Raw genomic sequence first — 144,179 nt, forward strand, 5'->3', positions numbered from 1 at the left:
CTTGGCAGATTTCATCCAAGATATTAAGTTCTATACTAGGGTGTTTGCTCTTCACTTCCCTGAGGATCAGATTGTACAAGCTATTGTGGAAGGTATCTCACCATCCTATAGGTCATATTTGTGTTTCGCGGCGTGCCCGCAAACCTTTTCTGAACTTGAAGCATTGGCCGTCTCAGCGGAAGGAGTTAGATACGCCGATTCCTTGCGTGTCGCGAAAGAACCCCCTCCTTCTTTTAGTAATCCTCGGCCTCCAACTCGCCGACCAGTCACACCTCGTAAATGTTATGCTTGCGGGTCGCCTGACCATCTTCGGAACAAGTGCCCATTGATCAAATCTAGTAGGGCAAATAATGGAGCTGGCTCATCACGAGGCTGTTTTAAATGTGGGGCTTTCTCACATATCGCCAAAAATTGCCCAAATTCAAATAGCACCCCCTCCTGCTCAACTTCTGGTGCAACTTCCACCAATGTCACTAATAATAAGTGACTAGCGGCTTCGGCTGAGTCGACTAATTCTGCTTCCCAAGGGAAAATTCAGTCTTCAAATTCATCTTTTGAATGCCCCAAAGAATGTCTTAGGATTGCGGCGGATGCCCCCGCACCTGTACCTTTTTTCAAAATTGAGTTAAATAGTGAGCCTATAACAGCTCTATTAGATTCCGGCAGTGTTTGTTCTATTATTTCAGCTGAATGGTATTCAAAATTGAAATCTATCTGTAAGCTTCCTGACTATTGTTCGTCTTCGGTCCAATATGTTTCGGCTAATTCATCTCCATTAGAAATTCTAGGTTCTTTAAATGACAAAATTCGTATTTTTAAACTTACTTGGTAAATTAAATTGTTTGTGGCCGAGCACTTGTCTTGCCCCATTATATTGGGAGCTGACTTCATTTCTCACACCGGTCTAGTGCTCGACCTTCAGAGTAAGTCGTGCACATTCAAATTTGCTTCCAATTGTAAAATCCCCTTGTTAAAGTGTAATTCTGTATCATGTTCCTCTATTTCGCCTACCCAGGATGAGATGTTGTTAGACCTTAGACATCTACCTGAGGAGCAGGCTGATAGTATTCGTAAGTTGTGTCAGTCGTTTCCAGAGGTGTTCTCGGATACTCTTGGTGTTACTGACCTGATCGAATACAAAATTGAGGTCACGGATTCGATTCCTGTCCGTTTTCCACCATATAGGCTGTCTCCACCTAAAATGAAGGCTCTGAAGGAAATCATTGATCAAATGTTGAAGGATGGTATTATTCGGCCCTCTAAGTCGGCGTATTCTTCACCTATTTTTCTAGACCCGAACCCCCAAGGGGGCTTCAGGCCTGTCATTGATTATAGGGCTCTCAATCGGAAGGTGGCGTTACAATCTGTGCCCCTTCCTGACTTTAATTCTTGTTTTTCATGGTTCCGTAAAGCTAAATTCTTTACCATCTTGGACCTGAATCAGGCCTACAATCAAATTCCCCTAGCCGAAGAGTCTAAACACCTTACAGCGTTTGCCACGGATTGGAATTTGTATGAATACAACCGCGTGCCTTTCGGGCTCCCCACGGGAGCAGCTGTACTCACTAGACTGCTAGATAGGGTTTTCTCCGACATCAAATTCGAGTACTTGTATCACTATCTTGATGATGTCGTCGTATTTTCGGAGACTTTTGAAGAACATCTTGAGCATCTGCGAGAAGTTCTCAATCGCCTTCGTAAGGCTGGGTTAACTGTTAAGTTGTCCAAGGTTGCCTTCGCTAAGCCCTCCATGTCATTCCTAGGGCATATTGTGTCACCTGATGGTGTTGCAGTAGATCGTTCTAGAACACAGGCCATCCGTGATTTTAAACCTCCCAAGGACATCAAAGGTATCGCCAGGTTCATTGGTATGGTGAATTTCTTCAGGAAGTTTATTCCTAACTTCGCTAATAGAGCGGCGCCCTTAAACCTTCTTCGTAGGAAAGGCATCAAATTCGAGTGGGGACCTTCTCAACAAGCCGCTTTTGAAGATCTTAAATTAGCTCTCTGTAATGCCCCTGTCCTTGCTATGCCCGATTTCTCGAAGAAATTCATCGTCCAAACCGACGCGTCGTCGTCGGCGGTAGCTGCAGTCCTTCTTCAAGAGACTGAAGTAGGGAGGCGACCCATCGCCTATGCATCTAGGACTCTATCGGCTCAAGAAGCCAAGTATTCCATCTATGAGCTCGAAGGTTTGGCAGTCTTATTTGCCTTAGAAAAGTTCCGTCTCTATCTGGAACATGTCAAATTCGACTTGGAGACAGATAATCAAGCCTTAAGCTGGGTCTTATGTATGCCGCGTCGTACTGGTCGTATAGCCCGTTGGGCCATCCGAATTTCTGCCTTCCAATTCGATGTCAGGCATATCAGAGGTACTGAAAATATTGTCGCAGACGGACTCAGCCGTATGTTTTCCAACGACGTCGAGACCCATGAACCGGTCGATAGTTCATCTCCTCCCGAGTCCATACTATCTGATGTTAATGCCATCTTAACAGATGTTCCCATGCTCTTTAGGGATATCGAGAAATACCAACGTGAAGATCCGACGCTGGCTCCGATAATGGAAACCCTTTCTTCTGGGGAACATGTTGTCCCTTATGTACTGAGGAAGGGTGTGTTATGTTGCCCTTCGAGGCATGATAAGATGATGAGAGTTGTCGTTCCAGCTGTTCTTGTACCTATGATCTTTAAGTACTATCATGAGACCCCATTAGGGGGGCATCTAAGCATCTTTAAAACTCGTGAGAAGATTCGTGAAAGGTTCATCTGGAAAGGTATGGACGGTGAAATCCGTGAACTAGTAAAGGCTTGTAAATCCTGCTTGCTTAGTAAACCCACCATGTCCACCAAGGTAGGCCTGTTGTCTTCTCATCAAGCGTCGCGCCCTATGGAACGCCTGTATATTGATTATGTTGGACCCTTCCCCCAGTCGAAGGGAAATGCCAACAAGTTCATCTTTGTATGTGTAGATGGTTTTACAAGATTTTCCTGGTTATTTCCGACTAAGCTGGCTACCGCTCTGTCCACCATTACTTGTCTAAATTCAATCTTTGCTTCTTTTGGTCCGTGTCAATGTATTGTGTCTGACAATGCTAAGGCTTTCACATCTAATTTATTTCGTAAATTCTGCTTTGACCTGTCCATCTCTCATGTGACAACTTCTGCTTATTACCATCAACCATCTCTGGCTGAACGGGTTACTCGTCTTCTCAGGTCCGCGCTTATTGCCTATCATCATGAAGATCATTCTAGGTGGGACACGTCCCTCCATTGGTTAGCCTTTGCTTTGAACTCGGCGGTTCATGAATCTCATAAGTTTACGCCAGCTTCGCTGATGTTCAAGTTTGTTCCCAACACGCCGCTCTCTAACCTCTGGTCTCTGAGTGACATTCTACCTGAGACAATAGACCCAGATAACATTAAAGATCTTTGGAAGAAGGCTAAAGCCAATCTTAAAGTGTCTCATGAAGAGGTTAGGGAAAGATATGATCGTGGACGGAGACCCACCAATTTGAAGGTAGGTGACCAGGTGATGGTCAAGAATTTTGTTTCCGCGGGCAAGCTTGCCCCCAGATTTCATGGGCCGTGTATCATTCTCGATTTCCTTACTCCCGTTACCTTATTGTTAAGCAATCCAGCAACCGAGAGGATATTTAGGGTTCACCTGTCACAGGTGAAACCGGTGTAATTTCTGTGTTAACTTGCTTCATGGAATTTTGAAAGAAATATGAAGGTTATATTTTGTTTGAGGGGTTTCACTTTTAAAGCCTTCTGACCTTGGAATCTGTTTCCTTTGTGTGTAATTATTTTTTGTAAACCTCCCCCGATCAGTTAAACTGCCATCCTTTCCTTACCATGGCCATTACCATGCTCCCGTCTCCTGCTAACATAACACACAGTGGCTTTCAAGTTAAATAAATTTCTCCACGCCGCTGACCCCTCAACCTCGCCACAATGTATGTACCCTCAAAAAAAATTATTCTGGTCCAACAAAATTCTGCCGCCGAGCTTTAATGTTTCAGTGCCCCCGCAGCAGCGCGGCGCCGTACCGCTACTGAGGCAGGGTAAGTGCCCGCCCTGCTCCAGTGAGGCCAACCTGTGTACGGCGAGCCGGAGTCCTCCTCCCGGCCAAGGCTGATGTGCGGCGCACAACCTGTAACTGGCCCGCGACCTGCATGTTCGCCGCGGGCGCGGCGTGCTTCAACTCCACTACTCATCTCATAGTGCGGGCGAGCGGTATCTCAGGGTACTTGAGGGGTCCGAGCGGCCTCCTCTGAACTCAAGCAGCGGCGGCTGATCTGGCCGTCAAACTTATCAACGTTTAAAGTACATATACAGCTATATGGACATTCCAGTTCAACATTACTACCTTTTTTGGATTTTACTGCAATATCTGGTGGACTTAGAACATTTTTCCTCAACTTTAAAAACTAAAAGTTTCCTTCTGAATTCAACTTCTACAAACATAAAGACATTACTTCAAAAGTTACTACAAGAATTTTGAAACTGGATCCAATCATTTTAAGAAAATTTGTTGGTAAATACTTCTGCAATTAACTTCCATATCAACATCATAGCTTGGACCTTATGTTGAAATAAAAGTTTATGTTCTTCTGTGTTACCCCTTGGAGGGACCTTTTGGGGGGGGGAGGTGTGTACCGGGTGGTACACCTCCACGTCGCTAATTCAAACCTTGCGCCAGTTGAAACTCCCCTACTGGAGGAAGTCTGAACTTTATCTAATGTGTTAATTTTCAAGTTTCTAAGAAGATGTCACTACGTGGAAATTTTGAAGGTTCTGAACTGGGTCGTTTTCGATGTATTTTTGTTTTGCCTGTAGTAAGAAGTGTGAACATTCTCTTCTAGAGGACACTACTGAAGAACTACAATGGTGCACCCTAGTGCGAAGTGAAAGAACTGTTTTTTGGAGAAATTTTTATTTCAAAAGTTTGTTCCTTGTTAAATTTCTTTCTGTTATTGTTTAAGTTGGCTGTATAACCCTTTCTTTCCCCTTGTTTTGAATTTAGCCAATCCCGAATTTCTTTAATTAATTTATGACCAATCAGGTGTATCTTCCTCAACGGGGATATGTTGCTTAACCCTAGCTAATAAAATTCTTGTGGGAGGGTGTTCTCATTCCTGAAACGCCTCGAAATTTCCGCGAGAGTATATAAACTGCTGATTTTCGTGTCTCCGCGCCACTTCAGTAACATCTTTCAGCGTGTAAAGTACGTAGCAGGGGGCGGGAAGCGCCTCTTTCTTCGGGCAGCAGTTCAACCACAAGGTAATGGCCTTTTAATAACTTCTTTTCTCGCTAGCTCAGCAGTTTAACTCTCGGGGCAGGTCCGAAGTCTTTTCCATGTAACTTTCCTTTAAAAATGTAAAAACACTTGGTATCTATTCTATCTTTTTAAACTACAAATTGGGATAGAGAGTGCTTAACCCTCTCGAGCTCCCACTCATATTGCTTTGAGGTGAACTTATTTTCACAACCGTTTCTTCCCTTCTAATGTAATGTAAATCATTTTCTTATATAAGTCACCTCTTTAGTATGGGATTAGCCCTTGCATAAGCGGCCTAGTGCCAAGTAGGTTTTAGTAAAATATATTAGGAGTGCAGTTGTGCCTCCTCTCAAGTTGGTGTTGTCGAGGCCATGTAATATTTCTGTTTATTCACTTAATAGGCCTCAGTAGGGTGGGTATTTGTACCCCTGTGTCTATGTCCTTGGAGGACAGCTTGAAGGTGGAATTTGGTGTGGCCTTTGATAGGCTAGAACTTTGAGAGCGGGTTGCTCTTTCCAAAATAAAAATTTGTTGTTGCGTGCCTCGAGGAGGCTTTACTGTGTAAAGGGGAGCAAGTGCTCCTAGGCATGATTGGGGTTTTCTGCCCCTTTGCTGAACCTTGTATAGAAGGAAAGTTGGGCTCATTGCTCAAGAATTGTGTGTCTGGCTCTCGGAGCCCAAATCCTGTAACTCTGTAATTGTACATTCTCGAATAGTGGCTTTGCTACTCTGTACCTGCCATTCTTGTTATTTCTTGATGTTGCAAAGAAAATATAACCTTGTTAAATTTTAAATTAACTTTAATTTCGTATTTTGAGACCTGTTCACCCCCGCACCTTCTTTCACCTCTCCCGTTCCACAGATACCTCGGAACAATATAAATTGTAACATTGCGTGGATTTCTTTTATATTTTACACAGTGAGGTAAAGGTTGTTTTGAAAAATGAGTTTGAATAATTTAATTGATAATAAGAGGTATTTACCTAAGGGAGAAGTGACTCCGTTATCCTTGAATGTTCTGAGTATTAAAACTTATTTTACACATTGGTAAGAATAAAGATTGACTTCAGTGGCTATTATTTTTTTATTATTATTATTATGATTATTATTATTATTATTATTATTATTATTATTATTATTATTATTATTATTTTAATGAGAAATAATTGGAAATGTAACTAACACTTTGATTCGCTCTCGTATATTCCTTTCAAAACTATAGGTACATTTTTGATTTAGGAATGCCTATTCTAAAATTGTTAGATATTCATAGCGGGAAGTTGGATGCATTTTGCAGTTCATTTTCGTGAGAAAGACTTCGGTAGATGAAAGTGGTCCATTTAAGTACCTGGTAACCGTGATTGGTACACCCCTGTTCCTATTGTAAAAATTGTCAAATCACATGAACGTTTTGACAAAATGTATTATGCATATCCTTTTTCCCGTCCATGAGCTGCGTAATAATTACCTTTCTCAAAGCTGCTAAATGTGTTCTCAACATTTTCAGCTTCTATTGTGACGCATGTTATTAGTGATCCATGGCTGAAATGAAGAGTTCTGCAACGGTTTAGCCATGATCAGAAATTGTAAAGAAAAGTGAGGTGTGTATCATTTGCATAACTGAAATCTACTTCCAGAGGATGCCTGTGCTAAATAAATTGTACACATTTTTACATCCATACTGCATACTGCACACGACAGGGGCATGATCCAAGGACGTCTGGTTAAGACTGGTCATCTAAATTGCAGACACAATGCTATTCTGAGGAAAGACATCTTGAAATTAATAAATATCAACATCATTGAGACAGATGAAATACGTCTTTAAAATATATTCTATAAAATGCCATTACTTGCGATCTATTGCGCAATATCTTCCTTTGTCCATTGCTGAGCGCTCACAATAGAGAAGCCTGTGAAGTAATGGGTGGGGTTGCATCGGTGGTTCACCGTGACGCAACTTGAGAGATGTCATCCCCACCTCACGTTCAAGAAAGCGAGGAGAGGCAAACTTTACGATGCGAAATATGGTAGCCATCTTCAAAGCAGCTGGGCCATGTTGATTGTCTACGATGTGGAAATTAATAAAATCTAAATTCTGGCGTCGCTTTTCGATTTAGAAGAGATAGTTATAATTGGGGCATTTATTTAGAGTGTATAATGTACTCTTGGCTGATAACGTACGGACGGAGAAAGAATACTTCGTTTTATCAGTACCGGGACCATCTGGTTAGTGTCAAGACACCTCATTGATGAGGGGACTTACCCCAGAGTAGAGGGGAATGAGGAAAAACATTAATTAATTACAGGAGATCCTACGAAAAATAATCGCACGGATATGTCTCATTCACAACAAATGGATACTAGTCACCTAATGGTCGCACTATTTGACCTCTAGTGGGGCGAGGATAGGCCATATGCATATTTTAAGTGGGGAAACCTCATTCTTGAGAAAAGCACTGCCAAGGGTGCTTTCTCTCATTCGGAACTTTCAGCTCACGGAGGGCGAAGCTATGTTACATAACCTCTTAGTAATTCTTTGTTTAATGATTTGAAATCTAAAATTCAAAAGCAAGAGAGTAATTCGTGTGAATAATACATAGTGTTGACATACGTGACACTAATAATTAAATAATTAAACTGTGTCGAATCGCGAACACTTAGTTCTACTTGTAAAATTATTATTATTACTACTACACCAAGAACATGACGGTAGTAATAAATGAACAGTGGATGAGGTGTACAGGGTAACTCGATATTGAAACGCGGACTACAAGGTACTAATCAAACATCATTGCCGGACGCCCGCGCGGAACACAATCGAACGCATTGTGGAAATGAAGTAGTGACGTGTTCTGTGCCTAGGAAACTGCGAGTGACATCACCGATAAAACCCTGTCTACAGAGACAGAACACGACACGCGTCCGAAGAATGAAACGGATCAACAAACCGAATAAAGTTGCGCGGACTGCGAGCAGGAAGCAGCCGAAATAATGGAAACAATGAAACAAATAGCAGATGACCTAGTAAACGAAAACGGGAAATTAGAGGAAGAAATAAGACAAAAACTGAGACATCAACAAAAATATGCAGTGTAGTCAAAAAACATACATTCGCTTATGGATGCAAATAATCTGAACCATAAGTTGAATTAAGAGAAATCTTCCACTGTCGCGAAAGATTTCTATCGTTGTAAGGGGGCATTGCGCCCATAATCGAATGAGCCAAATGGAAGTGATAATTAAATTATTGAAATTCGCATATGTGAATACTGCAGAGGCAGGGAAAAGCTAGCAGTCTCACAAAGCGCCACCCAGGAGCCGCGCTGGCTGGAAGTACATCCGTCAAATATGCTTTAAGTCACGAACAGGAAATATTTAACTAAAAGCCTCCCTCAAATAAAGTTTTATGGCACCGAAAAATGCAGACTTTCGACTTGGTTTCTCACGGGAAATCGGCAATATGGAATGTGCCCATCCCTAGTGTGCAACAAGGAAAGAGAAAATACCTGTCACCCCTCGGCAGAAAGTGGTTGCACCCGAGCTACGATGCGCGGCAAGATTTTAACCAATCACAATTTACAAAATTAAATTGTCTTGTCCTAGCGCGAATCTGTATCCAGTGTTTCGTGATTTGGTGTCGAAAGTAGTAGTGAAATACTGTGTCCTGACCTGCAAATAATATTTAACGAATATTTCACGCAAATACGTGGTTAATTATTTCTCAAAATATAAGTTTTCAACATTGTGTGGAAGAGTGGTTGCGCCCAAAGAGCGGAGTGTCATGGCGGCAAGGCGCCATGCTCCGAGTGTAAATAGGCCCTATGACGCTTTTCAATTTATAAATGAAGCTACGATCATTTCTGATAACACAGTGCAACACACATATCAAACCAAATTTTGGAATATTTAGAGTGCATTTTCCGATATTTTAACCTACGGACAAGTGGAAAAACGATCCAAGGTACCGTATTACTACGCCGCATCCCCTCCTATCGGACTACTTTGAAGTGGGGGTGTGAGAAATTACAAAAGCGGTAGCCGCAGTGTGGTGATATCTCAGTCCTACTTGAAATTTCAGTGCAGACAGGCGATTCTACAGAGAGTGCAGCGCTAAGAGACGACTTAACTTTGGTATGAGTAGGGTCTTAGGCAAGCAATGAACACTTAGGGAGAACTCTAAAATAATATCAGATTATAGGAAACAGTCAGACAATTATCATAGCAAAAATGGCAATGGTAGTTATTTTACAAACTTTTCATACATGAACATTTAACGTAGTGAGACAAGCTCACACGTAATTTGCACGTTAGTATTCTAGTGGAGAAGTATTGTTTTGGAGGACTGTATTTTCATAAACATTTCTCCATGTCTTACATGGGAACGTTACAATTAAACGTGCGCAGTCTATAAAATGATCATTTCATCTTAGACATTTGGGAGCAAACATTAGGTGAGCTAATTGCAGGGAGTGACTTTGTTTACTAGTGGAGCTTAACTGTACAAGGACTGGTGTCCACTTTCATTTGTCAGAGTGAGGTCGATGGCTGCTAAATCCCTTGCGTAAACAAGCGGTAAAGGAGGGAGCTGACCAGAGGCGACCAGGAGAAGGCAGCGCCAGGTAGCTGTTTTTCCTGACATTGCACGTCAACTCATCAAGAGCTATTGCTGTGTAATTAATGTTTTTCTTCATATGATTGTTAAAAGGCGTGTGTGAAATAAACTTACGTGTGCTACGCAAGTATGAGAATGGATCCAATTCGTGTGTATAAAGTGTTGAATAGCCTCCGCAAGATGAAGAAAATGGAGTAAAATTATGTAGCGGGGACTGTGGAGCATCCAACCCGCCTTCCAGCACAAAGGTAAAATGAGCATTTTATAATCATGTAACAATATACTTGAGAGCTATGAACAATCAGTGGTCAAATTTAGGGTAGCGATTAGTGTAGGCTTATAATTAATAAAATTTCACGTACCGGATGGTGTAATTATATTTTAGATGTTATTTGCAGTTAGAGTTAGAAGTGAGACTAGGACAATCACATCTGACGATTCGGGATGTGAATGCCATGGTGTTACAATAATAATAATAAATATAATAATCGAAAATAATCGTATTTTTCTTAGAGAGCTTCTCTCACGTATTTCTGGATACACTTTTGATATGAGTTACTATTTTACCATACCTGTATCTAAATTTCTGTAGATATTTTATGTCCAGTACAAGTTCAGATTTTAACATAATAATAATGATATTAGTGTTTTGGTGATATTTGATTTTGTGGACGATGCCGAGTTGTTTTTGAATTACTTTAACTAACTGTAATTATAGCGCATCCAATTTTATTATTCATTTTGCACTATCACATTTAGATGATCGTTTTCGCTGGATATCATACCTTATGTTTTGCGGTATAGTGTTTAATACGTAAATAAATACTAATTTTTCTTTTTCTTTGTGAGTACGTGGATTCACATTTTCGATAACTGTGTATTTGACAGGCAAATCTTTTGTTACAGTCAATAAATAAGGGTAGGGAAACCATTGCAGGTCAAATCTGATAATTCATGGCATGTGAATGTGAAATAAGATGAAATAAATGAACAAATAGATAGTAGTACCCCTGATGATAACAATTGAAAAATGGAAAATATGAAGTTTGAGGACCATGTTGTATTATGGTGTGGTAATAAATTAATGCGTACGACACAGTGTATTATTAAAGATTGGCCCGTATTCGAATTGAGCGAGGCTACAGTGACAAGTATATGTTACTTTGAGAATAATGAGACGAATGTGAATTGAGAGATAAATAATTTAACTAGCATAGTTAAATCTTCGACGATATATGTTGATAATTATAAGGAGAAGGCTTACATATTTATAATTTTTCCAGGGACGAACATATCACTCGGAAATATGCAAATCAAAGGCCGAGTTGAGACATGGAACAGACTGACCGTGCAATGTGTAAAATTTTGAAAGTCAATTATAATCATGATGACGTGTAATATTCTTAGTTTGTATTCTTGAAAGTTGTGAGAGGTCATGCCCAGACATTTACGTCTGATGTCACGAGATTGCCGTCAAATTCACCCTATTGTTACTTTAAAATCTGTTTGATTACGATTTTTCTGTATCTTGATTTGTGCGTATTTTCATTTAAAATTTGATAGGCAGTGATCGCGTCCATGTGGGGATGTTTTTCTTTAACGTTTTCTTTTTTCTTTTTTGCGGATATTTTTGTCACCGTGTTTTAATTTTTTTATAGTGAATGAAGGTACGTGAAAGATTGTTCATGATTAAATGATGTAAATAAGATAGGAGTAGTTAGGTTACTTTGGATTTATTTTTTTTTCTTTTGAGCATTGTGGTTACTCCATTGTCATGTACATTTTTGTAAATAATAAATTTTATGTGTTAGGTTAGCAAGACCACAAATCGTTCATAGCCAGAATCAAAGTAAACATTTATGCTCTAGGACATCGTAAATCACAAAACCTTTGAACCCCACTACAAAAGTTTAATTAGGTGAAAAGCTGTGTCATAAGTGCCGTATAATAAGTAGACAAGATTGAATCTGCCTCCATCGATGGTGAAGCCATACAATTTTAATCATTCTCTGTGCAAATACAAACAGCGGCAAAGTAAATAAAATTAATATTGTAAAAAGGGTCGAATTCATTTAATAAGGTATAACTAAGGCATTTTGGCCTAATTTGTTCTATTTCATTTGTAAAGTGTCCAGGCTATCACAGCTAGTAATGTGTAAATTAACTAAATAAGTGACTGTTCATCCTCTATGTTTTGATTTGATAACTCTTTGGTTCAGCCAATATTTATTAAGTTTGTGACCAAGAAATAGAATGGTAATGAGAAACCGTGCTCGTGGATTTTTACTTTATTAACCAGGGTTATCGTACACAAAAATGTTTTTACAGTTGGGTAGTTTATCAATTTAATTTGATCTTGGAGTCAACAAGCTTAGGACATCCACATTTTCAAATCTGTGTAATTAATTAATTAATTAATTATTTAATGTCACTCAAGTCCAGTTAATTGAGATTTGATTTAAATGCAAGTCATTGGTGTTTTATTAAAATGCTGTATATTAGTGGACCGATCGTCCGTTGTTGTTGTGTCACGAACGTAATAGGCACCAGTTCGATGGTAATGTGTATTATTCAATTTTATCGACCTTCAGTCAAGTTCATTAAGGCAGATGTTTCATTTTTGTTGAGGAGATTTGAATTGTAATATTTTCCGGTAACCTTATTGAATTTAATTTAACTTCATTTTATTTTACACATTTTGCCGACTTTGTCAATAAACCATTTTATTATTCAAATTTAATTCAGTCTCTGGGTACCGTCATTTTAGTAGTTTAGTTGACCCCTCGTCTTTCATTTCCTCACCCCCTATCGTGTTGCCTGTCAACCCCGAGGGAAGCTGAAGGACGTAACCATCCCTGAGAAGATAAGAGTCTACCTGAGCGGTAGGTATTACGCAATGTCATGTGTTAACAGGAGCAGCCGGCGCATCAATCGAGAAAGAAGAATACCGCATCGCATGCCTTGAAAAGGGCACAGTATATACCGGTACTTCTTCACTTTATACTCACAGATAACAGAGTGCTGACATTTCACTCCCGTTACTCCTACATCCTTGCAGGAAGACACTACAGGGCTGCTGTTATTTTTTTTTTCTAGCCTATTTCAATCCACTGCTGGATATAGGCCTCTTCCATGTGCTTCCATCGTCTTCGGTCTTGAGCCACTTGGAACCAGCGTGTTCCAGCCAACAGCTTTATGTCGTCGAGCCATCTCTTCAGGGGTCTTCCAATGCCTCTCTTGTGTCCCCATGGTCTCCAGTGAACAATCCTCGAGGTCCACCTGTTGTACTCTTGTCGAGCTACGTGTCCTACCCATTGCCATTTTAGTTTTGCTACTATCTCTAGGATGTCTGTTACATTAGTTCTTCTCCTGATGTCCTCTGAACGGATCTTATCCCTAAGGCTGATCCCTAGCATCTGTCGCTCCATGGCTCGTTGTGTTCGCTGAAGCTTGCGAGCACTTTCCTTCGTCAGAGTCATCGTTTCCAGACCGTAAGTTGTAACTGGCAGCACGCACGTATTATAAACCTTGGTCTTCAGGTTAATTGGAACATCCTTGTTAGTGAGGATGAATCTTAGTTTTCGGAATGCAGTCCAACTCATACCTATTCTGCGAGGAATTTCTGCACGTTGGTTGTCTTTTCCAAGTTTTATCTTGTGTCCAAGATAGATGTACTCATCGACAGCTTCTAAATATTGGTTTCCCGTTTTAAGTGGTCGACTCTCTGGACTTAGTATTTTCGTTTTATTAATGTTCATTTCCAAACCAATCTTAGCAGAAGCAGTTTTTAATTCTTGGATCATGCTTTCTAGCTCATCTAGATTTTCACTTATGAGCACAATGTCATCGGCAAAACGCAGGTGGTTCAAATATACCCCGTTGATTTTTATTCCTTTATTATCCCAATGAAGGGTTTTGAATACATCTTCCAAGGCAAGGGTAAACAGCTTTGGAGAGATTGTGTCACCTTGTCGAACTCCTTTGCCAACTGGGATTTTATTGGTGATGAGGTCTTCGTCCACTCTGACTACCATTGTTGCTTGATCATAAATGTTTTCCAGAAGCTTTATATACCTTGAGTTTATCATGGCATTTTGAAGTGCCTTCATGATTGCCCAGATCTCCACTGAGTCAAAAGCTTTTTTATAATCAATGAAGGCCAGATGAATCTTGATGTTGTACTCAGTGGTTTTCTCCAGAAGAAGACGAATAGTCTGGATGTGTTCAACAGTTGAGAAGCCTTTACGAAATCCCGCTTGCTCGGCAGGTTGATAAAATCCAGTTCTCTTGTGAGGCGGTTGGTTACAATTTTAGTCAGGAGCTTATAAAGGTGTGATAACAAACTCACAGGACGATAGTTCTCTAAATTTTCCTTATCACCTTTCTTGAAGAGAAGTATCACTTCAGCATTTTTCCAATTTTCTGGTATTCTTCCAGAGTTAATACACTTGTTCATGAGTATTCTCACGGCTTCTAGCAGATCTCTTCCACCTAATTTCAGCATTTCATTCGTTATTTTATCCTCCCCAGGGGATTTTTTATTCCTTAGTTGTTTAAGAGCACTTTCAATCTCAGCAGTGGTTACTTCCGGTGTTACTTCATGTGTATAATTCTGGGCTAGTTGTTCATCACTGGATGGTTTATTAATGGTTGATGTATACAGCTTGTAGTAGAAATCTCTAATAACTTCAGTAATCGTTTGCCTATCTGTGACTATTTCTCCATTTTGGTTCTTAAGTTTTGTAATTTTTGGTCTTCCTGTAGACATGCTGTTCTTTAAAATCTTCATGTTTTTATTTTCTTCAATTGTCTGTATGATCATGTTATTATTAAATTTCCTTAGATCTTTTCTTATTTCCTTGCGAATGGTCTTGTTAAGATTTTTGTATTCTGCTGTATCCCTGTCCATTGTCTTCCTGTCCTTAATGAGCTGCATGGTACTGAGTGAAAGTCGGCTCTTCTTATTAGTTTTCTTCAATGGGATCTCCTTTGCTGCATTTTGAATACTGATTGTAATTTTCTCATTAAGTTCGTTCACGTCCAAGTATTTCAAATCTTCTGTTGGGTTAAGTTTTTTGGTAAGAGCTTGTTGAAATGATGATTGATGTGTTTCTAAGTCCTCTACACTTGGAAAAGTGTACCCCCTTGTCATTTTGGACCGTTCAAGTTTGAGGTCAAATGTAAAGGTTGCTCGAACTAGCCTATGGTCGCTTCCTGTATCAAATCTATTGAGAACAGTAACATCTGTACAATATTTCTTCTTGTTGGTCAGGATAAAATCTATCTCATTCTTGGTTTGTCCATCGGGGCTCTTCCATGTCCATTTTCGTTGGATGGGCTTTTTAAAGAAAGTATTCATGCAATAGAGATTTTCGGCTCTGAGATATTCTAGCAATCTTTCTCCTCTTTCGTTTCGATCGCCTAGTCCATATGTACCAATGTTCTCTGGGTCTCCGATTTCCTTTTGACCCACTTTTGCATTGAAGTCTCCAATGATGATACAGAGTTGTGTCTTTTCTGAATTTTTCGCTTTGGTGATATCTTCATACAGCTGTTCCACTGCCTCTTCGTCAGAAGTACTCGTTGGAGCATAGACATGTATGACTTGTATGGAGAATTTACTATTCAATTTGAGGACGATATATATCACTCTGAAAGAGACACAAATCATCTTGTGTATGAATTCTTTGATATTTTTATTGACAAGAATAGCAACCCCATGTGTAGAAGCATCCCCGTTATTACGTAAGATGACATGACCTGATGGAAGGGTCTCAGCTTTTTCTCCTTGAAGGCGAGTCTCACAAATACCCAGAATATCCCATTTTATGTCATGCAGTTCTTGTTCTAGCCTTTCAAGGTCTTCAGCTAGTCTCATAGTTCTTATGTTGTATGTGGCTATTCTTACTTTTTTAGTCGTTCTTTTCGAATTTGTGCCTCTCCCAGAATCCTTGAGGCAGACTGACGTATTGTCAGTGTGAGATTCTGAGTCTTTCACTCTACTCACCTGGGGTAGTTTCGTTTGAAAATTCGAAGTCATAGGAGTTTATGGAAGGTGTTCGGCAATAAAACACCACGCTTGCCAGACGTGTTGGTGAGTTGTGATTCAGCCGCCCCTAACATGGGGAACAGACGCTGTCGGGGTACCGCCACTAACATGTGGAACCGTCGTGCCCTTTGTGTGTTGTACACGTATTAATCCCCATGTACAGGGCTGCCTCTTCCAACATCTCCGCCGTACCGAAGGTCACCCTCTCCGCCGTTGATGTCGTTGAGGTCTTCACTCGTAACCCTGAGCTGGGACCCTTACCAGATACTACACACCGGGTCAGCGTAATATAGTCTTCATTTTATAGGTAGATCTCCTAAAATTAAATGCCATCTTTCAGGTGTAATGTTTCCTTTTATTGGTTGGAATCGATCACGTGATCATGGATCGGACACCACCACTCATCTTCCTAGGAAGCTATAGAACCAGTGAACGATATGTACGACCTCTGGTAATGCTTAACAATTCAAAATTTGTATTTAATAATAATAATAATAATAATAATAATAATAATAATGGTGCATGGCATCTGTATAGGTTTAGTGGTGACCTAATGCGGATGAAATGAATGGCGAAGACGTCATAAATACCTTGTCCCCAAACAAGGGGAAATAACAGTAGGTGGGTGTTGATTCTGAGAACTGAACCGGGGCCGTCGTACCAAAAGCAAGCATTCTAGCCTTTTAGCCACAAAGTCGGACTTTAATTTGCTAAACCATAGGCTACCATCACCAATGATCAGATGTTAAGTATTGACAGTAGCAGAGGGTAGGACAGTACCTTCTGAAACAGTCTTGAGAATGCAGTAGAATACTCCGTTTACTATTGGCTGCAGATCAAAACTAATAGAAGGTTTGACATTCACTAAACCAACCATCGAAAAGGGGTAACCTAAGTCTAGTGGTAGCCCACGTCTGGAACTCAGCATACGCCACTGAAAATCCGGATGCATAAAAATCACCTCCAGCACTGTAACCTCCAGGAGATAGCTGCTTTCACCTCCTCATCGTTTCGAAATCCTCGTCACCGAGATCCTTTTTCTGCTTACCTCCCACTTGAATCATTGCAGCATTTCGGATGTTCAGTGGGCCGTGTGAGTTGTTGTGTTATCATGCAACAAAGTCAGCCCGGCACTCAATTTTCACCACCGCTTTTTTTATTTGCCTTACACAACAGGTTCAACGTTTGACAATACGAAACCGAGTCGATTGCCGCGCTTTCCGGCAAAAATTCCCTGTGCATCACCGAGAAATATCGCAAAGGCAGGCCCGCAAAGAGCAGTACTGCAGGAAATGTTGCCCGTGTAGATGGGATCAATAGAGGGAATCGGCGTAAACACTGCAGGTGATAGCCAACATGCTGAGCATTTCGTATGCCAGTCTGTTCTTCAGCACCTTGGATTTCGTAAACTGTGTCAAGTATAGTTGATTTTAGTCCCGAAGGATAGAGTCTTCTCCATAAATATGCAAGTGTTTGAGATATTGGGGAGGAGAGCGGAGCTTACCTCGCAGGTTATTGTCCAGAATGCGGAGATGGTAGATGAAATGTGAATCTCCCCGAACGATTGTGTGTTAAGTGCGATGTAGTATACCGCACCAGGATAATGGTACTGAGACTAGATAAGGGCCAAAGTAATATATGGAGTCTGATAGCATCCGCAGAATTAAATAACAGAAATATTTTTCGGCGAGAATAATAATTAAACGGAAACTCCTCCACCGTGGTTGGGGGATGTAAGTGAGAGCGGCCACCAGCGGGTGCGCCTGACAGATTTATAGCCTGGTTGACGAGGGGAACTACCTGAGCGGAGATTCGATTTACCACTACTTGGGACATTCGTATGAGCTGTTCACTCTGCCTCTTTACGATGAAATAATCACATGCAAAATTCAGAGATTAGCACTATCGTGTAGACTCAAAATTTCATTAGATGACAGAATTCCTCCTATTTTCTGCTTGTATTTAATTAAACTGATATAGGGAATTCCAGGAAATGCACCCCGTATGTCAAAGGAGCGTGGGTACTATCCCATGCGACAGTGATGGCCATGCTCACTGTCAGTGATCGTAGATGGGCCATACCATCCATCAGCCTCCTTGTAAATATAATGTGTATTATTCCCTGTCTTTTCTTTCAGAGAGTGTTAATATTTATATCGTGTATTATCTTTGATGCAGTTCGCTAAATGTGTTGTCGCACAGGAAGCAATGTTCTTTGAAATAAGTCTTGTCAAATAGTGTGTATTAATATCCCGGTGAAACAAGCATTGTGTGCGATTTAATAATAACATAATCAGATAGGGCTTAATAAGGTAATGTTCTGATACGACTTTCACATGTCTAGGAAGTGTGCTTAAGAATGCTTTGCTATACGCCTCAATCACAATGATATTATGAAAACATAAATCATAACTTGTAATCTATCAAATAATGATGTACGGATAATGAACCGTTGCAAGATATGCCTTTTTTAATTGCATTGGTTTATTTGATCACAGAGTAGTATATAATGTGTGTTTACGAGTGTTAATTAGTTCGAAGGGGGGCCTTTCAACATCATTAAGTTATGAAGTGAACAATGCGAATCAGGTATAGACTGACAGACATTAACTTGCTCATCCTAAGTAAGGCATATTTTTCTATGCATGAATATCATGGCATATTTTTCGCATAGAATTTAACATGTGTTTCTCAGTTTATTAAAGTGTGTTTTGAATGTATGGAACACCATTCTTCTAAGTGAATAGTGAAGTCGTTTTCCTCATAATTATGCTCTCCCACTTTATAGTTTTACATACATACATATCTTTATTGCCCACCCTAGTGTACACCATCGGCTTACAGGCAATAAAGACAGACAGAGCGAAACAAAGGAAAACAAGCAATAATAACAACTACATATCTCTTAAAACTACTTAACTACATTTACTACCTCTACATCTACTCAGTATCATCCCACACGTACGCGGATAGCCAGCACACATGCAGGACGATACCGCACTACTAACTACCCAAAGCCCAACCCCTGACTACCACCTAAAAAAAAAAATTAGACTGGTCGCTGCAACAGCCCTGGCATGGAACACACGCCCACCAACCCGTCTACAGCAGCCACCAGCCTTGCCACGTGAGAACTGGTATCGTATCTCACCGACCCTCGCTGACAAACACTGTGTTCCTTTCCTTATCATGTGTTACAAGCCACCCTGGCTGAAACCAGACCCAACAGGTGGCCTGCAACACACTTCCGCTATGTACGTCACACATACTCTTGACCATTGTCAGCACACTACCTTCCCTATCCTTTTCATTTCCGTGCGGACATGCTCAAGTCTATCTTCTTTGGAGTGGGGTCAAGTCCCCCACCCCTCCCTCTTCCCTTGATACGTCACCCTCACCTCTCACGCACTACTCCCGCTATTTACATCTCACCTTATAAAAACTTAAGACTTAAACATCAGCTAACAATCATTTAAAATCCCTCATCAACGCACCTAAAACAATTAACACTTTTTTTTTACACAGACAAACTTTTTTCATTCGAAGTCCATTAGTTCACTCAGTCTTCTCCACCTACCGCACCACACTTCATATATCAAACCAACTCACCTTATTAAGCTTCAGACTTAAACATCAACTAACAATCATTTTATATCGCACTTAAAACAATTTGAATTTTTTTTAAAACATTTCACTTACACACAAACAAACAGTTTCCATTCCAAATCCATTAGTTCACTCCGTCTTCTCAGTCTACAACACCTCAATTACATCAAACTGTTAGATCCCATTTCTTCCATCCTATTAAACTTAATACATAAACATCAAGAATCCCTCAATTTTTACACCCCTCATCAAGGCATCTACACCATTTAAATTCTTTTTAAAAGAATTTTTTTTGGCCTACTTTCATAATTTCCATACTGCCAACATTTTCTCCTTAACTACATTCCCACTTAATCTATCACAATTCTATCACATATACCTTCTTTATACTCCCTCCTCACACAAATACACTTAAACAATCCATTTTTTTTCACTCCTCATTTACACACCAACAGACAGTACTCCATTCCAAGTCCACTAGTTCACTCAGTCAACTCGCTTTTTTTTTTTTTTTTTTTACTTCCACCTAAGCTTTACACTACCCTCAAACCTACTCAACCTCACTTTTTCTCAACGCTTACCTAATTTTCTCAGGCTTTCCCTTTGCCCCAGGCGGATCACCTTTCCACAGGGCAAGGTGTTCTCCCCCTTTCCCCTAACACTACAGCCCCCTCTTCTGATATCATGATTACCATGATACCCTTCCCGCATTTGCTCAGGGCGGATATCCATTCCTCTGAGCAGAATGCCTTCCCGCTTTCTCCCTCAGCACGAACCACACTATCTGCACAACCCCTGTTACTCCCTCAATTTCTTTATAAATATAGCTCTGGCCACATTTAAGAATTTCGCTATATTCGTTCCTTTCTCCCACTCTCTACATAACCAAGATGTTATAGCTTTCCCCTACCATATGCAGCTCCTTCTTACTTAGTAGTTTGATCTTTATCTCCGCCAAAGGTCGGCATTGATTAAAAATATGCAGGTCCTCCCACTTCTCTCCACATAACACACATCTATCCCTATTCTCACTACCAACCCACCCCCTATTCCTCGGAAGACCCAATACCCACCAATACAAACCTCTCTTATCCCTTCTACCCTCAAACTCCGTTTTCGGGTTTATTACTTCCACCAATTTATTTAATACTGATAAAGAGACTCTCTCTCTACATTCCTCTATTAAGCTCTGTCTTTCAATATCTAGTAGTCTTCCCTTTATCCTTTCCCATACCCATTTATTCCTACCATCTCCCCAGACCTCTCCATATACCCCCAATCCAATCTTTTGTAACCATTTTTTGCACTTATTCACCCAGTAACCTTCATTCGTCATACCTTTCTGAAAATTAAACGTTTCTTGTACTAACGCCCCACCCTTCCCTTCCTCCAATCTCATCCAGTACTTGAACACCCTCTTAGCAATTTTAACCTCTATCGATTCTTTACAGACTAATCTGGCCCCGGCATTGGCTGTACAATTCGGTAGGTCCATCATGATCTTGCTAAATTTCGCCACCACCTGGTTTAGTTCACTCCTGCCTTCCTCCATTCCCCATACTTCAACCCCAAATAGCATTTTGCCCATTACCAGTGATTTAAACACCGTTTTCTGAATTTTGTATTTAACGTCTGGAAATTTCTTTTCTAATACTCCTACTACAGCAAGCGCTCCTCTTCCTTTAAGTTTTGCCTTCTTACACTGATTTTTCCAAGAAGCATTCTTACTAATTATTACACCTAGGTACTCAATTTTCCCCCCTGGTTTAATTTCTTCCTGCTCAAGCCTCCAGACTTCCTTATTCTTTCTCCCACCCCTTTTCCTACACACCATTATCTGAGTCTCTCTTACATTTACTCTGAGAGACCATTTCCTAGTATATTCAACTACCTTGTCCAACCCTTTTTGCGAGCCATTTGCCGTCAAAGCCAAAATCAATAGGTCATCCGCGAATAGCAACCCCGGAACCTCCATTTTCCCTACCCAAGGGCATTGCCATGCGTCTCCACCATGACCCTCTAAAATATTATTTATAAATAATATAAATAATATCGGGGATAGCTTACATCCCTGTCTCACCCCGCTTTTTGACTCAAAACACTTACTCAACCTTCCATCCTGCAATTTAATCATCACAAACACTTCCTCATAAATAGTTTCAATTGCCACCCTCATTTTTTTCGACATTCCAACCTCCCCTAATCTCAAAAATAGCGCCTCCCTACTGACCGTATCAAAGGCTTTTTCTAAATCAATCGCTGCTATAAATAATTTACGCCCTGCTATCCTCACATACTTTGTAATCAAAGTATCCAGAATCCAAACATTATCAACTGTATTACATCCTTTCCTAAATCCATTTTGGAACTCAGATATCCTACCGTACTGTTCCGCCCAATTTGTTATCCTATTCGCCAAAACCCCTGTGTACACCTTTGATAGCGAGTCTAGGAGTGTAATTCCTCTATAGTTGTTTGGATCACTACTAGCTCCTTTATTTTTATAAATAGGGCATAATACCCCCTTCCTCCATTCTCTAGGAAATTTCCCCGTTTCCAGCAACCTATTAAAGAATTTCACAATCCCTCTCAACATCGGTTCATTTGCCCCTACCTCTTTCCATACACTATTGGAAATACCATTCACACCTCCTGCAGCCTTGGGTCTAGCATTTTTTAATACTGTAATTACCTCCTGCCTTGTTATCTCCCCATCCAATATTGTAATGCCTACTTCCAGTTCCCTTCCAATTTGTGACTTGTCTATTTCTCTACCCAATTTCCTCTCCCCTTCTAAAAGCCTTTTAAAATGCCTAACCCACTCGTTTTCTCCTATTTTATCCCCCTTCCCCTCCGGTTTCGTTCTTCTAATCTTGTTTTTTGACTCCCAAATTCTCTCAAATTTCTTCTCTCTACAATATATATTTATTTTTTCAGCTTCCGCCTCCTTCCATCCTCTTTTCTTCTCATTCAATACCTCCTTATATTCCCTTCTCAATTTACAATATTCCTTCCTTTTTTCTTGCACACCCTCCTTCCTAAACTCCGCTAGGGCTCTCATTACAACCTCACGTTTTCTCGTACAGTCTTCATCAAACCATCCATTCATTTTATTCTTTTTTCCCTCTACCCTTCTCCTCACTTTCTTCCCCACCCTCCATACAGGGAGTTCAATTAATTTTAGCACGTTATCCATATCATTCCCTTCTACCGCCCTTTCAATTCCTACCCTTAATATATCTCCCTCCTCTTTCAAATGCCGTCTTAATTTATCTTTAGTATTATCATCCCATACATACTTCCATCCTCCATTCCTATACCTCTCCTTACTTTCCTCCATCTTTCCCTTCTCATCAGCGACCAACGTTCTCAATTTTATTTTGATAGGAATATGTTCTGTCAACCCATATTCTAACACCTCAAAACTTATTATTCTCCTTAACGCTATCTCTGAGCTTATTCCTATGTCCACCACACTCCCTCCATTTGTTGTAATATACGTCAAATCTCCCACACTATCCCCCTTCATCCACCCATTTAAAATAAATAAATGTTCTAGAGCACATAACTCTAATAACCTTTCTCCATAACTATTTACAACATTATCCTTACTCTTCCTTTGCAGTACCCCGTCTACTTTTACTTCTTTCTCGTATACCGGTACTCTATTGCTCACTCTCGCATTCCAATCCCCCAATAAAATCATCCCATCTTCTACATACATTCCTTTAATTGTGTTTATTTCTTCAATCAGTTCGTCAAAAAAATGTTTATTTGCATACGCTGAATCGCTCGGATGGTTATAAAGCAGTGCCAGACAAATTGCTTCCGCTGCCCCCTTCCCCATTTTTACTCTCAACTACACTACCCCTTCTACCCTAGTCTGTAACGTCTCCACCCATTCAGCTATCTCATTTCTTATTAAAACTACTATGCCCCCTGGGTTTCGGCCCCTCTTCCCTATTTTTTTCCTTAACACGTTAACTACTCTATAACCGTCCCATGTAATTTCAACCCCCTTCCCTAACCACGTCTCTGCTAGAGCAATAATCTCAAAATCTTTCACTAAATCCACAATTTCATTATTCCCTAACTTCCCCATCAACCCCTCAATATTCAGCATCCCTATCACCATATCTAGTTATTTATTTCCTCCCCCTCCCTCCCTATACTTCTGCATTTCACCACTTCCCCCCTTACTTCTCGTAATTCTTCCTTTTGGCTCCACCCCACCCCTCTCTTTCTTCTCACCCCCATCCTTCCCCTTTTCCGTGCCAGAGCCTTTTTTCCCACCCCATAGATCTTTTAAGCTTAAGGATCTCGCCTTATTTAACGCCTGCTTTCTCTCCAGGTTTATTTCTGCATTATTCCTATTCGGGGAGGTTGAGTCACTACCCTGACTCCTTTGCCTTCCCGTCACCTCTTCACTACCTGTATCCACTTCACTTCGGTCTAGTGTCCTACTTGTTGATTCACCCCTTCCTGGGCTGTTCTGACTCACCAAGGACTCTGCTGTCTTCGCTACCTGCCCGCTGACACCGCAGTCCCCTCTTCTCTCTTCCTTCTCCGTACTGATGTCGCCCTGCTCTCGATTTCTGCAACTCATTTCCTCCTCACAATTTTCCATCCTCAGCAGTTCCTCCTGTGTCCACGATCGCGACCAATTTCTGCCTGAAGTAACCAGACACCTCCCCACTATCTTGACTCGCAATCCCTGCGCTCTAGCACGCCACATATGCCGCTTATAGACATCCGACCGCATCCTGTCTTCTTTCTCTATCTCAGCCTTCAAATAAATGTTCGATCCTTTCAAATTTCCAGCATTCCTCAGAAGTATATCGGCCATCAGGGTTGATATTAATCTTAACTTCACCGCCTATGTCCCTTGTTCCTTCCCACTCTATATATATCATCTATATCAACTTCAGAAAAGTTTATCTTCATTTTGTTCGAAACTATGTCCACCACTTTCAATACTAATTCCACTTTTGATTCTGTTCCTTCCTCAGGTACACCATACACAAACACATTTTTTCTTGCTGATTCGTTCCTCGCTAACCTCACTTCTCTCTTCATTGCTGTTAATTCCTCTTCCAGTACCACCACCTTCTTTTTCAAGCTCCCTACCTCATCTTCTATCTCCGCTAACTTGTCATTTACACCTCTAATTTCTTCTTTTATAAAACTTTTTAAGTCCTTCATCTCCTTCATTTGGGTTGCCTGGTGTTCCTGCATCATTTCCTTAATTTCTTCTCCTTTGCTTGCTTCCTTCACCACTCTCTTGATCTCTTCAAGCTCCTCCCAGCCGAACGGTCCCTGGTTTGGACCCGGATTTTTTTCTATACCTCCTGCCACCAGCAGCGTCGCAATAACCGTCGCACACAACATAATCTCCAACAGTCCTTTATAACCACTATTTTCTCTTCCTCTCTCAACTCCACCTTCCTTCCAACACTGCCTTGCACCATGCCATCTTCCAATTCTTAGCCTGTATTGCTGTATCGTTATTCCCAAATTGCGCACCTCAGCTCATTCACACGTCCGCACTTCCCGATGTCTCGCTCGTGACTGGTCTCCCACTTTATAGTTAGTTTAGTGTCCATTTATACTGACAGACCCTTGACCCGTATGCTCCCGAGTTTAGCCATGCATGCTACTCAAGTGGGGGTGATGGGACTTCAATGCCGGATATTTCCGAAGGTCTCATTTGAAATAATCCATTCAGCCATCGCGTTTGTAAATTATAATAAATCATTATGCACTTGAGCCCTGGACAGGTGCACATCACGAAACTTCTCGTATTAGCTTATTTAGATAATCGTACTGCCTGTAAATAAGCAAATCTCTCCCTATCAGGAAGTATAAAATGAAGTATTACTCCTTGTATAGGCGAGTATTGGAAAAGGGCCGAAATTGCTATCTGCAAATAAAAATGTCTGAACACTAGGGTTATTAGACTAGTTTAAAAACAGATATATTCTATTCGGACATAACGAATAGAGTAAAGCTCTTGTGGTCAGCAGCAATATCAGGTCTCCTGTTTTCAAGCAGCCATTTACCCAAATATGTAAATAACTGAAATGGCAATAATTATTGTTGTAAAGGAAAACCTTAACAGATACTACCAACAGATTCAAAACAAGACTTGAAACCCTCGGACAGAAGGAAAACCTCATGTTTGGAATTGCCTTCTGGACAGCACATAGTAACATACAGTACTTATTTGTCTACGTAAGAACTGGTTACACTGTAACTGCAAAGTGACCGTATGAATCATGCAGTGACAGCTCTGTATTCTAACAACCAGGAGGAAACAAGCGAGGGTTCACTTTACTCAGTCCCACGAAACCTGTAAAGTTCATTCCTTCAACATCAGACTACACTTCCAGTAGCTGTCAGCTTGCTTGTTAAACATGGCAGTGAAGCTAACACCAACTCCTATATCAGAAACATTATGAAGCCTACGTTCTGCTGTATAATCAAACCCCGTCACACAAGTTTACAGGAATAAACTCTATATTTCTGATTAGAGTCGCCAGCTGGGAGGATTTGACCCCGAGTTTGTAGGTTTGGTTTTCAACTCCAGGGTCAATTACAAATTATCCAGTTAAAATATTTAATAATAATGTTATTGACTTTACGTAGCACGCCTATTCACCATGATCGTTAAGGCATTCAAGTCGAAATGGTCTGACACCGTGGCAAGCCGATTCTAGTTCTGTTGGCAGAAAAAAATCACCATCAGGATGTTGAAACACAGTTTGGGGGCGGTTGAGGTGCAGAACTTCTAATCACTAGATTGTGTGCCATAAGCCTGGATTAAATTCTAAAACTCTCTGCAGAGCTCATAAGGAGTGAGGGCATATGGCGCTGTTGATGGCAATTCATCCATTGGATAAAGATGTTAAGCCATAAGGAGACCCCTTGGTGATATTTGACGGTAGGGTACGTGCCGGCACTGGACTTCAACCCTTATTTCCTACTAATACACATATCACAACATTCATTTCAATTCATTAACTCCTCTGATAAATTTGACGCCAGGAAGGGCATCCAAATAAAAATATGACACGACATATTCATGTTAGCTATACCCAACCCCAGACAGAAATGGGACAAGGGTTGGACAAACAAGGATGTTGACTTTACATCCCAATAACTACTTTTATGGTTTCCGGAGACGCCGATGTGCCAGAGTTTAGTCCTACAGAAGTTCATTTTCGTGCCAGTTCCTACCAACACGAGACTGATGTGTATAAATGATAGAGTTCTAAGCAACAATCTAATGCTTCGCCATAATAAGTAGTAAAGCATAATACATACAAGGTAGATATCATGTCTCTTACGCAAACAAATCAAGTAAAATTCCTATTTAAATAAACAACAGCCTATTATATATATATATATATTTCGTATGGCATGAGGATACATTGTTACAATTTGGTTATTTACAAATATCTGCATTGCTGCAAAGCCTGAATGTCCAGTTTTGTTATCCAACTCACAGCTTCATCTCTGGCCTCGTGGATGTCCTTTATTGTCCCACTGAATCTTCGGAGTGGGCACTCTGTGACGATATGTTGAACGGCCTGTGGCACATCAGAGCAGTCGCAATAAGGCTCGCTGATAATCTTCCACTTGTGTTTCCAGAAGTTGCATCTGCCATGTTGAGTTCTGATCCAATTAAGTGATGACCAGATTTTTCTGGATAAGTTGAAACCAGGTTGCATAACTGGATCCGAAATTAGATCTAATCTGACAGGGTTTGAAGCTGCCCACCCATCGCGCCAGGCAGTGTTGGTATGAAATTCATCTTGGGCTAGCCTCTTTCCTAGTAACCAAGAAGGGTACCTGGATTTCAGCCTGAGATCTTCATGTAAGCAGTCTTGATGCATTGGTAGGAGAGGATTGTCACAGCATTTAAGCCATTCTCTCTTCAGTGCCATTTGTCTTCGGAGATGAGGAGGTGGAATACACTGACTGACAGAGCAAATGCAACACCAAGAAGGAGTGGTCAGAACTTTATGCCAATTGCAGGGTAGACTGACGTCACTGAGGTATGCTCATGATGTGAAATGCGCCGCTGTGCTGCGCACGTGGCGAACGATAAATGGGACACGGCGTTGGCGAATGGCCCAATTCGTACCGTGATTTCTCAGCCGACAGTCATTGTAGAACGTGTTGTCTTGTGCCACAGGACACGTGTATAGCTAAGAATGCCAGACCGCCGTCAACGGCGGCATTTCCAGCAGACAGACGACTTTACGAGGGGTATGGTGATCGGGCTGAGAAGGGCAGGTTGGTCGCTTCGTCAAATCGCAGCCGATACCCATAGGGATGTGTCCACGGTGCAGCGCCTGTGGCGAAGATGGTTGGCGCAGGGACATGTGGCACGTGCGAGGGGTCCAGGCGCAGCCCGAGTGACGTCAGCACGCGAGGATAGGTGCATCCGCCGCCAAGCGGTGGCAGCCCCGCACGCCACGTCAACCGCCATTCTTCAGCATGTGCAAGACAGCCTGGCTGTTCCAATATCGACCAGAACAATTTCTCGTCGATTGGTTGAAGGAGGTCTGCACTCCCGGCGTCCGCTCAGAAGACTACCATTGACTCCACAGCATAGACGTGCACGCCTGGCATGGTGCCGGGCTAGAGCGACTTGGATGAGGGAATGGCGGAACGTCGTGTTCTCCGATGAGTCACGCTTCTGTTCTGTCAGTGATAGTCACCGCAGACGAGTGTGGCGTCGGCGTGGAGAAAGGTCAAATACGGCAGTAACTGTGGAGGGCCCTACCGCTAGACAACGCGGCATCATGGTTTGGGGCGCTATTGCGTATGATTCCACGTCACCTCTAGTGCGTATTCAAGGCACGTTAAATGCCCACCGCTACGTGCAGCATGTGCTGCGGCCGGTGGCACTCCCGTACTTTCAGGGGCTGCCCAAAGCTCTGTTTCAGCAGGATAATGCCCGCCCACACACTGCTCGCATCTCCCAACAGGCTCTACGAGGTGTACAGATGCTTCCGTGGCCAGCGTACTCTCCGGATCTCTCACCAATCGAACACGTGTGGGATCTCATTGGACGCCGTTTGCAAACTCTGCCCCAGCCTCGTACGGACGACCAACTGTGGCAAATGGTTGACAGAGAATGTAGAACCATCCCTCAGGACACCATCCGCACTCTTATTGACTCTGTACCTCGACGTGTTTCTGCGTGCATCGCCGCTCGCGGTGGTCCTACATCCTACTGAGTCGATGCCGTGCGCATTGTGTAACCTGCATATCGGTTTGAAATAAACATCAATTATTCTTCCGTGCCGTCTCAGTTTTTTCCCCAACTTTCATCCCTTTCGAACCACTCCTTCTTGGTGTTGCATTTGCTCTGTCAGTCAGTGTATTTGAAAGAACTGGTAACCAATCCAAAGGTGTGGATTGGATGGTTCCTGATATACTCCCCGTTGTATCGTTTAACTGAGTGTCTATCTTCTGTGTATGGGCACTGTTAAGCCATACTGGGCAGCAGTATTCGGCTTGGAGGGTGGATGCAGATGGGCCCCAGCTTGTTCCTGTGAGTTTGTGGAGGATGTTATTGCGGGTTTTGATCTTGGCAGACGTTTTGCGTACATGTTCGCTGTAAGTCAAGGATCGATCCAAGGTAACGCCCAGATATATTGGATGAGGATTGAACTTCAGTATATGACCTCTGAATTGAACCTGAGGGATATAATTGGCTTGTCTGTTGCTCAAATGAAAGCAGCTGACCTCTGTTCTTGCTTTGTTTGGTTTCAGTCGCCAGGTTTTAAAATAATTATCAATTCTGCAGAGATCTTTAGTAAGTGTGGTTTCTGCTCCAGCAAAATCACCAGACTGGGCTGTCAAACAGATGTCGTCAGTGTATATAAACTTTCTAGCATGAGTTGAAGGTAGATCTGCTGTATATACGTTGAAGAACGATGGGGCCAGTACCGATCCCTGTGGTAATCCGTCACTCAGTTTGTAAGTTTTACTTATTTTGCCGTGTAGGTATACTTCAATCACTCTATTAGCCAACATATTATTCAGCAGGGTGGCAAGTGTCTTACAAGGGATTAACTTCAGGAATTTGAGGATCATTCCTTTTCGCCAGACTGTGTTTCCGTTGCTACACGTCCGTAGGTTTAACCTCATATTACCCTACATGTGACCCCTGGGTGTGCTGAGAGAGCAACAACATTCGCTGCTGGACCCAAAGCTCTGCTTTGTGGATATCGCAGCAATTCACAGGATTCCTCAACTCAATATGATAAAAGAAGATTAAACAGCCTATTGATTATATCACATCCAATGTTCAACCGCAGATTAAGTGCACCGGAATGAACCATGCAGCCTCTTCAACATTGGTGAGGAACGAGCCAAAACATTACGTTCAATAATTTGAATATTACTCCGGTGGTGATACATAAGTTTGTACAGATTGGGAAGTGAAAAGAAATATCTCCTGTGCATAATATCGAAGGTGCAACAACGACTCCTCTGTTAATCATCACTTGATTGCATGCCTTAATATTTCAGGTTATCTGTGACTTGGTTATTCCGTGCCAGGTGTAGTGAACTCCAGACCGCCCTACAGAAGAATGGCTCAATAAATTACACCTACATTTCATTCTTACAGATCTTGTTCGTACAATCCTCAAATTCATATCGGTGTCACTGCAATCTTCTCCAACATAGTGTGGAAATACGATCTTTAACTATGTACATAGGTACATTATCGGACATGAACTCCTGTGATATCTGCAAGACTAGATTCATACCACTATTAACTTTAGGACCGGGCGAGTTGGCCGTGCGGTTCGGAGCGCACAGCTGTGAGCTCGCATCCAGGAGATAGTGAGCTCGAACCCCACCCCACCGTCAGCAAACCTGAAGATGGTTTTCTGTGGTTTCCCATTTTCACACCAGGCATATGCAGGGGCTGAAAATTAATTAAGGCCATTGCCGCTTCCTTCACATTCCTAGACCTTTCCCGTCCCATCGTCTCCATAAGACCTATATGTGTTGGTGCGACGTAAAGCAAGTAGCAAAAAAAATTAATTTCAGGTACGAGATAGGTCCAATACTGTTACATGGTTGTTATAATCTGGAAAGGAGTTACAACTCATAATGCAAGTCTTTCAAATTATAAAAGCAACGAATGTCAGAACAATGAAAACTGTTTCTCTTCCTTGACCACATTGCACAACACTTCAAAACTTAGTCACCTACAGTGTCAGGATATATTTTCACTACTTCCCCAATTATGTTAATGTGAATATAAGAAATTTCTCTAGTCCATCTTCGTCAAAAATTTCCTGCACTCAGTAATTGTACCATTGGAAACGCAGCCAAATCTTCAGAAATTAATGAACAAATGCCTTGCATGATTTCACTGTAATGTTCTGCATAATTCAAGTCAGCGTTAACTCAGGTGCCTCATCTAGAATGTGCAAGCTGAGCTGTGTGAAGAATATGCTGTACAATTTTCTTACTAATAAATTCTTTTGTTTGACTTTACATGCCATCTCTAATTTTGGCCATCATATTTCCCCAAAAAACAAGTATTACTGATATGACTGGAATTTAACTCAGGGATTACAGAATTGCAATGGCAGCTGTATATTGAGCATTTAATCAATAAATAACTTGAGAGAGTCCACTGTAATGTTCTGTGTATTACAAGTCAGCTTTAAGCCAAGTGCCTCATCTTATAACTCTGAGGTGTTAACTTGCATCATTGTACCAGCGACCAATGCCACGTAGACAATTCAAAGCGGATGTCCTTAGTATAGTAATAAAATGGTACATAAAAATTGTACAGAAGGATAAGATGCAACTTTCGTCATTCACCAGAGGAAAATAACGTCAGATCTATATAAGTTCAAAATAAGCAGTGATCAAAATGCTTCCATTTGACGGCCGTACAGTCCTGAATTGTAATGCCAATCAGTCAAAATTGCCGTGTGCTTTGAGGCACTCATCCCTCCAACACACCACTCTCAAGATCTCTGGGTGGTAAAACACCATGTCCTGCTGCGTAAAGAAGACAGTAACCACCACACGCAAAACCACTTCCGACGGGTAGTGTTCAACTTTTAAGGTATTTTTGAGGGGACCTAAGGCGCGATGATCGTTTGGTTAATAATAATACTGACAATGTGAATGGCTTTATGTCCCACAAATTACTTTAAGTTTTCTGAGATGCCAAGGTGCCGGAATTTAATCCCGCAGGACTTCCTTGAGCCAGGAATCGAACCTGACAGGCTGCGATCAGGAATCCTGCACATTAACCGTTTTGAGTCACTCAGCTTGGCTGTTGTTTGACATAGGACCTGTTAGGAAAACATGGCACTGCATACATGAGGAAAGTGCAGTCTTTCACGTAACTTACGATTACTGGTAACACCAACGACTGTACTACCAAGAAAATGTACTTTTGTATACATCGCTATTAATTGGTCTTAGTGCAGAAAGAGTGAACAGTCGTGAATCAAGCAGAGACTTCGGACGTATATAATATTTGCACGTTGAATACAAGGGGGTAGCCTTTCTAATATAATCCTTTTTAAGATTAAGAATTCCTGAAAATAACGTTGAAACATACCACGGGCGTCATCGGTAAGGTATAAATCTGTGTCCCTCGGGAGCGTGGTCCAAAAAGAGGAAGCAACGAATTATACATTACATTCATGTACCTATTCACTAAAGTGAGCTACCAGGCGTGTTTGAACACGAGACTTGCGGGAAAATGATTTAACTCATGTAATAAAATGGTGTGTCGTTTCTGCAATGTTAGCAACTTTGGTCTTCCTAAGATTTCTAAGAAAATGTACTACCCCACTTCTTACACAAAAGTAGTTATACATGAAATTGAGAGAGCAGATATTAAATAAAATTATCCTTTACAATAAATATACTACCATATTCGTTACAACAGTGTGAGAGGGGAGGTGTTTGAATTTTTTTAACATTTTGTTTACAACAGTGTGTGGGAGCCTATTACCAAATTTGGACTGTTAGTGTGAGAAAGGTTTACCAAATCCATTAGGAGAATGCCTCAGTAGTACAGTATGAGTCAGAATTTTAATACATGCTGAACCATGCTTGTCGCATGTTTCATTATTTGGCATTTCATTATGCAAATAGCTTCCTTCAGCTTTGTCTTTCAATGTTTACATATGTCAGTCTAATGACGTCCAGTAGGGAGCAGCACACGCTACGTTTTTATCTGTGAGGTCGTTCGTTATGCTAGAGCGATAAGTTCTACTCTGTGAAGTCCTTCTGTTCTATGTGTGGCGGTTACCAACAATGGCTGCCGGTATGTTTGGTGTGACATTTTTATGCTTTAAGTATTCATTTAATGTGTTCAAGCCTGGACTTTTCCCGCTAATTGCTATTCAATTTTACCATTGATAATCACAGGTATGTGGTAGCTTTGTTTATATTTAAATGTGATGTCGAGTCATTCCCGAATGTTACAGTCGATGGCATACATCTTTCCGCTCCGTCGTACGATGTGCTTTGAATGAATGTGTTTGTGGACTTAAGGTGGTAATTGAAAAATGGTCTCTGTGGTTATGATTTGGCGCACTGCGTGCTTAAATACTGCGTGATCCTCATGATGTGCCCCTTGTCTCAACCACGGGAGGTACAATCCAGGTTGTATGAGGCGCAACATGCCATTCATGTGAATAAAGTAATGTTCAATTCTGACCGTATGTGTAATTGCACGCCGCACACAGACATGTGAGACCCGCTGGTAATGACCGTAGAGTCGTAATTTATGGTTTGTATTTGACTACGAAATCAGAACGGCCTTTCTTAATTCCCGATACCCTCACTGTGTGCGCGTGAATGTGGTATGCATGTGAGTTGGGATGTGTGGAGGAGAAAAGGATGGTATGTCGATCGACCTGTTGTATTTGACTTTCTAATTCTGCACCTTGTTTGTTTTGTTCTCAGCGCAGAGCTATATATTTTATTCTTATCCGTGGCTGATGCTCAGTTTGAGTAACCACCATGTTGGTTTCTTATTTACGCATGGACGTACCTATTGTATTCTTTGGATCTGTCTTGACTATGATTGGTCCATGGGGGCTGTGCTCAGTCTCATCTGTTGTTATTCTAATCTGCCTTTTGTTCTCCGGCACGGCTTATTGTTGTGCTGAGGCTTCTCATTGTTAGTTGCCCTTGTAATATGTAGTGCAGTGCCATGGATATGTGAATCCTGGTAAAACGGGCGACCTGGTTGAATTGTTAATTATGGAAATGAAGCTGCTGATAATGTAATAGTGATGTATTGAGGGGCAGTGAGCATTTTAAATTATGTATCTATACATTTGATGAGAATTAGCCTTGAGCTCACGCCATGTTACAACTATGTGAACATGAATAAGGTATGTCCATGTTTAATACGATTAATTTCCCTGTTTATTTTGTGTGATTTTTCTTCCCTTGATTTAAATGTTTTTTTCATATTTATTTAATAAATCCCCAGGATTAAAACATTTCTTCTTTTATTGCTAATAGATGTAGTCTTGCCCTTGTTACCTAATTACAAGGGGGTTTTCAGCTCGGGGTTATGTATGTGCCCTGTCCAGTCGACACGATCCGGGCCTCAAATTTTGTTCCCCATGAATATATCACAACGGTGTTCCTTGGATCACTGATTTATGTGGTGATAGATGGGGTAGGTGTGGTTCAATGCTTGAACAAATTGATCTTCACACTGATATCAACAGTTTGGCCACAGCACGGAATGACAAAAAAGATGTATTTAAGACCTGCATTTTCACTGAAGGTCGTATCTCATACGTACCAACAGTAAGCGTTTTCCGGTATACGTGAACAGGTGTGTTCAGAAATTACATTTCTGATTAAAATTACTTACTTTATTATTTATCAGGTGATGAATCAATGTACACGCGTGTATATAGCTTCAGGATAAATGTGCATTGTCACAAGTCCGTACAATACTACAACTCTAGGTCTAGCATTTTGACCCAATCAACAGCTTCATGCGATGTGCGGTGAATGTCCATTAGCGTTCCTTTGAAAGCTCGAATTGGGCAGTCAGCAACAATGTGGCGGATTGACTGAGAAGACACCACAATCATAATCTGCAGAGCTAGTCCAACCCCATTTGCACAACAGATAACCACATCTGCTGTGTCCAGTTCTTATACGATTGATGATTCTACAATGTCGTCTACGTTGCTTCACGTCCGTAGGATTAACCACTACACTGCCCTACACGTGTCCCACGGGTGGTGCAAGAAAGTAACAGTAATAAGATGAGACCAAACTGTCAGAAACGGCCTCTCGGTTAAAGAGTGAACAAGATGTGTGGTTCTTTTCAGAACCTGGACCATCGCTGAGCATTTATCAATTGAATATCGATGGGATTAGTCAAGCAAATGTGAGTATCCTTCCAGAATTGCACTGAAATTTGCAGTCGATGTCATCGTGCTTGAAATAAAAGTTACTACCTCATTCTTTTACGATTGTCGGCGCTTTCAAATATTGTTGAACATATGTTTTTGAATATTATACTTAAGGAATGGTGGACCTCAGCATTCATGATAGAAGAGTGAATGCCTTAATTATGTGTATACAGTTGTTTAACCATGATCTAATATCGAATCATTTTACCACAATCAGTACATTAATATCAGCACACTCCAAGTATGAGTGATTAGTTGTATTTCAAGATTACAGTACATATTCATAATATCAATTCGGACGAAATCCGTTATCTCTACCCAGGCGTGCCCTTCACTCTGCACTGAACTGAGTGATCAGGTGTCTATTTAGTGTGCACATATAACGAAATCTCCGACAGCATTCCTTGCTATGAGTTAGCACGTTTGATTTAAGGGTGAACTTTTGACAAACGTCTTACCACAATCCTCTCAACTATAGGGACGTTTGTCTACTATGAGTAAGCGCGTGGCTAGTAAGGTTGCCGCTACGACGGAAAAGTCTACCACAATCCTCACATTGGTACGGACGCTCTCCACTATGTATTACAATGTGATTTTTAAGCGTAGCCTTGTGATTAAACTTCCTACCACATTCGCTACAAACATGTGGACCATCCCGAGTACGAAGGTGTCTAGTTAGCGCGACCCCTGTTCGAAACCTCCTATTACATTGGTCACAGCAAAATGGCAGCTCTGCACTATGCGCGAGCACGTGTCTGCGCAGTGTACTCCTGTGACGAAAGCTTCTGCTGCACTCCTCACATGAGAATGGCCGCTCGCCATTGTGGACGAGGAGGTGAGCTCTTAAATTGCACTTTACACGAAATTTTTTACCACACATCCCACAGGTATATGGAAAAATACCAGCATGGATCAGGAGATGGTCCTTGAGTCTAGCTTTTTCGCTAAAGCTTTTACCGCATTCCCCACATAAGTGCGGACGTACTACACAATGCGAACGATTTGCGGTATGCGTTATCATGTGCGTATTTAAATTACCCTTTTGTCGAAAAAACTTACGACACACTTTGCAACAATACGGGCGTTCATCAGTATGGATCAACAGGTGCTTATTTAAATTACCCTTCTGTCGAAAACCCTTACAACAGACGTTACAACAAAATGGACGCTCTTCAGTATGAACGAGCACGTGTCTTTCCAACAAGGATTTCCGCGAAAACTTCTTACCACACTCGTTACAACTGTGTATGCCTTCTTCAGGTGGATTCATTGGCTGTTCCCGAGAAATCAACAGCATGTCACGTACATTATGAGCTGGCAAATCGCACATCAGATCGTTTCCTTTTTCCAATATATTGCAGCTACAATCGCCTACATCCAATGGAAGGCTAGAATAAAGGACACATTTATGAGTAAGACAGCAAGCTCAAATACAGAATCCAAAAGCAAACTCAGTGTAGATTCCAAAATTATTCCCTTAAAATTACAAGGAAACTCAGTCACAAAAATCTGAACAGCCTAACATCACCATGGGCAGAAAAATTCACAAAAAATGAGGTTGTCTTGAAAGCATACTTTCGGATATTTTACAATGTTATGATATTTACCCACAGTAAGAACTGGTACTAAAGGCACTAAGATTTATTATCTACTTGCGTATTCCACACAACAACACAGGCTTACTGAGGACACATACCCATAGAACAGGACGCACGGCTCTCTTCTTCTCTCTGTTCACTCTACAATGTTTTCAAATAGTGGCCACACACTTTACACATATTACACATCGAAACATAGATTTACATGCTGATGAAAGGTGATCCAAATTAGGTCAAATTAAAATTACTTCATTCACAAACAAACAAGGCATCCATGTCAGTGGCAAATGATAACCAAAAGTACATTATTATTATCAACCATTAATTTTTGAATTAAAAAAGAAGAAAATATCCTAAAATATAGCAGTATACAATTTACATTAATAATTTTTCTATTAAACACATCTCCGCCAGTGCTGGCAGGACCTAGTGTTTACAGAGCATTATGTCTTCTGGTATTGGCTAGAGCAATTTTGTTACTTTCATAGATCTGTCTCTGTCTTATCCTTGGCTTTGACTATATGAAAGTGACTGAGATATGAGTGATGCTAGTAATGCCAGTCCTTATGCAGCCAGTCCCTGCTACGAATGGTGTGAAAATGTTGCTCATAGTCGGTTGGTGTTCAGTGGGCTTGGCAGACTGACTGACGGACTGAACATACATATATTAAACACACAGCTCATTCTTAATAAATTCATCTTATTTACAAAATTCTACTCATAATAAATACTGCACTTAGACATAATGATATCGTACTGTACCCGGAACGCTGGTCCAGCACTAGAGTTAAGTATTTCAAACTTAAAACATGCGCTGCGAACCAACGTAGCATCTGGCAACAGAGGGAGCATGCTACGAGTGACATAGGGCAAGTGACGTAGGAGCCAGCCCTAGCTCGCTAAGACTATGTTCCATCAAACAGCAAACATTCCAAACCTTCTATCATAAATAACTCGATTAGGAATTGTACCACGAATATAATAATAACACCACAGTATACACCATTTTAGTATCTCTAATACCAACCAAGTCTCGTTCAAACCCACAACAGATTAAGGAAGATAATGAATGAAATGAAATTGCTGCAATCTCCACTACTTTGCTATAAAAGGGGAGCAAAAATTCTATACGACTAAAAACTGACTGTTGCAATTGGGTAACTTAAATTTCCTTCCTCTCCTGGTTTATTTCCTGAATTTCCTGGGTCTGTTCTTTTGTACTCCTTTCAGTGCCTTCAATTAGTTTTTAAGAGTATGAAAGTGCAATTATATTGAACCATATCGTTCATGAAAAGAGAAATTGATATTTGTGACTGTGACATAGCGTCAGAGCATCAAAGTCACAATTGGCAGGAAGCCAAGCTGAGCATTTTTGGGTGGATGAAGCCTGCAGCGATAAGGTGTGGCCCAGAGTGTGAGCGAGACGGTACAGTGGTGAAACGATGGAGATACTCAGGTTCTGTCTGGGGAATTACATTTACGAAATTACTAAAAATTAAAGCTGCAAGATTCAGGCTTGACATTTTTGGAAATCAGGCCACATCTATTCTCCTGGAAAGATGTTAGAGAAATGATAACCACAGTTACATTCCTCATAATTTACTGAATGACATGAAGTGTCTTGAGATGTTAATAAGCCATGTTTTTCATAATACAACATTTGATGATGATGCTTGTTGTTTTAAGGGGCCTAACATCGAAGGTCATCGGCCCCTAATGGAATGTGATAGACGACATGATACATGATATTCAAAATTTTTTAAATGTATCCACTGACAAGAGTTAAAAAATATGGTGATGAAAAAATGAGTATGAGATTAAAACAGCAGTGGATCTAATTCGCAATGCTTTATTTCTAATAAAATAAGAGAAAATACAGGGAGAAAAGGAATAAGGCATTGCCTGGTGGTGCATATATATATACTTCATTTACATTAGACGTTAAAATAACACATTAAAATACGCAACACAAACTAAAATGAAGTCAATAGGTTAAAAGCGCAATTGAAACAAATACACGAAGACAAAGGACATCGCTAGACACGGTAAAACAGACCACTATCCCTCATAAAGCGGATTACGAGGTCTGCTGACTGCTCATCATCTTGCAAGATAAGGGAGATGGTACCCGGAAGGTTAAGACTACGGCGAAGATCGACCAGGTCCATACACTCCGTAAGGATGTGTACCACGGTAAGATGGTCGCCGCAGGTACACACCGGAGCGGGTTCTCCTTTCAAAAGATGCGAGTGAGTTATGATACCGCGGCCGATCCGAAGATGACATAATACCACGGCTTCCCTTCGCGAAGCCCAAAGTGAAGTCCTCCATACCTTCGTTGTTCCTTTTATCGCTCTCAGCTTATTGGGAAGTGGAATGGCCTGCCACTCCATCTCCCAATGAGACATGACCAGATGTCTCAGCTGAGAGTGAATATCACTTGCTGGAACCTTGAAAGGCAACAGGGGCAGTGTAACTGCCTCCTTGGCAGCCCGATCTGCTAACTCATTTCCCTCGATGCCCATGTGGCTTGGGAGCCACAGAAACGTAATTCTGGTGCCGGCATCCGTACACCCGGCCAGCAGGTCCTGGATCCGCTGCACCAGAGGGTGCTGAGGGAAACAGGTATCAATAGACTGGAGTGAACTCAAGTAGTCAGTACACACAAGAAAGTGACGGCGTTCATTGTACAGTGCGTACTGCAAAGCTCTACAGATAGCATAGAGCTCTGCTGTGTACACACTACAGGTTTCCGGGAGAGCGAAAAGAAACCTATCATTGTCGACAACGAACGCACAGCCCACCTTCGTGTCCGTCCTTGAACCATCCGTGTAGACGACGACTGAGCCTGGATAGCGGCCAACGACTGACAGGAAGAGCCTCCGATAAATCGAAGGGTCCGTGTTCTCCTTCGGGCCAGTGTGTAGGTTCAGGATTATTTCAGGTCGCCGTACTACCCACGGAGGTACCCCACTTGGTTGTCTGACAAGGCAAGGAACCGAAGGTACGTCAAACAATCTGTAACTGCTATCTAAACGTATTCCAAACGGCTGCGTTGCTCGGGGACGAGCGGCGTACAGCAAACGCTTGCCACTGTTGAAAACGCTAGAATAGCTTGGATGAAGTGGCATCTGTCGCAAATTAGCAGCATAGGTAAGAAGCAGTTGCTGGCGCCTCAGGTGTAAAGGCGGCACACCAGACTCAGCGAGCAGGCTAGCTATGGGGCTTGTACGAAAAGCTCCCGTCGCCAACCAAACCCCGCTGTGGTGAATGCTGTTTAGCTTCGCAAGAACGCTTGGTCTTGCTGAGTAATATGATGCACTGCCGTAGTCTAGGCGAGATAAAATATGTGCCCTATAGAATCGTAGGAGCACCGCGCGGTCAGCCCCCAAGAAGTGCTGCTAAGAAACTTCATGATATTAAGCTTCTTAGCACATTGCACTTTCAACTGCCGCACATGTGGCTCCCACGATAATTTATTATCGAAAAGGATCCCAAGAAATCGGTAAGTGTCAGCTACAGGGATAGCTACATTTCCTAAATAAAGTTCAGGAGGAGGGTGAAGAAAACGTTGGCGACAAAAGTGGACAACACAGGTCTTTGTGGTGGAAAAACGAAAGCCATGTTCTAAGGTCCACTGCTCTACCCTCCTAATAGCTTGCTGTAACTGTCGCTCTGCGACTGCCATACTGCACGAGCTATAGTGCAGAGCAAAATCGTCCACATATAGGGACGGTATTACGGCTGGACCAGCAGCAGCGACAATACCGTTTATGGCAATCACGAACAAAGTGACACTAAGAACCGATCCCTGTGCGACTCCATTTTCTTGAACGTGGTATTGCGAATATGTCCTCCCTACTCGGACACAGAATAGACGGAGGGACAAAAAATTCGCAATAAATACCGGTAAGTTACCTCGGAATCTCCATTGATGCAGGACTGAAAGGATGCCATATCGCCAGGTGGTGTCGTAGGCCTTCTCCAAGTCAAAGAAGACAGCTACCAAGTGCTGTTTGCAGAGAAACGCATCCTGGATAGAGCTCTACAGGCGTACCAAGTGGATTTAGCGCTCGAAAACCACATTGGTACTCGGACAAGAGTCCTTGTTCCTCCAGACACCACACGAGTCTGCGATTTACCATCCTCTCAAATAGCTTACACAGGCAGTTTGTAAGACAAATTGGTCTGTAACTTCCTGCATACTTAGGACCTTTGTCAGGCTTGAGGACAGGAATGAATATGCCCTCTCGCCACTCAGACGGAAAATCACCCTCTATCCAGATTCGGTTGAACACACGAAGGAGATATAGTAAACTATCATCACTAAGGTGTTTCAACATCTGGTTATTGATGTTGTCCGGACCAGGAGACGTGACCTTGCAAAGCGCTAAGGAGTTCCCACTCCGTAAAGGGCACGTTGTAGTCCTCTGAAGCTTGGGTGGCAAAACATTTTTCCTGCTAGTTGCTTTACGTCGCACCGACACAGATAGGTCTTATGGCAACGATGGGATAGGAAAGGCCTAGGAGTTCGAAGGAAACGGCTGTGACCTTAATTAAGGTACAGCCCCAGCATTTGCCTGGTGTGAAAATGGGAAACCACGGAAAACCATCTTCAGGGCTGCCGATAGTGGGGCTTGAACCCACGATCTCCCGGATGCAAGCTCACAGCCGCGCGCCTCTAGGTGGCAAAACTAAGGTGCCGACGTTCTGCCTCCCGCTTCAGAGGGAGGAAATCAGGATAGTAATTCCCGGAGCCAGAGACATCCGCGAAATGACTCCCGAGATGGTTAGCAATCGCGAGGGGATCAGTGGCGACACTGCCTGCAATGGAAATTCCCGGTACAGCAGAAGATCCTTGAATACCCGAAATTCGTCGCGAAGTTTCGTCCACACTTGAGATGATGGAGTATGTGACGTCATGGACGACACATATCTCTCCCATGAAGCCTTCTTACATTGTCGAATAAGAACTCGCGCCTTAACGCGGAGTTTCTTAAATGTTACCAAGTTGGCCACAGTAGGCTGTCGACGGTAACGTTTATGAGCACGGCGGCGTTCTTTGATGGCTGCTGCTACTTCATCGTTCCACCAAGGAACGAGTTTTCGATGAGGAGTCCCCGGAAACAATGGAATGGACTCCTCAGCAGCAGCAAGAATAACTTGGGTGACGTAAGTTATTTCCTCGCCGACGCTCCGCCTGATATCGTCATTAAAGACAGCTAGTGATGTGTACTTTGGCCAATCAGCATGTTTAAGTATCCATCGAGGGGGAGCCTCGATGGATTTATGTTTCAACAAAGTAAGGATGATGGGAAAATGGTCACTGTCAGAGATCATCGTGTGTATGCCACCGAAACAGTGGAACCAACGTTCGGCTGCATAGATTTATGTCTATGCGAGAATATGTGCCGTAACGCACACTAAAGTGAGTTGGTTCCCCCGTGTTCAAAATACATAAATCCAGCTCTGTTACTAATGTTTCCAGCTCTCTCCCCCTGGGGCAAGGCGTCTCAGAGCCCCATATGGGATGATGGGCGTTAAAATCGCCCAATAAGAGGAAGGGAGGTGGAAACTGATCTATAAGATCAGTGACATCAGTTATGTAAAGAGCTTGACCTGGTGGAAAATAAACATTACACACTGTTGTTATGACAGGCAGCGGAACGCGAACAGCTACAGCCTCGAGGGGAGTTCTTAATGGAACCTATTCGCTGTAGGTATCAGAACGTACAAAACTGCCAACACCACCGGAAGCCCGGTGTGCATAGTACCGTTCTGTCGAGTATAGTCTGAAATTTCTCAAGACAGTATGATGATCAGGTCTGAAGTTGGTCCCCTGAATACAGACTATACTCTCTGCGTGCTCACTAATGAGCTGACGTAACTCAGCAAGATGCCTGTCATAACCGTTACAATTCCGCTGTAACAGTGCCATAGTGTGGACTATAAAAGGAGTGTTAGGTTATGAGCGACAAAATGCTCGTAAGCCTAAACACTATCTACTTCTACATCCGTACATGTAGAGGACAATCAAAAGATGGCAGGGGTGCCGCCCAGAACTTCGACGCTTGTCGGGGGCGAGTAGTTCCCCTACGAGGAGAGCGAGCAGGTTTGAGAGCAGGAGTGCCTCCTGGCGCAGATTCATACCCCCCAGATGGGGGGCATGACTTCTCCTTCACAGGGGAAGGCCGAGAGCGCTCAGCACAGGCGCTCTTCTTCCCCTTCTTTTTTTTCGAGTTTAGACGGGCTGGGAAATGATTTCCCAGCCCTGGTCGACGATGCCACCTCCGCCGGCTGGGGCACGACTTTCGTTGACCTCCTAGGGGGGGACAGCAACAGTCGCCTTGGGCGCAGCGGTCTGGACAGGTGTTGCGGTTGTAAATGACGAACCTGGAAGACTCTGAGCTATCAAGCTATAGTCAAATGTACGGGCAGGTGTATTCGTAGAATTAAACTTACGGTGCCCTTCCTGGTAGTAGGAAAGACCAGCCAGGGTCTTGATCTCCTGGATCATCTTCTCACTCAGGTATGTCGGACAATTCCGATCCCGAGGAGAATGAAAACCGGAGCAGTTAGTGCACTTGTATGGATTTGTGCACTCCTCCGCGCCGTGAGCTACTCGTCCACATGTACCACATACAGCCTGATTCGAACAGCGAGATACCATATGTCCGAATCGCTGGCATTGATAGCATCGCATAGGAGACGGGATATACGGCCTCACATCGCAACGATAAGTTGTTACCTTGACTTCCTCTGGTAACACTGACAACTTGAAAGAGACAATGAAGGTACCAGTGGCAACGTCTTCACCGTTGACCATGCGCGTAATGCGCCGGACGTGTGTCACGCCACGGTTCTTCATGTCTTCCATCAACTCGTCGTCAGTGTTCAAAATAAGGTCGCGGTGAAAGATGACTCCGCGAACCAGGTTCAAGGACTTATGCTCCTCCACTTTGACGGGGATTTCGCCAAAGTGCTCGCACTTAAGCAACTGATCAGCTTGCAGTGCTGTACGAGTCTTTAGAAGCAAACTACCGTTGCGCATTTTTTTAAGCTCCTCCAGTTCGCCGTAAACGCCTTCGATGTGCCTACTAAAAAGGATCGACTTCACCAGCTTAAAATCGTGCGCATCGGTTCTGGTAGCGACCAGAAATCTAGGGAAGCTGGATCCCATTCCTTCACGCTGCGCATGTTCCTAGGGAGTTGAACCTCTCAGGGAAGCAAAAGTTAAAGACTTAGGTGCGGGACCACCTTGAGAGAGCCGACTTCGTTTGGAAGGCATGCCCGATAGCTTCCTCCCCGAATGCCACCCACTCCGAACCAAGCAGCCAAGGCAATACCCACCTGGTCGTAGCAGGTACTGCCCGGAGTCCGATGTTGGACGATGCCTAATACGGGATGACCGAGGCAATGAGCACTAGGACTCCCTTCCTCCAGTCACCCGCAATAGCATGTACCCCATAGCGTGTACAGAGCACTAAATATAGAGAAAAACTAAAAAATAATTAATAATAATATGTCCTTCTGGCATTCGGCTATACGGGGACCTGTGTTGTCAGGCGGATACTACTGCCAAGGTACATGGCGCTCCCACCACACAATGGTCCTGGGTGGACAGTTGCGGGCTTTTGGGCGTAATCGCACACGTAAGAGGCCCATCTCCGGGCAGCACGCACATCAAAATTTTGAAATGGTCTACATCTGACCCTCGGAAAAATAATAAAAAATAAAGAGGGGGCCATGGCCACAAGACCCTTCAAGTCGCCTTCTACGATAGGCAGGGATTACCTGTGAATGTACTCAACCCCTCCCATCCACAGGAGGTCCAACACATTATACCAAACCGCAATCCATCTCCGCGCCTAGGTCACCCCTTTTAGTCGACTCATACGACAGGCAGGGGGTACCGCGTGTGTATTCTACATGTGCGTCCCCCACCCGCAGGGGGTAGTGTGTTTGGTCCGCGAGAGGTATTTTATTTCCCTCAAGTCCGCCGGCAAGCCGGTTAGGACTCCCCTATCCGCCACCTGGGACGCGCCACGTGGTAGTATCACCTCTCCGCCTGCTACGCCTTCGTAGCAGGTTCGTTAAATACAACATTTGGGCGGAAACGATGGGAACATAGCTACTCACTTCACTTTGATCTGAAGTGTGTAACTTTGTAAAGCTCAGGGCTTGGTGTCACCTACTGTTTCTTATAAACAGTGAGAGACGTGAAGAGACACAGCATTCCATTCTAACATTTTCTCCAGCGCGGTAGTGAGTATGTCGGTCCGGCTGATGACTGCGCTGTGAACTTGCCACTGAACGAATACTTCATCATAGAAGCTGTATAGGCAAAAGTGTGCAATTCAAGATAGGATTATAGCTAGAACCTGAACTAGAACGTGAAGATTTACAGACTTCTAACTATGTATTATGTGTGGTTGAGTACAGGTCGTTAACCATGTACATTTCAGCTAGCTAGGCCATAACCTTTGCCTAAACGTAAAGTCAAACTTCTAGCAAGCATTCGTGTACAATTGAGCACGAGGCATTGACCAAGTACATTTTGGCTAGCTAGGCGATAATCACTGAATAAACACAAAGTTAAATTTATAACACGAGAGAGACCGGGCGAGTTGGTCGTGCGCGTAGAGGCGCGCGGCTGTGAAATTGCATCCGGGAGATAGTAGGTTCGATCCCACTATCGGCAGCCCTGAAAATGGTTTTCCGTGGTTTCCCATTTTCACACCAGGCAAATGCTGGGGCTGTACCTTAATTAAGGCCACGGCCGCTTCCTTCCAACTCCTAGGCCTTTCCTATCCCATCGTCGCCATAAGACCTATCTGTGTCGGTGCGACGTAAAGCAAATAGCAAAAAAAAAATAATAATAATAATAATAACACGAGTTCACATAGGATTAGCTTTAGGAATTCAATAAGTACATTTGGCTTCATAAGAACGCAGATTTATGCCCTAATGTAAATATGAGAGTAGGAGAATTTGGAGTGCATCGCAGACAACTGAATACATGTTTGATTGCAGTTAGTACCGTGGAAAATACAACAGATGTCAATAGCACAAGACCTTCCAACATTTAATCCCAAGAAGACAGCATCACGATGAAGCCATTCCAGGAGCTGAGTCCAGAACTGTCAACCCAGGATGACGACAGCCTGATGATGGGCTAAATACAACTACAGAGTCTGCGGTGGATGGATCATGAGGTCTACTATAATAATATAAGCTGAATAGGTTTATTTTGGCATGAGTTAGGGACACGGATTTTTGCAGATATTTTATTTTCAATTTCATTTTAATCTTTATTTAAGCCCTTTTGGCAATCAAATGTAAATACCAGGACTAATGCATGTGTAGCCAGTATTTTAGCTTTCTTTATTATGGGTAACAAGGGAGATAGGTAAAATCTGTCATGTAAATGTTTTATTTTATTCCTTTGTGTGTGATAACGTAGTTAGTTGTAAAACCAGAGTCTTTGAAACATAAGGATCCACTGCCTTATAGTGTTGAGAGGGAACTCATTTTGATTTACTAACCTAGTTAAAGTCAGGATTTGCATGTTTATCTGTGTGCATGAATTTCACAGGAAGGGGCAAAGCAGTGGAGTACATCAACGTTGAAACAATCAGGGTTAATGAATTTTGCAGGCGGGGTATTTTTACAATTGTGCACTCGATTTGAATCAGGGACAATGAGATACAATGGACAGATGATACTCCATAGATTTTGATTGAGAGATGATATATGGAAGAGTTTGCAGAGGATGAAATTGACCTGATATGAGGTCAGACACGCATGCCTTCAAGTAAATCAGAATACAATGATCTCCGTATGTATTATGAACAGGCCCAGGGAGCTGAAGGAATGCCCACCGTGAGAGAAGCGGAATGTTAGGGTTCTCGTCCACTGGAAGTGAAAACCTGCGAAAAGCTGCGATGACGAACTCGCACGAACATGCACAAAAACGGCCGAACGATCCAAACTGCTGAATTCAAGTGAGACTGCCTCCATTGGAGCCAGCATTGTTCGTCAGTGAATGTACGAATACCTGCGAACTGCAAACCATCCAGATTGATTTGGATTCTTTGGTCGATGAAGTGCGTTTTATCGTCAATGCTGCTGCTGCTGATGATGAAGATGATGCTTGTTGTTTAAAGGGGCCTCTCATCTAGGTCATCGGCTCCTAATGGTATGAAATGTAATTACAATTTAAAAGTTAAAAACCACCCACTCACCAGAATTTACAATGTGATGAAGAATGAATGGATGGATATGAATTTAAGACAATCAGTGGATCCGACCCAGAAACTATCATAAATAATAGTATTACTGACCAAGGGACTGCTTCTAAAGAACAATCCTGAATTGAGGACGCTTGCTGTCAGAAGGGGACCAAAATCTAGGTCAACGGAACCTCTTAATGGTACTTATCGCTAGTAAAGTAGAACCATGGTATTTGTCATGTTGCGTAGCATAGACTCATGGTATTCCACACATTGAGGTATGAATCACAAGTATTGTACGTCGTACAGGTAATGCAGGCCTATGGCGTTTCTCACATAATGGTGCCACACAAAGGCAACCAAACCCATGGTGTTCCTCAGCTAGGTGTACTAATCAGAAGCACCGGTATTCCTGTGGAGTTCCTCATTTAGTGCAGACCCACAGTGTCACACATACAGTGGTACTAATCACTGGCAATGCCCAGACCCATGGTGTTTCTTGCAACAGTATTAATCACAGGTACTGGAAAACCCACAGTGAACCAATCTTTGCTGCTACTAATCACAAACCTATTGCGTACCTAACATAGTGGTATACTACTCACAAGTAAAGGTGACCCATGGTGTTCCCGGCGTGATGGTACTAATCACAAGTAGTTCCATGATTCTAATATAATAACCCCTTGGTCGCCCCTTTTAGTCACCTCTTACAACAGGCAGGGAATACAGTGAGTGTATTATTTGTCTGCGTCCCCCACCACAGGGTGCAGACAGAAAGAAAAAGAAGAAGAAAAAGAAGGGATCCATCACTTCAAAAAATGAAGTAACAGATGAAGAAAGGCAAAGACCATGAAGGGTGTGAAAAGGAAAGACTCGAATGCTCTAATACCAAGGGAGGTTGGACAGCATAGATGAAAGTGAGAAGCCTGGTACATGTAAGTGGAAGCATTGTCAGGACTCAACTAAGGGCCCCGCGGTCACCAAACTACGCTCTGAAGGTGAGATCCCCTGGGGCCCCTTTTAGTTGCCTCTAATGACAAGCAGGGGTACCGTGTGTGTACTCTTCGTCCCTCACCCACAGGGGGTCATCAATGCTGAAAAGCTGATACTTTTGGTACAAGAAGGGAAGTATTTGTGGGACCAGCGAGAGAATAATTACCACACACGCAATGTGTAGAAGTTGTTATGGAGTGAGGTGGCAAGAGAAATGGGTGCTCCAGGTAAATTTAATTTTTGTAGGTTACTGTAGTCACGACCTAGTTCGTGAACCATGAGCAATGGCTGAGTGGCCTAGTAAGTAGTCCCGAGAGTCAGGATACCAGTTGCTATGGAATGGGAGTGGGCATCTCGGACATATTCTGAGTCATAGCTCTCGTTGTGCTCAGGCGGCTAAGACTATACAATCCACCGGTGGTCCATAACCCGTTAGAGGAAAGATCCTCACTTAGACTATGTGCAAGTAGGGTAGCATCCTGCTTCATGAATTTACCGAGCTCAGAACATTTTAAGCAAGCCTCGGACCTATGGGAGTAACGGAGTCCCACTCTCATATGACAGGCGAGGGACTCCTTGGAAACAACTTGGCGAACAAAATGGAATTCAATGGGGAGCTATCAACATTAATGGGACTTATGGAAGAAAGAAAGTAGAACTGGTGGAGTCAGCAAAGAGGATGCATCTGGATGTGCTAGGAGTAAGTGATATTCGGGTAAGGGGATATAACGAGGAAGAGATAGGAGATTATAAAGTGTACTTGACGGGTGTTAGAAAGGGAAGGGCAGAGTCTGGGATAGGGCTCTTCATCAGGAACACCATTGCACGCAACATAGTTTCTGTTAGGCACATAAATGAGCAAATGATGTGGGTAGATTTGTCAGTTGGAGGAATTACGACTAGAATTGTCTCCGTGTATTCACCATGTGAGGGTGCAGGTGAGGATGAAGTTCACAAGTTTTATGAAACATTGAGTGGCGTCGTGGTCAGGGTCAATAGCAAGGATAGAAAAGTGCTAATGGGCAATATCAATGCAAGTGTTGGGAATAGAACTGAAGGTTACTAAAGGGTGATTGGTAAACGTGGGGAAGATGTGAAAGCTAATGGGAATGGGAAGCGTTTGCTGGACTGCTGTGCTAGTATCGGTTTAGCAGTTACGAATACATTCTTCAAGCGTATTCACCACTACAGCTAGCAGGCTAGGGGTACCATATCCATAATAGACTATATCTTAACTGACTTCGAATTCAGGAAATCTGTTAGGAATGTATGAGTTTTCCAGGGATTTTTTGATGACACAGACCACTATCTGATCTGTAGTGAACTAAGTATCTCTAGGCCTAGGGTAGAGAAAGTGAAATCTGTCTGCAAACAAATAACGGTAGAAAATCTCCAGGACGAGGAAATTAGACAGAAGTACATGGATATGATTAGTGAGAAGTTCCAAATAGTAGACAGTAAGCAGGTTCAGGATATAGAAAGTGAATGGTTGGCAGACAGGGATTTGTACGTAGATGAAAGAAACAGAGCGAAACAAGTAGTTGTTGAATCCAAAAAGAAGTCGTGGGAAGATTTTAGTAATAACCTGGAAAGGCTACATCAGGCAGCAGGGAAACCTTTCTGGACAGTAATCAAGAATCTTAGGAAGGGAGGGAAAAAGGAAATACACAGTGTTTTGAGTAATTCAGGTGAACTCATAATAGATCCCAGGGAATCACTGGGGAGGTGGAGGGAATATTTTGAACATCTTCTCAATGTAAAAGGAAATCATCCTGGTGGTGTTGCGAACAGCCAAGCTCATGGGGAGGAAGAAAATGATGTTGGTGAAATTATGCTTGAGGAAGTGGAAAGGATGGTAAGTAAACTTCACTGTTATAAAGCAGCAGGAATAGATGAAATTCGACCTGAAATGGTGAAGTATAGTGGGAAGGCAGGGATGAAATGGCTTCATTGAGTAGTGAGATTAGCATGGAGTGTTGGTAAGGTACCTTCAGATTGGACAGAGGCAGCAATTGCACCTATCTTCAAGCAAGGGAACGGGAAGGATTGCAACAACTATCGAGGTATCTCATTGATTAGTATACCTGGCAAAGTATTCACTGGCATCTTGGAAGGGAGGGTGCAATCAGTCGTTGAGAGGAAGTTGGATGAAAACCAGTGTGGATTGAGACCAGAGAGGCTGTCAGGATCAGATTTTCAGTATGCGCCAGGTAATTGAAAAATGCTACGAGAGGAATAGGCAGTTGTTTATGTTTCGTAGATCTAGAGAAAGCATATGACAGGGTACTGAGGGAAAAGATGTTCGCCATACTGGGGGACTATGGAATTAAAGGTAGATTATTAAAATCAAAGGCATTTATGTTGACAATTGGGCTTCAGTGAGAATTGATGGTAGAATGAGTTCTTGGTTCAGGGTACTTACAGGGGTTAGACAAGGCTGTAATCTTTCACCTTTGCTGTTCGTAGTATACATGGATCATCTGCTGAAAGGTATAAAATGGCAGGGAGGGATTCAGTTAGGTGGAAATGTTAAGCGGTCTGGCCTATGCTGACGATTTGGTATTAATGGCAGATTGTGCTGAAAGCCTGCAGTCTAATATCTTGGAACTTGAAAATAGGAGCAATGAGTATGGTATGAAAATTAGCCTCTCAAAGACCAAATTGATGTCAGTAGGCAAGAAATTCAACAGAATTGAATGTCAGCTTGGTGATACAAAGCTAGAACAGGTAGATAACTTCAAGTATTTAGGCTGTGTGTTCTCCCAGGATGGTAATATAGTAAGTGAGATTGAATCAACGTGACGTAAAGCTAATACAGTGAGCTCGCAGTTGCGATCAACAGTATTCTGTAAGAAGGAAGTCAGCTCCCAGATGAAACTATCTTTACATCGGTCTGTTTTGAGACCAACCTTGCTTTACGGGAGCAAAAGCTGGGTAGACTCAGGATATCTTATTCATAAGTTAGAAGTAACAGACATGAAAGTAGCGAGAATGATTGCTGGTACAAACAGGTGGAAAAAATGGCAGGAGGGTACTCGGAATGAGGAGATAAAGGCTAATTTAGGAATGAACTTGATGGATGAAGCTGTACGCATAAACCGGCTTCGGTGGTAGGGTCATGTGAGGTGAATGGGGGAGAATATGTTACCTAGGAGAATAATGGACTCTGGTTTTTTTTTTGCTAGTTGATTTACATCGCACCAACACAGATAGGTCTTATGGCGATGATGGGACTGGGAAGGAAGCGGCCGTGGCCTTAATGAAGATACAGCCCCAGCATTTGCCTGGTGTGAATATGGGAAACCAAGGAAAACCATTTTCAGGGCTGCCGAGAGTGGGGTTCAAACCTACTATCTCCCGAATACTGGACGCACTTAAGCGACTGCAACTATTGAGCCCGATAATGGACTCTGTTATGGAGGGTAAGAGACGTAGAGGTAGACCAAGACGACGATGGTTAGACTCAGTTTCTAATGATTTAAAGATAAGAGGTATAGAACCAAATGAGGCCACAACACTAGTCGCAAATAGAGCATTGTGGTAATGGTTAGTACACTGACTGACAGTGACAATGCAACACCAAGGAGGAGTGGTTCGAAAGGGATGAAAGTTGGGGAAAAAACAGAGACGGCACGGATGAATAATTGATGTTTATTTCAAACCGATATGCAGGTTACACAATGCGCACGGCATCGACTCAGTAGGATGTAGGACCACCGCGAGCGGCGATGCACGCAGAAACACGTCGAGGTACAGAGTCAATAAGAGTGCGGATGGTGTCCTGAGGGATGGTTCTCTATTCTCTGTCAACCATTTGCCACAGTTGGTCGACCGTACGAGGCTGGGGCAGAGTTTGCAAACGGCGTCCAATGAGATCCCACACGTGTTTGATTGGTGAGAGATCCGGAGAGTACGCTGGCCATGGAAGCATCTGTACACCTCGTAGAGCCTGTTGGGAGATGCTAGCAGTGTGTGGGCGGGCATTATCCTGCTGAAACAGAGCATTGGGCAGCCCCTGAAGGTACGGGAGTGCCACCGGCCGCAACACATGCTGCACGTAGCGGTGGGCATTTAACGTGCCTTGAATACGCACTAGAGGTGACGTGGAATCATACGCGATAGCGCCCCAAACCATCATGCCACGTTGTCTAGCGGTAGGGCGCTCCACAGTTACTGCCGGATTTGACCTTTCTCCACGTCGACGCCACACTCGTCTGCGGTGACTATCACTGACAGAACAGAAGCGTGACTCATCGGAGAACACAACATTCCGCCATTCCCTCATCCAAGTCGCTCTAGCCCGGCACCATGCCAGGCGTGCATGTCTATGCTATGGAGTCAATGGTAGTCTTCTGAGCAGACGCCGGGAGTGCAGGCCTCCTTCAACCAATCGACGGGAAATTGTTCTGGTCGATATTGGAACAGCCAGGGTGTCTTGTACATGCTGAAGAATGGCGGTTGATGTGGCGTGTGGGGCAACCACCGCTTGGCGGCGGATGCGCCGATCCTCGCGTGCTGACGTCACTCGGGCTGCGCCTGGACCCCTCGCACGTGCCACATGTCCCTGCGCCAACCATCTTCGCCACAGGCGCTGCACCGTGGACACATCCCTATGGGTATCGGCTGCGATTTGACGAAGCGACCAACCTGCCCTTCTCAGCCCGATCACCATATCCCTCGTAAAGTCGTCTGTCTGCTGGAAATGCCCCCGTTGACGGCGGCCTGGCATTCTTAGCTATACACGTGTCCTGTGGCACACGACAACACATTCTACAATGACTGTCAGCTGAGAAATCACAGTACGAAGTGGGCCATTCGCCAACGCCGTGTCCCATTTATTGTTCGCTACGTGCGCAGCACAGCAGCGCATTTCACATCATGAGCAGACCTCAGTGACGTCAGTCTACCCTTCAATTGGCATAAAGTTCTGACCACTCCTTCTTGGTGTTGCATTTGCTCTGTCAGTCAGTGTAAATTCACAGAGGCTTGCAGACTGAATGCTGAAAGGCATAACAGTCTATAATAAAAATGTATGTATGTAGGTATGTTCATTTTATACCACTTTACTTGATTCTTATATCTTTATTTATTTCGTATGGCATGAGGATACATTGTTACAATTTGGTTATTAACTATATTTATACATTTGAGCTCATCAATATCTGCATTGCTGCTAAAGCTGAATGTCCAGTTTTGTTAGCCAACTCACAGCTTCATCACTGGCCTTGTGGATATCCTTTATTGTCCCACTGAATCTTCGGAGTGGGCACTCTGTGATGATATGTGAACGGGCTGAGGCACATCAGAGCAGTCGCAATAAGGATCACTGGTAATCTTCCACTTGTGTTTCCAGAAGTTGCATCTGCCATGTTGAGTTCTGATCCGATTAAGTGATGACCAGATTTTTCTGTGTAAGTTGAAACCAGGAGGTTGCATAACTGGATCGGAAATTAGACCTAATCTGTCAGGGTTTGAAGCTGCCCACCCATAGCGCCAGGCAGTGTTAGTATGAAATTCATCTTGGACTAGCCTCTTTCCTAGTAACCAAGAAGGTTTCCTAGATTTCAGCCTGAGATCTTCACGTAGGCAGTCTTGATGTATTGGTAGAAGAGGATTGTCACAGCATTTAACCCATTCTTTCTTCAGTGCCATTTGTCTTTGGAGATGAGGAGGTGGAATATTTGAAAGAACTGGTAACCACTCCAAAGGTGTGGATTGGATGGTTCCTGATATAGCCCTCATTGTATCGTTTAACTAAGTGTCTATCATCTTTGTATGGGCACTGTTGAGCCATACTGGGCAGCAGTATTCGGCTACTGGGTATACTAACGCAAGTGCTGTAGTTCGGAGGGTGGATGCAGATGGGCCCCAGCTTGTTCCTGTGAGTTTGTGCAGGATGTTATTGCGGGTTTTGATCTTGGCAGATGTTTTGCGTACATGTTCGCTGTAAGTCAAAGATCAATCCAAGGTAACGCCTAGATATTTTGGATGAGGATTGAACTTCAGTATATGACCTCTGAATTGAACCTGAGGGGCATAATTAGCTTGTCTGTTGCTCAAATGAAAGCAGCTGACCTCTGTTTTTGTTATGTTTGGTTTCAGTCGCCAGGTTTTAAAATAATTATCAATTCTGCAGAGATCTTTAGTGAGTGTGGTTTCTGCTCCAGCAAAATCACTAGACTGGGCTGCCAAACAGATGTCGTCAGCGTATATAAACTTCCTAGCATTAGTTGAAGGTAGATCTGCTGTATATACGTTGAAGAGTAATGGGGCCAATACCGATCCCTGTGGTAATCCGTCACTCAGTTTGTAAGTTTTACTTATGTTGCCATGTAGGTGTACTTCAATCATTCTATTAGCCAACATATTATTCAGCAGGGTGGCAAGCGTCTTACAAGGGATTAACTTCAGGAATTTGAGGATCATTCCTTTTCGCCAGACTGTGTCATATGCTGATGACAGATCTACGAACACTGCTACGGTCTTCTTTCGATCTTGAAATCCCCTCTCAATATGGGTGGTTAGGGCTAACACCTGGTCGGTACAGCTGCGGCTTGGTCTGAAGCCAGCTTGTTCAAGTGGTATGTGCTCTAGGATTTTGGCTGAGATTCTATTGTATATTACTCTCTCCAGTAGTTTGTAGCAGACACTTAAAAGGGCTATGGGTCTGTAATCTTCTGCATTGTCTCCACTTTTCCCTGGTTTAAGGATTGCTACTATTTTTGTTCTTTTGAGTATTGATGGTAGTTGTCCAACATGTAAGATATTGCTGTAAAATTTGGCAAGCCATTCAGTTGTTCAGGGGCCACAATGTATAAGGAATTCTGGGTATATTCCATCCAATCTGGCTGCTTTTCCTGACTTTATTTCTTTTAGCGCAGTTGAGATCTCAGCAGCTGTGAAATCAGAGGAAAACTGAGAGACTGCTTTGGCCTGGGTTATCCTCGATTTTAGCTCTTGTTGAATTCTTTTTGACTCTTTCTTATTTGTGCCGACTGGTTTTCTTGTCAGGTTAACTAATCTGTTCGCCACCTCGTTTGGTTTTATCTTAGAGCTCTTGGGACCGAATTTGTGAGTGCTGTTGCCAATTTTCCTTAGAAGTGACCATGCTTTTCGACTGGAATGTTGAAAACTCATATTTTCCATGAGATTGAACTATTTTTCTTTTCTAGATGAATCTAGAGACTGGATCAGTTCATCTGCAATTTCAGGGTCACTGCTGAGCATATATTCCTCGTATAGCTCTTTGCATTTTGGGTTCCATCCAGGAATATAATCCTTCCTGTATCCTCTTGGGATATGCTTTTTCGCGATGGCGGATGTTAGTTTGACAAAGCGCTCGTAATTTCCTGTTGTAGGAGGAATCCACTGTACATTATGTTCCAGTTCGCTGGTGAATTTAGACCAGTTGGCTTTGGAAAAATTCCAGCGGGGAAGTGGGACTGATCTGATGGCAGGTATTTCCAGGCCGACTTTGACAAGCACTGGTCTGTGTTGGCTTCGGGGAAAGTTGTTCAGAATTTTCCTAGTACAGTGTAGAGGTCTTCCAAGAGAGTCTTTTGATACAAAACACAGATCAGGGTTATAGTCCTTATTCCATCTGGTAGAGTGGAAGGAGCCCTTTTCTTTGGCATCAAACAATAGAAAAAGATCTTCGGCATCAGCCCATTCAGACACATCTTGTCCCTCTTTGTTGGTATAGTTATAACCCCATTTAGTGTTCTGACTGTTAAAATCTCCAAGGATTACAGCTGGGTGCTGTATATTCAGGATGGTCTCGTTTAGGCTCCAAGGTTGACAAGGTGGTTTGTAGATGTTTACAATTTCTGTATTTGCAATCTTTGTTTTAGAGCAAAACATGTTGTTATCAGTATTTGTGCTTATTATTTCAGCTTCCTCTATATCATTTTTTACATATGTTGCTGTTCCGTACTGTTTATGAAACGTTGCATTGAGCAGATTGTATCCGGGAATCCTACATCTGGCATAAAGCTGGTCCTGGTTTTCACAATGGGTCTCCTGCAATAGAACAATATCCACCTTGTGATCAGTCAGTATTTTTGTTAGATAGTCACTTTTTGGTCGACTTGCTCCTTCGATATTGAGCTGCAGAATGTTTAAAGTAGAATCATGATTTTCAGTGGGGCTCTGAAAAGGGCCATTTACGATTTTAATCATTTTTCTCATATTGAGTTAATGAATCCTCTGAATTGCTGGGATATCCACAAAGAAGAGTTTAGGGTCCAGCAGCCAAAGTTGTTGCTCTCTTAACACCACCCAGGGGTCACGTGTAGGGTAATATGAGGTTAAACCTACGGACGTGTAGCAACGAAAAACCCCGCTCTAAAGATGGCTGACTAAGATACTTCACAACACATGTTCAATGTGTAAGTTTCATTAAAGAACTCTATCAATAATTATATTTTCCCGTCCGATCAATTCATACCTATGTCGTATACAAAATAAATCATTGCCTTCACTATACAAATTATAGTAAATAAAGATGAAGTTTCTCATATCAGATAAATGTTATCTTTTTGAGACTTGACAATGAAACTCCACTCATATTCCCAAGTGCTGTGGCCAATCGAACTAACCTCTCGCTGTTACAAAACATACTCTGGAATAAGATATTGCCTTTGCCTGGCTGGGAATTAGGAAATGAATGATAAAATTGGAGAAAATAAGCAGAAGGCAAGAAATTCTCCAGCCTCCTGTTTCTTTCACAACGAACATTCCTTACCTCAAAGTTACAGCTAGAAGTTTTTCAGGTGAAAAAGTTTCTCAAAAGTTACTATACATCTTTAACTAGTATTTTATTTTTTGTAAAATGTGTCAAAATGTTTCACATGTCATGCAAACATAACCGCAGTACTGTCCTTCGTCCTTTTCCAGATCAGCCCATATATGTGAATATTCACCAAACATTTGTCTTTTCGATAACATTCACCCGCTCCCGTCTCCTTTTCCGAGATCTTCTTGCTAGCAGAGGTATATCTAATACATACAGAGCACATATCTTCAGGAGAAGCCATCATCTCACACATACAAGTGCTAAATAAGTTGGCCCAATATGCAGCCAAAGGACGATAGCGTACACACGATTTCGGACGAACAGACTTTGCACAGATTCGTCTAAATTCGCAGTTCGCAGGTTTCCACTTCAAGTGGACGAGAAGCCTTAAAGTCCCACTACCCTGAGACAGTCGCCCATTGTGTGTTAGTCAGGCCAAGCTAGAAGGGTCTGTTGACGTTAACTTGTATATGGCTGGAAATGAAACGACCTTGCCTCAACGCCCTTGGCACAAATAGGTCGCTGGCATAGCACAGCAATAGCAAATGGGAGAATTCCATCCCTTATGAAGGCCACAACAAGAGTGAAGTGTTTTTATTTACCCTCACTTGTAATTATTTGCAGATGCTACTGAGTTTGTTGTCTTACTGTATGATAGTGTTGTTCTTATTTGTTGAATTGTCATGTGTCTTGTTAGAATGTGCAGTAGTACATACGCTGTTTAGGAGTTGCAGGTTTAAGTCTCATCCTTGTCTGTGATTCCGGGATCACACAAACTCTGTGAATTTTGAAGGCACCCAATAGTTCTGCAGTTATATATATATATATATATATATATATGTATTTAATTGTATCCCATATGTGAGGGAATTGATGTTAGATTTCATTTACAAAGCTGCAAAGTAATTCCGTTCCTAACATCCTAAGAAAAATGTTGTACGTAGGGGTTTCGTAAATAACCTGTTCAAACCTATCGCTAAACCTACTATGAGCTAAAGCAATGGCAACACAGAATCTGTAAAGTTATTGCTTTGTTGCCACTTCATGCCTAACAACATAAATGTTTTAATTGTGTAATGTACATCTTTGTGTTACCCGTGACTTATTTTTTTATATTTTTTGTTTATGCTTTCCATTCATTAAATCTGTTTATTTAATCTCGTTCCTCATTTACTCACACAACGATGTTTCCTATCCTGTTAGATCTTTAATATCCTCTTTAATTTTGAGCCAGGTGAAGCAAGGACAGGAACAATAGGTATGCTGCCCATCTCTGTACCCACCATTTTGATTTATTTTCCCATGTGTCTATCGGCTACAATATTCTGTGGTACTGTAAACTCTTTAACACTTGCACATAGTTCCGTCACAAAGAAATTTCTACCCGTTACAGATATGCATACCCAGCCTTATTATTATTAACCCCTCAGCACCGACCTCTATACGTTGTATAGACCCTCTTTTCTTCCGTAGCCGCCGACCTCCATACGTGGTATAGACCCATGCATGGTTTCGCATTTACGGCTATAGCGCGAAGAGTTTTGGAGTTATGGATTTGCAAATTGTTTTGTTTCCAAGAAGAAATGTTGGGGTTTATCAGTGTTGTAAAATAAGAATGAAGATTGTTAAAATGTAGTTGTTTTTGTAAGAGTAAATATTTGTCAAGTAAGTCTGAGCACTAGTAATCTCTGCTTTTTTAAAGCCTGTTTGCTTCATTTTTTCCCACGTAATAAAATAAGGAAATTATGATATGAGAAGTTTGTCTTTTCGCGTGATGTTCTTTGCTCTATTTGTACATTGAGAGTGCAAAATATTTATCATATTGTCTTTATTTCTCGGCTTGTAATATTTTCGTAACTCTCCACTAGCGCTCTGTGTAGGCATCAGTTAGTGCTGCTTTCTGCCATACGATACGAGAACGAGTTGTTCATGGTATATATCTCTCTTGAAAGACGATGACTCGACCTTTTACCTGATATATGTATTATCGAGTTGGTTTGTTTCGTCATGAATGTTATTCCCCTCATTCAGTTTCGTCCTGCTGCAGCTTCATTGGTCGTGTGACGCGCCGCGCTCAGCCGTGGTTTGACTGACAGTAATGTGCTTGAAATATTGTATAATTTAGATTAAAGTTTAGTCGGAAGTAGTAGTGACAGTATTATCAGCAGTGATAATTAAATAAATGATGCGGCTGTGGCGGATGCAGTAGTAAATGGTGAGAGTGTCAATCAGGAGGAACCAGTACTTGGAAATTTCGTGTAGGAGACTATAGATAGTTATACAGGTCAAAGGGAAGTTTTCAACAGTGAATTCGGATTCCTAAATTCTCTAATAATATCCAGACAAGTCACAGGGACAAACACTGAGCAGTTAGGCCTATCTTATTGGGTTCAGCTGGAGGAAGGTTTGTTTACATAATAAGCTCGCTCGGCCGGGAAACAAAATATTCAAGGCCGGCGCGCATCAGATAATACAGTTCCAAGGTTGCAAGAATGACATTTTATCATGAAATTATCACACAAGGGTGAGAAATACAAACATCTGAGACGTTGTATCGTGTGTTCAAAACACGGAGAAAAGACGACGTTGATGTACTGCTGCCAGGAGTGTGACATGGGTCTCTGTCTCGAAGAGTGCTTCGAACTCTATCACACAAAACTAAATTACTAAGGTAATGTGAAATAATTATATCATTATCTGCATGTACATAGTTCTGTCATAAGGAATTCAAAATTTCGTGAATATCGGGCTACTCTTATACTTGTAGTAACGCTTTAAGTGAATCACTGTACTTAAGTCGCGCGTAGTTGAAATCTCTTCCGGCCGCGAGGTGGGAAGTTCCTAAAATGGTTGCGACGCTGAGGGGTTAAAATGCTTACAGATATTATTAAAAATTTTGTACATTTCACTAATTTCCACATTAACACAAGACTCTTCTGGAAGATCATGCCTATGACAAAATTTCACAACTAAGAAATTTGCTGAATTTAAGAGGGACAGAGTTGATTTCAGATGTTTAATACTTTTCATAAGGACTCGCCATTATCACAGGATTAGTACCTCCAGGATATACACTACCTTCAATTGCCCTGACACTACATTCCCACTCAATTTTCACAGCAAGTCCTCTGCATGACTACTAGCTTCCTTTCTAGTAAATTATTTTTGCTAGGTCTATTGGGAACTACATTACTATGACTAAAAAGAATCATCTTTGCTATCCAACATGCTTCACATTTCTCCTGAAGCCGATCTCCTCGCTTACGTGGAACACTCAATAGTATACTGCTTCAAGATACAAGGTGCCCCGAGACTCCCGACTCATATATCAATCATTCCAAACAATGAATGAATGAATGAATGAATCAATCAATCAATCAATCAATCAATCAATCTGATATGCATTTAGGGCAGTCACTCATATGGCAAATTTCTTATCTGTTGCTTTCTTAGTCTTTTCTTACATGATTGCAAAAGTGGGCAGTATACAACAAAGTAATGTGAACAATAATTTGAACTTAAACTTGGTAGGTTGATAAAGTTTTGATATCAAACTATATCATTGGTGGATCAATTTAATCACAGTGTTGAAAACTCCAGAATTATCAATAAACAACTGAATGTTGATTGTGTAACCCAACTTCAAAACACAATCACTCTTGATTATAGTGTTTCCAAACACCAGGAATCACTACAAACTTGATGCTAGGAACATCTCGCACCAAAAGATAAAACATTAAGGAAAACACATAGTTCGATGATTTTAATTAGATGACAGCATAGTAAAAAAAACAGCAGTTTGAATTAATGGATAGTCCGTACGCCAAGTATAATTATAAGGTTATTTGCTTTACATTCCTCTAACTACTTAAACAGTTTTCAGAGATGCAGGGGTACCAGAATTTGGTCCTGCAGGACTTCTATTATATGCCAGTAAAATTACCAATATGAAGCTGATGTATTTGAGCATGTTCATATATCACCGAACTCAGCCAGAATCGAGCCTGCGAAGTTGGGGTTAAAAGGCTAGCAACTCAACTGCCTGAGCCACTCAGCATATGCCAAAAAATCAAAATCAAAGGGATTTACTTCAAGGCGTCGTGCCACCCACTGTAATAGGCGATATCAACCAAATGAATCCACAAAAAAAGTTGTTTCGAAGTAGTACTGTGCAACAGAGAAATACGTGGGTCACACAACCATGACGGAACAAGATACCTCTCTGTAAGAGCAGAGGAATATCATTGAGAACCTCTGGCATTGTTTCAATTACAAACTGCAAGTAATGCTGGCCAGTCAAATGCAGTGGGAGTATGAATGGCCAATCATTCTGTTCCTGCTTTCTACCTATACCTTCAATGAGAATCTATGCTGAACATGACTGGACAACATGATGAGGATTTTCATCACTCCAGTTAGAAAATTACGAATTCCATAATGTTTGAAACATGATTCATCACAGGAATAATTCTTGGGAGAAAGTCCAGTTGTCTTTTCAAGAACCACTGAAAAACCCAATCGATATCACTGAAAGAAGACATCGGTGAAGTGCCCCTAATAAATGAACTGATTTGATACAAGAATGCAGAGATGTACAGAGATATGAAAGGAGACAGTATCACGTGTCTAAATCATGGCAGGTTGATTCACTGCACTGGCCATATTGCATGAATGGCTGAAAGCTGTGTCGTGGTCAACCAGATATCCCACCGCACACTTATGACAATATGGAGAACAGAACTCCGATGGTAATATTAATAACCTTTTTACCAACTCAGCTAACAAGTGGTGACATCTAGGGGGCCTGCTAATCACTTTTCTATTTTCTATCATGCCACGATCGAACCAACAAGTTAGGACCGTGAGTGAAGTACACGTGATGGAATTCAAGAGTGATGTGGATAGACCTGTGCTAGCTTTGAACCCTCGATATTGGGTTCTCGAGGTCTTCACTCGCCCGCTTATCCGAAGATGGGGCTAATGAACACGTAAATAGCAAATTCCAATTTGCAAGTAATCAGCTTCATTTTCCGTATCAAAATCTATTCACTAAATTTTACACTATTGAGATTCTTCCACGGTGAAAGAATCTCAATAGTGTAAAATTTAGTGAAATTCCAATTTGTCGAGGGTTAGGGGTGTAACGTGGAATTAAACTAAACTGTACTTACCTATCTTCTTCTTCTTTGAGACAGGCAACTGTGGGTTCATCTATTCTAATTTCACCCTTAATATCAGTAGAAGGCTGTAAGGAACAAATATATACAGGAAAGTAAGAAACGTAGAGGTAAAAACATAACTAGAATAAAAGGTCATAAAAGCATCACCCAGCTGAAATATATATATTTCACAGCTGCACAATAAAAACATCAATACATTCTCCCAATGTAAAAATGAAATGAACAACATGTGTCATGTCATAATTATATCAAGAACAGGAGGAAGAAAGGGAACTCAGAATAGGATAAAGAGGACAGCTCTGGAAGAGTGAGTAATAGAAGACAAAGTAGAAGGATAAGTATAATCCCTGTATCACAATTCCTCTCCTCCCGGAACATCATGTCATCATGTTCATCCTATTTAGTCTTCTTAAATGACTTGTCCTTTGTATGTGCCTTGTGCTACCACAGATTGTCAAACAGACATACCTTGGCTATCAACCTCTTGCCTACCATGTCCAAGTTCGATTAACAAATTGTCAGTTGTTGCACTAAATACTGTAGAGCCCTATATATTTCAGAGAAAAGATTATCTAAACTTTCAACAAGTGAATACAACAGTACATGTTATGAATCTTGTGTTTTCTTATAAGTTTCATTGCATTGCACCAACAGAGATAGGCCTTGGGGAGACGATACGATAGGAAAGGACTAGGAGTGGAATGAAACAGGAAAGGCCTTAATTAAGGACTGATATTGTGGTTGCAGCATAATAAAAAGAGAAAATTACTCCACACAAAGAACAGCCGACCGGAGCTCATTAAGACAAATAAAATGAGGCTGGAATACATGGGTCACATTATGAGGACTCCTAAAATTAACAGTCTGCTACAAGTAATATTTTGAGAAAAATGTTTAGGCAAAAGAGGACCTGGCAGATGATGAACATCTTGGATCGGCATTTTTAAGAAATGGGATGGAGATCTTCGACACATGACAAAAGGAACACAGCCATACTTGTGGCCTAAATCCAGTTAGGATAAGGAGGCAATAGCAGTGATTAAACCAGCTACCAGATGCCATGCAGTGGAGGGGCTTTGAACAATAATATCTGCTACACATTTCCTGGCATTAAGTTTTGAAGTACATGAAGAAAATTGAAGGAGGTCATCAAAATATTAGATTACTTAAAATTTGTTCACCTGTGTTTGTCCTGGCTCAGCTAACTCTGATTTGGTTTCTCCTTTCAAAAATATCTCATCTGAGGTAAGTTCATAATTGTCCTGTGGAAAAGTTAATATATTAGGCAAATTCTTCAGACACTCCTGGCAATTTCTTATCACATGAGAGGGCATAACAATTCATTATTTCCTAGTAAATGAGTCAGCTTCAAATGATCATTGTTGTTTTTCAAAAAATTTCTGTGTTGAGGATCATTAAATTCATAACAACAAAGAGACCTTCAGGAGTGGAAAGTGTCCCGTTTGAATGCTCAGGGATATTTTTGATGTAAGGAGCAATTATAACACATATCATCATCTAAAATCACTGACCAATCGGGAAAATTTAGACAATATTGCAAAATATTCTGCTCATCATAAACAATCCAATTCTTAAATATTCAGGACTTAAAATTTACCACTGTTCTCTTTCACATCCTGTAGTGGAAAATACAGCTCAGCACAAAATACGTATCCTCCATATCCTCAACAGCTCTACCATCAGCTGTCATAGAGAGCTAGGTGTCTCTTAGGAGGCAAACTAAGGAAATTGAAGAGTGAGGTAGTTTTCCATTGCTTTCCCCTCCTAGCCAGGTAGTGCTGTTACATACCAGTCTTTTAAGTTCAATGAAATGTACATACAGACCAACCATATGAATGGCAATTCCACACCCTTTCTTACTGGATCTGGCTGGCTTTATTAGGAATGGTGATAGTAGCACTGCTCATATCTCAGTCACTTTCATAACGTCAGAGTCAAGGATGGGACTGAGACACAAAATACAAACTTGTTCTGGGCCAATCCAGAAGATATCATACATTAAGCACGCAGATTCTCACCAGAGATATCACTAAACTTCATGGACCATAAAAATAATTATTCCTATACGTTATCTGAACAACACTGAGCTGCATAACATCAGAGCTCCTTATGTAGGCACGAAACTATAATTATGATAAGCTGACAGGGAGATTGCGCATGGTGACTGGACTTATTATGTTTTAGGAAGTGAAAAGATATATTGTAGCCTTGAAGAATGCCAGTGCCATGTTCAGCATAAAATTGCACATATCAGTTTATCTAAATCAAGGATTTATTTTTAATGTAAGTCTTACTGAATTATAAAGGACGTTTGATTTTGTTATTTCTATTTGTAATTAAATCCACTTAATGTTTTTACAAATAAAGTACTGGGAGTCATGATAATTAGTTATTTCATTATGCTTCTGATTTCCTTTAGAAAACAAAGAATTATCTCAACAATGGGTTGTGAGGATGAAAAGAGACAAATGGAATCCCAAACACTCTCTCCCTTCTAAAAACATGCACATGTGAACTGGTAAAAGAACACAGCCTCGTGTTCCTTCACGATCTAAGTTCGTGTTGTAACAATGATTTTGAAAAAGGAACAATGGAGTTGGATACAGATCAAATGTTCCCGAGGTCGTACAGCAAGACAGTGTCATCAAGGTGTTTAAGAGGCTTGCTGGGAATCTGCATTGCCTTACATGCCATTAGCTTGGTAGTAAAAGCCTCCAACGTGTAATGTCAAAATATGGCAGACATGCATCAGCCAGGTCGTATTAGTGCCAGTGAAGAAGAAACTGTACGATTTGTGAGCTAGCCTTATTATGTGAGCTGGACTTACTATGTTTTAAGAAGTGAAAAGATAGATTGTAGCCTTAAAGAATGCTCAGTTTAACTAAATCAAGGAAATATTTTTAATGTAAGTCTTACTGAATTATAAAGGTGGTTTGATTTTGTAATTTCTATTTGTAATTAAATCTTTGCATATGAAGGAACACCTGGGCATGTGAAGTATTGCATCAGGATGGGTTCAGCATGATTTGACAGATATGCAGAAATGGTTACACTAAAACACTGTCCATAACTACTTGGAGAGCTGTAAGTGAGAAGGAGAGGCTTCCTTATATCATATCATTATGCTGGATGAGACATGGGGTAAATTGTATGACCCACAACTGACACAACAATCAAATGAATGGCATCAGTATGGGTATCCACAAAGGTTGAAATTTTTTCAGAACACCAGCCACCTGAAAGTTTTGGTTATTCTCGGGTACAACTGTGGTAGTGTTATCCAAACGCATTATCTTCCTCCACAGCAGATCATCAATATCAATATTACTGTTCATTTTAGGAACACAACCTGCAGCCTCATTTGAAAAAGAAAGGGTGATACTTTCCGCAGGATCCTTGCATCATTCTGCATGAAAAGGCTCACAGTAAGAACAGTATGAACTGTGGCTGATTTCTTTGGAGAATGAAACTGGGAATAGCTGTACCATCCTCCTTAATCCAAGGACTTAAGCCCTTTTGACACTCACATGATTCCTAAAATGAAGAACCACTTCAGAGCCTTCGCTACAGGACTGTTCCGGAGATTCTTCAGCAGTAGACCACTATGAACACAAAAGGTGCTGCTACAGGTACCCTATGACCCCGATATAATTGGCAATGTGTAGTACACAATGCTGGTGATTGGCTGAAGGACACTAAATGTTGGTATAACGTGTGTATCTTTTTATGAGTTGTAATTAAATAGTTGCATTCATAAAGTTCCAAACCCGGTATGCATCCAAGAACTGTCCTTTTGCGAGTTGCTTTACAGCGCTCAAAGACAGATAGGTCTTATTGCGATGAAGGGATAGGAAAGGGCTAGGAGTGGGAAGGAAGCAGCCTTGGGCATATTTAAAGTACAGTTCCAGCATTTGCCAGGTGTAAAATGCAAGATCATGAAAACCTTCCTCAGGGCAGTTGACAGTGGAGTAAAATCCCATTTATTTATTGGACAGAAGTAGAAAAGTACTAGACACAAAGAACTGTCAACCTGACCACATCAAGACAATTAAAATGAGGTGGCTGGTATATGTGCGTCATATTATGAGGAATAACGAATAGAACAGTCTGCTACAGGTAATATTTTAAGGAAAAAACGTTTAGCCAAAAGAATATCTAGCAGAAAATGAACATCAAGGTTTGATATTTTCAACAAATAGGTTGGAGCTCTTCAACACACGACAACAGGAAGACAGCTATGCACATAGCCTAAATTTGGTTAGGATAAAGTAGCAGTAGCAGTGATGTAACTAGTTGCCATGCAGTGGAGGAGCTTTGAACAATAATAGCTGCTATATATTACCTAGCATTAAATTGCAAGATGTCTGCTGTTTAATGGGACCTAACAGCTAGGTCATCAGCCCCTAATGATAAGAGGTGAACGGAATGAAAATTGTAATTTCAAAGTGTATCCACTGACTAGAATCTTAAACACACAATCGTGAAAAAATGATAGTGAAACAAAAACTATCAGTGGATTCAATTCACAATGCCTTAATTACTGGGATGATACTTATTTAAAGTGGTCCAAATACATATCACTGGCCCCTCATAATGGTACTAATCACTGGTAAAGCAAAACCATGGTGATCCTCCCATACTAGTGCTAATCATACTTTGTGTATCACCCATTATGGTAATACCCCCATGCAAAACAAATTCAAGGTGTTCCTCACATAATGGTATTACTCTCAGGTTATGCAGGCCCATGGTTTTTCTCACATAGTGATACTAATCACAGACAATGCAGACCCATGGTGTTTGTCACAAAATGGTACTACTCATGGGTAACACCGTGGAACCAACTGGTTAAATGTACATGATTACACTTGTCACAAACAACGCCCAGGATCATAGTGCTCCTCACATAAATTCACTGTTCCTATGTAATGCAGAGCCATGGTTTTCCTATTGAAGCGGTACTAGTCACAAGCATCGCTGACCCATGGTGTTCCGCAGGTAATGGAACTAACCACAAGTAGTCTCATGGTTCTAATTTCATCATCCCTTCGTCGCCAATTTGAATCACCTCTTATGACAGGCAGGTCATATGGGTGTAGTCATCGCCTGTGTCGCCCAATCACAGAGGATAGAAGGGAGCAAAGAAAGAGGAAAGAAGAGATCCGATGCTAGCAAAATGAAGTACCAGACAAAGGGCAAAGGTCAAAGTACAAAAGGCTGCCAAGATGGCGGCTAGAGTAGACACGCGCAAGCATAGTGCTGCTGCAGTTTGTGTTGTTTGTGTGGTAATAATCAGCATTCTTGTGCTTTACAGTTCTCTGCACGGTTCTATTCGAGTTAAGGAATCAGTGTGCGTAACTGAAAAAATGAGTTCTCCTTTTGAATTGCTACTAGCAGAGAGAAACTACTACATTCCGGCATTCTCTCTGACTGGATGCGCCTTTTTCCACACTTATAGACGCCTCCCTACTAGCTCTAAGCCGAACGGGGCTAGGCCTGGTCGCTCAGCGATTAGGAGCTTGGTTTGCCTCCTACTACTGGCTGGATATGTCCACTTACACCGCGGCCCCACCACTTGTGAAATGAAAACAGACATAAACATCTATTGTCAGAATGTGCAAAGCCTAAACAATAAGCTGTCTGATTGTGAACTATCCCTGCCAGACTTGGAAGAAGTTGACGTGATCGGACTTACTGAAACATGGTTCTCGTGGGCTAATGACAGTGAACTACCACTCAGTGCTAATAACAGCATATCTCATCATGATCACGCTACTCTAGGTGGTGGAGTGATGCTAGCAGTGAACAGTGCGTTACTGTGTAAAGGAAAGACAGATCTCGAAAGGAACTGTGAGTAAGTGTGAGTGGAGCTACTCATTCCTCAACGCCCTGTACTTGTGGGATGTTACTATAGACCACCAAACAGCCCATTCCGTGACCTTGAAGAGTGCCTGGACTCAGTCATTGCAGCTCTCCCTCATGGTGACGTAATTTTAATGGGCGACTTTAACTTGTCTAAAAAGTGGTCTTCTCCAACTACCAGACTGTCAGCTAACAACTGTGATACATACTTTATAGACAGTTTTATTAATTGACTCAGAATGAAACAGTTTAATTTGTACCCAACCCGTGGACCGAACACCCTGGACCTCATACTCTCCTCATTAGAACTTAAAACAATAACCCCAGGCAGAAACATTTTCCTGTGCGACCACCAGTCTCTCGATGCTACATTTCTCCTTCCCCACCCCTCCTCAAAGCCTCACAACAGGACATCCTACCACCCTATCTACTTCTGGAGCCGTGCTGACTGGCCTGCAATGTGTCGTGCCCTGAAATGCCTTCCCTGGAGTCTGCTTGAAATAGCTGATATCGAATCAGCTCTTGACCTGCTGTACAACTGGCTGCAAGCTGCAATTAAAGACTTCATACCAGCACAATGGGCTACTACCAGCAAATATCAACACTGGATATCACTACAGACCTGAGGAAAGACTTCCCTAACGCACACATTCACAATACCTTCATTAAAATCCGACACCACGTGAGATTTATGGTCAGAAAAGACTACAAAACACACGTAGACACTGTTACTGAAAACGTTCGCCGCAATCCCAAGCACTACTGGAGTCTCATCAACACACGGAGATGGACGGAGCAGATTCCTGTCAGCGTGAACCACAACGATGCGACAGCAGATGGTGCCGACCGCAATGAACTGTTCAACAGGTATTTCTCTGCCAACTTCTCCCTTCCCTTACAAAACCAACCACTCCCTCCTGTAGGTACAGATTCAAACAGAACCCTATTAAGCATAACTACCACACTAATGCCCGAGTGCACCAACCTCGGTAAAGAGAATACCACGGTATTAGCAGGGTAAAGTCGTATTTCTGTTGCACCAAGCTCAGGTTCGAGTTTACCGACATTTTAGCGCGGTATAATGTTTACCGCCCGTGAGCGAGCGGTTAACAAAGAAAACCGTGGTAAAGTTGTATTCGTGCTCTGTGGTTAAAGATTCCAAGATGGAGCTTAACAACTATAGGTTATACCTCCAGTAACTTAATCAGTTTGAAAGAAATGAAGGGAGAATTATAGAAGAGAGACGTGATTTCTTTGAAGAATTAAGCATGTTTCGTTCCAGAGAAGATTTAGATTGCGTAAGGAAACAGCGAATTACATTTTAGATTTAAATGGTGAACAATTGGAATGCCCAACTGGGAGAAACTGTCTATATCACCTAGAAATCATCTTTTAATAGTGCTGCATTTCTATGCAACTGGAACATTTCAAGGAGTGATCGGTGATGTCTGTGATGTTGACAGAACAACTGTATGCCGCATAATACACAAGGTTTCTGATCTACTTGCGTCGTTATCGCCACAGTTCATTCAACTTCCACTTACGCAGCGGGAACAAAGAGAGGTTATGGAAGGGTTTCATACAATAGCTGGGTTCCTTGGTGTATTGGGTGCACTGGACTGCACTCATGTGTGAATACAGTCTCCCGGAGGTGAAAATGGGGAGGTATTTAGAAATAGGAAAGGTTATTTCTTGCTAAACGTGCAAACTGTGAGCGATTCGAACCTCACGATATGAGATATTGTAGCAAGATGGCCAGGGTCGACTCATGATAGCACATTATTTCATAATTCTCGACTGAGAGCACGTCTCGAGACGAGAGAAATAGCTAATGGCTATCTTTTGGGTGATGGAGGTTACCCATGTAAATCCTTCCTCCTTACACCTGTTCAGAATCCCACCTCCCAAGCAGAACAACGATATAACAGAGCCCATATTGCCACAAGGAATGTTGTCGAGAGACAATATTGTGTGTGGAAAAAGGAGGTTCCCTTCCATGTCTTTAGGACTTCGATGTAACATTCAAAAGATGTTGAGCATTATTTTCCATTTTAAGGAGTCGATAACTTGCTTGCGCTGTCACAAAATGTAAACACAAGGGACAAGTGACTGTCGAAACGATCACTGCCGGCTGGATAAACTAAAGACAAGTGACTATCGAAATGATCACTCCTTCCTGAATACTACTTCAAATTTCTTCTGAGGGGAATAATAGTGAGAAAATCAAGCGTCAAGAAACAGCAGTAACAAAACCAGGCGATAGTAATGGTGCACTGCTTTTACGACAATACCACGGTAAAAGTTTTACCACGGTTTCGTAAAGGCTGATAATTACCGAGCTTGGTGCACTCGGGCATAAGTGAAGTTCATAACCTTCTTCAAACTCTTCGTACCAGCAAAATCACCAGTGCCGACACTTTAGGTCCTCTTTTTCTAAAAAATACTGCCGGCATTCTTTGCGTCCCTCTCGCTAAATTATTTTACAGATGTTTTGCTGCGGGCTATTTTCCAATTACCTGGAAAGAGGCAAATATTGTTCCACTTCTCAAATCAGGCAACAAATTTAATGTTACATCTTACCAACCAATTTCTATTCTCCCCACACTATCCTTTATCTTTGAAAACATTATACATCAGCATCTCCTCACATTCACTTTGCCATATATCTCAACCAAGCAGCATGGTTTTCTACCAGGTGGCTCTCGTCTAACAAACATGGCCACCCTGCATAGTTTTGCATCACATGCCATTGCAGCTAAATCACAGCTGGATCTGCTACGTAGACATTTCAAAAGCTTTTGATTCTGTTGACCATACTCTGTTGCTCCATAAACTCTCAGAACGATTTAATATACATGGCAGTCTTCTGACCCTTCGTGCTGGCTTCCTACATAACCGTTGGCATAGAGTGGGAATATCAGGCACTTCATCCTCATGGTTACCAGTCATCTCCGGTGTCCCACAAGGCAGTACTCTTGGCCCCTTGCTGTTTTCTTTCTTTATGGACGATCTGCCATCCGAAATCAAGGAAACTGTGAATACCCTACTCTTTGCTGATGACTGTAAGATATTTAGGGAGATCAGGAATCCAGCAGATGCAGCTCTGTTACAGTCCTCACTTCATGCCCTCTCGAACTGGTGCCGTACTTGCAAACTTATCCCCAATCCACAAAAATGCAGCCACATGACTGTAACACTACGTAAATCTCAGCTACCTACATCATATTATCTAATCGTCAAGCCCATCACCGTAGCTACGCAACAGCATGACCTAGTTGTAATATTCGATACAAAATTACAATTTAAGACCCACATAGAAACATATACAACCAAGGCTATGAAATTACTAGGCATTCTCTATTGCTTCACAGAAATTTCTGACCCCATTGCTCTTTGTCACTTCTTCCTCACGATCATTCAACCTCTCTTAAACTACTGCCCTCCAATTTGGACAACAGCCTCCCCCTCCAATACTAAGCAGTTAGACAGAGCAGTGTCCTTCTTTGCTGCAATTGTAAGGAACAGAAACCCCAAGCTCAGAAATCTGTCTACGCAGCAGGTAATAACGGCAATTAATATTTCACCGCTGCACATCAGGCGACAGATCGCTGACCTGAGTTTCCTCCACGGGATCTTAAATGGTAATTACAGCTCAGAACTTCCTGTCTCACTCTTCTCTCTCTGTGTTCCTTCCCGCTCCACCATAACCAAAGACCTTCTCCACATTCTGCACACTCAGCACTCAATACTTCAACGATCTTTCCTAATCCGCCTCCCAACACTCTTTAACAATATTAACAGGAGGCAAGAGCTTGATATAACATCAAATAAAAGCATATTCGAGAGGGGTGTAAATAGTCTCTTAAAGATAAGTTGATGTGAAGGGATTATACCGTCATCTTGACCCACAATAACTTGGCTATGAACATGGACATTCTCATGGTTTCCAATTTGGACAGTAGTTATTAGTAGGCTGTGTACCTGATTTTGTTATGTTTGTTATATTTTATAATGAAAGTTTACGTTTGTTAAATAGTCTGTTGACAGTGCAAGTGAAATTAGCTCAGTGTAGCTGTATCTTGTGCTTCGTGAATAAATAAATAAATGGTCATAAAGAGTGTGAACATGAAAGACATTGAATCCTCTAATAGCGTTGCGCTGGCAGACAACAAGTGTTGACCAAGGGAGTTGGGAGAGGATAGGTGAAAATGAGAGGCTGACACATGCAAGTGGAAGCAACGCAAGGACTAAGCTAAGGGCCCCATTGTCACCAACACACGCTTTCAAAATGAGAGCCTGGGACCACTTTTAGTCACCTCTTACCTCAGTCACGGGACACCATGGGTGAAGTCTTCATCAGCGTTCCATACCCTCAGGGTGTAGCATAAAATTTTGAATACATGAAGGTATATAAATATTATTTCAAAAAATTGATGATGTCACTATAAATACCATATTTCAACTTTGAAATGAGGAGTTGTTTATTGAAATCTATTCAGCAGATTACTCATAATTCACATAATCAGAAAAAAGTCATCATAGTACACTTGAAACTGGTTAAAACATCCCTCTCCAGCATGTTTCCCTGGTTATTACATAATTATTTCAAAGTCCCAGGACATGTCGCATTAAATACACGCTAAAGAAACCTGGATAGCACATTTATGTCACCCTTTAGTACATTACTAAATCCCACCGTAAGCAATTTAACCCTCAATCGGGCATGCTCTTCCGACAAACACACTCGGATGCGCACGGTCTTTTAGACCGCAGCGATTATTTTCATAATTTATTGTACGGCCTTGGAATCTAATTAAAACGTTGAAGTTTAATACTGTTACAAGTACGTTTACTTTTATTTAGATAATATTTAAAACATTTTTACGTACTCAATGACCGCATTAGAAAAATAAAAACTAGTTGAAAATTAAGTTGATTTACAAATAAATGTTGAAAGCTTTGAAAAATAACTCTCCGTTCTATTTATTTTTTCTGGTTTGTAAAATGGAAGCTGTTTGAACTAGATATATATTTATCCTCCCCTTCATCCATTGTCACTGTAATATTTCTAGCATAAGTAATCATATATTAAAACACCATTTTTTCAGAAATGTTTGTATTTCAAATGATAAAAACGTATTTTACAGCATAACAACCACCTTTGTGAAAAACATGTATGTGAGAGAATTATAGAATATTTTACGTATATTTGGGTTCATATTCAACTTCAATTTTGCAATATTTTCTTTATGTGAACACACTGAAGAATTATTGTCATTGTTTTAACCAAATATTGGTATAGTCGACAATCTTTTGTACAATATCGTCTGGAAAAAATAGCTCCCAGGTTTGAATTGGAGTTTTGACATTCCTGGCTAAACCTTTAGGCCAATTAAGGTGTTTTACAATATATTATGACCTGGTTCACGACCAGTCTTTGCGAATATTGGGTGTGCATGCCATTCTGTCTTACAGTCCTTGCCTGTCAAATTCACTTCAGAAACACCAGCACCAAATCCATCATCACCAGATAGCTCACTATTTGTATCATGGTCAGTAACCTGAAGATTGTCAGTATCACCTTCATCATGACTTTGTGGCTGCTGTCTGGAAATATCTTCTGCTGCCTCATCCCTTTCTTCCAATAGGCATCCTACTGCTTTGTCTCTGTCTTTCACAAATGCAGTTATTCTTTTGCTTTCTTCCTTTTCAACACTCTCTATCAATAATCGGATCCATTCCACTTCAGCAGGATCCATATTGAGATGTATATGCACACGAAACTAAACAAATCTAGTAAAACACACCCGGGTGTGTACTGGTCACAATGACTGAGACACAAGTTACACTAGTGGGCTCATCTGTGTAAAAGACTGCAGACTGACTCGAACATCTACCTTTCTGTCTACAGGGTGTCTGAGGAGGGGCCACCCTATCAGGTGGCTAGACGATCCCTTGGGGGAGATAGTCTGGAGGAAGGGGGTCATAGCTGACCTTCAGACGTATTCCCTGACCAAAACTTTTAGAGGTCAGTCGTTTAGACCGCTATGCGCCCGATTAAGGGTTAAATTAGCATTCCTGGCCAGCAACAACTGGCCTGGGTAAGGATTTGGTAGGGAACTTCTTTTTACGGCCGCGGAGCATGGTTCTGTGTCGGCATACAACTGCAGGGGGTGTCAGTCCCAAGCCAGTCTTATTCTCTTTGCGTCCGACATATTGGTGCTTAATTTTACGTTCAAGAGGCCTCTTTCAAATGGCGCAGGTTTGAGCTGCTTCCGTGCTTACCTACTGGCCCACATAGGCCTAAACTAAGAATTGATTTTTCAAATAGAATCTTTCAGATGATGTGGAGGTAGAGAGTAACAGCGCATGGGAGAAATGTTTGAAAGGGCAGTCCACTGCGTGTCATGGTCCCAAGCCCACAGTTCCTTGTTAATGGACATAAGTTTTTATGAATGTTGTCATACACAACGGATCGACCGTGCTCACGATATCAGTACAGAACCTGATAGTGTACCTATAGGAAAGTAAAAATGGATTTAGATGACCCATTAGACATACAGTATTTATTTCTCATTTTCAATTTAAAAGTTTTTCATGAGCCTTTTTATTTTCTTGTGTGTTGTACAGCAGTTGTTATAGAACCTGATATGGACATCCAGAACTTAGTAACATTAAATGTCGGAAATACAAATGGTCTCGTGTTTGGGAAAGCATGATATCATTCTTTCATTCAAGCACTGAGCGAGCATCCTTCTTCTCTAACGAAATGTGAAGGACGCAGCATGTATGAAATGTTTTTGTATTTTCATAAGTGTAAATGAAGGCTATGATGGTCCACATTCATTACCACATTGAAAACAGTGTTGAAAATGATCCGCTGGAAAGAGTGGGGAGTTTTGCACCACTTGACCCATTGTGTATGTAAAAGTCAGCGGAAGTGGGTGCACCCATTCATACATACGGGCGTGTTTTACTCCCGCACTGTCTGAAAGAGGCCTCGGTGACTTATGTATGTAAATTACGTCTACTGTATTTACGTGTGTAACAATTTACGTAAATTGGGACTACTGCACTTACATATACAGCTGACACGTTGGTGCTTTAGTTTATGCTCGTAAATGAATTGTGCAACAACGTTCATAAATTAGGCCTACTGTACTTACGCATAGTGGTTTGCAGGACATTAAGTTACGGAGAAGAAGGAAGCTAGACAGTTTACAGATGATGAAAAATTAAAGTTTATTGAGAAAGTGGATGTTAAACCACACAAGAGACGTGTGCAAATCACCCAGATGATGGACTTTCCAGTGAATCTTGAACATAGTTAATTGTAAGCGACATGGACAGTTTGCGTTTCTAACAACATTTTTCCTTGAAGTTTTACTATGTTTCTGATTTAAAATGTACTACTTCCTTATATATTTTGTTAATTATCACTGTTTCATGTTTTTATCATAATTACTTTTATGTTCAAACCTAACCTTAAATTTAACAGTGAAACTGCTTTTCATATTTTTAAGCATGTTCCTTCTTTATGAAGTTCTTTTTCTTTCTGTCCTTACAAAAACATCCTAACCAGTTTTGGCTCTATTAGATTACTTCAAATGTGTTCACCTGTTTTTGTCCTGGCTCGGGCAACTCTGGTTTAGTTTCTTCTTTCATGTGCATCTCGTCTGATGTAAGTAGATAGTTGTTCTGTGGAAGAGTTAATATATTAGGCATATTCTTCATACACATCACGAAACTTAGCTACATATGAGTGGACTTAACAATTCATAATTTCCTGGTAAATGAGTCAGTTTCAGGTTCAATTCATTATTTTCAGAAAATCTCCATGTTGATCCTTAAAAAACATGACAACTAAAATACCTCTAGGAACGGAAAAGACCTGTTTGAATGCTCAGGGATATTTTTAAAGTGTGGAGCAATTATATAATATAAAACTAAAATAATACTAAAAAATCTGGATAATGTACATACAATATTCTGCTTATCTTAAAGAAATCAATCCTGAATTATTCACAACTTCAAAATTGAAATGGTGTATGGCTTTTAGTGCCAGGAGTGTCCGAGGACATGTTCGGCTCGTCAGGTGCAGGTCTTTTGATTTGAGACCCATAGGTGACCTGCATGTCATGATGAAGGTGAAATGATGATGCAGACAACACATACACCCAGCCCTCATGCCAGTGAAATTAACTAATGATGGTTAAAAATCCCGACCCTACCGGGAATCGAACCCGGGACCCCAGTGGCCAAAGGCCAGCATGCTAACCATTTAGCCATGGAGCCGGACAGAACTTCAAAATTTATCACTATCATCTTTCACTTCTTGTACCAGCAAGTACAGCACAGCATGAAATATGTATCATCCATATCTCCTGTTGTCTGTGCAGAGCTCAGCCTGAAGGCAGCAAGGATTCTCAACAGCAATACCATCAGTTGTGATAGAGAGCTAGGTGCCACTGAGGAGCCAAACTAAGGAAATGAAGTATGTGGTAGTTTTCCATTGCTTTCCTCTCCTACCCAAACAGGGCTATTACATACCAGACTCTCATGTTCACTGAAATGCACACCATATGAACGTCAACTTCACACCCTTTCCTACAGGATGTGGCTGTATTAGGAATGGTGTTACTAGCACTGTTTGTATCTCAGTCACTTTTACAGTCAGAGCCAAGGATAAGAATGAGACACAAACTACAAGTGACAAACTTGTTTCGGGCCAATCCAGAAGACGTCAGGCATTAAGCATGCAGTATCTGACCAGAGATGGATTAGGGCAGGCTGCCTCATATGAAATTTAGAAAGGAAGTCATCAAGGACATAAACCCTAAACAAAATGAACCATAGAAACAATTATTCCTATAGGTTATTTGAACCACACCGAGCTACAACATAGAGGGTTTGTATGCCTGACATTAGCATTCTTTATGGTGGCGTGAGAACATAATTACTAGCAGCTGACAGGGAGATTGTGCATGGTAACTAAAATTCATATGTTTTAAAAAGTGAAAAGTTTGATTGTTGCCTTCAAGAATGCCAGCCCTATGTTCAGATAAGACTGCACTAATCAGTGCAACTAGACCAAGGATACATTGGTTTTTGTAAATGTAACAAAGGCTTTTCAGTCTATCAAACACACAGCAAATACAATGTAAATTATAACATACCTGTAAAATACACACTAACATACAAAGAATGACATGTTTCATTCTACATAAACATCCTCAGATTCTATCAAATCACTTGAAAACATGCTTATATATGTACAGTATTGTTTACGTTGTGTAAACTTGTCAATGATAGAGAGTTTAGTGATAACATGAAACAGTAATGACAAAAATAAAATAAATATACAAGTATTTATATAATGAAAAACTTTCATACTTATCTAGACTGCCGATGCTACGTCCGTTGTCACCAAACACTATTTCAGGACTGTGGTCATGTAAAGTTTTTGGTGAGGCACGCTGCGCACGGAGAGGGGAGAGCAAGAATGGGAGGGGCCTTGTGGAGCGAAGTGGATCTCTCCTTTCGGATGATTAAATCGAGTATACTGTACAGTGGGGAGGGGAGGGGAGGGGGAAGTAGGGCAGAGCGACTGGAGCGCTGTGGAACCTTCCATCAACATTGGAGAGGGGAAAGAGGTTATTGACCTACTCCATATTAAATGTACTTTTTATGTAATATGGATGAATGCAAATTAATTACTTAGGTGAATAAAGCAAGGAGCGGTATTATTATTATTATTAAGATAAAAGCAATTTAATGAGTAGGTGTTGTCAGATATTATGTGAGTAGAGCGAATAGGGGGGAATTATTTAAATGTGTATGCTCATTCAAAGTCAGGAGTATATGAACTCAAGTGCCAAGAACCTAACTGCAACGCCACATATATAGGTCAAACGAAACGTAATTTCCATACAAGATGCAAAGAACACAAAAACGTGATCAGATATAATCGGCATTCAGCCTTCGGGGAGCACATATACGACTGTTCACACCATTTCACAGACATTGACACTGATCTTAAAATTTTACACTTTGAAAATAAAAGTAAATTTTGAATATAAAAGAGGCAATAGAAATTTACATCGCAAAAAATGCGAATGCAAATAACCTGAATGAGCATACACATTTAAATAATTTCTCCCCTATTCGCTCTACTCACATAATATCTGACAACACCTAGTCATTAAATTGCTTTTATAATAATAATAATAATAATAATAATAATAATAATAATAATAATAATAATAATAATAATAATAATACCGTTCCTTACTTTATTCACCTAAGTTATTAATTTGCATTCATCCATATTACATAAAAAGTACATTTGACATGAAGTAGGTCAATAACCTCTCTCCCCTCTCCACGTTCATGGAAGGTTCCACAGCGCTCCAGTCTCTCCACCCTACTTCCCCCTCCCCTCTCCACTGTACAGTATACTCGATTTAATCATCCAACAGGAGAGATCCACATCGCTCCACAAGGCCCCTCCCATTCTTGCCCTCCCTTCTCCGGGCACAGCGTGCCTCACCAAAAACTTTCCATGACCACAGTCCTGAAAGAGTGTTTGGTGACAACGGACTTAGCATCGGCAGTCTAGATAAGTACGTACGTTTTTCATTATATAATTAACTTACTTGTATATTCATTTTATTTTTGCCATTGCTGTTTCATGTTATCACTAAACTCTCTATCATTGACAAGTTTACGCTACGTAAACAATACTGTACATATATAAGCATGTTTTCAAGTGATTTGATAGAATCTGAGGATGTTCTTGTAGAATGAAACATGTCATTCTTTGTATGCATACATACATACATACATACATTCATTATCATTATAGACTGTTATGCCTTTCAGTGTTCAGTCTGCAAGCCTCTGTGAATTTACTGAACGTCGCCACAATCCTCGATTTGCAACTAGTGTTGTGGCCTCATTTAGTTCTATAGCTCTTATCCTTAAATCGTTAGAAACTGAGTCTAACCATCATCGTCTTGGTCTACCTCTACTTCTCTTACCTCCATAACAGAGTCCATTATACTCCTAGGTAACCTATCCTTCTTTGTATGTTAGTGCGTATTTTAGAGGTATGTTATAATTTACATTGTATTTGCTGTGTATTTGACATACTGAAAAGCCTTAGTTAAATGTAACGAAGTCAACACTGGAAAACATGGCTTCATTCTTAACAAAACATTGGTTTTTAGCAAATGTTACTGAATTATAACTGAGATTGCTCTTGTAATTCCTGTTTCTAATTAAACCCATTTTTAAGGTTTCTTTAATGTCAGGTCAGGTACATCCTGCTACCGCATGCAAAAGTAGACAGTACTACCAGCAGTTGTCTGGCCGAGGGTTGTGTAGCTGCTACCAAAACTGAAAAACTAAGGGAGAACCAATGATTATGGGCAAAGGAGTTCAACCTGAAGGGGAAGCCACTGTGTTGGAAATGACACATGAATCAACTGGAAGCTGCTGCCTTGCAGATGTGGCAGGGTACTGCTGAAGGCTAACGGAGATAACCCTGACAGAAAATCTTCTTTAATGTTAGGGCTAGCAAGTCAATTGGAGAGTAACTGCAATTGCTTTCCACACTTACACGAGCCTTGGATGGAAACCAAGAACTCAGAGTATACAACAGTACTCACAGAACCACACCAGGTATGACAGCTTACAGCCAGATGATAGGCCAGGTCTTGCAATTTTGCAACAACCCCAGAAGGCAACACACTCTAAAAGAAACAATCAACATATTTGCAACTAGTGTTGTGGCCCCATTTAGTAGTGAAGAAGTAGTAGACATCGTGGAGAGAAGGAAATCATGAACCCTAGGACTGAGTGAAACTAAATGGAAAGGTAAAGGCAAGAAAGAGTTGAGTAAAAGCTATACCCTCCACTGGAATGGTAACAACAGATGAGAAATGGAGTTGGATTGATATTGTCAAAAGAGTTAGATAGTATTAAAGAGATCCAGTATATCAATGAGAGGATTATAAAGTCAACAGTTCACCTTGTGAAAGAGAAGATGATACTGGTGCAAATGTCTGTCCTTCAGACGGATTGCAGTCAGGATGAAAAGACCAAATTTCTCGAAGACCTGAAAGATAACATCAGTGAAGGGAGGGCAATCATCATCGGGATACCAATGCACAGCTTGGGAGAGACAGGAATGGCTATTAGAAGATGATGAGACCACATGGCTATGGGAAAAGTGATTCAAAAGGGTAACATCACCTAGACTTCTGCATAAGAAACTGTTTGGTAGTAAAAAAAAAAAAAAAATTGGTTCAACAAAAGTGTCAGTCACAAGATTACCCATTACAGATGGGATGGAAAGAGCAAGACGGTCATTGACTATCTCATTACAGATAAAGAAAGAGGTAGACGTGTGACTGATGTCAAAATGATTTGCAATTGACCACCGGTTATTTGTAGCAGTTCTGAAAGACATTAATGTACAAAAAGTAACATACAGGAAATTACCAAAAATTAAGGTGTGGAAATTACAACAGATTGGAATGAGGACCGTATAAGAGGATAACTGCCTACAGAAGAAGTGGAGAGTGTTGAGGTACAGTGCACAAGATTTAAAAACACCTTGATAACACAAGCAATAGTGGTTTGTGGGAAGAGAAGTGCAAGAATAAGGGAAAAAGAGACACCCTGGTGGAATTAAAGATAAGATCCTCAATAAAGGAAGGAACATAGCACAAAAAGAACAAGATAGAAAGAAATCCAAGCCAGGACAGGTAAGGGAAAAGGGGAAGGCCGGAGAGCTTGAGTAAGTTTACCGGGACAAGAAATTGAGAGTTAAAAGAGTAATAGAAAAAGTATAAATTGCTGGGAGAAATCTACTCAAAAAATGAAGGAAGACAGCAGAGGCAATATGAAATTACTGTTCAGAGTGATCAAAAACAAAAGAAATTCAGCTGAAACCATCCCAACAATTGAGGATCCTAATGGAAACCTGGCCAGGAAAGTAGAGGAAATCACAGAGGTTCTGATGAATCATTTTGCTCACCTATTGAATAGGACAGAAGCATATCAGAGAACAAAAGAACGAGCTGTTGAAAAGTGCACAGAGGAACCTCCCATTACATGGGCAGAAACTGAAGGAGACCTTAAGAAGATGCCACAAGGGAAATCCCCAGGAATCGATGAAGTCAGCACGGACATGATTAAAGCAGCAGGAGTCCAGGGTTTACAGTGGCTACACAGAGTCCTCAATGCAGTTTAAAAGATTACAAGATACAAGATAAACACTCAAGGGTGGCATTATATCCCTGTTTAAGAAAGGAAATCACCTCAAATACTCCAACTACTGGGAAATAACACTCTTTTCTCATGGGCTGAAGATTCTTGAGGAAATCTTACAGAGCAGATGGCAGGTCAGCTTAGAGCCACAGTTTGAAGAACAGTACGGCTTCAGGCCTAACAGCTGCACAGCAGACCTAATCATCAGTGTCCATAAGTTAATGGACAAATATTAGGAAAAAGGCAAAGATCTGTGTATGGATATCCTTGATATTCAGATGGCATATGACAGCTTTGCGAGAGAGAAGATATAGGAATGCCTGAGTAAAAAGGAATGTGCCAGAGTTACTGGTTAAAAAAAAATTCCACATGCTGTATCAGAACTGTACCAGCTGTGTGTGACTGAGCAACAGACATTTATCCTGGTTCTAGATCAAAACTGGAGTCCAGCAAGGCAGTGCACTATCCCATTATTGTTTATCACCACCACTTTACAAAGCAAAAAATTTAAATGTATCCTCCTAATTCAATACAAAACATAATTCCATCATTAGATGGAGCAATAAAATGCAAACATGTTTTGACTCGTTTGAGCCATCTTCAGTGAAATAAGTGGAGATTAAAGTAATCTACATAACATAAGCTAAAAATGTGCTAAAAACATAATGAATGAACAAATGAATAACAAAAGAGACAGATGGAAATAAAAAATTACAATATACAATATTTACATCACTAGATGGAGCAATAAACAACTCGCTGAAACAAATTACGTGAAAAAAAGGGTTAATATAAAAAAAATGTGCTAAACCTAAGAAAATAAAATAAATAGGTACAGTTATCTTGAGACATCCATAGGATATGACCAGTTTGTACCCAGAAAGTGCTTTGAGAGTTTCATGGTGGTTTAATAATTTACTGTGAACCAGCATTTTTACGAACTGCTTTTATTCAAAGTAGTTTTAATAATTTATTTGTGAACAAAAATGTCCCTTTCCAAATGTAGAAAGGTAGATAGTAAGTGCCGTGCTTTGTGTGGGTTTGCATATTGGTGAACATGTTTTTTTTTTGCTATTCGCTTTACATCAAACCGACACAGATAGGTCTTATGGCGACGATGGGATTGGGAAGGCCTAGGAGTGGGACGGAAGCAGCCATGGCCTTAATTAAGGTAAGTTCCAGCATTTGCCAGGTGTAAAAATGGTTAACCACGGAAAACCATCTTCACGGCTACCAACAGTAGCATTCGAACCTACAGTCTCTTGGAAGCAAGCTCACAGCTGCGCGACCCTAACCGCAACTCGCTGGTCGCGAACTTGAGAGGACCATACTGAATACAGCATCTTAGTACAAAAGTCCGGATTTCATAGCATTAACTGTTTTAGTACTGTTTTATTACTAATTTATCAGTATGCCATGATAGCAGGGTGGATACCATCCTGGAATCCAGATATGAAGGTCCCAGGTTTGATTCCAGGTTCGGTCAGGAATTTTTATTTTTTATTATAGCTTCTCTCATGTTGGAGACTCTGTGATTGTGTGTGTTTCATTGTTCAATTCCATTTCATCAGCTCTTCTGTAGAGATTAGGATAGGAAGGGCATCCGGATATAAAACAACTACCTAATCCAGAATTCACTTCCAATCCCCTAAAAATATGGAAACTGGGCCAGTAATAAACATTGCTGTTTTTTATTAGCAAAACTGGTACCAATTGATGTGGTATTGCTGATTTTTGTTTATTAACAGAATCATAACAAAAAGGAGTCTGAATGCCCCAGAGATTGAGATGCTGGTTGACATTGGATCAGATTCTGAATATGCAAGTGATTCAGATGCTGAGGAAGTTCTTTCAGGGCCCCAACCCAGGGAAAAATTTGATCAGCAATCAGGAGTATTGACCAACAACCTAGTGGCAGTTTCACACAGGACTTGATTATGGACTTTGGAGATCCATACTATGAAAATCATACATTTTCAGATACGTATAATGAAGGCTTACATAACAGCACTGCTAGCAGTTAATCAGAGACAGTAACTTTATCTGATAACTCAACAATATGTATTTTCAAAACAAGGGGAAAAGCCAACTAAATTCAACAGCTCCATATATTCTGAGCCATACGGTGCCAATGTTCCCGTCAATTTGCTTTCTCAATGACGTGGCTGGATGAAACTCTTTTATTTCTTCCTTGATGATGCTATTGTAAATGCTTATATACTGTACAAGGAAACAAAGAAAGAACTAACCATGGGAAAGAAGCCATTTCAGTAGCATTAATGACATTTTGTAAGTGAAAAAAGTGTATTTTTCACAGTAAAAGACAATTTATGTAATGTGATAAAAATATCAACCACAAACGACATATGTGTTTTCAGTTAGCCTAAATGAACTATGGTCAATTTCTTGCCAGAGCAAATTGTAATAATTTTTATAATAAAATAATTATCATGGAACCATACACTTATTTCTGTATAAACACATTACATGGACACTAATAAAAAGGGTTTCATTAAATTTCAATGAAAAAATAATTAAGCCCTATTGAACCGTATCCCCTTTCATAAAAGTGGGCTAGCATCAGCGAAAGAACACGTGGAGTGGTTCGATGTGATTGGGCGAAAATAAATCAAGCTAAAAGATGAAGCATACTAAATTAGTACCTGGACAGGATCTATGGTCATTATTCTAGTGAATAAGAACCCAAAAAAAAAAAAGGCAAAGATGAATTTATTCAATAAAACATAGATATCATTCATACTAAATGTCACAAATAAAGAAAAATTAAATGAACCGACGACCTCTCTGGGCCAAAGAGAACCTATACCGAGCACATTATTTGAAAAATACAACAAGTGAATCAAATTTACATAAATCGAGTTACGACCCGAGGAACAAATATTTATGATCACAGCAGAAATGTACTTGGATACGCGTTACATTCGAGTGGTTTGTCGCCGCCGCTAAACTTTCTAATTTCATGTCTAACGTTCGCAATACTAAAATTGTCCAAGAAAATGTGATGTTATCAGACAATACACTATTAGGCAAATACACATTAACTTGATATAAATACAGTCTGATGCAAATATATTTGGACAATGGGATAAATAAACCTCTTGTTCAAGCCATCCTACTCTCCCTTCCAAAAGAAAAACACAGACTCTAAATATGGCCCGAGCCATATGCAAATGAGAATGGTTAAGAAACCTTACAACCCAGCTATTAGCTTACAAACTAAAATAAACGCACATTTAAACAACGTTGGTTAAGCAAAATAAACAATAAAACACAGGTCACAACACCATCAGAAAAACAAGTGTACACACACACACACCTGTAAACAAAGGACACATGGGAAAATGCATATCATCGGATATCAATCTGAGTTCAGCTCCGATATGTGGGCATAGACCAATTGCGCCTGGCTCGGCACAATACTTCCGACTTGCACCCTCACTGAAAGGAATGCATACAGCTGTGACACACAAACCAAACGCGACAGGCTAGCAAGGGGCTGCAGGTTTCTTAGAATTGTTCTAACAGGCTGGACTCAGTGGACGCTGTCAGCTAAGGCCTTCATTCACTCACGGCTGGCGGATTCCAGCCAGCTTGGCTTGCCTGGCTTAGGTCTCCCTACCCGAGACATGGATCCATTCTCACAATAACAAGCTCGGCTCTTAATTAGCCCACATTACCAGCTGGTGAATTCACATACGATAATGCCTCAATCCCAGCAAATACATAGGGCTACTGCCTATCACTTACACATATCTGGCCTCAATAGCCATTTCGGGCTACACGCGCTCTTTACGCAACGTAACATGGGTTCGACCCCCCACTTAATTCAACACAGATGGGCGCTCGGGCCTCTGGTTTCAATCCCTAGGTAAACTTTCCTAGTTTTGTGCCTTCGTTATGCATATATCAGCATCCTCTAGCCTCACAACTCGCGTCACGTAAGTCCGACCCATATAAATTCTAAATCTGCTTTCCCTGCATATCTAAAGATCTTAATTGATTCGACGGTGTCCACAGTTCTGTCGCACGTCTTAATGGTACCTGAAATGCATGCTACGTGCAGAGATGACAGTAAATAAAGGATAAAGAAAAATCCTACTCTAATCCTGATAACATAACCCTCGTCCCCATGCGACATTTAAGGCTTAAGGCCTAAAAATTCTGTGAGGACGCTATCCAATAAATCTCAAATAACATAGTGGAACACACAGACAGAAACACGTAACCAGAAAATCAAATCATACAACACTAACTGTAACCTAATTATTTCCTTTAATTCCCAACTATCTATATAACACACTCACGTCCCAAGCTAATACATGCAATAGCTTATGAACACATTTACTTTACTGAAGTTAAATCAAGACATACGCCTCTCTGGATGACTTTAAATATGCACCAATATTTACATAGAAATCTAATTTGCCTATAGTATATCTATCTGATAACTACAACATGCTAATAGACATTAGAAAGCTTAGCTGTAACGACAGGAACCAGCAACGGTGATCACATGACCGCTGGTGTCATTCAGGCCTTAGCCTGACATCTCAGCGATCTCCTGGAGTCATAGCCTCGTCCTCTCGAGTCCAAAGACGGCCATGATTCTCCAGTAAGCCTTGGTATCCTCCAATGTAGTTGTTGTGGAAGTCTTCTTCGCCGTTTCTTTATGCAACGAGCACATGGGATCCACCCCTAATGATTAGGTTGCAATTAGGCAACAACCTGTGCAACAGAGTTACAGTTAAATAAATGCACCATTAGATTGCAGGCAGTTTCCTGTCCTTCACAACGGCAACATATAAGACGGTACGCACACGACATATGCGCATTCCGCGCCCGCGTCCCGAACACTTGTTGCTACCGTGAACAAAATACATTTGTGAGACGCCTCAAATATAACGAGCACTCACAGTCTGAAATTAGCAACGTATACAGTCATTCACCAGCCCGCACCCTGGCGACTACTCAAATACGAATATTTTAGACAGAGGTAACTGTCCAGATCACTGTTTATTACATGAATTAAAACACCATAATTAAAACAAACAGAGCTTCTAACATGGCGTGGCTTCCCCTTTCCAAGTTCTTTTTCAACAACCTTCCTACCTCCGTCCTGCCAAAGAACTTTGCCCCATAAATACTGGCCTTCCGGTCCCACAACCAAAACAGGTTCAAACCAGGCTATAGGTTTGAATGTAATACACATGAAACAGGCATAATTATACAATGTTATTATTCACAGACATAGGACAATTCAAGTCTCGTTTTCCCATACGAACAGACTGTGGAATATGGCTCCGTGACGGATATCTTCTGACAGATTCCAATGAAATTTTATACCAGGTTGGGTCAAGTTGTCTACATTTCGCTTGCAGTTTGCCAGCTCCGGAAGCTCGGTTATCCCCACTCCAGCACGTGGTTGGTTGACAATGTTAACCAGCGGACAGAATCTCCGCGCCTACACGTCCTACAGCTTAGTTCAGACTCGAAAAATGTCCGTCTATCCATGGCTTGGTGTCGACTTCACTCTAACAGGGTGCAGTATAGCTTCCTAACAGCCATTGTCGTCCTACATGCAATAATCTGTTTTCTTAAATGAACCCTGTGTGTTACTCATGATAATATGTGGCATATGGCGATATGTTATATAATAAAGGGTTAATTTACACTTGTACCACCTGCATAAGCTGAAACTTATCAGGAAGGAGAAGAAGAATCCACTAGTGTCCCAGTATGGGGAATGTCTTTTCCCTTGGTAGTGTCATATGACTTCTCTAGGTCCACGAAGCATAAGCATAACTGTCTATTCTTCCCACAGCTTTATTTAATTACCTGCAGCATACTGATAATCAGATCCGGACAGCCCCTTTGTGGGCTGAAACCACACTAAGTTTCATCCAACTTCCTCTCAACCACTGATATCACCCTCCTTTCCAAGATGACAGGGAACACCTTGCCTGGTATACTGATCAATGAGATGCCATGATATTTGTTGCAATTCTTCCCATCCCTTGCTTATAGATATGTGCAATTACAGGTTTTGTCCAATCTGAAGATACCTTACTACCGCTCCATGATGACCTTATTACAATCTGAAGCCATTTCATGCATACCATCTCACTTAACTTCACCATTTCAGATCAAATTTCATCTATTCCTATTGTTTTATGACAATGGACTTTGTTTACCATCCTTTCCGCTTCCTTAAGTGTAATTACATCAACACCGGGCGAGTTGGCCTTGCGCGTAGAGGCGCGCGGCTGTGAGCTTGCATCCAGAAGATAGTAGGTTCGAATCCCATTATCGGCAGCCCTGAAGATGGTTTTCCGTGGTTTCCCATTTTCACACCAGGCAAATGCTGGGGCTGTACCTTAATTAAGGCCAAGGCCACTTCCTTCCAACTCCTGCGAATTTCCTATCCCATCGTCGCCATAACACCTATCTGTGTCGGTGCGACATAAAGCCCCTACCAAAAAATTTCATGGATGTCTGACAAAAATACATACCCTGGAGATTTTCTAGCCTTATTTGTCAGCAGCTTCACTTTCTTTATTCCAAGTGTAGAGATACTTAGTTCACTAAAAGTCAGACAGTGGTCCCTATCATCAAAAACTCCCTGGAATACCCACAAACTCCTAACAGATATTATGAATTCAAGGTTATGCTCAACGTATAACCGGACTTGGCCCGCGAAGGCATCTTATGTGGCCCTGGCCGAGTTTTTTGTTTTTCAAAGGTACCGGAAAAAATACATAATAAAAACTTTATTGTAATTTACGGTCATAAGGGATAAAATGATAAGAAATATCTCTGAATTATTCAGTTTTGTTTTGACATGATTTTTTTTTACTGGGTTGTAAAATAATTCTAAGATGCATAATTATTCCCAGCTTAAACAGAGGTAAGAGTTAAACTTCATCTGTTCATTTTTCGGAATTACAGCTGCAGACTTGCCTGGAGAGTGAAAGGCCTCCTGCATTCCACGGGGGATTCAATAGGTACAGTTATCTTGAGACATCCACAGGAAATGGCCAGTTTGTACCCGGAAAGTGCTTTGAGAGGTTCATTGTGGTTTACTAATTTACTGTCAACTAGCATTTTGACAAACTGCTGTTATTCAAAGTAGTTTTAATAATTTATTTGTGAAAAAGACTGTCCCCTTCCAAACGTTAAAAAGTGGATTGCGAGTGCTGTGCTTTTAAAGAAAAATGGACTGACGACTATTTTTGTATTCAGAATAGTGAGAAAGTAATGTGTCTGATATGCAAGGAAAATACATCAGTTTGTACAGAATACAAAGTCAGACAGCATTCTGATTTGAAGCACAAATCTAAATACGATTGGGTATTATGGAAAGAACAGATATCAAATTTAATTAAAAGTCTCACTGCTCAAAAACAGATCAAGGAAAATATAGCTGCAGTCTTCGCGAACTATAAAGATGCACATTCATTGGCCGCAAAAGAGAAACCATTTTCTGATGGGGAGTTTGTGATGAACTGTATACTTTCTGTAATAGAAGAAATGTGTCCTGAAGAGAAACAACTGATAAATTCGGGCAGCTTACAGTGGAATACAATGACGAGAAGAGCAGAAGAACTTGGGGCTAACTTGCGCTCACAACTACACGAAATATCTAAATCATTCGAGTGCTTTTTGTTGTCTTTGGATGGAAGTAATGATGTCCATGACACAGCACAACTTTTAATTTTTATTTGTGGGATTGACAAAGCAAGTGAAATAACTGAGGAGCTGGCATCTTTAAGAAGCATCCACGGAACTGTAACAGGCAAGGATTTGTTTCTCCAACTAAGTGAAACATTGAAGGATCTCAATTTAGGATGGGATGGACTGGCAGCTATACCAACAAATGGAGCAAGGATTATTAGTGGTACAAAAACTGGATAGATTGGAAAAATAAAAAACAAATTCACTAACAGAAATGCTGATATGCCTCTTGAATTACACTGCATTATTCATCAAGTGCTATGCGAAAAAGCATTAAATTTACAACATGTGATGAACACAGTGGCATCTACAATTAATTATATTCGATCACGTGGACTCAATCATCTGCAGTTCCAGTCATTTCTGGCTGAAATTGATTGTGAATATGGTGATGTAATTTATCATAACGAGGTACGCTGGCTTAGTCTTGGTAATATATTTGAATGTTTCTTTTATCTTTGTGGAGAAATAAACACATTTATGAATATCAAACAGAAAAAAGTGACCGAATCTGCAGTTAAAATCTGAATGTGGGATTTAGCAATACTCACAGATTTTTGCATGCTTTTAAATGAAGTGTATAGTTATGGGTTAGTGTTCCAAACTAAACTGAAATTGTTTTCTCAGCAATTAGAGTAAGGCACATTCCCATACTTTTCATGCTGTACTGTGCTTCAAGAAGTGAACTCAAACAGTTCAGTGCCATATGATCAGTTTATTATGTTGATTGACCTACTGAATACTGAGTTTGAAACCAGATTTAAGGACCTTTCTGTGAATGCGGAAAAAATTGATTTGTTCAAAAATCCATTTGCAATTGATGTCGGTAATGCACTTGTGCAACTACAGATCTAATTACTGTAATTGAGCTTAAGTGTTGGTCCCAATTATGGGACAAGTTCATGGAAGGACATCTTATTAACTGTTACAGAGCACTTAGTAATAAAACATTTCCAGCTTTCTTAAAATTTGTGAGAAAATTCTTGTGCGCGTTTGCAAATACTTGTATCTGTGAACAAACATTTCCAAAAATGAAGTTATGTTCCCAGATCAGTGTTGAATATCAACATTCCATTCTGAGGGTGGCTGTATCAAATCTATCTCCAGACATGTCAACACTGTCACTTCAAGCGAAGGCCCAGGCCTCTTATTAATTGAATTAGTGAGTGCAAAAACAAATATATTTCAAAAAAATAAAAAATTTAACTGAGATAGCTGTTTTGTTCCTGATGGCAAGCCCTATCTATTGCAGTGAAAAGGATACATATTCCAATGCAGTGGGCAGTGTTTAGAGTGAGCAAGAATTTTCAATGAGTGGATTGTTGACAATAATGTTAATAAACTGTTAAGCGCATTATGAGCCGCACACATAATTTTGTATTTTCACACTTAATCTGTTATAGTGAGTGCCTGATGATGTCCGAGTCAGATAGTGAATATGCACAACCACCGTGAAAGAACGTTTAAGTAAATAAAGACCAACATGCTATGGAAATGGAAAAAAAAAAACCATATGTAGGGGTGAGGAATTTGTAACCTTGAAAGGATTATGGGCAGAAGCCAACAAAACTGGCCCTGATTGTAATTGCAGAAAAGTATGTATGGCGCAGTTTTCAGAGGATGAGAGAAAGAGCATTATAAGATGGTAAACAAAAGAATGAACAGGACACCTTTGAGTTCAACCTTCAAACTCAAAAAGACCAGCAAAATAATGCTTCCTTCAAGCAAAGCTTACGATGGAAACATATGTATGTAACACCTTTTCTTTTTGGCTTTTTTGTCTTTTATAGTAATACAGTATCATTATTATTATTATTATTATTATTATTATTATTATTATTATTATTATTATTATTATTATTATTATTATTATTATTCTAATTATTATTATTATTATTATTATTATTTCTTTCAGGTGCCTATTAAGGCCAGCTAGATAAGTGAGCTTTCAAAGCTTGTCAATTATATCCAGACCAGTATATACATTTCTATGAGGAGCGCCACACTTGGCCAATGGCAGAAGCTGTAGGAACAGGACAACGAATAACCACAAAAGAAATGGTGATTGGACAAATTCTTTAGTTATAATGTGTTGCTGCTTAACAGACTTTCAAAATTGCGATTTTGTTATACATTAACTGCCTCTACAAAGATCTTTCTCAAATTTGAGTGTAAAAAAAAGGACATATTATTTGACATAAGAGATGGTATAACGACTGGGTCTGGAGAAAAGGAATTGCCTAGGACAAATGTATGTCAAAACTGTCCAGAATGAAAGGACACAACCCTCCATACAGATATCTCCCCATCAAATTCCATTTCATTTGCCAAGTTTTATCAAAGGAGCATACTCATAATTTCAATGTTCCAACAAGGTGGCTTTCCATCATACCAATGAATAGAAGTTGTACTTCAACATGGATGAGTAACTCTCAGGACGCTGGATTAGACTGAGTACGACCTGGTGGTGTTTGTATATCCTTCAAGGTTTCATAACTTTTTATATTGCGAGGACATATTTAAGGCATTCTTTAAAGAACACTACTGGGTACTTACTATTGTAAGGACACTACTTTCAAAAATTGCTCCAACTCCTCCATCCAGGAGTGCCATCAGCATTGCTAACTAGCTATGATCTTCCTGAGCAAGCTTTAGGTTGAACAACTATAAGAGTACAAATAATCATCATCCTCCTCCCATAAATCTCTCTAGACTTTGATTTCCAGTGGCTTCAACAGCTGCCCAAAGTTTTTATTGTTTTTCATTACAATAAATCACAGAAATTCAACAGAATTGTTCAGAGTTAGCTTAATGTAGCTCTGACCTTGGAGATGGCTGTAGATCTTCCAGCTGCCAGTGTAAACTTTCAAATCATGAAGTAAACCAATTTATAAATAATTTATTGATATCAAAAAACAGGAGAAAATAGAGTGGAAGCAGATGGAGTACAACATGAGAAATTGTACAAAAACAACTAAAAACTTGAAAAAATCACAACAAAAATTTCTCTCCATGACAACACAGGCCCATAATATAACTAATTGGGAAAACTAATAATACAAATTTACCATCAACATCATAAAATTTATTAAATCAAGAGTTAAAGGTGAGCAAATATCAATAATTAGACAACTCCCCATATAAACACCAATATAACCCGCAGCCAGTGAGAAAACTAGCAGTACATCAGTTGGTTCCAAAAAAGATAATACAGAATGATCAATAATGCAATGGGGGATTCATTCCTCCTGTCTCATGACTTTAGGCGAAAAGAGCATGACCAGTTACTATCAAAAATTTGTAATGTCACTGTCAGTAATTTTACCAAATGAAGAACAAGATGTCCATGGCATTGGATGGATCCTGAATCAGCTCTTAGTTTCAGATAATGATATCTCAAAGTCAGAGGGAATCTTACCGGGGCCCTGTAGGTAAGATGAGGGCACTCATTCTCTAAAGCATAGGGTCTGCTCAGTTAATCTACACTGAAAATAATTAGTGTCAAGTAATCAATCTTTATACTAACTATGCATGGAGAAAAACCATAAATCCAAGTTCCTAATGTCAAACACTACCCACCATTTCCAATAATAATGAATGACATCCAGCATGCCACCATCACACATCTTATGACCATTTACATTTACAATGTACAGCATACCTACCAGACTAACACCTAGATCAGATAAGAAATTAGATGTATGGCTTTTCCAGGCGTTTGCGTCAGAGTGGGATGTGCCAGCCCCTACCCACTGACGCTGGGGTGTATGCAGGTGAATTTTTTTTTTTTTTTTTTTTTACGGGGGGCCCCCGTAGCCCGCTCCCCCGCCGTGACCATCGACTCAATCTACATGGCCTCCGACATGCTATTAATTTCTAAGAAGAAAAGAGATAGCTGGGTGGAGTGGGAAGTGATACAAGGAGTATCTGCCGGTTTCCGAGACAGACTCGCTACCACAGCAAGAGTTTTGATTTTTGATATGCTCTATTGGTGGAAAAATATCTAATTCCCTCCATGGGAACTTAGTATTTCCATACCACCTAGATGTCGTGCAATGAAACATCTGACAAAGTAGCTTTCAAAATTTGGAGTGCTTATGCCCCTTGTTATGCAACAAACATTAATCCATATTATATATTTCATAAGTTATAGATCTGAAAATCTTTCGGAATATCATAATTTTGATCACTATAAAGTAATCAGGAATGATACTTACGAACGATCTACTTACTGTGCCATCATGCCAGACAGGTTCCTCCTTGATCTCAATTTTCTGGTCCATTTCACACAGCAACAGATGTATTTATATGAAAATGAGCCCAAAATTACTTCCACTAACTTTTACTGAAACAAAAATAGGTACAGGAAATATATTATTATCAGGGTCATCATATATATACCAACCAAGTAAAAAAAAAGCAGGTGTGCAGTTCTCCATTAATGTCAACAGTTTTATCACAGCCACACAGCTCAGACTTCCACAGAAATCAAATCACAGAGACAACTATTACATTCTCCATCTATTTATATCAGTACCATTTTCTGACTAATACCAAATTCCTACCATATACGCGTACCTACGAAATTAGCCGAACGATTCCTGGGTTTCTGAACATGCATCCCACGAACATAAACCTATGGTCAACTTCTCAATCTTATTCGCAATCTACTTATTTGTTATCTGAACTACCTATCTGAATTTTAACATATTTAGGTAACATCACAATCCAGAGGTTTCTAATTTTCCCTTTGTGACAGGTATTATCCATTTTTTACTTTGATAGCATGAATGCTTGTATGTTAAAGAAGGTCTTCATAATATGAGTATAAGAGTTGAGCTCTGGTTTTCTACTATTATTATAGCAAAACTATTCAATGTGGGGAAGATATTGAAGCTAATAGGAATGGGAAGCATCTGCTAGACATCTGTGCTAGTTGGTGCACATAGGAGGGTAGAGGCACCAGATCCATAACAGAATATACCATAACAAACTTAGAATTCAGAATGTGTGGGATTACCGGGGAATATTTGATGATATGGACCACTATCTGATTCCCAGTGAACTAAGTATCTCTAGGCTTAGGATGCTGAAAGTGAAATCTGTCTGCAGCTGAATAAGTGTAGAAAAACTCCATGATGAGGAAATTAGACAGAAGAACATGGATATGATTAGCAAAAATAGATAGTAAGCAGGTTAAGGATATAGAAAGTATACAGGTGGCATATAGGGATGCTGTAGTAGAAATAGGAAGAGAGTGCCTAGGAACAAGTGAATGTAAAAATAGGAAAAAAGTGAACATGGTGGTGGAGTGATGAAGTGAGAGCAGCTTGTAAACTTTAAAAGAAGGCATATCAGAAATGGTTCCAAACAAGGACTGATGAAGACAAGGATTTGTGCACAGATGAATGAAACTAAGTGACACAAATACTTGCTGGTTCCAGGAAGAAATTGTAGGAAGATTTTGGTAATAACTTGGAAAGTCTAGGTCAAACAACAGGAGAACCTATCTGGACAGTAATAAAGAACCTTGAAACTGAGGAGATAAAGGAAATGAATGGTATTTTGAATAAATCAGGTGAACTAATAATAGATCCCAGGGAATCACAGGAGGTAGAGGAATATTTTTAAAAGCTTTTCAACATAAAAGGAAATCATCCTGGTGACTTCACAAGCAACCAAGTTTCTGGGGAGAGGACAATTGTGTTTGAGGATGTAGAAAGGATGGTAAATAAACTCCACTGTCATAAAGCTGCAGGAATAGAAGAAATTAAACTTGAAATGGTGAAATATGGTAGGAAGCCAGAGATTAAATAACATAGAGTAATAAGATAAGCATGGAGTGTTAATAATTTAACTTCTGATTGGAAAAAAACAGTAACTGTGCCTATCTATAAGTAAGGGAACAGGAAGCCTTATTAAAACTACCAAGGTATCGAACTAATCATTACACCAGCATATGTTGTACCAGCATTTTGAAATGTAGGGTGCAATCAGTAGTTGACAGTATGTTGGATGAAAACCAGTGAGGTTACAGAGCACAGAGGGGCTACCAGGATCAGATTTTAAGTGTGTGTCAGTATGAAAAATGCTACAAGAAGAACAGACAGTAATATTTATGTTCTTTGAGAAGGCAAGTAACAGAAACCTTTGGAAAAATATTCAGCATACTGGCAGACAATGTGATTAAGGGTAGATTATTAAAAGCAATCATAGCTATTTACTGTATGTTGACAGTTGTGCTGCAGTGAGAATTGATGGTCAAACGAATTCCCAGTTAATGTACTTACAGGAGTAAGACAAATCTGTTACCATAAGCTATAAACTTAATGTTGTTCTGTATTGTTCTGTGTTGAATTGCAATTGGTAGCAACCCCTCCTTCAAAGCCCCAGGATTCCCCTTTAAATACATCATACGTCATGCAGAAGATATTTAATGATGATAATATTTTAGCTACCGTTTCAAGATATTTAAATTGACACCATATAGGCAGCCTGCACATCAAATTCAAAAAATTGTTTTACTCCACCAGTTTCCTGCTTACAAAATGCAACTAAGCTTTTTCATGGTTTCTCATCATGGCAGTGCTGCGGTGCTGCAGTCTAGCGGTAGCGAGTCTGCCACTTAACTGGAGACTCAGGTTTGATTACTGGTCAGGTCAAAGATTTTTATCTGAATATAAGAGCTGGTTCAAAGTCCACTCAGCCTACATGAGAACAACTGAAGAGCTATCTAAAGGCAACATAACGCCACAGTCTAAAGAATAATGTCTGAGGAATTTCTCGTGCTGAACACATAACATGAAGGTTTAGGGCTGGGCAGCAGTCACTTGATAGGCCATGACCTAACAGTTCTAAAGCACCATAGTTATTGTTTCAATAGCCACACTTTTTTATTGGATGCAAGGATATTTTTCAAAGCACAAAATTAGGGCTCTATTCACAATTTTCATATTTATTACCATTCCTTTTTCTTTAACCCCTGCCAACTCAGCATTTAAAAGTTCACAATGTTTGTAGCATGTATGACTCAGTGTGGAATTCTCTCTGAAGTACATATTTAGAAGTTCAGACCATACATTTGTATTATCACAATCAAACGAAACAGAACCTCGGCAATTTCTGCTTCATTGCCGCTTAAGTGGAATAGAAAAGTTACAAAAGATCGAGCAGGATCAGAAGATGTTCACACAACTGTGGTGTCAGTTGAGAGTGTGAGAGATACATATGAGGCAGAAGGAGACACATCTTGTTAGCGGACAACAAACTTTATTCATCTACATAGAAAGATCTATCTCACCAGTGACTTCAGTCTTAATCCTCCTTTGAGATATGTCTCGCAAGATGCACCTCAGTTTTACTCATATAACACAATAGATCGATCTGGAACTGTGGTGGCGAGTTATCTAGTGGATTACTGTTTCAGTTATTGTGCATTTCCTGAGCAAATAGAGGGAAAGACTTCCTTTATTCTGGCAAAATTGAGCAGAGTACTTAGTTAATCTACCACATACAGTACGTGACTAAAGGAAAAAAACCATGCAAATTTGATATGTGTATCACACATCATTAAAAACTGGACAATTCACATAATGGATATTAACTACCTAAGTTATATAACCACATGATGAGGTGTTACAGCAGAATGAAGGAGAGAAGCCTGGATATTATCACAAATGGTGAGATAATGAATCAAATTGGTAAGAGGCAAACAATGTGGTGAAATTTGATAAGAAGGTGGTATAGAATTTTATGACATATCTTAGAGTAAATTTAGAATGTAGTAGTTCAGTAGTGGCCCTTGCTGAATTATGCTGGTGGTTCTACTCTATGATCCTTAATTTACTAGATCTCTTTGTATTGAATAGGTGGATATTAAAAATAACACCTGTAAGATACTTTGTAATTAAGTGTTAGGTTCCGATCTCTCAGCGCAGAGATGGTGTGGAATGACATTTGTAGACGAGTAAGTTTGAGTTGCATCTTTAAAAGTAGATAAGATCATAATATGAAGACAAAGTTGGAATTCAAGAGGAGAAATTGGGGCAAATATTCATTTATAGGAAGGGGAGTTAGGGATTGGAATAACTTACCAAGGGAGATGTTCAATAAATTTCCAGTTTGTTTGAAATCATTTAAGAAAAGGCTAAGAAAACAACCGATAGGGAATCGGCCACCTGTTCGACTGCCGTAAATGCAGATCAGTATTGATTGATTGATGGAAGGCTGCATCAAATCAGTCCATGGACTGATGACACAAACAACGACAATTACAACCTTCAAGAAAATCTTTGAGCATGATAATTGTTATATTCCCACAAGTTTTTCTAAATAATATTTAATATATCTGAAAGAGACATTTTGGTTATTAGATTACGTCGAGAACATCTAGTTTAGCACGTTCAATGCTGAGGGACTGGATCCGGCTTCCCGCCAGTGCGCGTGACCCAGATCCTGACTGCATTGCCATGCCATTTCTAACAGTCAGTGTGAGCTCAGCTCTTGACGAAAACACATTGTATGTCATACGCACCTCGAGTAGTAGTGCCGTGATATATTTTCGTTCGTCGTTCACATCTTTTGGTGCTTTTTTGCAATTGTGGCAGCAGTAGGCCAATATGTTATAATTTTGAATTATATTTAAATTGTTTTTATTGTGAGTGTGTGATGGCTCATTGTTGTGTCGATTTGTCTGGCAGTGATGATGAGTTTACAAGTGAAGGAAGTGCTGATTCTGAAACAGAAAGTTCGGAAAATGAGGACGAACCGGAACTCAACCCAACCTGGTTAAATCGAACATTCGGCTTGGAGAATATACAATTTAGCAAAGAAAACGAACTGCTAGTACTGATACCGGGAGAAAACAAACCTATTGACCAGATTCTATTGTTGTTCGATAATAATTTTTTTGGAATTTGTTTGTCATGAGACAAACAATTATGAGTTAGAGTTGTTTTGTGGGCCAAGCACAAAGGAGAAATTACGCATTGCAAGATGGAATGATGTCGATGTCAATGAACTAAAGACATTTTTTGGTTTGCTGATTCATACAGGAACATTGTGAATGAGCAGGCTCAAAGATTATTGGAAAACTCACAGGCTTTTCTATGTTCCTGCGTTTTGACAGTATATGAGCCGAGATTGTTTTCTACTTATATTATGATGCCTACACTTTTCCTCGGCTAGACTTATCAATGATCCCAAACCCCAGTCATTAGACAGGCTGGAATGGTGAGAAAAATTATTGATTTTTTCAACAATAAAATGTCTAGCATTTACATCCTTCACGGGAACTCTTCATTGATGAAGCTATGGTACTTTGGCAGGGTCATTTGATCTTCTAGCAGTATATAAATGCAACAGGGCATAAGTATGGCATAAAACTTATGCTCTAAATGAACCTGAGGGCCTCACTTTCAAATTTATTGTGTATGCCAGAGCCGACGACCAGTTGTCTGGGAAAGGACACTCTACAAATGTGGTTATGCATCCTTTAGAGCAACATCTGAATAATGGCCATGCCGTGTTCATGGACAATTATTATAATAGATTTTCCCTAGCATCTAAGCTGCTGTCAGAAAACACATACAGTACAGGAACACTCCGAGCTGACCGGCAGCACAACCCTCCAACTGTGAAGACGGCAATACTGCCTGAAGGTGGAACTATCGCTCAGTATGCTGAGGGAATTATGGTGGGCAAATGGAGGGACAAGCGAGTGGTACAATACTTTTCCTCACAATTTGAGAATACAATGGTCACTGTCACAAATAAAGAGGCAAAGAAAAAGAAAAAACTTTGCCAATAGTGCAATATAATGCACACGTGAAAGGGACGGATCGATGTGACCAACTCAAGGCATAATATCCTTTTCAAAGGAAAACCCTTCGCAAAACAATTTTCTCCACATCATTCAACCTATGATCACCAATGATTTTCACTTATACAATATGCATAATACCAGGCTTGGAAAACCGAAAATGGTTTTATATGACTTTCGCCTACGAACAGTGGAATAACTGCTGCCACGCCATCAAGCAGAGCTAGTGCGCACTCCTCTGAGAAAGAACAACTTACATCGGTTGGTGAAAAATGTCATTCTCTATTTGCGATTTTTTAAATTTACGAAATTAAAATATCACACGAGAACACGTTTATGTATTTCTAAACAACTTTATTGTCACTACGAAACTTATCCCAGTCTCGTCAATCTCGCTTCTTTTCTAAACACCACCGGCTTAACATTTTTATTCCTCACAATCAAAACAATCGCTCTCCTAAACAATCTACAAAGAAAATATACGTTTCACACCAGAGACCTAATGGTGCTGTTTCTTGACGCCATATTCGAAATCTGTGTGTCCGTACGTCCGTTGCTATGTTAAGGAGGATAAACATATGTACGTTATACGTCCAGGGACACGAAACATAAATATAATAACATAATACTTTCGACTCATCGTAAAACTTCAAAATACAATTATTGAATGTTTCATCATAATTAGGATATCTGTCCTACGACAAAAATGATGAGCGAGACTCCAAAGGAGGAACCAAATGCAAAAAGTGTGGGGTCTGCTATAAAGCAGGAAGTAAAAAAACAATCAACATTTGTCTGTTCTGGCTGTCCAGATTTGCCAGGGTTTTGCCTGGTTAGTGCTTTGACAAATACCACAAATACATTTAAGTGGACCAAACAGTGGATGGTGGGTGGAGCTGTAAATTATTGTACATAGTTAAAAACAACATTAATAAAGTTAAATGTGGTTTTTTCAATCTTTCAATTTAAAACATGTCATAAACAGTAATTATTGTCATATATTTCATTATAACATAAGATTTTCAACAGAATAGTGAAAAGTGGTGTAGCGCACGGTGCTGAGGGGCTGAATCCCACCGTTGCCTACGAGATACACAAGGCTGGGAAATACGGCACACTAGACTCATCCTTGAGATACTTCCGATAAGTGCCGATAGAGTTCTCTTTATTGTTCTGTCTCGCTCGATCATTGCAACATGTTCGAATATGAAAAACTATAAAAATTCATTAAAACTAGTAATTTCAGAAAGGCACCAAACAGATAAGAGATCAAAGATAGACCACGAGCAATTGTTTGACTTATCTTCTACAACGTATATTTTACAACATGCTTAAACGAAATAGGTAATTCACGAAAGAAGCAGAGAAATCTGATAGTGAGTTTGTCACTTCTTACCGATTCCTTTAACTGTGCCTCAGAGTATCCGATAAGCGGTCATAAATAACTTTGAGTTTAATCACCCATTCACCAATTATCAGCGATCCAATTTTTTCCTCTGCACATCTGATGTTTTGACATTCGCATTGAAGCCGCTGTTTAGTGAGCAATGTTATGCCCGTTTCGCCATTAGAAAATCCTATGTAATTTTTTAGCGTCTTCTGATACCGTAGAGTTAGGCAGGGCAAGGATCACAGAAATCTGTAACTGGTAAGTGCTTTCCTATGACAGAGGACGCAAAAATTATGCGTCGTTTCACCGTACTTTTTATCTTCCCGTAAAACTAAATTTGTGTTCGCCTCTGTGGTGTTGTGGTTAGTTTGATTAGCTGTCACCCCCGGAGGTCCCCGGGTTCGATTCCCAGCCCTGCCACGAAACTTGAAAAGTGGTATGAGGGCTGGAATGGGGTCCACTCAGCCTCGGAGGGTCAACTGAGTAGAGGTGGGTTCGATTCCCACCTCAGCCATCCTCAAAGTGGTTTTCCGTGGTTCCCACTTCTCCTCCAGGCAAGTGCCAAAATAGTACCTAACTTAAGGCCACGGCCGGTTCCTTCCCTCTTTCCTGCCTGTCCAATCTTCCCATCCCTCCACAAGGCTCCTGTTCAGCATAGCAGGTGAGGCTGAATGGGCGAGGTACTGGTTATCCTTGCCAGCTGTACCCTAGACCCAAAGTCTGGCGCTCCAGGACACTAGGTACATTTAAGGCGGTAGAGGTGGGATCCCTCACTGAGTCCGAGGGAAAAACCGACCCTAGAGGGTAAACGGACGAAGAAAGAAGAAGAAAATTAAATTCGTTCTAACAGGAATAAAGCTCCTAAATGACCAATTTTAGCATGCTTTTCAATTTGGTTTGCTTTTTGGTCAATTTCAAATAGCGCAAAACTTTTTTCCTGATTTCACTCTCCCGTATCCTACTGCTCAATTTACAGATTGTTTTCTGTAATCTGGTATTTAATTTTCTCATCCATATATTTTTTAGATTTAACAGAGATACTCGTAGACTTTCCTTGATATAGAAACGAGACTTGTACTCCTTTTTCATTTGTGGCTGACGTATGAAGATATGGTATGTTCATTGTTACCTGAATCAGAACTTTTACTAAATTTTGAGGAACAAGGCCAGAATTCGCCGGCACAGCTATGACGACATACTTACGGGACCTCCTGGTTAGGAGGGGTTTCGGGTGGGGAGAATTTAAAAGATACTGAAGAACTTTCACCTTGTATTTCCTATCCCTTCACTTTCTTTCAGCTCCCGACTGTACTTCACTGGCATCCATTTAACCTATTTTATACTTATTTACTCCACTTATATATTCGCACACAAATTTAAGTTTACTTACCTGTTATAAATTCCTGGCGGCAGGCCGTCTTGAACCAGCGATCTTCAACCCCGTAGTCCATCAGCTTATCCACTCAGCTAACACGTTACTTGATAATTTGAGGTGCAAACGATGTATATATAGATATATATAGTACATTACCAATAATAGAGATGGCATTGCAAATGCAAAGTAATTTATATTTACCCCAAAAGATGACTCAGTCGTCTCTCTCTCTTAACTGTTGCCAACTTAACTTTTACGAGGAACAAAAATACGTCAAACTCAAATCACGAGTGTCATTACCAGCAGTGTGATTATTGTTTGAAGAGGGAGTACAACTAGACGTAAACAAACCAGTCGTGTGTCCAGCTCTGTGATAGTCGCGATTATTGTTTTAAGAGGAAGTATAACTAGACGAAAACAATCGAGTCGTGTGTCCAGCTATGTTATAGTCGTGATTATTGTTTTAAGAGGAAGTATAACTAGAGAGAAACAGTCGAGTCGTGTGTCAAGCTCTGTGATAGTCGTGATGATTGCTTTAAGACGAAGTACAACTAGCCAAAACAATTAAAACTCCTGTTCAGTGCTGCATCCGTACTTGTAATTATTATTTTCAGAGGGAGTACAGCCACACAAACACAAGAAGTCCATTTTATGTCCACTCCTGTGCCAACTTATGGTGAGTACCCATTATCCTGTCTCAGTGATTGCAATATACTCGTATGCATAGTGTTGCTTTCCCATTCGTGATGTCATTACCAAAAGTGTACTTCCAACAACAGTAGCTCAATTAGCAATGCTGTCGCACCTAACCGAACCTAACCTAACGTGTCACTACCAGTGGTTTTCGGTGGACCACAACATAACCTGTCACTATCAGTGGTTTTCGGTGGATCATCTCGCTAAATTAGTAATGCTGTCGCACCTAACCGAACCTAACCTAACATGTCACCACCAGTGGTTTACGGTGGATCACAACCTAACCTGTCACTATCAGTGGTTTTCGGTGGATCACAACCTAACCTGTCACTATCAGTGCTTTTCGGTGGATCACAACCTAACCTGTCACTATCAGTGGTTTTCGGTGGATCACAACCTAACCTGTCACTATCAGTGGTTTTCGGTGGATCACAACCTAACCTGTCACTACCAGTGGTTTTCGGTGGATCACAACCTAACCTGATACTATCAGTGGTTTTCGGTGGATCACAACCTAACCTGTCACTATCAGTGGTTTTTGGTGGATCACCCCGCTCAATTAGCAATGCTGTCGCACCTAACCGAACCTAACCTAACGTGTCAATACCAGTGGTTTTCGGTGGATCACAACCAAACCTGTCACTGTCAGTGATTTTCGGTGGATCACAACCTAACCTGTCACTATCAGTGGTTTTCGGTGGATCACCCCGCTAAATTAGTAATGCTGTCGCACCTAACCAAACCTAACCTAACATGTCACCACCAGTGGTTTTCGGTGGCTCACAACCTAACCTGTCACTATCAGTGCTTTTCGGTGGATCACAACCTAATCTGTCACTATCAGTGGTTTTTGGTGGATCACAATCTAACCTGTCACTATCAGTGGTTTTCGGTGGATTACAACCTAACCTGTCACTATCAGTGGTTTTCGGTGGATCACCCCGCTAAATTAGTAATGCTGTCGCACCTAACCAAACCTAACCTAACGTGTCACTACCAGTGGTTTTCAGTGGATCAAACCTAACCTGTCACTATCAGTGGTTTTCGGTGGATCACAACCTAACCTGTCACTATCAGTGGTTTTTGGTGGATCACCCGGCTAAATTAGTAATGCTGTCGCACCTAACCAAACCTAACCTAACGTGTCACTACCAGTGGTTTTCGGTGGATCACAACCTAACCTGTCACTATCAGTGGTTTTCGAACCGGGTAAGTTGGCCGTGCGGTTAGGAGCGCGCAGCTGTGAGCTCGCATCCGGGAGATAGTGGGTTCGAACCCCACTGTCGGCAGTCCTGAAGATGGTTTTCCGTGGTTTCCCATTTTCACACCAGGCGAATACTGGGGCTGTACCTTCATTAAGGCCACGGCCACTTCCTTCCCATTCCTAGGCCTTTCTTGTCCCACCTGTCTGTGTCGATGCGACGTAAAGCAACTAGCAAAAAAAGTTGTTTTCGGTGAATCACAATTGCTTTCGTAAGGGATGCTAGAGGCTGTTGGCCGCTTCGCGGCCATAACCTGGGGGCTTACGCCCCCAGACCCAGTTTTGCTTGTCTCCAGACCAATGTTTTTGCCACTAGCTGGACCTAACCAAACCAGACCAATGCTTTTCCTACTTGCCGGACGTACTTAATTTTCGTAAAGTTTTCGCGAAATCAAGTGAGCCCCATCATATTGCGCTGTTAATATCTATTTTGCGAACCAACTAGTCAAGTTGTAACCCAATCTAGTGCCTGTGAATTGTGTTACGCAGTCTCAAACAGCTAAATATACCAGACCATTAATTCATACATTTAGCGGCTGCTACACGTTCCTTCGAATTATCCGCCATGTTTGTAAACATCAACTCGCTAAACACGTCATACATGACGTCATATAGAGGCACCAACAGCAGCCGCGGAGCGCGTGCTCGCCCGTGCCGGCGGATCCTGGACTTATACCAATTTTGATGGCAATACAACATTTTTGGGAGTTGGACGCTTCCTGTGTTTGACATTTTCCTGTTTGTAAACAAGATACAAAATGAGAACAGAAGGAAGTTTAATTGATATCCTTACACAAAAATTTGTTTTATGACAATGAGAATTATGAGAATATTTGCTAGGTACCTAAAGAGATATCACCTTGCCTAGAAATAGTTTGCTTCCATTTCTCCCTTAAACCGCACTCGGAAGGTAAACTATGGAACGTCAATTTTCATGCTTTTTTAGTGTCATCTGAAATACAGAGAGGTACACAACAGTGCACCTTCTTCTCAACCTCACAGACACTCACATACAGAAATCATATTCAAAATAAATTGCACAAAGTCAGCACAGCATCACAATTACTCCACATATCGCAATGTTAAAGTCCGCCAAGAACAGAATGGAAACCTGACATCTAACGGCCAAACCGTGAACAGCGACAAATTAGTAGCTATGTCCCGGCCTTGTATATCTCGTAGGCAACGATCCGACCCACAGACTTAGACATCTTCAGAAGTTTTAATTTAGGCATGTATCATCCTTATAGGCATATGTTTGGATTTTTTAGAACATATGGTAAGTTTTATATAATTTTTCATTTTCAGCTCTTGGGGGTGGGAATATGTAATCTGCATAGCAGCTAACGTGTTAGGCTATATATTGTACGCGCACTTTTTAGTGATAGATTTTTGTACTGGATTGTGGAGTAAGGAGGGAGCACTGACGGTTCCGGTAGTACTGCCAACTGAATGGAAATGAAATCTGAATTGTATCGATAATATGATCGATCGATATGAATTTTCTAAACCTGTATTATCATACGCCGATAACTGTGTCACACACACAATATATAATACTATATAAAACTTCTCGATGCGAAACTTGTTCCTAGCATGAATTCTATAGTTTGGCTTTGCTGTGTAAACAACAACAGTACGAGTACGTAAGGTGTACGCCAGATGTCGCACAGCGAAGCGATTCTTAGTTTGTGTTTCAAAGGTTGCCAATACGAATCTCGAAGAACCGAAGTCGACCGATTCAGCAGTAACGTGTAAATCTATCGCTAAAAAGTGCGCAGGTACAAAGACAACTACACAATCGTGGAAATGTAACGCACTACATCATGTAATACGTCGACATTTTGAGTTAAATCAAAATTCCTCCAAATGGTAGCGGAGGTTAGGGGTTTACAGTGAACGATTGCAGAAAAAGTAAAAAAAAAATCACCACAATTCCGTAATGAAACGAACCATAGATAATAAACAGAATGGTGAGAGTAAAACTGCTTGAAGTATGGCGATACGTACAAAAAACTGAATATTAAACAACAAACCTACCACTTCGAAACCGAACCGGACATTGGTAATTATCTTACTTGGAAATTTAAAACTATTACGGTACGCTTGGGCCATACAAAACACCCTCGGTACTAATCGCTTAAAGCAGTAATAAGACTCAGTATGAAACTGGGCAATAATAAAGAAAACAGATATTTGAGTGCCAAAGTAAAGCATCACAGGAGTATAAATCACAGCATAAACAATGTGTAACGACAAGTTAACCGACGGAAATAAATATTCTACACAAGGAGAAACTGACTTATGGTAATGCATGCAACATTTCGCTTGAGATAAAAGATCTGTACTGTTAGTTTTGGGGGAAAAGCGTTGAATTATTTACACAAATTTAGCCTACAAACATCGCACTGCTAACAGTGTTCGAACATTTATTGCACTATACTTACCGAACGTGTATTTATTTTCTGCTTACCGATCGACAAGTGTGAAGAAATTCTTCCAATGGATTCTAGGTTACCAGAAGTTCTAATAAACAACTGTTTAAATTCACGGTCACGGTGTATGGCAGACACATTCGCCAAGACCTAGTTTCAGGGAGGAAGTACGTCATAACGTACTACATTATACAAAAACTTTACAGGAGCAAGATAAAACCAAGGCAACTCTTGTCGCTGAAATCGCAGTCGTGTTCTGTCATTAACGCCGTTTCACTGCAGCTGTATTGAATCATTTCGCACTTGGTCGAAAAATTACGGACATATAATAATAATAATAATAATAATAATAATAATAATAATAATAATAATAATAATAATAAAAATAACAGCTCTCTGACCTCATTAAACATGCGTCATCACACCTCAATCAATCACTACTGATCTGCATTTAGTGTAGTCGCCCTGGGGGCAGATTCGATATCTGTTGTTTTCCTAGCTTTCCTTAAATGATTGCAAAGATATTGGAAATTTTTTGAACATCTCTGTTGGTGAGTTGGTAAGTTATTCCAATTTTTAACTATTGAAAACTCACACATGCCGTGCAAAACAAAAACAATCTTTACATGTATAAACGAATATTTGGCCTAATTTGTCCTCATGAATTCCAGCTTTATCTTCATATTTTGATCTTTCCTACTTTTAAAGACACCCATCAAACTTATTTGTCGACTGATGTCATTCGACGCCATCTATACCCTTTGATCGGAAATCGCCCAGAACATATCACGCTGCTTTCCTTAGGGTTTTTTTCCAGTTCTTGAAGCAAGTAATCCTGGTGAGGGTCCCATACACTGGAACCATACTCTATTTGGTGTCTTACCAGACACTTATTTGCTCTCTCCTTTACATCCTTACTACAACCCCTAAATGCCCTCTTAATCATGTCCTGTTATATTTATGTGATTACGGTACCCAAATGGTGATCATTCCTTACATTAACACCTAGGTACTTACAATGAACCCCATAAGGAACGTTCACCCCGTCAAACCAATAATTAAAATTGAGAGGACATTTCCTGTTTGTGAAACTCACAACCTGACTTTTAACCCCGTTTATCGTCATATTGCCCTTCTCACAACATTATCAAGGTCATCTTACAGTTGCTCACAAACTTGTACCGGTAACTTATTGTTTTATCATAGAGAATAACATCATCCTCAAAAAGCCTTCTCTCTAATTCAAGTTCTTTACTCATATCACTTATATATACGGTATAAGAAAACATAAAGGTCCAATAATACTGCCTTGAGAAATTCCCCTCTTAATTTTTACAGGGTCAGGTAAAGCTTCACCTACCTTCATTCTCTGAGATCTGTTTTCTAGAAGTATGGCTACCCATTCAGTCACTATTTTGTCTAATCTAATTGCACTCATTTTTGTTAGTAGTCTCCCATGATCCACCCTATAAATTGACTTAGATAGGTAAAACTTAATACAGTCCATTTGAACTGAGTCCAGGATATTTTCTATACCTTGCTGGAATTGTACAATTTGAGCTTCAGTGGAACAACCTTTCCTAAACCCAAACTGCCTTCTATAACCAGTTATTATTTTTGCAAACATGTCTGATATTATCAGAACCAAAGCTTACATGCAATGAGTGTCAAACTGACTGGCCTGTAATGTCTATCACCTTTTCCTTTATACTCAGGTGCTACTATAGCAACTCTCCGTTCATTTGGTACAGCTCCTTCATGCAAATAATAATCAAGTAAGTACTGGTACAGTACTTCAGATATGGTACTATATCCCAATCCATTGTTTTTAGTATATCCCTCAAAACTTTATCAATTCCAGCTGCTTTTCTAGTCTCGAACGTTTTGCTTACTGTAAATGTCATTGTTATCATGGGTAAATTTTAATACTACTTTAGCCCTTTATAGGGCAGTACTCTGGGGAACAAAACTAAAATTTGAAAAATGGAAAAATCTTCTCTTAAGGGAAGTAAAATAATGATTTTAAAGATATTTTGCCTAATTTTGTTATTACGTGACTGATAAGGCATGGTAAGTATACTTACCAGAGACCGCTTATAGCACTGCATTACAGCCAGTGGTCTCTGGTAAGAATACTTACCACTTCTTCGAAACAATGAAATGGTAAGAAATCTAGTGTTCTAAATATTTATTTTACTATCATAACTGAAAATTAACGTAAGTGGGGATATCTGAACAATTCGTGAGTAGAATATAAATTACAAAAGCACAAAAAACAAAAAAATGTATAAGATGACACAGTGGATAGCAAAACTTTGCCTTACAAAGTATCGGACACTGAACACAGAATGAACTTCACACTTTATATGCTAGGTTTGTGGAATGGCATAAAACATTCCAAACAAAGAGCTACATCACACTGAACACACACTGTTGTCGAACGTTTTTGTTTCTTTGAAGTGCTACAGTGAGCACATCTTCGAAAAGTGGGACCCTTTCTTGGAAGATGATTTCCTACATTTGTAAGTCTTGTAGCATTTGGGATTGTTTGTCGCCCGTCTGGATGGTTTCTTTTCTTCCCTCTGCCGACCGTTGCCACTGGACCTTTCTTCACACGTCCGCAGTATGACCCAATGAGTTCCGTTGCCAGCAATGATCTGTATTTTAGGTGTGTGAGTGGTTTTGTGTTCGGACTGCATTCCTTCAAGGTGATTTTATACAATATAAAACTGTTGACAATGCACGCTTCAATGCAATAATAGAAGATTTTCATCCACCATCTGCGAGATTTCCAGGATATGTTGTAAGTGGAATGTAGTTGATCAAAATGATCAACTCCACCCATGTAAGCATTATAATCCTTCACAGATTCCGGACAAGAAACAAGATCTCTTTTTCCTTCTTTGTTAGTCCTCAGTACCTGTCCTTTGGATTGAGCATTATGCATTGTACTGATAACAGTTACACACTTCTTACCTCTGTCCTTCCATTTCGAAATACCAACATCACCAGCCATAACTGCATCACTTTCGCCCATTTTCAACATTCTGTCAGGAAGAAGGTTGTCTTTGGGGAAAAATTTCCTTGTTTGTCTGATTGTCGCACAAGCGAAGAAACATTTGGTTAGGAGTCTCTTCATCATAACGATGTTGGAAAATAAATTATCAAAGAACAAGCAGTACCCTAATCCCTCAAATGCATGGCAAAGTTTGCTTATTACACGTTCACCTAATGACAATTCAGTGCTTTCCCCTTCATGCTTGCCTTCGTATACTGATATACCTAAACAATAGCCTGTCACTGCACAAGCTATTACCCATATCTTGAATCCCCTCTTTATAGGTTTCATTGGCATAAACTGCTTGAGAGAACTTCTCCCTTTGAAGCCAACCATAGATTCGTCTATCGAAAGGAAACGTGAGGGATGGAATACGTCCTTGAAAACAACATTCAAATGGTTCAACAATGGTCGCAGTTTGTACATTCTGTCATAATTTTGTTCTCCTTTCTTTGGCATTTTTGAGTTATCATTCAGGTGCAGGAATCTCAAAATCTTGAGGAACCGCTTCACTGACATTACTGCTGAAATTCGATTATTGTGGAAGTTGCTGTCATTGCTCCAATAAAGTCTGAAACTAGGTAAGGTATTGAACCCCATTATAATTAGTAGCCCAAGAAAAGCCTTTAGTTCATCAACCGATAAGCCTAGCTCATAATGATGTTGTGAAGCATACAAGTTAGATTGAAGAACAATGAGCTGCAGGAATGTTGTAGGTAGGAGCAACATGAAAATTTTCAACGGACTGTTTATATCTACTTGAGCTTTATGCGATAAACCAAATGGCTGAGAAAAGGCTGTAGAATAAAATTGCTGCGGTACTTTACAATGCTTTGACCACGGTAATTCATCAGGCCTACCACCTGAAGGATCACTTTCACCCCCCTTATCTTCTGCTTCTTCTTGAACTTCCTCATCTTCTGCATCAACAGTTGGCACGTTATTAGTATCAAATGGGACTGCCTCTGCACTCTGGGAACCGAAGGAATTGCTCAAATTTACAGGTAGACAGTCTTCTGCATCTTCATCGCCGCCTACATCTGAATCTACAGCCATTTCATCCGTAACCCTGTTGAGTTCCGCCTCTAACTCATCTTCTGCCAACCATCTTCTAGAGTGTGCCATGCCTGTAAAAAAGACAAGAAGGGATAAAATCATACTCAGAACTATCAAATTAAGTTATAAATACACACTGGAATGCTTTCCGAGTGTTTTTGAAGTTATACGCGAAACATTACTAGGGTTCATTTCAGAAGTTATCGTACATAACCTCAGTTTTCCGGAACACCTTATTCATTACATCAATATAACATCTTAGCAGGACTGTTGTGAATAAATTCGCAATGCTAACAAGGAACTAGAACCTTCATAAAATACAAATCAGACCATGCATTACCAAAAATACACTGGTAGGAAATATAAATAAAGTAAGAAAAACGGCAGAAAACTTCATGATTTTTTCGATATCCATGGATACTGCGCTTTTTTCAAATATATTGTTGTCTGTATGTTCAATAATGTGTACATTACTTCACTAAATATGCTACAATATATATTGAATGATATTCTTACCTTTATAAGAAAAAGTTGTCGCAGATATCTTCATACAAGCACGTTTTTACACAACATGCGCCAATACACAGCCGGTAGAGCACGCTGGTATACATAATTACCACTTTTAGTTATTGTGTGATCAATGTGGCAGTGGAGCGCGAATTTCAAAATATGGTGCGTATTTATATCAGAGACCGTTTGGAGCTGTAGTGATCAGCTACAATGTTTAATGCACGTAGGTTCTTGTGTATAATATTTACGTAGAGAGCAAGTGGTAAGTATACTTACCAGTAACCTATAAAGGGTTAGTGTTAGTCACCTCCTCCATCCGAACATTATTCTTGTAACCAATAATCTTTACATACTGCTGACTGAATACTTCAGCCTTTTGAAGATCCTTGCCAATAAACTCCCCTTGTTCATTAATGATTCCCGGAATGTCCATCTTGGAATCTGTTTCTGCCTTGGAGTACCTATTTAAACCCTTCCATTTTTGACTAAAATTTGTCTGACTGCCAATTGTGCTTGCCATCATGTTTCCCTTCTGGCTTCATTGCTAGATTCAATTTCCTATTATGTCCCTTCAAGTTATCCTTCCACAGCCGTTTCTAACTCTATTTCTTTCCAACCTGAATCTCCTTCTTAATCTCTTTATTTCTTTCTTATAATATAGTGGGTCCTTACCATTCCTTAGCACCTCTAAAGGTACAAACCTCCTTTAACATTCTTTAACAGTTGCTTTAAACCCATCCCAGAGTCTGTTTACATTTTTATTTACCATTTTCCACCAATTGGGTTACTTTTTTATATCTTCCTCATGCCTCTTGTATCTGCCATATTGTACTGCCTAATAGTCCTAATTTTAATACCTTCCTTTCTATCATATTTATTTTTAACTACAACAAAAACAGCTTCATGACCACAAATACCATATCTTACTTAGGTTCCACTATAGATCTCATCAGGTTATACCAGCACCACATTCAGATTATTCTTCCAATGAATCAATAAATCAATCAATCAATCACTACTGATCTGCATTTAGTTCTATTGCCCAGGTGGCAGATTCTCTATCTGTTGTTTTCCTAGCCTTTTCTTAAATGATTGCAAAGAAATTGGAATTAATTGAACATCTCAATTGGTAATTTATTCCAATCCCTAACTCCCCTTCCTATAAACGAATATCTGCCCTAATTTGTCCTCTTGAATTCCAACTTTATCTTCATTTTGTGATCCTTCCTACTTTAAAGACACCAACTTATTCATCTACCGATGTCCTCCCATGCCATCTCTCCACTGACAGCTCGGAGCATACCACTTATTTTGCAGGTTATAAATTTCATTTTTTGTCCGTATTGAAGATCTACTTATGATAAAAATTCTTATAATTTTGTTAATTACCACCTATTCAATACAATAAAAACGTAGTTAAAACTTACGTATTTATTAAGTTGTTGATATGGTACATGTTCCGCACCTTTTTGTGAGCATCATCAGCCAATTATTATTTAAGGTTATATAAGATCATGAATCTATTATATTGGAAATAATATTATGCTTGTAAATCTGATTGACAAATCTTATAATATTTTACAGGTCCTATAACAATAAAATTATGTCTTCAAGTTAAAACATATTTGTCTAAAATCTATGTAAGTCTAACATTTTATTGACAAAACTCATCAGGTGAACATCCTTTAAATATATTTTTATAAACCTTTTGAGATCTGGCTAATTGTATTGATTCAATGTTGCTTGACTTGTATGATTGTTGTTGAAACTTCGTTAACTATATTAACACTTTTCTACAGTTGATAATTGCTTATGTTATGAACATTTAACTTGTTCTCGATGTTGCTGGAGTAACGTTTGTACAAAATGTATTGGCATTAATTTTATGTTATCAATACGAGAATAATGTTCATGAACAAACTTGTTGGTGAATAAACACTTTCTAATGTGATGTAGAATTTGAATTTTCTCGTATGTTCCAAATTGGGCTTGTTGGTATATCTGTAATGAAAGATAAAAAATATATGTTTATGGTTTTGATTATAATTCTGTATAAACTTCTTATCGAAAGAATTGTCACTTACTTTTCTTTCTGCTGCATAATTGTCTAGTGTTACTCCTAACCACTTGAGAACTACTTGTTCTGTTTGCACTCCTTGTATTATATGAGTGAGATTGGATGAGTTTACGTTTTGGCGGGGAGTGGAAAGGGGAAGTGAAGGTAGGCGGTGCATTGACAGCTGCAATAGATTGTGGAGGGAACTGCCTAGGAGAAGTAGGGGAGGAGTTGAGTTTGTATGCGTCAATAAGCCATTAACTTTTGTCGGATTAAAATGTTTATAGATTTTATTTATGTCAGATTTAAGCACTTTTATTAGTTCCGGTAATTGTACTAAGAATGGGTTCTTTATTTCAATTTCGTCATTTAGGTTTTTATTTTTGTTGTATTGCTGATCTAAATGAATGTATATGTTTTCTAATTCCGTCATTTCTTTTCCTTTTTCTACTCTTCTTAAAATTCTTAAATCCCTTTAAATAGTTGTAAAACTGTGTCCAGTTTCTAGCATGTGTGCTCCCATTGCAGAATATTTCTTGTGTTTGGCTGCATTTACATGTTCGGGATATCTTATCATAAAGCTTCGGCCAGTTTGGCCAACATATGAAAAATTGCATTCTGCACATACAAGCCTATATATATCAGATCCTTGATATTGATTACTATTTATATTAACTTAATTGTGGTTGAAGAAAATATTTCGGTTCGTGTTTTGGATTTTGATGGCAATGTTAATATCATGTTTATGATGGTATTAGTTACTTCGTATATAGCTGGGTTAGTAAATGTAAAAGTTACAAATTTGGATTTCTTATTTTTATCTGTTATGAGCCTTGTGGCCAATTTTATTTTCACCTTATTAATGATTTTGTTAACCATCTCTGTTTTATAGCTGTTATTTTTATGTTACTGTCTAATTTATTTTAAAAATCCAAAATATTATCACTATTATTCATTTTACTGTCTATTATAACAAACGTGTCATCCACGTATCTCTGCCAAAGGTTTAGTCCTTCTATGTTATTCAAAATTTTAACATGTTCTAAATGATCCATATAAATGTTAGCTAGTATACCAGATACAGGGTCACCCATTCCCAAGCACATTTGATTATATATCTTTTCATTAAATGTGAAGTAATTATTATTTAAAACAAATCTCAATAAATTTATGAATTCTTCTATTTCACACCTACTTAATTTGTTGTGACTGAAAAAATTAAGTTTGATTATATTAATGGTTTCATTAATCGGTATGCAAGCGTACATGTTAGTTATATCATATGAACACATTTTATGATGCGGTTGCAGTTCGAATTTATTAAGCTTATCACAGAATTCTATTGAGTTATTGATTGTAGAATTACTGTAAAATTGATAGTGCTTTTTAAAAAATTGTGTATACATTTAGAAGTCTTATACGTTGGGCTATTCATGCAGTTGTTTATAGGTCGCATGGGTATATTAGCTTTATGGACTTTGGGCATGGCTCTGGCTGTTGGTATCTTGGGATTCATATTTATCAGCTTCTGACACTCTAGTTCATTAAAGAGGAAAGACGAATTTTTAAGCAATTTCTTTAAATTCCGTTGAATTTTGACTGTAGGATCTTTCTGTATTATCGAATAGGCTCCATTGGAAAAAAATTCTTCTGTTTTCTCAATGTAATAATGCTTATTTAAAATGACTGTTGTTTCCCCTTTATCAGCTTTGGTTACTATTATATCACTTTCGTTGATTTTAGTCTTTAATTCTTTGATTTGTTTATTGAGGTCGGGATTTAAGTTATTATTTATTTCTTTTACCAAAGTTGGAAGTTTCTTTTTAACCTCGAATCTTGTATCATTTTGTGATTCTAAAGGCAATTTCCCTATATTCGATTCTACTTCAGCTATAGTGGTTAATATGTCTTCTATTTGATGATGGTTGATGATCTTCCATTACTGATATACCAACAAGCCCAATTTGGAACATACGAGACAATTCAAATTCTACATCACATTAGAAAGTGTTTATTCATGAACATTATTCTCGTATTGATAATATAAAATTAATGTCAATACATTTTGTACAAATGTTACTCCAGTAACATCGAGAATAAGTTAAATGTTCATAACATAGGCAATTATCAACTGTAGAAAAGTGTTAATATAGTTAACAAAGTTTCAACGACAATCATACAAGTCAAGCAACATTGAATCAATACAATTAGCCAGATCTCAAAAGGTTTTTAAAAATATTTTTAAAGGATGTTCACCTGATGAGTTTCGCCAATAAAATGTTAGACTTAGATAGATTTTGGACAAATATGTATTAACTTGAAGACATAATTTTATTGTTATAGGACCTGTAAAATATTATAAGATTTGTCAATCAGGTTTACAAGCATAATCTTAATCCAATATAATAGATTCATTATCTTATATAACCTTAAGTAAATAATAATTGTCTGATGATGCTCACGAAAAAGGAGCGAAACATGTACCATATCAACAACTTAATAAATATGTAAGTTTTTATTACGATTTTGTGTATTGAATAGGTGGTAATTAACACAATTATAAGAATTTGTATCACAAGCATACCACTTAGTCGAGCAGCTCGTCTCCTTTCTCCCAAGTCTTCACAGCCCAAACTTTGCAAAATTTTTGTAACGCTACTCTTTTGTTGGAAATCGCCCAAAACAAATTGAGCTGCTTTTCTTCGGATTTTTTTTTCCAGTTCTTGAATCAAGTAATCCTGGTGAGGGTCCCATACACTGGAACCATACTGTAGTTTGGATCTTACCAGATACTTATATGCCCTCCCCTCTACATCCTTACTACAACCCGTAAAAACCCTCATAACAATGTGCAGAGATTGGAACCCTTTATTTACAATCATATTTATATGATTATCCCAATGAAGATCTTTCTGTATATTGATACCTAGGTATTTACAATGATCCCCAGAGGGATCTTTCACCCCATCAACACAGTAATTAAAACTGAGAGGATTTTTCGTATTTGTGAAACTCACAACCTGACTTTTAACCACGTTTATCATCATACCATTGCCTACTATCCATCTCACAACATTATCAAGGTCATTTTGCAGTTACCGGGCAAGTTGGCCCTGCGGTTAGGGGCGCAATCGCAGGGCTTCTAATGTGTTTTATTCAGTGTAAAGTTCATGGTAGTTTTATTCAGTATATCATGCCGAAAACTGTGTAAGCCCTGCAGATCACGGGTTTCTGACCCAACGTCTAGATTAAAGGAAATTGGATGAAGCTTACCAAATGGCCAAGCAAACCTGTATTAAGAAGAGTGTCTCCATTAAGACTAAAATCAGGCGTTACAAGACCATAATTTAAGCAGATTATCTGTTCTCCATGAAAATAGCAGAAATAGAAGAGCTGGAGAAAGGGTAAAAAAGATTCTTTAAAAAAATGAGGCACATTAAAGACTGAAAATGGGGACTTCAGACACAGGAAGAATGAATTCGTCAATAAAACAGGCTAAACCAAACAGAATCTGAAAAAGCTGTCATGTTTCCATCATTCTATTACCCTGACAAAATAATACCTGCCAAGTTTTCAGATATCAGTAGCATATTCCCAATGAATGTGCTTGTTTGTTGAGAATAGCTCCCAAACTAATCTCTGGAACAGTCTTTCCACACAGGTACTCTTGAGCAACAACTCTTGTAAAACTAATGTGTTCTATGAAAATATATTAGTTACATTAGTGATAAAACAATAGCCTAATGTAGTAGGCCTACTGTGTCAAGAACTGCACAATTGCTGCATATACAAGCTCATTGCACTAGTTTGCTGCACCTATATTCAATGTTGCTTACTATAGTACCATCCAGGGAGAATGCACATCCTAAATACATACTTAAAATTATCTACTTGTTCCAGTCTTATTCTCAATCTGAAATTAAGTTCTCTTCTAGGTGTCTTCCCTACTGCCATCACTTTAGTCTTGAAAAGGCTAATTTTCATAACATACTCATTGCATATTTTTTCATGTTGCAAGATATTATATTGCACAGTTTCAGTACACCAAGTCATCCACATAGGACAAACTGCTCACTTACAGATCTACCTAACTGAATCCCTCCCTGCCACCTTATACCTTTGTAACTTAGCCTTAATCTTCTCATTCCAAGTACTCTACTGCCACTGATCATACCTGTTTGTTCCAGCAACCATCCTCACTACTTTCATGTCTGTTACTTATAACATATTAATAACATATAGGCCGACTGAGGGCATCAAGATAGGCCCATTCTTTTATTTCTTGTATTGTAGATACATGTGAACAATGAAAAACAAAGGTAAAAAGTTAATATGTAACTATTTTGACAGGTGTTTCTACCAAAGTTTTTTAGATTTTATACTACAAATTAAAAAACTATATTTCATGTGATGTGATATTAAGGGGATATGATGGGAGAAAAAGTATTTATTAAAAACACTCATATGACAGTTACATGCTTGTAATAATTGCAGCCAATATATATGTATTAGGCCTATATTAATTTTAGATGCTAAACAAATTGTATTGTACAATTCCTGGATATGAGCCTTTGACTATTTGAAATTAATTAATAAAGAAAAAATAATTTAATTTAATTACCCTATGAGTTAATCAGAGATCATACAAGAGCCTGCACCCTACTCTGCCAAATGTAACTTTATATAATCAGTATATACAAACAGTTTTGACAGGCAATATAAGACATAGCAAAATGAAATCATTTACCACCTGAGCAACAGCCCTAAATAACATTCTACTGTAGACGGCCATAGTATTTCGTTGTTAGAATGGCATACTCTTCACTTCAAAAAATAGAATGCAAAGTGCTTGTTAGTAGTATCTATTATTGTTTTGTAGTGTTTGGTACACATTTTGGTGGAATTCAAGGCAAAATTTCCATTTTACTTCAACTGATTCATATTGAAAGGATGGACAGATATGCTTGGAAGTGTTCATGTGAGTAAAGAAGATGCATATGGACAACACACACAAAGTCAAAAATCAACATTGGGGTAAAAAGGAGAGTCCTATCAGCGCATTGTGAAAATCTTTGTCACTCCTTAATGGCGGATAGTGTATAGTCACAAAATACGGGGCTCGTGGTTTGTGCGGCAATAGGAAGTGAATTTTAGCAGTCGTAAGTGTGATACATTATTGTAACTTGCACAGTTATTTACGTCAGAGCATTCAGTGAAACCTGAAGAAATATATCTACAAAACAACAATGCCCCCCAAAGTTAAAGAGGTGCCAATGGGAGCCATTGTGAAGTAAGCAGTGCAGGAAGCGCTGAGCAGCAAGGAAACTCTCAGCACGCTTGCTAACCTCATCCAAGATCAGGTGACGAAGGCAGTTGCAGAGCAACTGAAGGAAACCATCAATTTCAATACGAGTGTGATCGAGGAAATAAAGCGTACGCTGGAAGAGACACGACCATAAGGGAACTAAAAAGGGAGCTGCAAATTAAACTAGACAGTTTAGAGCAGTACCAAAGAAGACCGTGCTTGCGTGTGTTTGGTGTGGAAGAAACTGCAGCAGAAAACAGGGACAATATTGTCATTGATATTGCTCGTGAAATTGGGGTGGAAGTATCAGTGAACGAAATAGACAGGTCGCATAGGGTTGGGAAAAGTCAAAATGGCCGCCCAAGACCCATAATTCTGAAGTTTGTTTCGTACCGGGAAAGAAATGCAATGTTGGTAAACAAAAAGGAACTCACGGGTACAAACAAACCAATTACCAAGGACATTACCACAGAGAGACTGCGGCTTCTGCAGGACGCTATGAGTAAGTTCATTGTGCAGAACGTGTGCTCCAAGGATGGCATAATTTATGTAAAGGAGGGAACACGTAAAATACCTGTGTCAAACCGCGAAGATCTCGATCGTATTCGCTAACCATGAGCCGACATTCTGTGAACTAAATACCGCTGTATAGAACTTAAATCAGAATGTCAACTGTAGCTATAGCCTATATTTTTTCATTAATTTCAATTTTTAGTTTCTTAATTTTATCTAGTGAAGTTTTTCCTTTTATAACTACAGTTAAATTTCAAGTTGGCAGCAACAAGCAACCAGGAAAGAAATGCCTCTAGTTTCAGCCTCGCCAGCCCACAGTCCCAAGCAGGTCACTACCTGCATCTCTCAGCCCCCACCCTAAGTAGGCTACGGCTAATCACCTTCAAGACATTATTTTGCCTTACCCTACCTCCTTACAAATAGCTCATGTAAACACTCAGAGCATTCTCCTACATTTCCCGGAATTATCTGAAATATTCTCAACCTGCAACCTGCATGCCATACTATTCTCCGAGTCGTGGTTGCGTCAGTCTATACCTTCATCTCTTGTTAGTATGAATGTTTATTTATTAGTTAGGAATGGCAGGAGCGGTAAGCCCGGTGGAGGAGTTGGTATGTATATACGGGATGATGTGAAGTATAAGGTGATATTAAAATCCCCCAGTGAGTTCTCCAATAGCCCTGAATTCTCGTTCGTTGAGCTCATAGTTCGCGGTACGAAGTGCTTGCTTGGTATGGTGTATCGTCCACCGAAGACTGGTAACATCACAAATCTGGAGGGAGCCCTACATGACCTAACACCCAGGTATGAGCATCTGATTTTAATGGAAGACTTCAATACAGACTTGACAAACAAATCTACCGAAACAAAACGATTGACAGATGTTTTCATCCATTAATTTGACAATACTACCCCTAAACTCTACACATCATGTTGCCAACACACGTACGCTCCTCTATCTAATAATTACTAATAACACCAACCGAATACTAACTCATGGACAAAAGTCCGTTCCCGGTCTCTCCCGACATGACATGGTTTACGCTGCGTATGCCTTGAAGTGCCCTAAATTCAAGCCGAAATTAATTACATATAGAGATTTTAAACACTTTATTGAAGACGCATTTTGTAAAGATGCTCTTAACATATCAGGGCACAGCATTCACTTCATAAATGATATTGACGGAAAAGTAAATCGTTTTAACGAACTACTTCTGCCTTTGTATGACATACATGCACCACTACGCATTGTTAGGGTAAAGAGACCTTCAAACCCATGGCATTCCCAAGAAATACGCGACCAGATGAAAATAAGAGACGCAGCCTATAATTATTACGTGAAATATCCTACAGCCAGCCCCGTGGTGTAGCGGTAGCGTGCCTGCCTCTCACCCGGAGACCCCGGGTTCGATTCCCGGCCAGGCCAGGGACTTTTACCTGGACCAGAGGGCTGGTACGAGGTCCACTCAGCCTACGTGATTAGAATTGAGGAGCTATCTGACGGTGAGATAGCGGCCCCGGTCTAGAAAGCCAAGAGTAACGGCTGAGGGGATTCGTCGTGCTGACCACACGACACCTCGTAATCTGTAGGCCTTCGGGCTGAGCAGCGGTCGCTTGGTAGGCCAAGGCCCTTCATGGGCTGTAGTGCCATGGGGTTTGGTTTGGTTTTGAAATATCCTACATCTGACAATTTCGGAAAATATAAAAAACTCTGCAGATATCAACACAGTTGATTAGAATTAATTAGAAATGATAAAATACGTCACTCTTATGATATTTTGAACACTCAAAATTCTAGTCAGATTCGGAAATCTCCCCGCGAAATGGAATTATGCAAAAACAAGACAAATGACAACAACTTTAATGTACCACTAGCTGACCTAAACTCATATTTTAGCTCACGATCCTCTCAGATTGACGAACAGACCAAAGCAGCAGTAATTAACAGAATATCCTCAAAAGCAAGACATAATGGCGAGCAGTTCTACTTTTGTCATGTGACTCCCAGTGATGTTAGGAGCGCCTTCAGTGAAATAAAGTCAGGGTCCACTGGCCGTGATGGAATCAACCTGTCTCTTTTAAAAAGAATCATGGATTTCATACTTCCAACTGTCACGCATATCATTAATAACTCACTCATGACTGGAGTCTTTCCTTCGAATTGGAAACATGCAATAATCCGACCTTCCCCTAGAAACAACAATCCCAACAGTTCCGAAGATTATCGTCCTGTTAGTATCCTTCCTATATTAGGAAAAATATTGGAGAAAATACTGTAGTACATAAGCAAATGACTGAATATCTTATACAACTTACAAATAACAATCGGGATTCAGACAAAACCACAGTACTACAACGGCATTAGTTAAAGTGATAAATGACATGCAAATAGCGATAGATAAAGAACCAATGTCTATACTTGTTCTCTTGGGCTTAAGCAAAGCCTTCGACTGTGCAGATAGAGACGTATTACTCGCTAAACTTCAGGCGCTGAAATTTGCTTACAGCCAATGGCGTATGCTGGTATCAAGACGTCGGCTACCACTAGATTTAGGTTACCCCTTTTCGATAGTGAATTAGGGAACGTCAGGCCTTAAGCGTTTTTGAGCTGCAGCCAATAGCCAACGGAGAAGCCTGCTGTTTTGTCAAGGCTGCTTCACAAGCTACTGTCCTGTCTTCTGCCACCGTCAATACTCAACACCTGATCGATCGAGTTGGTAGCCTAAGGTTTAGCAAATTGAAGTCCAGCTTTGAGGCTAAATGGATAGAATGCTTGCCTTTGGCCCGACGGCCCCGGTTCGAGTTTCAGAATCAACCCCCTCATACTGTTAATTCCCCTGGTGCCGGGCTGTGTGGCTCAGACGGTTAAGGCGCTGGCCTTCTAACCCCAACTTGGCAGGTTCGATCCTGGCTCAGTCCGGTGGTATTTGAAGGTGCTCAAATACGACAGCCCCGTGTCGATAGATTTACTGGCACGTAAAAGAACTCCTGCGGGAATAAATTCCGGCACCTCGGCGTCTCCGAAGACCTTAGAAAGTAGTTAGTGGGACGTAAAACAAATTCCCCTGGTTTGGGGAACTGGGTGTTTGACGTCTTCGCCATTCATTTTATCCTTATTAGGTCACCACCAAGCCTATACAGATGCCATGTAATCGGGAGATAGTGGGTTCGAGCCCCACTGTCGGCAGCCCTGAATATGGTTTTCAGTGGTTTCACCTTTTCACACCAGGCAAATGCTGGGGCTGTACATTAATTAAGGCCACAGCCGCTTCCTTCCAATTCCTAGACCTTTCCTATCCCATCGTCGCCATAAGACATATCTGTGTCGGTGCGACGTTAAGCAAAATAGCACACAATAGCACACAGATGCCATGCACCATTATTATTATTATTATTATTATTATTATTATTATTATTATTATTATTATTATTATTATTAACGTCATCGTCATAATCGTTAAATAACTGTGTTGAATTTTACAGCGGTCGTACTCATCGTTCACTGGTTAACTATCTTCCTCGGAAGATCAGTGGTGGTGCGCGACCCCTGATCACGGGTTCGATTCCAACCAACAAAAGAGAAGACTAAACCTGAAAGATTTCATTTCATTTTAGCAGATCTACCTATAAAAATAAAACTATATTACTCCTATAACAGCAGGCCTGCAGTGTCTTCCTACAAGGATGTAGAAGTAAGCGGATGTGAAATACCAGCACTCCGTTATCTATATAATTAAGTCAGAAGGATGAGGTGAGGAAGTATATACGATGATGAACGCATGGTTGATAGTTAGCAGAGGCGATCTGACGGACCGAAGCGTAGCACACCTATGCTCCGCCGGTCCCCGCGCCTGTAGGCATACAGCAGCAAGCCGCGGGAGGCGAGTCGAGGGGAGCGGGACCAGAGTCTGGGCTGCAATATCAGTCTCCGAAGCCTTGTTCTCAGAAATACGCGCGACGTCTTTTCTCATTGCTTTCAAGGTTTGCAAATGGAACTATGTGTCAGATGCTTACAATATAATGTGCTTTAGCTTTCCATCCCTCGCATTTGGTTTTGGCTTCACTGATAGCCTTGGTAGCCCTCAGTATACGCCACTGCTTACAGCTCTTTAACCTGGGTACAGTCCTATCTTGGTGATCGTCAGCAGCGTGTATCAGTGGAAAACAATACATCTTCGTGGCAAACCACTAAGGCTGGCGTGGCTCAGGGTGGAGTATTGTCGCCACTTCTCTTCGCATTGCACATGAACGACTTATCTGAGATGCTGACCAATTGTAAATATCACCTGTATGCAGATGATATTCAGTTATATATTCACACAAAGCCTAATGACTTTGTTTCTTCTTGCTAGTTAATTTACGTAGCACAGACACAGATAGGTCTTATGGCGACGATGGGACAGGAAAGGGCTAGGAGTGGGAAGGAAGCGGCCGTGGCCTTAATTAAGGTACAGCCCCAGCATTTGCCTGGTGTGAAAATGGGAAACCACGGAAAACCATCTTCAGGGCTGCCGACAGTGGGGTTCGAACCTACTGTCTCCCGAATACTGGATACTGACTTTGTTTAATTCAATCACTAAGTTAAACGAAGATCTAGCAAATACTTCTAAATCGGAGCTAAATTTTAGCCTGTACACAAGCCTTCTGTTTAAGAAATTATTAGTTTCCATAATTATTTTAGTAACATGATTGTTAGGTTAGATTATATTAATTTCAGTTATATCTGATACATTAGTGAGCAGGTGGATAGAACTTATGGCCTACACACTGCATATTCCCCCTCACAATTTTACAACTAGAACACTGGTCTGTAGTGTAGGCCTACTATTAAAAAATATTACAGAATTGTACCTTATTCCAGCAATGAAGGGTTTCATAAAGTTGAGGGCACTGAAGTAGACCCATTTTTAATTTTCTGTACAACAGAACCTTGTGGGGGGGTGTATGTTATCTCTCCAAGATCGATACCCTGCCCTCATAATTTGCCATTTTTTAGCACAAATTTTCCCTGATACATGGAATTACAACATTGTGACAAAGAAAATATAGATGTAGTAGGCCTACATGTAGTACTAATGGCATACATTTATTTGTCATTAAAGCGAACAATGGTGTTCATTTCATTAGGGGTACGAGATGGAGGTCAGGTTCTGGTAAGCAATGCTTATGTTTTCCTAACATTTCTTCAATTAAGTCATAAGAATTATAATTACTACTTCTCTTGATGTAACTTTCTTTACCAATCTATTCCGTAAAATATATTTTATCAATAATTAATCTAAGATAACACTAGTCATAACGAAAATCATAATAAAGGCAATACTTACTTACCAGTATTCGTCCCAATTCTCTACGCTATAGAAAGCCATACGAAATTCACGGTCTCTCTATTACTCTATCCACAGATTCTAGGATTATACAACACTTTGCTTCATACACTAGGCAAATTAATGTTTCGATTTCATCAACAGAGCACAATGTTACGTTCGCCATTATCGAGCGATTGCCACTGAAAACGGACGCGCTTGTTTCCACAAACCAGTCGATCTTCATCGCCCGTAGTCCGTCTTCTTCTTCTAAAGGGGTTGGATTCTTGATTATCGCCCAGTCAGTATAACCTTGTTAATAAATACACTCCTGCATATATCATAAGCTGCATTATTATTGATTAATATGCACTCGGAGATCGTGAACGATAATCCAATAATGACATAATATAGTATATATATGACACGAAATTGGCTATTTACGTGGGCATTATAATACGCATACGAAAAATGAAATGAGAGACACGTTTCGCGGTGGAACTGAGTTGCAGAAGTTAGGCTAGTAGAACTATTACAACACTATTTTAGCGTCATCAAGAAACTTTTTTAAACTATCAATGAGATTAGGAGAAAGTGTTGATAACAAGCAAGATATACTGATAGGAAGGGGTATAGCCACCTTCTCTAAACAAGACAAGAAAGTTCTTCGAGATAAATCGTTAATTGGACATTGAAAGAAGATGTGATTGCTATCACCACTAAACTAACTAAACACACAGGAAGCTTGTTGAGCAAGATGAAAACGTGCTTTACATTGAGGAGGTCGTGATATGCCAACGTGTATAAGATCCATATAAATACCACGGCTTAAGTGGGATTATAGGTTGTAGTTGATAAAAATATACATTTTGTACTGGAAGAAATTTGCCACTCTTCTTGCCATGACTGACAGGCGACAGTATGAGTTACCGATAGGTAATCTAAAGGGGGAATCGCGATTGAAATAGGTGCAGTAGATTGATTGCTTGCGAGTTTAGCAGCACAATCAGCTTTCTCGTTACCAGGAATTCCTGCATGGCCAGGAATCCATGAAAAGGCTATGCACGAACCAGCCTGGTTATGATAATATAATAAATAATTGACATGTGAAGGCGAATGAGAGAATAAGGCTCCTACGACATTTTTAGCATCCGAATATATAGTAACGTTTTAATAGGATATTTTCTGAATGTGAAGGAGAGCTTGACGGATTGCGAATAATTCGGCGGTAAATATAGAACAATGGTAGGGAAGGTGGAACTCTGTAAGTGTATTTGGATTGGAAATAAAAAAGGCTGCGACGGTTCCATTTTCTGATTTATCAACATCGGTTGAAGTGCTAACTTCAACATCAGATAAGGAGATTTGAACTCTTTTGAACTTAAATAAGAGATGGTAAAATTTCGTTTTTTACTCGGAAAAGCCTCAATCGAAGAAAATATAATAGTAGGTATAAAACACCAACTCTCAAAAGGTGTGGAATACATGGGAAGTTTGGGCATACGTAGGAAGTCAATTCGTTGCGTACAGATGAACGTATATGCATTACATAGGGCAGGGGTTCGTTCAACTCTTGACGATTGTTATGAATAATTCATGCAATAGTTTCAACTTGGGGATGAGTGGGGACTGTACCAGTGCTAAATACTTGAGTAGATAATTATAAGCGAGAGTTTGTCTAGGTAGCCTGTTTCAATCGGTAAAGCGTTGGTAGGGGTGGTTTTGAGTGCGACTATACATACTCGTAATGCTTGGAATTGGATAGTATTTAAGTGTGCGAGCGGTGAAGAGGGTGCCATATCGATGAAGAACGCACAATAATCCATTAGAGAGCGGACGGTAGCACGATAAAGGGTACTAGCATTTATGGGATCAGCACCCCAGTTTCGACGTGTAACCCTGCGTAATATTTTAATAAAGCTATCCGTTTTCTTGTCGAATCATATATACATGGTGTTTCCACGTCAATTTGTGATCCAATATAATACCAAGATAGAAATGTTGTAAAACGAAAGGTACTAAAAATCCTTCGAAAGATACGGGAGAACGATTGTAGGCACGTTTAGGAGTAAAATGCATAATCACGCATTTACTGTCATAAAGTGTAAAACCATGCCCGTGTAACAAGTCTATGACGTCACTCATTACCTGGACAATGATCCTCCTACATTCATCTATATTTTTATGCGAGACATATAGGACGAAATCATCTGCATATGCTAATACTCTTGCTCTACATGTAATTATTCGCTCTAATTCACCCATAAAAAGCACAAAAAGGATGCCGGCTGAGTATATCCCCTGCGACAAACCCTGTGAACATTGGCGACCCTGAATACTTGTGAGTGTTGTTTTAATAAGAAGATTACGATACGTATATAACTATTCCAAAAGTGTTATAAAAGTGTTCGGGAATCCTTTCGAAGCCAGGTGTGGCCATAACAGGCTCAAGGGTACTGATCCATATGCGTCTTTAATATCATGAAAGAACGTAATTTTACTGTGATTTCTGTGTCGTGATAATAGAGGATCAATTATCAACATACTTCCAGGATCTTGCGTGCTTCTACCCTTAATGAAAGCATATTGGGTTTTCGGAAGTAGGTTATAATGTTCCAGTATCCACACTAATCGCTTTAAGATTATTTCCAGGAAGATTTTTCTGGTGCATGAACTTAATACAATGCCTCGATGAATCCTTCGGTCGGTCGGGGATTTTCCTGGCTTGAGGATCGGTACTAAATGGAAAATATTCCATTATGCCGTTATATGTGAAGTGGTTAAAATGTCATTAAAAGGAAAGCAGGACCTGATGTGCTGACGAAGGTAACAATAAATTGAAGCATAATGTATCTAAATAAATTTACAGCTTACCGCTTTTTATCTCAGCCACCCTCCCGCAACAATGACCTTTTCAATTCATCATAAGTATATTGGAACACTATTCATCATTTCTGCTGCTTGAGCAAGAATAGTTTGTACTGTACCGGTAACGGCGGTACAGACTAAGTCCCCGTCATAAAAATCTTAAACTTACGTGTTATGCTCCGGACCGCTTACGAAGAACTGACTAGGCAGCGGGCAACAGCTGCGCGCGTGTGACGTAGTGAGCGGGTGACGTCACAGCATGCCTCGCTGCACTACAAAGCCTGGATTGATGTAGAATGTTCTACGAATTTTGGATCAAATATAAATACGTGCTGCTTCGCTCAGCAGATCAGTGTGTGTTGCAGCATGTCATAGTGAGCAGCAGTGCGCTGCAGAATGTGATACCAGTTTGTGGCCGGGATTTCTATAAGCACACTAGACTGTAGTATTCGCACCGTCAGTTCGCGGGTGCGATAATCGAGCGTGAAGCCGCTGCTAAGTTTCAAGTTCGTGGACTTTAATATAGTCACGTTGAATGTGGACTTATTCAGATTTCCTTATATTGTGACAACCTTTTACTCCGATAGGACGTGAGGTGAATTGTGTATCGTCCGGACATTATTTATTGACTGTTACTCTGTACGAGTGTCCAAGACCCGCAAACATTTTCGAGTGTTCGAAATTGAAATTTTATGGACTTAAAACTGATTACTCCTTGCCTAGGACTCGATACTTTAAATTATAAACTGTGTTTGAATCCAAATTTAATCTACCAATCCGTAAACTGTGTCGACATTTTAGGTCATGAACTGTGAACTGTGCAGGTGTGAACAGCGCATTTCTATTTTAATGAACAGCGCATTTCTATTTTAATGAACAGTGCATTTCTATTCTAATGAACAGTGTATTTCAATTCTGCGCACATTTAGTTTATGGACAGTCAAACCAAGGACTGTCAGTACTCAGTTAATTTCGTCTTTTGGTTTCAACACGTGAACGAGTTTGATTCACGAGCGGAACATCTTTATTTCATTTAAATTGAACAGTGCTTCAATGAACTAAGTAATGTGACATTACTTCACGTTGTAATAGGTGCAACAAACTTTCAGTAACTTTAAACTTGACAATCAGTTCCGAGTGGACTTTATTTTGTGAATGTTTCTTTCACTTGACACGTGATAAAGTTAAGTGACATTTCACCGAGACATTTGTGTTTGGACTTTGTTGGAAGCATTTATAAACACTCTATCATCTGTGCAGAAGCAGCCTTTGCACTAACTCGCCCCAGAGCTGAACGATGTTCATTCATGTTCACCATTTACAAGGACTACCTCGACGCCATGGATCTTCAAAGCACCGAATAGATCTTCTAGAACTTCCATCGGGGGACGAATGGTGGTTCGCTGCTATGGAAAATGGAGCTGCCGGAATCCAAGGACATCGCCAGCCATAGGACGAGGAACCTTTTCGACTGTATACGCTGTACAGAGGTGATATTAATCTCAATTTTTTAATAAACTGTGAAACAAAAGTTTTTAAAGTTTTTCTTTTAAACAAACCCTCTCCCTCTGTATGCACTTCAGCGACTGGTACACGCCCTGCGTCTCATCTCTACCGAAGTACCAAATTTACTGTTACAGAGGAGAGGGGTAGAAATTGGCGCCCCAGTGGTGTCGGGTCGATTTGGAGTGCAGTAAAGTTAGAAATTAGCTCTTCAGCAATATCAGAACTTAATTATGAGTGCAGTAGACATTAAATTGACACTTAACCATTCTAGACTCAATGTTGAAGTACTAGTAATAATTAAGAAGTGCAGTGATAGACAAAATCGCACTAAATCGTGTGACTTAGTAATTTAATTCAGATACATTTCCAGTGCTTTATGTGGAATAACTATTAATATTACAGTGAACTTTCTAACAAGATTTAACTTCTCTATAATAAGAATTGTTATCAATGATATGGGATAACTTTTGTGTGTTAAATGTCTTGGAGATTTTTCTTTTTGGGAATGTTTGAATGACTTTGAACATGAACTTTTAACCATTGGACAATAATGGTGATATCTGAATTTTTTTCAAGTGATTTATGATTTTCTTGTTGCTTGGTTTAAATGCATTACCATCAAAATGGAAAATATTTTAGCTGCTATTGAAGCTCTTAAGATTAGCTTAAATGAACGTATCGCCAAATCGCATGCTCAAGTAGGTGCTGATTTACAAGCTCGTATTACCGAGGCTAATGCCGCAACTGCTCAAGTAGGTGCTGATTTACAAGCTCGTATTACCGAGGCTAATGCCGCAACTGCTCAAGTAGGTGCTGATTTACAAGCTCGTATTAAAGAGGCTAATGCCGTAACTGCTCAATTAGGTACTACCTTAGAATCTCGTATTACTGAGATTAACACTCGTATTAATGAGATTAACACTCGTATCAATGAGACCAGTACCGCAACTACAGCCAACTTAGAAAGTCGTATCACACAAGTAACTAAAGTAATTAATACCAAGTTTACCGAAGTTAATGCTAATTTGGAAAATAGGCTTACTAAAGCTGGTTCTGAGATTGAAAAAAGATTCTCAGAAACTAATGCGAAGATTAATTCTAAGTTTACGGAAATAAACGAACGCCTCACCCGTGACATAGAAACAGTAAAACAGGACCTTAAACTACAAATAGTTGAAGACTTAAAAGCTTCATTTCCCACCTCACATCAATTGATTAAGGAAGTTGAAAGCTTAAAGGCAGAATTTAAAGAATCTCATGGTCAGTTATCACAGGCACAAGCAAAAATAGCCTCTATTCAGAATAACATCCATGAATCTTTTAAGACTAACTTTCAGAAAATAAGTAATGAGGTCAATTTACTTAAAACAAGGCAGGAGGAAACAGATAAACATGTCAAAAACCAATTAGATAGCGCACATACTCAGATCATTCGCATAGGCCGCGATGTAAATGAAGTGAAGCAGGACCTCGATAAGGAAGTCCAGAGTGTGGAAAACTCCATCCGTGGGCAAGTTAAGACTATCAAGGTCGAATTACAAGGAAAAATAGAGACGATTGATAATAGAATCTCTCAGGTGGAGAAGGAGGTGTCTACACACCAGTGTCAAGGGTCTAGTGGAGATATTTCTAGCATTTCCACTGTCTTAAAATTATCAGACGATAAACCTGCAAAATTTTCCGGAAAGGAAGAGTACACTGCGAAAGAATTTCTTCTTAATATTGAAGAGTACTTTCAAGAGAATAAAGTACGATGCGATCATCAATTGAGGATAGCTTCTAGATTATTGGAAGGGAAAGCACTAAATTGGTACACAGCATTTAAATTTAACATTAAAACCTATGATGAGTTCAAGGAAGCCTTGTTGAAGAGGTTTTGGAATTCGGAAATTCAACATTTGATTAAGTTACAATTATACTCCAGGAGATACAACACAGCTATTAATTCTTCACGATATTCTGATTTTCTCATTTCCCAATTAAAGAAGATGCAATTCTTTGATCCTCCTTTGCCAGAACAGGAGTTAATACAGGTAATAACTTTACAATTTCCGGCGCATGTACAAGAAATTCTTGTGGCAGCCAATGTTCAAGACCTAGAACAACTTGATGATTTATTAAGGAAACTTGACACTGCACATACACAAAATCTACCTAGGGTTACTAAGACGAAAGAGGTTGCAACTAACCATGTCGAAGTTAATAACCCGCCGAGATCGAATCCCGAACCCCGTGAGGAAGTAGAACCACGGAGAGATCCGTTATCTCATTTCCGACGATTCAGGAGACGTCCATACAGGCAAAGTGCGCCTTATAGACGTAATCAAACATGGAAGAAACCTACCGAATCACTTACTCGAGATGGAGATTCGCCGAGAGCCGAGATCGAAAGAAGATGGAGAGAAACTCGCGAATATATCCAGAATCGAAATCGGGATGAAGGATTACCTGGCGCTACCTCTTTAGAATATCAAGAGCATGCCAGAAGACAGAACACGACGCCTGCGACCAACCTTGAATCGACAGGCGCAATTAAAAAAAAACTTCGACAACACAACAATAAGATTGCCTGAAAACCGTAGTAGAGGGGAAATAATTTGTGTCACTAATATTAATTACTGGTACTTGGATGACTCAGATCTCTTGTATGAAGATCCCACTCCTACAACACCGAAGGTCCAGCGAAGTCTTCCAGTTATTAACATCACTTTGGATACCCTTTACGTAACTGCCTTAATCGATTCTGGAGCTCAGGATTCATTAATGTCTGAGAGGTTAATTGAAATGTTGAAGGGGGGAGAAGACATGTTATTGATACCAGTCGCACAGATTAAAATTAAAGGGATAGTACCGAACAAGCATATCAAATGTAAATTTCAAGCTTTTGTTACATTTGACATTGAAGGTGTCCAGTTCGAGCATATATTCCTAGTCATTTCGCCGATGAAATTCAATGTCATCCTAGGGTCAGATTTCCTAGCCAAGTATGGGGGAATCAATGATTATCCTGCCAACGTCATACGATTTTTTAATATCGACTCTGTAGAGTTGCAGCTGGTAGACTGTAATAATTTGAAGTGCCAAGGTCTGGGTACCCCATTCATAGAAGCCGGAGGCAAGATGAGCAATGCTCTGCCTGCCGATGAAATTGATTGCGAAGAGGGTAGACCCGGTCAAGAGGGACCCGTCGAGGGCCAGGAAGTGTCCATTGTTGAGGATGTGTTCGACGAAGGTCGTGATCACTTCATATTTCTCACCAGTGCGGCTGAAAGCCCAGAGTTCGATTCCCGCGTGGCAGAAGCAACTCGACAAATATTTGAGAAATTCCCTGAAGTTTTTGATAACAAACCCGGCGTTATTAGAGATTTTGAATACCAATTGAATGTTAAGGACACCTCGCCTTATAAAAAACGGCCCTATCCAGTTCCTGAGAAGTACCGAGAGGAAGCCAGGACTGTGATAAAGGAAATGGAAAATAATGGTATCATTTCTAAATGTGTCACTCCGTATCTAAACCCCCTGGCCAATGTAAAAAAAACCGAATGGCAGTCTGCGTTTGTGCCTAGACGCGCGCATGCTCAATGACAGACTTGTATTGGAACATGACCACCCACCTTCACTCAGGGATGTCATCCGGAAATTTAGAGGTATGAAGCTCTTCTCTACTATGGACATGACGTCATCTTACTTTCACATCTTATTGGCAGAGGATAGCAGGAAATTTACAGGCTTTATTTTCGAAAACATTACATATGCATTCAATCGTCTCCCTTTCGGGATCAAGAATTCAGGGGCAGTTCTCATCAGGGCTCTTGAGAATCAATTATCCGATGAGATTAAAAAAATCGCAACGATTTATGTTGATGATATCCTGATAGCTTCGGAGTCCTTAGAGCAACACATTGAAGACGTTAATAAGGTACTCGATGAACTCAAAACCAAAAATTTTAAGATAAATGCCTGTAAAAGTCAGTTTTTTAAGACAGAGGTACTGTTTTTGGGTCACCTCATTAGTGGAGACGGGATCAGGCCTAATCCGGCCAAGATTCAGAGTATTTTGGATTTCCCGAAACCCACAAAAATCAAACATGTGAGACAATTTCTAGGACTGTGTCAGTTCTTTGCACAGCATTGCCCAGATTACACCAAGACAGTGGCACCCTTGCAGCTGCTGCTCAAGAAAAATAACAGGTGGAAATGGTCAAAGGAATGCGAGGAGGCTTTTTCCGAAACAAAGAAGATGCTTCAGGGAAGCGTACAGTGAGCATATCCTAACTTTGAATGGCCCTTTTGCCTTGAGTGCGACGCCAGCTCGGTAGGCATCGGTGCAGCGCTGTACCAAATCGATCCTGAGAAGCCTGATGTCCGCATCTTTATTTCATTCATGAGCAGGAAGTTGAGACCACATGAGAGGTCCTATACTATTACGGAACTTGAGGCTCTTGCTATTGTATATTCCTTGTTGTACTGGAGGAAGATTATATATGGGTATCCCGTGACCATCTACACGGATCACAAAGCCCTCACATTTATCATGTCTTCTGATCTAACTAGCGAGAGAGTAACCCGGTGGGCAATTTTTATTCAGCAGTTCAACATAACTGTTATCCACAGACCAGGAAGAAAGAACATCCTAGCTGACGCTTTAAGCCGCAATCCGGTCGATGTCGTCACTAGTCATCACATAGAAGTCATGAGCAACGAAGATGAGGAATTTCTTAGGAAATTACAGTACTTACCTCAAGCACAAGGGAGAGATAGGAAGTCCCGAGAATTGATTAGATTTTTTAAGGGTTTGATTCCTGCAAATGACGATGACTATTTTCGCATCTCAAAGTTGGCTCAATCGTTTTGCTTTCATGATGGATTACTGTATAAGTATCTTGATCATGCCAAAACCAAACGCCGAATTTATGCTCCTCCGCGCTTAAGGTCCAACATTATCTGGCACTGTCATTCAATATCTGGACATGCCGGCACGGATAAAGTAATGATGATCATAAAGGAAAAGTTCACGTGGGAGTACATGAGACGTGATATTAGAAACGTTCTCCGAACTTGTGATGTCTGCCAACGAACTAAGCCTAATAATAGATTATTAAGGGAGTTTCCAAAGCCACTTCTTCCCGAGAAACCTGGTGAAATATTGGCTTTAGACCTATATGGGCCACTCCCCAAGGCGAACCGCGGCAACAGGCACATTGTGGTGGCAGTAGATGTCTTCTCTAAGTATACGATGCTACTGCCCATACAAAAGGCTAATGCTGGAAACATCCTCCGAAGGATCAAGAAAAACATTATTCCAGCGATGGGAAAACCGGAGTTCCTACTCACCGATCATGGACCCCAATTTACATCTATGGAGTTCCAAACAGTACTTGAAGAACTCGGTATAAGACACATTATGAATTCTATTCGACACCCAGAGGCTAATCCCGCTGAGAGAATCATGCGCGAGATTGCAAGGTTTTGCCGTTTGTATTGCAGAACTCAACACTGGAAATGGATCGAAGTCTTACCCGTGATGCAGCAATGTGTAAATTCAACTGTTCATGAGTCTACGCAGGACATTCCCATGACTGTACATAGAGATGTCATGCCTGACAGGCCATGGGACCAAGTACTACCATCACCTCCAGATCCAGCAATTACTCATGAGACTCGCGTAGACGCAACAAGGGAGAAGCTCAGACACGCTGCTAGAATCAGAGAGAACCGATACCGAAACCGCGCGTTTCGACAACCACTTAGGGTCAATGATTATGTTCTGATAAGAAAACCAGCTGTTTCACATCCCGAACTTCGCATTTATGCAAAGTTTTGCCCACTTTATGTAGGACCATATAGGATTGCAGAGGTTCTCGAGAACGGGGCATACAAAATTAATAAACTGGATGGAAGCATCGAGGGCATTTACAATGCAGCCAACCTAAAGAAATATTTCAGGAGAGAATATCATTAAAAGAAAATCCTATCGAATTTTCTTTTCCCCAGGAGGAGGGGGAGATGTACCGGTAACGGCGGTACAGACTAAGTCCCCGTCATAAAAATCTTAAACTTACGTGTTATGCTCCGGACCGCTTACGAAGAACTGACTAGGCAGCGGGCAACAGCTGCGCGCGTGTGACGTAGTGAGCGGGTGACGTCACAGCATGCCTCGCTGCACTACAAAGCCTGGATTGATGTAGAATGTTCTACGAGTTTCGGATCAAATATAAATACGTGCTGCTTCGCTCAGCAGATCAGTGTGTGTTGCAGCATGTTATAGTGAGCAGCAGTGCGCTGCAGAATGTGATACCAGTTTGTGGCCGGGATTTCTATAAGCACACTAGACTGTAGTATTCGCACCGTCAGTTCGCGGGTGCGATAATCGAGCGTGAAGCCGCTGCTAAGTTTCAAGTTCGTGGACTTTAATATAGTCACGTTGAATGTGGACTTATTCAGATTTCCTTATATTGTGACAACCTTTTACTCCGATAGGACGTGAGGTGAATTGTGTATCGTCCGGATATTATTTATTGACTGTTACTCTGTACGAGTGTCCAAGACCCGCAAACATTTTCGAGTGTTCGAAATTGAAATTTTATGGACTTAAAACTGATTACTCCTTGCCTAGGACTCGATTCTTTAAGTTATAAACTGTGTTTGAATCCAAATTTAATCTACCAATCCGTAAACTGTGTCGACATTTTAGGTCATGAACTGTGAACTGTGCAGGTGTGAACAGCGCATTTCTATTTTAATGAACAGCGCATTTCTATTTTAATGAACAGTGCATTTCTATTCTAATGAACAGTGTATTTCAATTCTGCGCACATTTAGTTTATGGACAGTCAAACCAAGGACTGTCAGTACTCAGTTAATTTCGTCTTTTGGTTTCAACACGTGAACGAGTTTGATTCACGAGCGGAACATCTTTATTTCATTTAAATTGAACAGTGCTTCAATGAACTAAGTAATGTGACATTACTTCACGTTGTAATAGGTGCAACAAACTTTCAGTAACTTTAAACTTGACAATCAGTTCCGAGTGGACTTTATTTTGTGAATGTTTCTTTCACTTGACACGTGATAAAGTTAAGTGACATTTCACCGAGACATTTGTGTTTGGACTTTGTTGGAAGCATTTATAAACACTCTATCATCTGTGCAGAAGCAGCCTTTGCACTAACTCGCCCCAGAGCTGAACGATGTTCATTCATGTTCACCATTTACAAGGACTACCTCGACGCCATGGATCTTCAAAGCACCGAATAGATCTTCTAGAACTTCCATCGGGGGATGAATGGTGGTTCGCTGCTATGGAAAATGGAACTGCCGGAATCCAAGGACATCGCCAGCCATAGGACGAGGAACCTTTTCGACTGTATACGCTGTACAGAGGTGATATTAATCTCAATTTTTTAATAAACTCTGAAACAAAACTTTTTAAGATTTCTTTTAAACAAACCCTCTCCCTCTGTATGCACTTCAGCGACTGGTACACGCCCTGCGTCTCATCTCTACCGAAGTACCAAATTTACTGTTACAGTACATCCCTCAGGGCCGGGGGAGGTACCATTAGCGGAGGCTAGTAGAGATTGTAGTTCACTGAACTTGATTGGATTCAATAAGGTGGTGTATTGAGAAGATGAGTTACGAGGAGAATGAATAGGGCGGGGAACTCGATAATCCGGTGTAAGAGAGGTAGGAAATGGGAGAAGAATGTCGTGAACTATAATAGAGCGAGTGTTATTATGTGCAAGGCGGGTAAGGGTGCGGATGGCGTTCTTGAGACAGGATGTGTGTTGATCGAGCAAGGATATGAATGATCGCCAGGATACTCGTCGTTTTCCATTTAAAATTTGCTTGATGAGCGCGTTATATCTTTTCAACTCTAAATACTTTTGTAATATCATAGCCTTTCTATACCATTGAAATAAGAGTTCCTGCTGTAGTATCATGTTACGACCTTCACCATCCCACCAATCGATAAACTGAAATGGACGCGAAGATTTAGAAGCAGTTAATTTATAGGGATGAACGTTTTTACATAATTATAAAGCATAAGTATGAGGTCGGAATATGTAGTATCTGTTACCGCCTATTGCGAAGGTGGTCATGGACAAATGTGCAGTAAGTTTGTTCGTCGAAATTACGAAAATACCGCTCATTGCTAAGATGTTGGTTCATATTGGAAGTCAAGCGGGAGGTACCTGTTCCGTATGAGAAGTATATTGGTTAATGATCGCTGGAGTGAGTGTCGGCAAATGTCTGACATGTTGTATTCGGGGTCATATGAGACCTACAAAGAGTTAGTTCAACAGCATTTGGTGGTGCACCAGGTGGAGATATTCTCGTTGGAGAACCGTTATACAGCATTATTAAATCATGAAGTTGAGATTCAAGTAGATGTGTTCCTCTAGCAGTGTCCCGTTCACTTCCCCCAGAAGTATGGTGGCAATTTACATCTCCCAATATAATTAGGGGCTCTAAATTATCAAACTGACCAAAAAAACTTCGACTATTGAGAGGCTGTACAGTAATATACACTTCCGGAGGACAGTATATGTTAATTAAATGGGATTTTTTGTGAATAATTCCAAGCAAAACATGTTATGAATGTGATACGTAACATTGAAATGTTGGTAGGGAATATTATTATGAATGAATGTCGCTACCCCTGTAGTTCCATTATTATCTTGGCATTCGATATTGAATCCCGGTAGGTGAAAATTGATGGAAGAAGGAAACCAGGTTTCTTGTAAGACAATTTTATTAGTAAAAATTCGTTTATCAAGAATTGCAATTCATAAATTTTAGGTATTAGGCTCCTTGCGTTCCACTGTAAAACGCGTACCGGTAGGTCATTAAGTGCTAACGTATGTGCAATCCTCTCCTGTAGCTGATAAATAACAGGGGAAATTCGTGATTTTCCTCCCAAATTTTTTAGTAGCAGAAACAGAATTCTCTGAATTTCCTCTTGTATATGCGTCCTTTGCATTTGTAAATGCTGATGTTTTATGAACGGTCGCGTAACTATGAACCGTATTCGGCGGATTAGAAACAGTAGAAGGTAGAGCTGTGGTCTGTGGTGGAGGCGGTACAACTGGACTTCTGTGACGTAGGAGAACCATGTAACCCTCTTTATCAAAGCCTAGTGCTGGCATGGGCCGCAACGTTTCATGAGAACGTGCGTAAACTTCCTTTCTCGTGGATTTTCGTTATAACTGGAAAATGGAGCGGTTGTCCTGAGTAAGGGAAGGGAAGTCCTCTGGATTTTGTTGTAGGTAATAAGCCTGTAGTGCGACTTTCGCTTTACCATCTGTAAATGAAACATGTTCTACACACATCACTTTTTTGATCTCTTGCTGATCTTTCTGCTCTGGACATAACGATGATCCGGTCAAATGGTTATCCTTACAATAAGCACATTTGTGGTATTGTTCCGTGCACTGATCAGTGGTGTGTCCAAGTGTACAATTTCCGCATCGAAAGGCTTGTGCTTTACATTATCTTAAGGTATGAACGTATCGCAAACATGTACACCAGAGAGTGTGAGAAAAAATAAACGGTTCAACATATAAATACACCTGAAAAAGTGACACGTGCTGTGGTAAATGTTGAGTACGAAATATGATTTTAATAGAACCTGTCGGAACATAACCTATACCCTCGTTAGGACTACTCTACGTTTAAGACTTTGAACCAATTTAACGGGAACAGTCGATGTGAGGTATGTTCAAATGTCTCCATCAGTTAAGCTTTTATCGATATCGCAAATAATGCCCACACTTAAAACGTTGGACGAAGGAATATATGCATTGAGATTTAATGTGTCAAGTACCGTATAGGATAAGTTAAGAAATTGTTAGCCTGATCGGCATTATCAAATACGGCTTGTAAGCGATTTCTCCCTTTACGTGCGATTGATTGCCATAGAAATGACGTCCCAACGCCATAGGATGAAGCTGACCAAGATTCTTGTTTTCGGTAGATTCAATAAAGACAAAGTATGGTCCACGGTGGGAATGGGTATAATATTCCTTTTCGACTTGGACGTTGAAAATGTTACTATCATTATTATTTCGTTGTAGCGATGTCTGATAATTCGTAGATTGTTGAGAGGTAGAATTTACAGAAGATTCTACATTCATAGGTAATTCCTCTTCCCTACTAACTGGTATAAAATCCCCTGTAATTTGACCATCTCCTCCGCTGGAGGCGGTCATTCTATACACTTCATACAAGTAGTTAATACGAAAAACGGAAATCACAAAAGAGGACAGGAACAAGCAAACACTTTTCACACGTAGCACATGAACTGAAACAACTTGCTCGCCTCACTGCTGACACCGAACAGATCGCTCGTAGTTGTTTGCTGACGATCGATGCTGTGTGACTGGTACGACTGTCGTCTGTAGGGATTTTTTTCTTTAGTCGGTAGATCGCGGTTGTTCTATTGATCCAGTGTGATAGCCCCCTTAAGTGTAGTCCGGCCATTACTTCACAGTAATTGATATCAAATAGGTTACAAATATAATAACGGAAAATCTCTCAAAAATGCATAGCTTTCGGATGATACAGCGCCGATAGCGCTATTTAGCGACTCTTGGTTATAACTACTAACAGCTGCCGGCTGCACTTGTTGGCTGCTATGACGTAATAACTGAACCAGAGACCTCGAAGTTTCATTTGTATACGAAAATGTATTGCTCTTCTATGTTGAAGAATCAAAGAACAGGTTATCAAGTCTGTAGTTACAAGACTTTATTAGTCACGAGGTAAGGCACAAACAGTGACCAATTTCAGCGTACAGCTAGATAAGAACCTGTTACACTTACACCAGATGCTGTCTGCAATTTTCAGGTAAGGCATGAAAGGTGACAACTATATGCATTCTAAAAAATAAAATAAAATTTGCCTGCTGTACACCCTTCATTTTCCGCAAATTGAAGTTTAGATAGGTATGACTTCCTGTAACAATTTACATACAACTGCAAGCTAGGCAACCACATGTAGTGGCAACTACGCACAAATCCCGTCACAAAATAATATTTTATGTAATTCCAAATGCACGAAAACATGAAATCACATGTCTTTCTGTACAAAATTGTCAACATTAAACGTAACTTTTGCTAAATATTCTTGTGCACCTCTTAGAATATATCATCAAGATATGCTCGTCTGCTCCGAATAACCCACTGCTTGTATCTAATCAAATTAGTAATATCAGTTAGTACATCATTTTCTACCTCCGTAAAATCAAGTATTCTGTATAAACTGAAGTTGAGTTAATATACAGGTATCTAACCTAACTTTCGAACACATACCGTGCTTACATTTTTCATTTTTTCGGAAATCTCTAGAAAGATATTGACGCACTTTGCTCTCTGCAATTATTGAACCACGTAGAACGCAAATGCTGCCTCTTCCAGACAAAATTTTCTTTAAATAATTAATATTATTAAATTTTGTCACTTATTACTTCCACAGTTGTTGATGTCTGGTTTTTAGTCTGCAATGTGAGCCACCAGAGTGAGATACAATCGCTGCCGCATGTTTTCGCGCCTACATTCCGTTGTAATCTTTATAACCTATTTGTTGATATACATCGCACTGAAGCAGGGGCGGGGGAAAAATGATGATGAGAATTTGAAGAACCAGTTATTTTATCTGTAATGTAAATGGCAAATTATTTTAACGGCAACAAGTTAATAACAATAATAATGTAATGTGCTAATGTATGGGAAAGTATGTGTTATTGTGTGAGCCGCATTGCCCCTGAAGCAAGGGAATTAACCATTCAAGAATTAAAATGTCCGATTAGGCTGGGAATCGAACCCGGGGCTCTCTGAATACAAGAGAACTACACTGACCATTCAGCCAACTGGATATTGAAAATGATGGGACCTACGATAATTTTGAATGATCTTGTCTATCATATTTGCTCTCACCTTCTGATGATCTCTATGCTAAAAATAATGTATTTTCCATGCGAACTTCGGTAAAGTTACAGCCCCATGTCAGTAGCGTTCTGTAAAGTAATTGTAATTGAGTGAAGCGTTTCTCATATAACTGTAATTCAGCCCGATTACTGACTATTATATCCTCCCTCTTTACACTGTATGTACCTGATTGCCATCCTTACTCTAGTAAACATTGTGTGACAAAGGAATGTAACTCTCCTCTCTTTGATCGTATCGTTCTTTCAGTTTCTTTATTTTTCTAGAGCTACTTCATTCTACCTGTATCTGCACTTCCCAGTTTCAGTCTTTAATGTGCCACAGATTTTTCTTAGAATATTTCTTATCTTTTTCTCCTCCTCTTCTATTTCTGCTATTTTCATGAAGAGCACACACTCTGCAGCATAGATACATTCTGCTTTAATTATCGTCTTGCAGTGTCTGATTTTAGTTTTGATGAAGAGACTCTTCTTATTACAGGTTTCCTCGGTCATTTGGTGAGCTTGTTCCAATATTCTTGTTCTCAATTTAATTGCTTCTTAGGCAACACCTGGGGTCGGAAATCTGCAGTGTGCAGGGCGTACCGGTACTGAGTTTTCAACATGATAAACTGAATAAAACTACCATGAACTTTACACTGAATATAATACTTCAGATGTCCTGCGACGTTAGACAATTATAGAACAGGCCTAACCCTCCAACAGAGCGGTGGTGTGAAGTAACTCAAGATTTCATTAGAAATTTCAATATTCACCAAGGCAAAAATATGATAGATTAGCTGTGAGGAAGGAAATTATTGATTACTTTGGTGTGTATTTTCGTTTGTTCATAAGAACATGCATGACAGTTCTTAAATTTGTGGAATGGGTGACAATGTCGCAGTGATTTGGCAACGGCTTGTGCTTTTCCACCCACTTCCTGTTGAAAGGCTTGACATGTAGGGACAGTGGCTGTAGGTTTTGGGAAAGCAGTAGGTAATACAATTCCACTCCTGACAGAAATAATTCAGCCATTATTATTATTATTATTATTATTATTATTATTATTATTATTATTATTATTATTATTATTATTATTATTATTATTAGTCCGCCTTGTGGCCATGATTGGCAAGGTGTTAGAAATATATGGTTTAACACGGTTCGAGTTTCGCTGGTCGAAAGAAATCCTCATTCAGAATGTTGGCCAGCAGGGTAGGAGAGGTGGTTGTATACAACTCCTAATCATTAGATTGCATGCCTAAAGCCTGGATTTAATTCTAAAACTCTCTGCAGTATTCATATAGTGTGCTGGTCGATACTTCACGAACTGTGATTTTCAGAGATATCAAAAAATCATGAGTAATGACTCTTAATTTATCCTCTGTCACTGTGATCAGCCCTGTGCCGAAGGACCGGTATCCACGTGATGGCAGGGGCATCACCATGGTTGCCAACAGTATAGATTTTTGTAGATTCTAGGGAGAATTGATTCCGTTATCCTTGAATGTTCTGAGTAGTAAAACTTATTATACATATTGGCAAGAATAAAGATTGACTTCAGTGGCTATTATTATTATTATTATTATTATTATTATTATTATTATTATTATTATTATTATTATTATTATTATTATTATTATTATTATTATTATTATTATTATTATTATTATTATTGTTACGGAGTTTTTCCGTGGTAGGTAGAGGTGAAAGAAGGTGCGGGTGTGAATAGGTCTCCAGCTACGAAAGCAAAATTAATTTAAAATTTAACAAGGTTATATTTTTTTTCCAAAAACAAGAAATAACAAGCATGGCAGGTACAAAGTAGCAAGTCAAAAAGGGTAGTTACAATATTTACAGGAATTGGGCTTCGCGCCCTGATTTTACACAGCTTGGGCAATCAGCTCAGTTTTACCCCAAACACGAGTTTTAACAGAGGGGCAGAAAACCCCATTCATACCTAGGAGCCCTTGCTCCAAATTACACAGAAAAGCCTCCACTAGGCATACAACACTTAATTTTCAAAAGAGCCACTCGCTTTCAAAATTTCAGCCTCTCCCAGGCCACACCAAACTCCACCTTCAAGTTGTCCTCACTGGACATAGACACAGGGGTACAATACCCAACCTACTGAGGTCTATTAAATGAAAAGGGGCAATTACATGACCTCTAAAATAACAATTTGAGAGGAGGCAATCTGCACTCCTAATACACTTGTTTTTAAAAAAACCTAATCTGGCTCTAGGCCACTAATGCAAGGGCTAATCCCATACTACCGAGGTGACTTTAGAAAAGAGCAATTTGTTTTACATTAACGAAGAATAGGTTGAGAAAATAAGTTCACCTCAAAACAATAAGAGTGGGAGCTCGAGAGGGTTAGCACTCTCTATCCCAGAAGGTAGCTTAAACGAGAATAGAAGAAAGATTGTTACATTTTAGGAAAAGGTTACATGGTGGAACGCTTTGCACCCGCCCCGAGAGTTAAACTGCTGAGCTAGCAAAGAAAGAATTTATTAATCGGCCATTACCTTATTGATGACCGCTGCCGAGGAAAGAGGCGCTTCCCGCCTCCTGCTATGTACTTTATACACTGAAAGATGGAACAGAAGTGGCCCGGAGACCCTAAAATCAGCAGTTTAAATCCTCTCGCGGAAGTTTCTAGGCGTTAGGGGAATGAAAACACCCGCCCACAATTACTTTATTGGCTAGGGTACAGAAACATATCCAAGATGGGGGAAGATACATCGGATTGGTCGGAAATTACTAAAAGAAATTCGGGATTGGATAAATCTAAAACAAGGGGGAAAAGAGGGGTATACAGCCAACTTAAACAATAACAGAAAGAAATTTATCAAGAAACAAACATTTGAAATAAAAATTTCTCCAACAAAATAGTTCTTTGACTCCGCACTAGGGTGCACTATTGTTGATCTTCAGTAGTGTCCTCTAGAAGAGAAAGTTCACACTTCTTACTTCAAGCGAAACAAAAACACATCAAAAATGACACAGTTCAAAAACTCAAAATTTTCCACGTGGTGACATCTTCTGAGAAGGTAAAGAATTAATACCGTAGATAAAGTTCAGACTTCCTCCAGCAGAGGAGTTTCAACTAGCGCACATTTTAAATTAGCGGAGTGGAGGTGTACCTCCCGGTACAGACCTCCCCCCCCAAAAGTTCCTCCCGGGGTGACACATGAAATTGTTTGAAAACAAGGTCCAAGTTTTGATGTAGATATGGAGATTAATTGCCAAAAAAAAATTATAAGATTTTCTTAATTTGGTTTGATTTAGTTTCAAAATTTTGTTGTTGCAGATGAAGTAAAGTTTTTAAGTTTGTAGAAGTAGAATTCCGAAGATAGACTTTTAATACTTAAAAGTGATGAAAAATTTTGCAATGTCCACCAAATATTGCTGTTGAATTCCCGAGTGTAGTCATTGCTTATCGTAACTGTCCATGTAGTTGAGGTTGATGAAGTTGGATGGCCAGACCGGCCGTTGCAGCTTGCGTCCAAAGGAGGCCGCTCGGACCCCTCAAGTACCCTGAGATACCGCTCGCCCGCACTATGAGGGGAGCAGTGGTGTTGAAACACGCCGCGCCCGCGGTGAAGGAATACAGGCTGCGGGCAAGTAGCAGGACGTGCGCCGCACATCAGCCTAGGCCGGGAGGAGAGCTCCGGCTCGCCGTGCACATGTCGTCCTCGCTGGGGCCGAGGGGGCCCGTCCTCGAACCCAGCCGCGGCACAGCGCCGCGCGGCTGCGGGGGCACTGAAACATTTAAGCTAGGCGGCAGAATTGTGTTGGACCATCATGTTTCTTTTGAGGGCACAGGCATGTAGAGAGATTGAGGGGCCAGCGGCGTGCAGATATCCATGGCATTTCATCTAAGCCAGCCACTGTGTGTAGTGGAGCAGGAGACGGGAGCGTGGTAATGGCCGTGGCAAGGACAGGATGGCAGTTTAACAAATCGGGGGAGGTTTTACAGAAATGCTTACATATAAAATAAAATAGAAGGAGCAGAATGCCTTAAGATTGGAACTCAAAAAAAAATATAACCTTCATATTCCTATCAAATTATATGAAGCAAGTTGACACAAAATTTACACCGGTTTCACCTGGGACAGGTGAACCCTAAATATCCTCTCGGTGGCTGGATTGCTTACTAACAATGTAACCGGCGTAAGAAAATCGAGAATGATGCATGGCCCATGAAATCTGGGGGCAAGCTTGCCCGCGGGAACAAAATTCTTGACCATCACCTGGTCACCTACCTTCAAAGTGGTGGGTCTCCGTCCACGATCATACTTTTCTCTAACCTTTTCATGAGATACCTTAAGATTGGCTTTAGCCTTCTTCCAAAGATCTTTAATATTATCCGGATCTATTG

At 40.4% G+C, this 144,179-nt stretch overlaps 1 protein-coding gene across 1 annotated transcript; it reads right to left on the reverse strand.

Moving 5' to 3' along the window:
• Positions 1 to 27,063: 27,063 nt before the first annotated feature.
• Positions 27,064 to 105,838, reverse strand: LOC137502870 (gastrula zinc finger protein XlCGF8.2DB-like). Its single transcript, XM_068230028.1, has 7 exons — positions 105,706 to 105,838; positions 92,949 to 93,061; positions 75,307 to 75,387; positions 62,988 to 63,068; positions 61,798 to 61,871; positions 35,718 to 36,397; positions 27,064 to 27,143 (listed from the first exon to the last, which is right to left on the reverse strand). The coding sequence occupies exons 2-7, from the start codon at positions 92,997 to 92,999 to the stop codon at positions 27,064 to 27,066; spliced, it is 1,047 nt and encodes a 348-aa protein (XP_068086129.1). The 5' UTR covers positions 93,000 to 93,061; positions 105,706 to 105,838.
• Between the last annotated feature and the right edge of the window lie 38,341 nt (positions 105,839 to 144,179).

The sequence above is a fragment of the Anabrus simplex genome, chromosome 13 (assembly GCF_040414725.1).
Source record: "Anabrus simplex isolate iqAnaSimp1 chromosome 13, ASM4041472v1, whole genome shotgun sequence".
Lineage (NCBI taxonomy): Eukaryota > Metazoa > Arthropoda > Insecta > Orthoptera > Tettigoniidae > Anabrus > Anabrus simplex.

Bases quoted from the DNA above. Each gene is read 5' to 3' on its own strand.
- LOC137502870 (XM_068230028.1), bottom strand. From the start codon at position 92,999: ATGGACCAGAAAATTGAGATCAAGGAGGAACCTGTCTGGCATGATGGC. The intron at 61,872-62,987 runs GTGAACAAATTT...TGTTCCTTACAG, and splicing joins CTGAGCCAGGACAAACACAG to CCTTCTACTGATATTAAGGG. The intron at 27,144-35,717 runs GTAATAGGAGGT...GATGTGCCACAG, and splicing joins GCCATTTTGCTGTGACCAAT to GCCGTTCAACATATCGTCAC.